At 39.9% G+C, this 144,179-nt stretch overlaps 1 protein-coding gene across 3 annotated transcripts; it reads right to left on the bottom strand.

Moving 5' to 3' along the window:
* Positions 1–8,535: 8,535 nt before the first annotated feature.
* EPC2 (enhancer of polycomb homolog 2) lies at positions 8,536–109,944 on the bottom strand. Of its 3 annotated transcripts, none has more exons than XM_056117612.1 (14): positions 109,472–109,944; positions 72,825–72,984; positions 49,203–49,348; positions 40,893–41,099; positions 35,184–35,332; positions 33,870–34,002; positions 31,013–31,204; positions 26,469–26,558; positions 24,223–24,368; positions 23,766–24,109; positions 15,211–15,341; positions 13,460–13,619; positions 11,173–11,506; positions 8,536–9,803 (listed from the first exon to the last, which is right to left on the bottom strand). In XM_056117612.1, exons 1-14 carry the CDS (start codon positions 109,622–109,624, stop codon positions 9,731–9,733), a joined length of 2,418 nt encoding a protein of 805 aa, XP_055973587.1. In that variant the 5' UTR covers positions 109,625–109,944; the 3' UTR covers positions 8,536–9,730. The 3 variants fall into 3 exon arrangements, with proteins under 3 accessions (XP_055973587.1, XP_055973586.1, XP_055973588.1); XM_056117611.1 differs by having other exon boundaries at positions 15,211–15,347; positions 109,472–109,943; XM_056117613.1 differs by lacking the exon at positions 31,013–31,204 and having other exon boundaries at positions 15,211–15,347; positions 109,472–109,943.
* Between the last annotated feature and the right edge of the window lie 34,235 nt (positions 109,945–144,179).

Genomic DNA, 144,179 nt, shown 5'->3' on the forward strand with positions numbered 1-144,179 from the left:
AACCACATAATCCACGAGAAAACATTGATTAGTCACAAACACCAGATATGAGTGGTACTGCAATCATTGATGAAGAAACATTACCATCTCACAAACACGACAAAGCAGAATGATCCAGTCTGCTCCCAGCTCTTCTCTTGAGCAAAACTGCTACGTCTGTATAAATATAAGCTTTTGGGAATCTTAAAACAAAGCCTATTTTCTGCTGCTATCCACCCACAACCATCTGTTTGACTATGGATTAAAGATGATGGCAGCCTCCTAAGAAAGCTTCCCAAGGAAAATGAGTTTCTGAAGCTATAGGTCAATGATTTCATGCAGGAGGAAACTATTTTGGATTTCAAGGTCTGTTTGTCTAGGAAGTCCAAGAAAAAGGAAACCATGTTTAGCAGTCACATTATTTTGGTTTAAATAACAATACAAAGAATTTTTAAAATAGGAAATCTCCTGGCTCTGCTTGATCGCACTCATTATTCATTCATGTATTTATTCAACAGATATCTCAGCATCTACCATGTGCCAGGTTCTGTGCTCAATACAGTCGATACCCTGGACAACTCTGATCATCATGAGGCCAGGAGATGGATAAAAGAACAGATGAGAGGTAATTGAAGTCCATTCCTTTCTAGCATTCACAACTAAGGGATAGGGACAGAGCATAACAGGAGTGTGACGGGGGGAGGGGGTGGGTCCTTCAACCTGAAAGATAAGGAGCCAATGAGAAAGAGTTTAGGCATGAAGTTGTTAGTAGGGACTACATTGACTGGTGGGGTTGGAGTGAGTGAGGTGGGAAGCATTCTGGCTAGGACTTGCAGAGGAAGATGAAGCAGACAGGCATGATCTTACAGTCATTGGAGGAATTTGGATTGTGTGATGGGAAACAGGAGGAAGATTTTAGAGGACAACTGAGAATCTAACCTAAATACATTGGCCACAAATGAACAAACCTCTAGCACTGGTGCGGAAACAGCCTTTGAAGTGAGTGATCAGACGATCATAGGGGAGCAAGTCTCTCTCTGAGCATGTCACAGTTCTGGCAGTGATTTGGGGACTTGGCGAGAAATGGAAAGGTGTTACATATATTTATGAACTTCTCTAAAGAATTTAGCTAACCACAATTTTCATCTGTAATAAGCTGTAAGAGATTAAAAAAAAAACGCACCATGCAATCCTTGAGCAAGAAAAATCACATTAGAATAAATTCTTTACTATTAACACTCCCCCCCCCCCCCGGTATTTTTATTTTGGGGCCACACTCAGCTGTGCTCAGGGATCACTCCTGGCAATGCTCAGGGGCCCTATGTGGTGCCAGGGATTGAACCAGGATCAACCAACCAGCTGCAAAGCAAGTGTCTTAACACCTGTACTCTCTCTGACCACCAATTACCACTATTTCTAATGGAACTTGTTCCTTGGAGCTAATATTGCAAGGAAATACTTAAAACAAACCAAAACCAAAACCAGGAAAACCAATGAAACAAAACCTTTTGTGTTTTTCTCCTTCCATTCCCTTCCATTTCCTTGTTATTGTTGTGATAAATGAGGGTCATGTTGGTAAGAGGTGACGTTTGTGGGGCTTGCACACATTGGTCGTGGTGCTCCAGAGTCTGCACAATTTGCTGTACTACTGTGATCCCCCCAAAGCTACTGCACTTAGCATGTGAGGATGGTGCTAATTTTTGGCTCATACTTGGCAAGGCAGGGGGGCTCTACCACTGAGCTATTCTTGCGTGTCTCTCCCCTGCCCCATCCCGCTTCTCCAGGAAAATCAATTAAACCTCCGAGAGCTGAGGAAATCAATTTTGAACTTTCTGGTGACGTAATTTGTCCACAATTAGTAAGTCAAAGGATTACACTTGTCATTCCCAACTTCAGCTGTAGCCAACAAACAGCATGTGGGGAGTGCAGAACAAAACCCAACCGACCAATCAAACAAGCCAACAAAAGGACTTAAAAATACCACTGCCCTTACCCACTCCTGAACATCTTGATTCATCCAGGCAGGATTACACCCACACATTTCTACTTCTTCTTCTTCTTTTTTTTTTAAAGAAATAGGGACCATTGTAAAATCTTATCACGCCGAAGGTTGTGTGTTCGCGGGCTCACTGGATGGCACTGTCTCACCACCCACGTTTGGTGCTCTTGAGCCACTGTGTGTGGCCTGGATCAGGACGGCTGTTGGACAAGGGCAGACGGAAGAAGAAACGAGAACCAGGCTGGTCGATATCAATAGTTTATTCCAATCCTCTTCACTCCTGTCTCTCTCTGCCTCCTTCTCTCCTGGGCCCCAATCTGGAACCTTTCTCCTTCTGGCTCTGGATCTGGATCTCTGGAGCCCGAGCCCTCTCGCTTCTGACTCCCTTTTCCGAGCTTACAGTCTTGAGTTTATATAGCAATCACACAAGGCGGTGACATAAAGGTGGGTTGAATACTGACAAATCAACAAGAGAGGTAAAACCACTCCTCCAGGAGATTAACTCAAGGATAAAATCTCATCTAAAGAGATTACTCCAGAATACTAGGAGATCTGCTCAAGGGTGGGATCCTAACAAGGGTGTGTTCTTTCCTCAGTTAGTAATCTACTTAAATAGTTGTAGTAAATCTACTTCTAATATTTCTAGCAATGTCATTCTGTGTGAGCACAATAAGAGATATAAATATCTCATTATACATTCCGCAGCCCTCAGGCCAGGTTAGTCTTCCTAGCCCTAACAGGGTCCTAAATCTCGTCGTTACTTACTTTGGATCATGACAGCATTTGTCCATGATCATGCCCTCAACTTATAGTTGAGTATTGTGGTGCTTTGGCCTGGCCCATTTTGATGCCAGGGTAGCTCACAGCTTGCCCTGGTCCATTCAGTTCATCATCGGGACCCTGCTTGTGGGGTGCTAGGAACTAAGGGAACTGAGTCAAGAAAGCAGATGCCCAGGAGTAAATATTATTCAGAGTCAATCAACTCCCAAGTTACAAAGCATAATATTAACTGACTTCCTGTGTCCACACAGAAAGGACATTGCTTACAAGTTCAGTGTTAGATGGGTGTGACCTGATAAACCTAAGCTACCCGAGGAAGGACAAAACAGTGTTATCCTTCAGGCCATTACCTGTGGTACTCAGGAATTGGACTTCCACAAGCTAGGATATGCTTTACCACCTGTGTTATATCCCTGCTCCTCACCATCTATACCTTTTTTTGGGGGGGAGGGTGGAAATGGGAGGTAGGAAGGTTTGGGCCACACCCAGCAGTGCTTAGGGGCTATCTGCCTCTGCCCAGAATTGACTCCTCACCTTGATGGTGCTTGGTGGACCATACTCAGAACTGGGAATTCGAACCCATATAGGTGAGGTGCAAGGCCTTAAGACCTGAACTCTTTGGTTCCACATCTGTACTTTTAAACAACCCTCTTAGTTGTTATTGTGTAGCAGTTCACTGAGGCTTACTGACCCACAAGTGTCCTTGTTACTGTTCTTACCTCCTCACTACTAAACTCATTTCCTCCATTCTTTTTCACTAACCCAGATGACACCCTCTACCCAACTGCACTTGTCTGCAGTTCTAAAGGAAGTTAGAACCTGTTCTTCCGCTCCTTTCTACCCATTCCTCTGCTCCCCAAGCTACCCTTGGCCAACAGGCATGCTGGGTTCTGCTGTTCTGATCTCACACCTTCCACTTATCTTCAGTGTGGGAAATGAACAGGCCATACTAACCACCAGAACTGTGGAACTGATGAGCAAAATAGTTAAATGTTTACACAAGATGGTATTTTTTTTTTTACTTATAATACCTGTTAAAAGAAAAGGATGTCTGCTGAGGTTACTCTTAAGGTCTTCCCTCTGGAAGACTTTACCGAGCGGCAGTGGGATGGAGTTCATCTAATTGTAGATGTGGCAGACCTGCCTTTGGAACCCTAATCTCCGTCTCCCTAGTATTGGCTTTGCGTATTTCCCTCAAGGCTCGTGGCTTGTATCTAACTGCAAGGACATGGCAGATGTGAGGGGGTTTACAGATGCGATTTGAGTCCTTTATAAGTTACCCGAGTTAACCAAGGCAGTGCAACAGCCTGGGATGAACTAACACCTTCCAGTTGCCTTAGGTCTTCTCCGAAGCTATAAAGAGGCATCCATTCCATTCCACTGCTCCTCTTGAGGAACAAACTACTATGATTTCAAACAAGGAATTTTGCCTGCGGTCCTGGGGGAGTTTTGAAATGACTCCTTTGCTGCTTGAGCCTCCAGATGAGAATACAAAGAAGCTGGGCTAGTATTTCAGCCCCACTCTAGACTCCAAACCATGCACTATTTTCTTGTAGTTATTACTCAGTCATAGATAGATGGTTTAGGCTAAGGGCTGAAATCCTGTATCTTGGCTATCCCTAATTTGAGTTCACTTTGCCATTGACCAAAATCTTATGGTAGAGAAAACACAGAAGAGCACAGACATTAGCAATGGGAACTGTGTGCCCGTGACCTCCAGTGGCCCCGATGCTGAGCAGAATGCAGTGTTCTACACACTAATGGCTCCAATTTTTCAATGCTGACAAATAGAAAACGTCATTAAAGTGTGCTCTTCAAATGAACAGTTTGTATATTGAAGGGGAAAAGATTTTTTTGGAGTTGGTCTCTATTGACTTAGCAGTAAAAGTTAACTGTGGAATCCTAGACTTTCCTGAGGGCAAAAAGGGGGAAGGTCTATACTGAAATACTGTCTTATTAAACTTCAATGTCAGTCTAATCAGCGAATAGGGACTTTTCAAATATGCATTAGAGGAGACTTCATGAAAATGACACATGGTCTTTAAGTTGACACAGGATCCTTGATCAATATGAACATCCCATTTTGAGATATCTAAAACCTAAAATTCTCTAGCAAAAAAAGTGACTGCTACTGAAAGATGCGACTTGGTGTTACCTTCCTTTCTCATGTTAAAATTTCAAGCTTTGAATAGCTCCTAAACTTAGGTCCATTTTGTTAATCTTTGAGCCACATCTGGTGCTATTCCTTAGCTTGGTGCTGCTCAGGAACCAAGCATTGCTAGGGATGGAACTTGAGACTCCTGCTTGCAAAGTATAAACTCCTGTTCACTGAGCTATCTTACTGGTCCCTAGGCCAATGTTTAATATATTTCACTTCACATAATAGGAGAAAATCTAGGAACAGGCTCTGATTTCATTACTGACGCTTTTTTAAATTTTTAAATGTAGGAGTAATGCTATTTAATTACTGATCCTTTTGAATGGTGCTGGTAAATCATTGGATACTAAGAGTAGAGAAAGTGATTTTTCTTGGAAATCAAGGGAGTATATATGTGTGTGTGTATCTGTTATGTTGTGGAGGTAAGTGGGGGAAGGAAGATCTGATTCCAGCGTCAAAGCTGGAAGATACCAAGTTATCCAATTTGCATCCGTGTATTAACCTGTGAAATTCAGAGATAGAGATCAAGTAAACAGCAGCAGAGGGAATTAAAACCCAGCTCAACAAATACTCTGATATTTCACTGCATTTTGTTTTGTTCCCAATGTTGCCTCTTGCAAAGCATATGTAATGTGTTCTTAAGAGACTTGTCATTAAAGTTGGTTAGAATTATTAGTTCCATGCAAGCTCTGCTGCACTGCATGCTGTTTTGTCAATACTGATGGCAGCAATGACTTCATAAAACTCCCAATGAACCACAAGCTCAGATTTCTTCCTAGGTGAGAAACCAGTGACACATGGGTCCCCTGTACACCTCCTCCAAGCTTCTCAGTGTGGCCTCCTTTCAGGAGTTTCAGGACTTCCTAAACTTGCAGATGGGGAAGCCAGGATCCCAAACGGGTTTAACTCAAGTTAAGTTCTGACCCAGACCCAGTCCATTGCCTCGTGCTGAGAACTTTATTTTTCAAATTTTTAATTTTTGGGTCACACCCGGTGATGCACAGGGGTTGCTCCTGGCTCTGCACTCGGGAATTACTCCTGGCAGTGCTCAGGAGACCATATGGGGTGTTGGGAATCGAAGCTGGGTTGGCTGCGTACAAGGCAAACAACTCTGCCCATTGTGCTATCGCTCCAACCCCTGAGAACTTTAGCATATACTGTAGGTTAGGTCTGGTTGACAGGAAAACACCACAATTGGATCTAATACTCTCGGCAGATTAAGCAAAAAAGGCAAACAAAAACAGAAACTGTTGGTGTAAAACTAGGGGAGGCTGGGCCTGGGCTGGGGCTGAATAGGCAAGGACATGTGGGAAGGGCCTAGATTCAGTAACTGCCACCACCAAAAACCAAACTCACAAAGACAGAGGAGGTGATTTTCAGAGCAAAGTCTAAACCTTCGCTCTAGTGCTGCTGTAGTGAATGTGAGTACAGCCCGTTTCTCTTCCACACTGAAGGTGGGAAGCCATGGTTAGAAGAAGTGTGGGACCTACCGAGGTTGATTTCTGGTTCCGTAACTTACCAGCTGTGTGACATACGGCACGTTATCTAATGTCTCTAAAATGGATTTTCCTGATCTGTAAAACGGGATTAAAAAAAAAAAGCTTACATAATTGTTAGGATTATATGAAAAAATGAAGAATTTTACTGCCTTAACTACTGTTCTCTACTGTGATGGGGCTATAAATATAAAAATATCTGATCTTACAGGATTACTTAAGATATCTTTAACCTACTGCAACTTATTATCTTGCTTAGTTAAGGTCCACCCCAGAAAAATTAAGCTAAAATTGTATTACCTGGCTGGGGATATGTGATTCAAGAGGTAGAGCATATTCACCAAGTGAACTCCCCTCTGCGTGGATTTCTGTGCCCTTGATGACCAACGAACACTGCAGGATGTGACCCCAGTAGCACCTCCCCACACACACACACAAAAGGGGGTCTTTAACAAAAAAGAGGCTTTGCTCAATACCACAGTACTTGTTCAAAGGTATACTAAACACAGCAGTACACACACAGGAGTAGTTCCTGAAACGTGAGTCTCCTTTCCTATTTCCCCCACACCCAAATACCACCTTGGTAGAATAAAAACAAAACTAGCCTAGTTGCAATCCTATATTCATTTAAATAACAATAATAAAATGACAAGAAGTGTAGGTCTCCAAGTGTTATATGGTATGTTTTTTATAATGTGATGTCTGAATATTTTTTTTCTCTTGCTCTTTTGCAAAAAAGGGCAATATAATCTCAGATATACTGAGAGCTATATCCTACTAAGTAGACGGTCTGATGATTTTTGATAGTAGAAAAGGAAGGGTGCTCTCTTTAGGAAAGAAGAAATTTATCTGGGCTGAAATTAAAAAAAAAAATTCCCACACACCTTTAATTAAAAATAAAAAACCCAACCTACTATTTGCTCCCTCAAAAAATGTAATCTCCAAGGTTCTTGATGCTTACTGAACTGTGAGTATGAACACTAGTTTCCTCAGAAAACCAAGAGATGGTGGTACTGCCCAGCAGAGGGCTTGTGCAAAAATCAATCTATAATTAGGTGAAAACAAGTATCTGTCACTAAGGCTGGAATATTTTTTTTCTTGAATATTTTTCTGAAATATAAGGTTGGAAAGCACGGGAAAAATGTATGTGCAAGTAACTGAAATGCCATCCAGGAAACAGTTAGAACCACCAAACTAGGGAAGGCTTATTTTTCTATTTTACTTCAAAAGAAACAAATAAATTGGTCATAAATCTTTGATAAGTTCTGGATTTGCCACATCTCCAGAAACTGTACAAATGGATAATTCTTTTTTCTTTAAATTATTTATAACATGTATATCACATAAGGCAAATTCACTCATGCTTTACTTCAGTAAAATGGAAAAAAAAAGCTTTCTCCAAAATTGGCACTAAAGTTGTTTTAAGTTCTTAATAGCAAGGAGATACATCCAACTATAAGAATGAACACAGTCATAATACATATAAAATCAAAATTATTTCCTTTATATCATCAGCAATGAGTAACTCCAGAGGTAGTATGGCAGAAATGAGCATGGATCCTATTAGGTCACAACCAATGAAGAAAGTAAATTCATTTTTTTCTATGGTTTTGACCATAAATCGCTTTACACATTTACGACCTGAATAAAAACCACTCTCAGCAGAAATTTTGGCCCATTAATTCAACTGACATATCAATTTACAACTTTCAGGACTGCAGATATAAAAAATGTATAGTATAAAATTATGTAAGTTTGAAATGGTTTAATCATATTCATTAAAAATATTTACATCTCCCAGTACTTACTTGACAAAACCCCGTTGCAATATAATTCTACTCTAAACTTTTATTTATAAAATGAGGCTCATTTATGAGATTTCAATGAATGTTATACTGCAAATTACTTACATTCTGCAAAATATTTTAACTTTTTCATATCAAAGGTAGTTTATATTGGATTATCTGAAATCCAATCGTGCCCACAGAGGAGCATCTAGAATTCTTTTCATTAATGCTTGGAAAGCACTGTGAAAATGAAAAGTGCTGTTAAGTGCTATCATCTCCCTTAAATCTTTCACTTATGCTGTGTGCACATTGTGAAATAAACACATATGCAGCGTGTCCATGTTTTGATATGTATTTTTATTTCCCTGCAGTTTTCACTTATCAAGAACAAGTAACAGGGAAAGTTGTCTGAACTAGTGCATAAACAAACATTCTGAAACACCACTACACGTATCTAATTTACAAGAACCGTATAAAAAAAGTCACTAAAACACTACACTATGAAGGTGTCCAACGCTTACAGTCAGACTTTTTCCAACCCGTTACTTGCCTTGGAGCCACAGGAAAACTTTCCAAAATTGAAAAGACAATCTTGCCACAACCCTCCCCCCTCCCAATACCTGGGATGGCTCGATATCTAGACTTCCAATAATCATTGCAATGATATAATGCAATACATACCTGGTAAAATATCCTTTATGTGGTGTGTTACAGTTTTAAAGCCAGTTAAAATATGCAGTCTTCAGGTAAAATGTAATCCTTGAAAAATTTTCATATCTGCACAGTTTAAATGTGCGAGATGCATAATTTTTCCTAGTCCATTTTTTTCTGTGTAATTATTTTTTATAAACTGGTATTATAAATAGAAATATACATTCAAAATATATGGAAAAGTGAGTTACTACATTAAATTTGCATGTATCGATCCATCCCTTTCCCCTGCACAGTAATAGAAAATACTATTTTTGCCTTGAACTTCATATTTGACAGTGAAATGCCACTAAAGTATTTACCAAAAAGTCCATCTAGTCAAATTGTGAAACAAAATGAACCAAGTGAAAACTTTACAGTTCCTTTAGAAAAAAATTACAAGAATTTCATTTCCTAGCTATGAATCTTTAACTTTTTAGACACAAAGTTGGATTTATTTTTACAAGATACAAAATGTAAACATGGCAAAATAAATAGTTAAAACAAGTGATGCAGGATCCCATTTCATGCTCATGATCCCATTAAAGAATTATTTTTTAAAATCCATTCAGTTGCAAATTCAAGTGCAAAAGCATGATGATGAATATCTACTATTCAAGTAACAGAAATAATATTGATGATACAAATAAACTATTTTACAAGGTAGTGATTTCCCCAATTTTACAAAATATACATCATATATCGTTTTAACGTCCGATATACTGTAGTCCATTTAGGTCCATTGTTACTCTGTGATCCACAGAGCATTGCCTTTTGCTTTCAGCTGGAATATATGAATGGCTGCACACCATCAGCACAGGTCAAAGCCACACGCTTTAGGTTAGGTCACTTCCATAGCTACTGTTGTCTCTGCTATTCCATTTAAACCCAATCTTTCTGGTTCATGGTTCTCTCTATAATAAGGCAAAGAGTAAAATAAATATTAATACTCCACAGACTATGTTATCACCTAGTAATTACAAGTGTTTTTGTGCAACTACAATACGTATTTCACAAAAAATCATTTCCCACTTCACAATTTCTATGCATGAATGAGATTTTCTTCACTTAGAAATCTTATTAATGCCCGGTCAGTTAATTATAAACATTTACTTAGCAGAGAAGGTAGCATAATATTTCAGTATTGGCCAACATTGCATTATTTTATGAAACATAAGACAATTTTTTGATTAATGAAACATATAATGCTCAAAAAGAACACCCCCTCAGGTGTGTGATATTACATATTTTACGTAATAGTTGAATTTACAAGCTTATGGTTATGTCTTAATTCATGCATAGCAATCTTTTTCTTCTTAACATATATTAGGGCTACAGAAAGGAAATCTAGGAACTGGAGAGAAAGCACACCGTACCCGAGTGTGTGCTTTGCATGCAGGAGGAACAAGTTTGAGCCGTCTCACTACAAGGTGTCCCAAGAACCAATGGGTGTGGCTCAAGATACAAAAAAAAGTTTTAAAAGAGGAGGGGGAGAAGGACATGTAAAAACATTCTGACATACTTAAAGTCATTAATTCAGCTAATTCTAAGTACTCTCAATCTTGATAAACACACAGAGTAATCTACTCTATAATGCTGATGAAAGCACAAATTTGGGTTTCAAACCTAAGATCTAACACGGACTTTAAACACAGCAACTTGAGGGGCTGGGTAGACTGCTCAAAGGTCGTACCTTGAGTTTGATCTCTAGCACTGCACAACATGTGTGGCCCCCCAGCCTTAACCCTCCCAAACCCTTGTCAAAAAAAGCAATGCTTTTTGCACAAGCAGCCCTCAAATACTTCCCATGAACAATTCCTGCCTGACCAACGTTCCATCTAAATTACAGTAATGTGTAAGAGTAACTGACATTTTAAAAACAGCCTCTGATGCTTTTGTTTGATGATTCCCAATCTGAGTAGCTCCACCCCATTCGTACTGGCATTTAACTATCCCAACAGTGACCCGAGATAATCTAGCGGGTAGAGAGAGAACACTGGCCTTGCATGCATCTGACCCAGGATCGATCCCAAGGACATTTGGTCCCGCAAGCCCATCAAGAATGATCCCTGAGGGAAGAGTCACCCTGAGCACAGCCAGACGTGCCCCCCGCCAAAAATCCAACAAAAACCTAGGTCATACAGTTTTATAGTAAGCAGATAAACACTATCTGTTGAAAACCAAGTCAACCAACAGTCAATCTATTGCCTGCGCAGTCAAGTCTCTTTCTCTCACATGAGAGCCAGCAGAAAGGACAGAATGATACTCGGAACACACACACACCTTGCTATGCTGCTGATGGCACTGCTGGGAGTAACCTTTGGCACTCTGTCCATACTGGCAGCAACTGTGGCAAGTTTTAAGGCTGTTGGCGATGGTGCTGAAGTCCGTGTGTTGATATGCACATTGACTGGAGAAACAACACTGACATTATTGAGGTGCACTGCGTTGGTCAGGCAGGAATTGTTCATGGGAAGTGTTTGAGGGCTGCTTGTGCACAATGCTGGGATTAAGTGGTTTGTAGTGGTGTGGCCAACTGTCCTTACAAGCTGTACAGCTGAAATCCCTGGGCTGGATGATAAAGCCATATTGGTAGAATATAACGTTTTAGAGGTTCCTGAAGGAGAGAAAAAAAGATTCAAAATTCTTGTCGAGACATTAAGCCAATACAAAATAGGAAATTAAAAATATATTCTACTTAAATACCAAATTGACTTTCTACACACAGGCCCTCCTAAGAACTTCTGAGTAGTATGCTCAATACACTTACCTGTTGTAATTCCTACTGACTGACATAAAAGGCTCTGCAGAGTATTCTGCAGTCTCCGTACTAGGAAACTGCATTACCAGCAGAGAGGGCCTCTGAAAGCTGAGGGCAGATGCAACTGGACTTCTATAAGAATCTACAGATGCAAGAATGGTAACAAGGAGGAGCAAAGAGTCACGGATGCACATATATTGTGATTCACAACAAATATGACCATGGTCATCTATATGACCATGTCTCGCAGCTCCTCTTGACCATGTCTCCAAGGCTGGTTGTCTCAGCCTTGTGATGAGAGTGAGCTGGGAACCTCTGATTTCTTGTCAGTTCAGATACACAGGCAGCAGTTTGTGCTTGCATGGGGGAAGGTGTTGTAGGAAGCTGAAATGTGTAGCTGCTTGGACAAGGAACTGCCCGAGGCTTGTGCAAAGCATCACAAGTGGATGGTCTTGGGAGGCTGACGTGGCAGATCTGACGCTCTCGAGTGTGTCAGAACTGAGTTGAACTGCTGGTTCCGGGGTGGGGAAATCTTCCATCACTTTGAAAATCAGTCTTAGGACACCAAATACTCAGTAGATGTAAAATCCTAGTATTTGAACAGGAGCTGAAAGTTAACAGTAAAGCAGGTAGGCAGGTGGGGATGGGGAGATGGTGGGGGGGGGGGACGGAGGTGGTGGTGGGGGTTTGGTCCCTTGGCAATGAATTTCAAGAAGCTATAACCAAAATGTGACCTGAAAAAGGAGCTCTTGCACCACTCCTGACTGACAGAGGTAGCTGGAACCCATCAAGGACCCCTCCAGACACAGAGCAGTCCTTCCTTGACAACACAGTTTTAGACGCCAAGGCAGGGCAGCTTAAAACAACCCTATGAAACCAGCTAGGGGCAGGCACTCCACCTTGGAAGTCACCTACCAGCCCCTAGTCTGGGAGCCAATGGCTTGCCTTTCCTTTACAGAGGGCGTTGTATCTTGGAAGTCATCCATTCATAGCCCCTGGGGTGCATCCTCTCCCCCTTTACTTTATGGGGTGTGTCATTCCCTTGCTGGATAAAAGGCGCTCTCTTCTCTCTCCGGAGAAGTCAGTGCTTTCCCCTTTCCCTTCTCGCATATTTCCTAAGTGACACTCCACCAATCTATCTTCTCTGGAACGTCTTTTCTGTGAGAATCAGATGGGGAACCAGGGACACCTGGGTGGGGGTCAGGATCTGAATGTCCCCAGGGGCAGGGAGGCCTGTGAGCTCTGCTGAGTCCTCAACACTCTCCAGGCCCTCCTCTGCCAGACACCAAGGACAGGAGCACTCTCGGTGAGCTCCCTCTGCTCCCGAGCTCCCCAGTTCGAGACAGGCAACACCAGGCACAGCAAGTCTTTGAGGACAAAACGATTTCCTGGCAATGTTGTACTTGAAGGGGGTCAGAGAAGAGCGTATACGGAAGAAAGGTAAGCTTCAAACTTAGTTAACAGATCACCTAGATTCTACTTTGCCTTATCAGCACAAGGGTAGTTCAATGGTGATGGTTACTAAGTAGCCTGGTGGGTTTCTTAAAATGAAGAAACTGACAGTATGTTGATCAACTAGGTAGGATAGAGAATCACACAAGCTGATGTTCATTAGCTGTGGAAAGAAACAGGAACCAGGTACTAGGTAAATTCTAGAAAACACCCGCCTACTCAGGGAAATTTCAATGAGTCCTGATTCGTTCCACCCCCTGAACTGGAAAGACAACAACAACAAAAGCCACTACCATATCTCACAACAGTGTATTACAACCAAAAGCTACTAAATACCACATGGAACCACAGGCTTACCTGAAGGCTGGACAACACCATTTATGTTATTGTGGCCAGTGTTCTGATCCTTGGCTACCTCACTGCGACTTGGAACAGGAGCACTGACCACTGCAGATGCAGCAAAGTGGGCACTGGCTGAGTCAAGGGTTTTAGACATACAGTCAGAGGTGCTTGAGCCCTGTAAAACATGAGTTCAACTCTCAATGCTGCAGACGGGATTATATAAATTACGGAATGGGACAGACACAAGAACCTACTGCCATTTAAGTCTTGAATGGTTTTAAGTCCTTAGATTAAGAGATCGAGGATTCTGCACGTAATTTTGGTATAATGAAACAGGGACATAACTAAAATCAGGAAAACAATCATTGCTATGAAAGAACCAAGAGAAAAAAAAAATCAAACTTTCAGTGCTCTATCAATTTTTCTGCCAGTTTTAATGAGTATCTTTAAAAATACCTGCTAATCTAGAAATTAGGGGCATATGGGGGAAAATGAAACCAGAGATGAATATTAGTCATGCTGTTACAATATAAAAGCTAGATGTCCTAACCTTTAAGCAGATTGAAAATACTTAAATACTGGTTGGCCAAGTGATGCAGAAAAAGCAAATGAGGACAACTTAAATGCTATTTCTCTTGATTTTACTTAACGCTTTTATGGTTTGTTCTGGGGCCCCCCTGGCAGTGCCAGAGAAGCCATGTAGTTCTGGGTGTTATACCCAGAGACTGTACATGACAGGCTGTGCTCCAGCCCTCTAAGCTAACTCCTGGCTCTTCTTTGGTTTAAAATGAGTGAGCTGTTACTAAGAGCCAACAGCACTCGAAGATGGGCAGGTCCCAGACCAACCTGGATTTTAAGTAAGTGTTGACGGGCTCTAGGATCACTGAGATATTCATGCTATGGGATTCAGGTTAGTAAACTGGGTCTGCCCCTTAAAGATGCGCTGAGCAATTATGGGAGATCATGGTCTGAGAGCTCACAGAACATAACCAAGGCAGGTGACTTCACTGTTATGTTCAGAATTACTTTCAAAATTAAAGAGCAACAAAGCTCAAGACCTAAAACACAAGTTTCCTCTTTTTTTAGTGGTTAAAACATCAGGGATTTATTTTTGAATAGTTTTGGAGGCCACAAGAATAAAAAGAATCTTACAGGATCTCTATCAAGGGTATTGGTATGGCTGATGTCTCCTGGAAATTACCACTTTATGAAGTATTTCTACTCTTATCCTCAGTGACCTCATCTACAGTAACCTTGGGCATCTTGACTTCATGATGGTTCCATTTTTCTGGGGATATGAGATTCAAAAAGGCAAGGGCCATTTTGTTTATGCTTATAGTACAATCCAAGAGGATTACCTCTAAGCTCATTTGGTACATCCACACTGAACTTAAAGGTAGTTTGGGAAGAAATTAAAAAGATATTCATGGTAAAAAAATTCTGGAGGAGTAAAAAAAAAAAAAAGTGGGGGGAGATTGTGGCAAGAGATGCTAGTTCTAAAATCTAATACCTTTGACAATTTCTTGATAATCTTTCAAAATTAATGCAGTTATTTTTTTCCCCTAAATTAAAAATACATCAGATAGGGCTCTAGTCTTCTCAGAAAACAAACTTCTGTTGTACAATGATAAAGTATGCAATTTAAGGGTCTGATTGCGAAAACTGAAAGTAGCAATATCAATGTAATCTTCTGTGAAGCCACTAAAATTGAACTACAAAATTTCAAAAGAAGGGAAGAGACATAATCCAATTAAAGGGCCATTTACCTGTGCTTTTGGATGTGTCTGCTGCGAGGAATGCTGAGATTGCTGTTTCTGCTGAAGCTGAGCAAGTTGCTGCCTTTGCATTTGAACTAACTGCTGTTGATGTGTCTGAAACTGTTCTTCTGTGATACCCCCTGTTACTGGTAAAAGGCATTAATTTTAGAAATAAGCATGTTTTAAGTTATTTAAAAGTAATTTTTAAAAATGACTTTTTGGTTTTGGGTCACATCCAGTGGTGCTCAGAGCTTACCATGGCTCTGAGTTCAGGGACTCTTCCTGGCAGGGCTCATGGGACCACATGGGATCAAACCCAGGTCAGCCACATGCAAGGCAAGAGCCCTAACCACTGTACTATCACACTTTGACCCCTGTTTTAAGTTATTTTTAATAACATAAGTAGAACATAAGACTATTACATAATTTTGAAGGAATTACAAAGCACATCAGCAAAAAAAAAAAAGTAGAAAGGACAAATCTTTAGCAAGTAAAAAAGTAGAAAGGACAAATCATGCTATCTCAAACTTTCTAATATCACATGCTAAACATTTTCTATGTATTTTTTTACTGTATAACAGTCCCAATATAATCATTATACTAATAATTCAGATTTAGTGTCTTAAAAATACTCTCCTAACATTATGGTTACTGTCACTGTCACCGTCTTCCCACTGTCCATCAATTTGCTTGAGAGGGCCCAGTAATGTCTCCATTGTGACACTTGTTACTGTGTTTGGCATTTCAAATACATCACGTGTAGCTTGCCATGCTTTGCCGTGTGGGAGAGATACTCTTGGTAGCCTGCCGGGCTCTCCGAGAGGGGCGGAGGAATCGAACCTAGGTTGGCTCAGTGGGCTGTGTGCAAGGCAAACGCCCTACCCACTGTGCTATTGCTCCAGCCCATTATGGTTACTATAGGAGGTAAAGTATTTGACAAAACATAAACAGTAACTGTAAGAAAGCAGGACCGTCAGACTATAAATAACTCATGGTTTTCACATAAGGCACTCAAGTAAAAATACTTTTCTAATTACATCAAGAGAAAAATATGCACATTTAACCTTATCACAAACAACAGTTCAAGCCACTATATATAAAAATATGGATTAAAATTTAGAGGTATCCAGAAAGTGAGACACAACATATCCTCTGCTATCTCTGTCATCAATTATGCTTGTGACCAATAGCGTTGAAAATTAGTGGAACTCAAAATAAGACATCTTTAAAAAGACTGGAAAACTTCTGCTTAAGAGCAGTTAAATGTTAGATTGCTGGGAAGGTGACCCAAACTGTGTATTCCTTGCATGTGTGAGGCCCTGGGTTCTATCACCCAGACTACGTGGCCCCAAGAATCGTTGGTACAGCATATATGCTTTCTCCCACATTTTCTCAAAAAATATACCCAAACTTAAGATTAGATGACAGAATTATTTCCATAGAAGCTAGTATGTTTATAGTTAAGAAATGTTATGTAATTCAGAATACACGTTCTACTAGAGTAATTGTACTTCATGTTTCTTATTCCTTTCAACTGTTTTACCCAATCAACAAGCATTTACTATTATAATGCAAGGTACTGTATTAGTGGTTAGGGGTGAATACAGAGGGAAAATCCTTAAGAACAGAGTCCTTCCTATAAATTCTTACAGCATGATTAGAAAGAATAGACATATGCATGTACGTGCATTTATACACACATGTGTGCGTGTGTGCATGTATAAGTGAGCCAAGGTTCATGCAACTGAGCATCCTCCTAATCAATATGGCCTAAAGGAGTTGAGTCTGGAGACAATCCACCTTCAAAATCACACCCCTAATTCATTACTAGTTAAAAGTCAGTATTATAAACTTAACTCTCTAAGAATGTTTATTTTAAAAAATTATATTCAGTCATTACTTAACTCCAAGTGTTCTATTATTAGTATCACAAATAAAATTTTTTAAAAAATTTGATGATAAACTAGACCTATATAACAAGTTATACAAAATATATTTTCTATTAGAAAAATTTTTAAGCTCCATAGAAGGAAAGCTCTAGATATGCTTTCATTTCTGCTTTTTTATTATAGGGTGATCCTTAAAATATGTACTGGAGTATGAGAGAAAAATTGCTCTTTCAGAGCTGTAACAATTATTTCATCTGTTTTTTAATGGATTTTGTTTTGGGGGCCACACCCATGGTGCTCAAGGGACCTTAGAGAGTACCAGAGAAAGAATCCAGGTTGGCCATAAAGAAAAAGCAAACACCTACCTGCTGTACCATCACTCCAGCCTCAACAACTATTTTATCTTTAAAAGACCAGAAAACTTTGGGGCTTATTTGTGCTCACTCCCAAATTTTATTATTACCTGCATTTTTGGAGTACACATTATTTATCATAGCAAATGAACAACGTATCAAATGTCTGTCTTTGTGAATGATAAATTCACACTGCAAGAGTTCTATTTTTCAACAGACAAAAAAATTTAACTCTAACTTTCTAATCTTCAAAATCAAATGAAAAGGTAAAGTATTTACAAATTTCCAACTATTTAAAAACCTTGGGAAAAGACAAAAAACAATTTATTAGAAGCAAGAGCAGCAGGAAGGCCAGATTTTTGAATTAAACCCAAATATATTTATGTCCTATGTGTATAAAGAGAGTAACAATTCAAAGGAAATGAACTTGGAATTTGCTGGGGTCTAGGAAGTTTTTGGGTGTCATTTAAAAAATTACTCTGAGGCCCAAGAGACAGCTCAACAATCTTTTGCACATACAAGGCAAGTGTTCAGTCCCGAGCCTCATGAACACCTCTGGCCCAGCCAGCCTTTGTGCCTGGTGAATCCCAGAACCACCGCACTGTTGGGTCCAGCACCTCAGGCCCACAGAGTCCGAAAAGTACGGTCAGGAGTGACTCTTGTGTTCCTGGAGCGCTGGGGAGGCCCTCCACAAAGTCTGCAGTCCATGACTAACAAAATTCTGCCAGCTAGAGGTGCTTCTGATGATAGAAATACCATGCTATTGGAGGGTGGGGTGGCGCGGAAGCCTGGTGGTGCTCAGGGCTTACTCCTGGCAGGGTTTGGAAGACTGCATGGGATGTCAAAGATGGAACCTGGGATCGGCTGTGTGCAAGGAAAGCACCCTACCCACCATGCCTCGACCCTAGAAATACTTGCTTTTACCTTTACCTTTATCTTATGAAGCATAAGTTATTTATATGTAAAAATATATTTATTATATATAATAAGACTATATACTAACATACAAATATTTATATATAATTATAAAAGTATAAATATTTATATATACCATATATACACATAAAATATAGGAAAGGAATACTGATAAAATGACCGGTTTGAGGTTAAAGCTATTTGCTGTTTGGTCTTGCTAACACCATTCATTTGCTCATAACCTCCACTTACTTCCCCTAACAAACCTAAATATCCCAAAAGAAACTGGATCCAAATTTATGTTGTGTTTTCCAACTTTCTAGTTGCTAAACTAATTTGAGCTATCTTCAAAACTTTTATGTATACAAACATTTATGGCTATTTAAGAATAAAAAGAGAAACCAGAAAAATTTTGTATTAGGAATATCTTTTGGGAAAACCACCCAAAATATCAGTAGTTCAAAAAATTTGTAAAACAGAAATATTTGGATATTATTTTAAAAAACCATTGTTACTTTTTTAACATCAATAATAAAAAAATTTACAATCATGCATTAGTAAAAACAAAGATTAAATCTAAATTAATCTGGGCCTTAAAATCTGAGAAATAAAATCTACTTTTAGATATAAAAAACATCTTCTTGAGATTTGTATTTAAGACCAAGATCTCAAAAGAATAGTTAAAAATGACAAGTCCCAACTTATTAAAAGCTTATGCCATCTAGTTATATAAAGATGTAGTATTTGTCTAGTACTGCAAACTCCTTGAAGGTCAGGATCATTGCCTTGTATAATACAGCAATTTTTAAACACTTAAGGTGACTCTGTTGAATCCCTGCTTGCTACCCTCCAGGAAGATGTCCAAGCCTTTTTAGGATCTAGAAGCAGATTCCCTTCCTTTCCTGCTGGTTCCCGGATGGCACCTGTACCTAACCCCCTCTGCTACCTTCTCAGCAGGCCCTCCTCCACATCTCCCAAACTGACAGCTCTACTCATTACATACCATGCAGCCCATAATAAAACTTCCTGTCAACAGGTGAAGATGAGCAGAAAAGGTAAAGAACCTAACTCCTTGGAGATTCCCAGGAGGATTAACTACAAAGATTAACCCTCAGCACAGCAAACACACGGGGAAGACAAGTACAGGTGCACCAAGTTCAATGAGTGAAAATAATAACACTAAAGTAACCACCAGTACTAACCAGTTAGGTAAATGCTCAGAAAATGACTTTAGTGACATCATACTGAAGATCAAATAAATAATGGTAAAGGGAGTTAGCAAAGAAAAAAAGTATGAGAACTGAAATGAGAAATCTAGAATCCGAAGCGTCAGAAATGAAGATTATATTGTAGGTGACATAAAAATTGCAACGTAAGGGGCTACAGCAATTCATCTTGCTTTGCACATGGCCAACGGGTTTGATCCCCCAACACCCTATATGGTTCCCCAAGCCCATGAGGTATGATCCCTGAGCACAGAGCCAGGAGTAAGCCCTGAGCAACACTGGGTGTGGTCCCAAAACAAAACAAAATTAAAACAAAAAACAACAGAAGGTTAGAACAGTAGAATAAAAGCAGGTGTGGAGGGGCTGGAGCGATAGCACAATGGGTAGGGTGTTTGCCTTGCATGTGCCGACCCGGGTTCGATTCCCAGCAAACCATATGGTCCCTTGAGCATCGCCGAAGGTAATCCTGAGTGCAGAGCCAGGAGTGACCCCTGTGCATCGCCAGGAATGACCCAAAAAACAAACAAACAAAAGCAGGTGAGGAAAAGAAGGTCAAGGAACTCCAAGAAATCTCAATCAGAAAATAACAGGAAACAAAAATAAAGTTTTAAAGGAAATGCACAGCACAGTGATAGAATGAGGCTAAGAGTCCCTGAAGGAGAGAAAGGTCAGTTCTATGAAAAAGCACTTGCTAAAGAAATCAGTTTTCCAGAGTTGAGAAGTACAGGCACTGACATGCAGGAGGCTCAAAGGATCCCTGTGAAATAGACCCTTATATAGAAAAACTCCAAAAGACATTACACTGACAAAGGTGGAAGACAGACAGAATGCTGAAAGCAGAAAAATCATAAAAGGAACTTAAGGTACAAAAGATCTCCCAGAAGATTCACAGCAGGTCTATCAAATGAGACTCATTCTACAAGCCAGAGGAGAATGGTGGGATACAGTACACAAACAAACAAAAACTTCAATGAAATTACCACCACACCAAAAATGCTCTATCCAGCTAAATTTCATTCAGATTTGAAGGAATGATAGAGCTTCATAGAAAGGCAACAGCTTCGTGGAGGCAGGGGGAGGATGGGAAAGCGGGGGGGTATACGGGGGATATTGGTGGTGGGGAATGTGCACTGGTGGAGGGATGAGTGTTTGATCATTGTGTGATTGTAACCCAAACATAAAAGTTTGTAACTGTCTCATGGTGATTCAATAAAATTTAAAAAAAAAAGGCCACAGCCTAGAAAATTTGTAGTTTTGAAAACAGCTTCACAAAAAGCATTACAGACAAGACAAATGTCTATCCTTTGCCACTTAGTATGGAATTCACTTATGGTTGCCCTCTACAAGAATAAGACAGATCTGTTCAGAACATTAGTGGGTGATAAAGAAACATAATTGGGGAATAACTAATGCCCAAAGACAACAGAAACAAAGGGCAGGATGAATCCTTATTCATTGTGGGAGAGGGAAACACTACGTCAATGATACAGGGTAGAGGTCACTCTGGACACAGACTGGGCACTGAAAGGAGGTAGTGACATACATGGGACCCTCTTGGTAACGCTACTGCAAACTATACTGCCTAAAAGGAAAAAAGAATAAAAGTACCTGCTAAAGAGGCAGACTGTGGGGGTGGGAGGGAAACTGTGGACATTGGTGGAGATAAGTGGACACTGGTGAAAGAATTGGTGGTGGAACATTATACCCCTGAAACTCACTCACGAATAACTTTGAATTCACACTGATTCAATAAATTAAATTGTACTCTAGCCCCTAAAACCATTCTTCTTCTTTTTTAAGATGAATCTCTGGGAGATACAGAGTTACAAAGCTGTTCATGATTAGGTTTCAGTCATTCAGTGCTCCAACACCTATCCCTCTTCCAGTGTACATTTATTTACCAACTCCACAGAATCACTCTTTAAAAATGGAGCTTTCCAAATATGTAGCTGATGTTACTAAAGGATTCTGTGAAGTTTTCCCTCTCTCTATGACTCTCTAGTTTTTGAAGCCATAATTTGCTTATTATTGTAATTTTTGAGGGCCACACTTAAGTGGCCTTGGAGGACCATATATGATGCCAGAGATAAAATCTTGCAGGCAAGGTAAGTACTTTAACTCTTGTTATATTTCTCCGGCTCCTAATCTAAGTTTTGAAATATTTTAAGAGAAGTAAGAAATGTGTTACACTATAAAGCACAAGACAGGAAAAATTATACACACCAAAAAAGTTCTAGCTTTTTTGATGATAGAGGGAAAGGCAAAACTTTTAAATTTTTGTCTATGAAATTACAAACACATTTAAGATTTAAGTTTCCTGGATGGGGCAGAAAAGATAGTACATCATGTAGGGTGCTTGCCTGGTACATAGCCAACCTGGGTTTGATCCGACCAGGATTTGATCCCCAGCATTCCATATGGTCTCCTGAGCACCACAGGACCTTGGAGACCAGAGCCAGGAATAACACGAGTATCATTGGGTTGGCCCAAAAACAAACTACAAAAAAATAAAGTAAATTCCTGGGAAGATCTTGCGTGTCTAATATTGAAATACTGAAATGCTCATTTTATACAAAGTGGAAGCATGGTATTAACATGTAATTGTGATTATGAAAATATTGTTACTTGAAGTTATATTCTGTATCAAGAGTACAAATATGACATAACAACATATACAACATATATTTCTTGGAAAAGAGTCTCAGGTAAAACGATTTGGAATGTAGAGTAGAAAACTGCAAATATCTGGCCATGTTTAAGAAGGAAGATAACTTGCGGGGGAGGCAATGAAAATCACTGGTTAAAAAAAGGAACTCAGTCTACAGTCAAATATAATTACAAGTGCCTGTACATGATAGGTTTTTAAGCCTTCTTTTCAGTCAAGTCTTCAGTTTTTTTGGTACCAGAATTCTAGTATAGTTAAATGATTTGAACAATGTCTGTGAGTTGGCTTAAAGAAAGATTTTACCTAATATTCATCAACTTCCGGCTACCTTTAGGTTTCTAAGAACACTAAAATCATACTAGCTATTTATGCATTTGGCCTCAAAAGCTCATTAAATTTCAAAGAAAGACTCACGAAGATTTTATATAGTGGGAAGTCATTTTCCTTACCTAAGTCTTTTTAGGAGAAAATTACCCAACTAACTTGGAGAAATGATATGCCAACTTCCAATCATTCAAACAAATCCAATTTTCCATTACAACCTTTAAACAGACAAATGTCTAGGTCAAGTTTAAAAATAAGCAGTTTTGTGACCAATTCTGTGACTAAAATCAGGACGAAGAAATTTAACATAATTTCACATACAAAATGTGCATCTAGAACATAATTTACAAATATGTTTCACAAAAAAAATAGGTATCAAGTCACATTTAGTTTTGTCACTGGAATCTATGCACTATTTTCAATGAACACATTATACAAGTAATTATCACTGTCATCCCGTTATTCATTGAGTTGTTCGAGCGGGCGCCAGTAACGTCTCCATCCGCTCCAGCCCTGAGATTTTAGCAGTCTCTCCTTATTCGTCCTTCCCAATGGTGCTGTATTGGAGGCTCTTTCAGGGTCAGGTGAATGAGACCTATTATTGTTACTCTTTTTGGTGTATCGAATATACCACGAAGAGCTTGCCAGGCTCGGCCGTGCGGGACAAGTAATTATAAAGTAAGTTAACATATAAATATGTGATAAAAACTACAAAAGAAAACAAAAATATTATAGATTCTCTCAAAAGTATGTATCATTTACAATGTATACTTTTTGGAAAGAAGGTTTTAAATGGTACTCCCAAGGGGTAAAATATTTCCGCAAAGATGAAAAAAGCTTCTTCAACAAAAGCAGATGGTATTTTTCTATCCTGATCTTCTACAAGCTTATAAGCACTTGCCTATGTGGAATGTGACATGCATTCCATCTATATATTTACACACCAAGCACACACATTCAAAACGTAAGTCAGTGTTTTGATAGATAGCAGTTAGGACAATAGTGTCATTAAATAAGAGCCACCAAAACAAAGTTTTACTGCTTACAGTGCCAAAAAGATTCTTGTTAAATTCCTTTCCATTTACAGATAAGACAAACCTTCAAAATTTACCCTGAGAGTTTACTTACTGAACAAGACATAAGAACGAGAAAAGAATCATCAGGATAAGCTTTTAACGAAGTGACGACTTACCTGATATGCCATTCTTGCTGGTGTTCAATAAAGCTACAGATGCTGCAGAAACTCTTTTATTGTTCACAGTCTGCCCTGATTTTCTTGAGGTACATTCTTCACTATCACTGTCCTGTAAATTTAGTAGCCTTGGCTGGAAACACTGTAGTCGACATGATCTTATATTGCTTAATATTTCTGAAAGGGACAGTCTATTTTCACAATGTTTATTGGAAGAGTTGGTCCGAGAGAAATTAGAAGAAAAGTCTATAGTTTGGGAAGAGCTTGAAAATCCATTCAGCATCTCAGGATCTATCTGTTTTAGGACTGGATCATGTTCTGTGGATATTCGGTCCATTATGACCCTGAAATACAATATAAAGTTCAGTATTACCTGAAAGAACTTAACTACTTTATCCTCTACATTGTTTCTACTAACTTATAAGAAAAAAACACAGGCCAAAAACGGTAAGTTTACCTGCCACCTCTGCCAATTCGCCTTCTTGCAAATCCTATACATCTTCTTGGTACTGTGAGCGCTGTAAGGCAATGCCTGTATCTCAGCTTATCCAAAGCTGCCAATTCTGGAGCTTCAAAAGAATGGTTAGCTTGGTCCAAACGAGGCTGCAAAAAAAGAAAAAAAAATTAAATCTCATGGTGCCAATATGAAATGAGGAAAAGTTAAATCATGATGAAAAATAACTACGGCACTAAACAGAACAATTAAAATTCAGGAATGGGGGACTGGAGTGATAGCTCAGCAGGTAGGGTGTTTGCCTTGCATGTGGCCGACCCAGGTTCGATTCCCAGCATCCCATATGGTCCCCTGAGCACCGCCAGGGGTAATTCCTGAGTGCAGAGTCAGGAGTAATCCCTGTGCTTTGCTGGGTGTGACCCAAAACGCAAAAAAAAAAAAAAAAAAAAAAAACAAACAAACAAACAAAAAAAACCCAGGAATAGGGCTAGAGAAGAGTTCAGTAGGCTGAGAGTTCATGCTTCGCATACAGGAGACTAGGTTGGAGCCCCACCACTACCCCTGAACACAGAGCCTGGAAGTAGCCCAAGAACCACTTCCACCCCCCACACCCCCGTTAATTCCCCCAAATAAAATTCAGGTGTAAAACTATAAAAATGAGGTTTAATAACTTTATACAAATAAATTCTGATAAAATAGAATAAAAAAATCTGTGTATCTAAATAATTCAAATTTAGTTTATACAAATATAGGCCAGAACGATAGTGCAGTGGGTAGGGTACTTGCCCTGCATTTGGCCAACCCGGGTTTGATCCCCTGCATCCCATATGGTCTCCCATGCATCACCAAGAGTAACTCCTGAGTGCAGAGCCAGGAGTAACCCCTGACCTGAGCATCACCGGGTGTGGCCCAAAATGCCAAAAATATAATGAAATATAATAAAAGTAGCACTGCACTGTAGCACTGTCATCCCATTGTTCATCGATTTTCTCAAGCAGGCACCAGTAATGTCTCCATTGTGAGACTTCTTGTTACTGTTTCTATCATATCGAATACGCCACAGGGAGCTTGCCAGGCTCTGCTGTGCGGATGGGATACTTTCAGTAGCTTGCTAGGCTCTCCGAGAGGGACGGAGGAATCGAATCTGGGTCGACTGCACGCAAGGCAAACGCACTACCCACTGTGCTATCGTTCCAAAAATAAAAGTATAAATACAAATATATTAGGATATTTTAAAGTCTTTTGGGTGTTGGGAATCAAATCCAGGGCCTGTCTATCCCTGGTACCATTTAGGGGTATTCCAAAAGAAAGAGTATTTACAAAGAATAATGTGGCTTTTAAAATATGAGAGAAAACTAGAAAAACAGATATATAGAATGAAGTTTTATTAAACTGAAATTCTACTTCAAAAAGGCATGCATGGGTCAAACTGCCAGTCTCTCTTAAGAACACACAATCCATTTGTCTTCCCATTATTACTTCATTTTGTCTTTCCACTTCTAATCAGCATAATTTCACCATCCCTTCCAGCATAACTTGCAAACAACTTCCAACATCTCCTACATTGACTACAAACACATTTCTAAGATTGTAAGTGTACCATGTTTACCATAATGCAGCAAACAAAATGTCTCCACAAGATAAATATGAAAAGCCATCCTCATTACTTGGTAGTTGGACTATCTTAAAATTGGAGTCTTTTGGAGTAAGGATCATTCCTTAATATAATGTTGTATCAAAACATTCCTTGACATAATGCTGTACCAAAAACCAACTCAATGGCACCAGGCTATTTTTGTCAAAAATTAGAACACAATTATTAGACAAAGTATTGCCTTGAATTTAAACATGATTCCTTTTATATTTTATATGTACTAGATATGTATGTTGAAGTTGGCTTACCTAACAGTACATTTAAAAACATCAATCAATAGAAATTCAAGTAAAAATCCTGGGCTTACCTACCCTAGCAATAGTATAAGGATTTTTTAGTTAATTGTTGAGTTATATAGTTAAGAGCCCAAAGTGAAACTACATTTCTAGAATGTGTGAATTATTAGTTCAAAGTAAAGGACTCTCATTTACTCTGAAAGACTTCAGTGCCTTTGGAAATCTTTTGTTATCACACAGGAGATATTAAATAAAAAATGCTGGACTACTTCCATTTTTAGATCAAGACTAAATCACCTTGACATGAGTTACCTGTTAATTCCTGTTCACAAAAACACCACAAAAAATAAAGTTCTTACAGCATAATACTGGCATCCTGCTCGCCTCCTGAAAGCACAGGGACCATCAGGATCATTTTCTTCTTCAGGTTCTGATACTGGGGACGGTACCTAAAATAAAATAAAATAAAATAAAATAGAGGCACAAGGCATCCATTTAGGAGTTATTAAAAGTCAACAGTCTGCAATATTCCAAAATTAGAATTTACTGACAAATCCTAAATCAATCCAATCTTACCTACAATAGGCCCCCAAACATTTAAAAACTAATTACTATTATTACTGGGACAATACTCAGTAGTGCTTATGGCTCTTAGTAGGGTGTGTGGGGAACCATGTGATACTAGGGATCTAAGCTAGGCTTCCAGCATGCAAAGCACATGCTCCAGCCCTCTGAGTTATCACCCTAACCCCTAAGAACATTAAAAAAAAAAAACTGAGCCAGGAGAATGCTTCTGAACATGTATGTGCAACAGACTCACAAAGCACTGTTTTTATACAACCTGACAGAACACTTATACTTCAGAAATAATATACAATGGCCACATATATTTTAAAGAATTATGCTTCATCTTATAGGAGGATATGTATCTTTTTATAGTGACAGGGATCAAACCCAGGGCCTCACACATGCAAGGCAAGTATTCTACTACTGAGTAACATCCCCGTTGAGTATATATTTAATATATTAATTTTATCTCTCAGTAACAAAGTCTCAAATCAGAAAGTTAAAAAGAAATGCTTGCAAGCAGCCCCTCCATCAAAAAAGCCACGAAGGGCATACATTTTACTCAAAAAAGAGTCTCTTGTTTCCTTCTCACTTGATTTTTAAAAGTTTACTTTTAAAATTTACATAGGCAGAAAATTACAAGAGAAAAGATGACATGCTAAAGGAAAATTACATGTTAAAGCAGAAAAATTACAAGAGGAAAGATGACATGCTAAAGCAGACTAGTTGCTGAGAAGTGATAAGCCTATAGCCTGAGCTGAAGAATAAATCAAAAGCTGTCACCACATACTACTCAGCATTCTGCTGGAGACATGTGGCACAGGCCAAACGTATCTCTATAATCTGAGAGGGCCACAGGGAGGCCACCTCAGAAAGCAACTAAACAATATGCAACTATGACACGGTAGCAAAGTAATTACCTGAAACAGCTGAACTTTTTAAGTTTTGAAATTTTTTTGGTTTGTTTTGGGGGTATCACTCTTGGGGACTACTCTCAGAGTAATGCTCATGGATCCAAGTGTTGCCGGTGTCTGAACCCAGTTTTATTACATGTAACGCATGTACTTCAGTCCCTTGAATCCGGTGCTCAGCTCTAAAAAGTCTCAGTTGTCTCAAATTTCAATTTCACATATCTTTTCCTGACAATGCTAGTTCAAGCTTATTTACTTGCAAGTTTTTTTGTTTTGTTTTATTCATGTCTGGTGATGCCCAAGGGTACTCCTGCTGCAGAACTTGAAGCCCTAGTTGTAAATTTTTGACTCCTCAAATCCTTATTAGTGGGAGGAAATTTCCTCCATATTATTACCAAACTAAGTAATCACTACTGAGCAGGGTCATTCAGAAAGACATGTCTGAGGGGCAAGAGAGCACTGTAGCACTGTCCTTCCATTGTTCATTGATTTGCTTGATCGGGCACCAGTAACATCTCCATTGTGAGACTTGTTGTTACTGTTTTTGGCATATCAAATACACCACGGGGAGCTTGCCAGGCTCTGCTATGCGGGCAGCATACTTCCGATAGCTTTCTGGGCTCTTTGAGAAAGATGGAGGATTCGAAACTGGGTTCGAGGGGCAATATAACTAGAGAAATCCTATGGGGAAGACAGACACAGAGTAAGCTGGGGCTGAATATACTTCCTGAGGAAACAAGCCCCAAACCTAAAATTTGGAGAAAAAAAAAAACCCAAAACACCTATTGTAAATTTTATTTATCAGTTCCTTTGAAAATTATCTATTTCTTCTAAAATACACATGAGATGTGCCACAAAGTCTCAGATATTCTTTGCATAGAATGTAGCAAGCCATCTTCCCCACCAATGTTTCCTAAGAGTGGATTCTGGGATTTAGCAGGAGACATAGGAAGAAAGAGCTTATATTAGGAGAATCAGAAACAAGAACAAGACAAATCCTAATTTTGTGTTACGCTGTTCTATAGCTATATGCCCAACAAGTAACTACTTATTACTCTTAATAATTAGATGCCATCAAAATTGATTTAACCTACTACAAGTACGCAGAGGCATCCAAGTTTCAAAATGCAATTTCATATAGGGTGGGACTTGAGGGATATATGGATAAACTTAAAAATTTGGAATAGAAATAAAGATTCCTTATAGCATGATTAACATATAATTAGTATTTGAGTTTTCCTTAAGTATCAGGCTGAACGATCTGATTCTAGCAAAAAAGAAGTTTCTCATTGCCATAGTACCCAAAGGTACCAACCATTCTTAAAAGGGCTAAGAATGTAGAACAAAACTTTATAGGTCCTCATTAGTACCACCAGTATATGGCAACTGTACACTCATTTATCTAATAATATTAATATTCTTTAATAATTTCCCAGTATGTAAAAGTAGAAGGCATTTGCCATGAGGCCACTATTCCAGGCATCACTCTGGACTTCTCTTCCCTTCTGGCATTGCTCCGGCAGTTCTTTCTAACATAGAGTTTTTTCTATGCCTAGAGATCTTCCCTACACTCCTATCTGGAAAATGATTAGGATACGGTTTACTTATTCTCTGAAAAATGTCATCCCATTAATGTTACATGCTATTCAATGCCCTGCCTGAGTCAAACTGGATAATCCTCTGACAAATGTAATAAAGAACATACTGAATGATAAAATCCAAGCATGAAAATTTAAAATGCATATTAACTCCAAAATATTATCTGGACAAATGTAAAAATAATGTAATCCAGTGAAAGGGGAACATCTTAGATAAACCCTAGATTTTAAATAGTTACAATAATAAGTTTTTTATAAGCAATCTTGCTTCCAAACCTACCTGTGATTTTCAAAATCTTATTTTGTTTTTGGTGGACTACAATTGGCAGTACTCAAAGCTTATTACTCGTGGTGCTTGGAGAACCCATATGTGGTGTTGGGGACTGAACAAGGACCCACCATGTGAAACCAGGTGCCTTAACCCGTGTATCACTCAGGACCCGTACTGTTTTTCTTAAAGTTTTTAAGAGCTGTGAATTGTTAAATTCAGGAAAACATGTTTTATAGTTTGATATAGTAGTCTCTTTAGGTTGGTTATACCAGCTGAAGCAGGTGCTAAACAGTCTTGCTTTTTTTAACTGATCATTTAATATAACAAATAATTTTAAAACAGAAACAATGAGTAAAATTACAATGCAAAAATTGCAAACACTTATGTCTGATCAAGAATAAATTTTGTGGCTCAGGAGATGCTCAATGGCTGGAGCCCCAGCTTTGATCCCAGCATAGGACAGCCCCTTCAGCACTGCCAGGACTAACTCCTGAGCACTGATGTGGGAGCAGGCCCCGAGTATGTTAGGTGCAGTCCAAAACCCAAAAATGCAAAAGGAATAATTTTTGTTTACTTATGGGGATGCTCAGGCAATCTTCCTCCTGGTGATCCTTGGTCAATCAGGTCAGCCACTGGTCTAATGTGAGGGCCAGAGAGTGCAGTGCTATTTAGGTCTTGAAGTGCCAGGGCCACCCCAGCAGTAAAAAAATACATTTCATTTAACTATTTGGATTGGGGGCCATATCCAGAGGTTCACGGGAGACCAAGAGGTCCGAGGGATAGAAGGCAGGTTGGCCACACAAAAAGCAAAAAACTTAACCCCTACACTGTCGCTCCAGTTGAGGTATAAATTTTAAACAGCAAAAATGTTATATAAGCTAATGAATTTTCATAGGTTAAAATTTGGAAACAGTTATAACAGTTCTTATAAATCATCTTTGGCATCAAATAGCTATTGCCAAATATCTTAAAAAACTTTATGATAAAAGTTATAAAATACAACTTTTTGTATGGTGGATGGACCATGAATGAAAAAAGGGACCTATTGGTAAATATAAAAAATTATGTATTAGATATTATAAATATGTTGGTAAATATATATTTATAATTTGATGTAATAATCCCATTCTTCGAAATCTAGTTTAAAAACAAAGAGGAAAGATGGATGTTGATTTTGATAAGGAAAACAGAAAGCCACCTAAATATCCCACAAAGGAAAAAATTCTATCCAACTGATAAAAAGTAATAAAATGCAAGTATCATTTCAGTAGCTAGGCATATGATGTGGATACCGCCCCTCTCGGAGAGCCCGGCAAGCTACCGAGAGTATTCGATATGCCAGACACAGTAACAACAAAGTCTCCAATGGAGACGTTACTGGGCCTGCTCGAGCAAATCGACGATCAACGGGAGGGCCTTTACCTTTACCTTTACTGTTTATGCAGTAACACTGGGTAAAGAAAGCAAGAATCAAAATCCTAAAATGTCAATTATGGTTGGAAATATAATACAAAAGACTAAAGGAAATGTCTTTAAAATAGTTTTAAAACAAGCACCTGTGGAAATTCATCTTCATCTGAGCTGTGAAAGTCATATTGCTTAATGTCACTCTTATTGATCACAGGCAATGTCTCAGGAGTGGATTGCTGAGATGTTACCAAAGCCTCTGCTTTAGGCTTCTTTGGGTACTTCTTCTTTTGACGAACCACATCAGAAGCCTCTTCTTTCACAGACAAATGATGAGGGTGCTGTTTACATGACGATTATTCCCCCAAAAGGAAGAAATGAAAATCATTTTAGAAATCATGAAAAACTATAGACTGCTCCTTGAAAAAACATACATTTTGACCGAGGAGGTGATTTTATTTACTGTATTTAATATGTAAAAAAAAAATGAGGTGATTATAAACTGAAAAATATTTTACTTTTTACAAGTTATGTTAAAAATAATTATGATGCTTTTTATATTGCCATTAATATTTAAATGATTTCAGTGATTTGTTTTTAGCAATCTAGCATTTTAAAAGTAATTTAAATTTTATTTAAATTCACTGAACTAATTAGTGAAAAGGTATTTCATAAGTTGAATTAGATTATTCATTATTTCTAATTTTAGAAAATGGTCCAGGGATGACAATTTTTTGGATATAAATAAGCATATTAAGTAGAAGGAGAAAAACTTCACTTATTAGAATAATTACTGCCCCGACTGCAGTAATCCCATGATTTTCAAGTACCGCAGAGTTCTGCAGGGGCACTTGAGAGGCTACCTGGCAGGAACTGACAGGGGAGGTAGGATGCAGACACACCTCCGTGCCGGCCACCCGCCCCACTTTGACAGAGCAGCTCTGCTTCTTTTCAGTATTCTGGCACTCCCATTCACAAACAGGATTTACCACATTACAAAAGTTTGTAAGTGACTACTCTAAGCACCAAAGTACAAGTCATCTAAGAGTAAAAATATTTAGGAAGTCATACATTTCCCCTTGTAGCCTAGATTTTTGTTAAAACTACTGTTGAACTTTAAAAAAAAGTAACGCAAAGATAATGTTAAGTACCATATTTTTTTTTAGCAAATATTCCCTACTTTATACAATGATTACAGCTACAACATCAAAAGGAAGATATCAATTCTTTGGAAACAAAGAGACAACCTTCATTTTAAGGTGGATGTGTGACAAAGTCAATACAGTTATAGCTGTAATGGGATAGAGCAACAGTGAAAGTAATTGTATCTTCAAATTTAGTATTTAAATAGGCTGTGTTCAGCCTTAAAAGATGATCTAGATCAATATAAAAGACTAACTATGGGTAATTTTAAGGTGATATTTTCATATTCTATGCTTGCCAATCAATCACGAAGCTACAAAAAGCACTACTTTATGTAAGTGGATTAAAAAAAAATCCCTACAGGCACAGATGCTGCCCGAGCCCATGTGTTGCTTGCACCTACATGGCTGAGCACATGTGTCGCCCACATCTCCCCTCTTTTTTTGTCTTTTTGGGTCACACCTGGCAATGCACAGGGGTTACTCCTGGCTCTGCACTCAGGAGTTACTCCTGGCGGTGCTCAGGGGACCATATGGGATGCTGGGAATCGAATCTGGGTCGGCCGCGTGCAAGGCAAACGCCCTACCCGCTGTGCTATCTCTCCAGTCCCCCATCTCCCCTCTTGAGATGTGTGCTTTCATACTTTCATATCTGATGCTGAGGTGTGTGGAGGGGCTCTCTCCACCTTTGGAGAAGCCCGGGTTCTCTCTTGAGTGCATTACTCTTTCTTTCCCTACTTCCCCTTCCTAAAAACCTCCAAATAAAATGTTTTACTTCAAAAACAAACAAACAAAAAAACAAACAAAAAACCCCCCAAAGAACCCCCCCCAAAAAACAACCTTACAAAATGATATTGCACTCACTGATAATGTTTTTTGTTATAAAGGTGAGTGTAGTAATTTATGGACAATCAATCAGGTAGGTGGGCTAAATGCCTGTGATTAATAAGAAAGAACTTTGACATGAGAATCGAGCATGAGATCAGAGGAGTCTTCCTGATCCACATTCTTTCTTGACCTTTAAGAACAAGCCTATGAAAAGTGAGTAGTGCATACATTTTTTAAAGATGAATTTTCCACAAACACCCTAAGTCACTTTTAAATTTGTTACATAACAAAGCTCGATTTTCTAAATATTTCAGAAACTATAATTTTATTTAAGTCAAAGCTCTCTAAAAGTTTTAAGAAGATGATTAATTATTTTTATATCTCTTATTCGAATACTTTAATTCAGTGGTTTTCAACTTTTTAGACCTACAAACAGCACTGTGGGATTACAGTGAAAAGGACTGCTTTCACTACTGCACTAAGTGAACAGTGAGTAAATGTTATTCTTCGGTCTAAGAGTTGAAAGTCATGACTGAGTCTGAAGTCAAAAAACAAGCATAATACCTTAAGTGAGAGAACATTTTCTAAGTCACTAGTGGTAAAAACTAAATGATAAATGCAATGCTGCCAATCATAATGCAACAAGAACTTCCAAAAGACTTAATTAAAAAGACGAAATTTGATGCCTACAACTATGATGAAAGATTTGCTGTAGTAAGCAAATTTCAACTATCCTTATTCATTAAGGAAGCGATGGCAGAGTGGAAAGCCACATGGTCTTTGGTGTTAGATCTGGATTCAAGGAATGTGGCACTTATTTGTTGTGATCTCGAAGTCAAATGGGATAAAACTGAATTCAAAAGATTGCTAATAAAGATTTAAAGTCGTATGCAAGTAAACACTCCTAGCAAAGCGCTTGAGAAATAACAAGAGCTAAATAGTATTAATTATTTTCTATCGTCATCAAAATATACAGAGAACTGCAGAAGTCTGTTCAGTATTACCATACATGCTTTTTGCCCCAGAGAATATTCACCTTAGTTTTACATTCTTGGACTTTGTGATGATTTCCATTATGAAGAGTTGCTGGAGTGGAATATAACTCTTTTTCTGATCTATTGATTTTCACTTCATTAAGGATTTCACCACCATAGTCTCCCAAATGGTATCTTGAGAAGGCAACAAAATATAAGAAAATGTTGCAGAGTTTAAATATAAGGGGGAAAAAAACCCAATGATACCTTACTTAATTGAAACAAATCAAACAAAATCAATAAATCAATAAACAGGCTATTTTTGGAGAGTGTGGGGTGGGGCAGGGCAAGCCACACCTACCTAGCAATCTTGGGGCTATTCCCTAGCTCAGTGCTTATGGGGTAAAACTGGGTGGTGCTCTGGAGACTGTGATCAAACCAGCGCCTCCGGCATGCAAAGCATGTAGTCTTCTGAGATAATTCTTCACTCAATAGTTACGTTATTTGCAATAGAGAAAATGTGCAGCAACAAAGATTTATTTGAGATTCAGTAAAAACCATGAAAAACCCACCCTGAATCTCTGGTACACAGAAGACAAAAACAAACTTCCTACATATATATTCTATTTTCAAGTACTGGGAAAGGAGGTGTAGAATGCTTGCCTCAGGTGCACAACAAATTTTGTTAGGTTTATTAGTCCAGTCTACTTGATTATGGAGGAAAAATAATAGCAAATACATTTTCAAGAAAGGATCGAAACAAAATGTTTTCTATCTAATCAGTAGAAAAAAATGAATGTTCACCGTCACTAAATTTTATTAAATTTTAATACAAAGAACTGGATGCTTTCTAGTTAACCAGAAGATAAAATTAATGTTTTCCGTCACTAAATTTTTTTAAGCAACTTTTAATAGAAAGAAGTGGATGAAACAATCTAACTTCTCTTGTTTGTTTTTTCTTTTGTTGGTTGGTTGGTTTTGGGCCACATCTAGCTGTGCTCAAGGTGTACTCCTGGCTCTGTGCTTAGGGACCAGCTCCTGGAGTTGCTTATGGGACATGAGCTGGGGAGTGAACACAAGATGGTCATGTGCAAAATTTAAATGCCTTACCCACTGTTATTTCTCTCACACCTCTAGCCTTTCATAAATAAAATTCAATGATTCTACAAAAAATAAAGCATTTAGAAGAGCTATAAATTAATAACAATCTAATATTTAATAAAACTGGTATCCACAATCTCAAAGTATGATTTTGTTAGGTTTTCAACAGTTTTAGCAAAAAAAAAAAGCACCAATTTTATTTTGTTCCATTATATTACCACTTGGTTTTTCTCCACAACTTACGTTTGTTATCATTATTACAATATACCATTTACCTTTTTTCTACAACTTCTAAGGTTAAGTGCAATAATTCTCGTTTTGTTTTCTCTCTTCTCTTAATCATTTCCAAAATTGTTATGGCTCGACTGAACTCTCGTCTCAATTTCAACATTTTTTCATAAGAGGCTTCATCATTCTTACGATTCTATAGGTACAGAAAAAATTTCAATAGAAAAAATAATTTTAGAAGAATTATTCAATTCACTTCTTTTAAAAAAAATCTTATTAAATCCAAATTCATTTTATTAAAAGTAAAATGTTCAAATCATTTCAAGAATATACAGGGAAACTAATTTTGAAAATGTACATTTCAAAAATTATTTACTGGGAAATGTTTATCATACAAGTAAACATTTCCCAGTAAGTATCCAAAAAGAGACTGTTGCTAGCTGATGAATACATGGAATTAAATAAAAGGGATAATTCCATTGTCAAGAAAAAAATTAAGTTCTACCTGAAACAAAAGCAAGTACAACAGAAAATGGGGTTAATTCACATTGTAGCAAAATATTTTTCAATACAAACAATTGTCTCAAATCAAGATTCCCTAAAAGGAGTCTAATTAAACACATATCCATTCATTCTACCTGAAATTGGAGAATAGAAAGCTTAATCTATCACAACCAGTCACTTTAGAAATTCAGAAATAAGACTGAAAGTGGTTTCAAAGCATGTTGATGACAAGGATTACATGTCATCCAGTGTAATAACATCTCACTGCAGAGTAAAACATGGAATTTGGTAAAATTAGGAATTTCAGAGTACCTGTAAGAAGGTTTTTTTTTTTCTTCAATTTTGGGATAAGGGGAGGTATCTAAACTGGGCGGGAAGGAGGACCGCATGCTCAGGGCACCGAATTCCATCCCTGACACTGTCTTGTTCCTCCTCCCATTTCCCACTCCCCAATACTCCCCCCCCCCCCCCCCCACTGACCCAAGTGAACCATTGATCCCGCACCTTTAGGCTGAATGTCGCAGGGACAGTTTTTTGTTTCAAGGGGAAGAAATGACTTGTACCAACAGAGTAAAGTCGTATTTAGTAACTAGTGGAGACTGGCTTTTAATTAGCAGCCTCTGTTTATTTGCAACACAGAAGTTATTGTAAATATGCACGATCAAATAGTCATAAAAGAAAAAATACATCAAGAAAGATTTATCTAGACTGGTTCTTTTTTCTCTTGTGGTGTTTCTGCCACTGAAAATTAGTATTCACCCATAAAACATAACTAAGTCCCATTAGCACACAGCATATTAAAATGAACATAACAGTGAATATTAAAGTAGCTGCTCTCTGTAGAGTACTGACATGACCCCGATATGCAAAAGAATCAAGTCTAGCAAGTTAAAGACGTATAAATTCAAAAGATGAGTAATACAAGTCTATAAGTCAGTCAAACAATATTAATTAGTGCACCAGAAACTTTCACCAGGTTTGCCTGTCCTACCTTCCTGACCTCCTCCACAAAATGCTCCTTTAGGACTGTGCTTAATCCCTTCTTTCTCTGCGTCCAAACACCTGTACTGTTTCCTAGTTTTCTTCCTTCCCTAGTCCTGTTCTTTCTCTTTTATTTTTATTTTGAAATAACTTCAGATCTATAAAAGAGTTGCAAAATTAGTATAAAGAATTCCCCATGAATCTACATCCATACTTCAAGAAATGATTTACAAGAGCGTGCACAAACGCTCTCTGTATGTACATGTACTTATTGTGACAGACCAAATGTCTGTGTCCCTCCCAAATTAATATGCTAAAATCTATCCTCATCCCCAACATAGTGATATTTGGAAGTGGGTCCCTTGGGAAGTAGTCAGGTCATCAAAGTGGAATCCTCAGGAATTAGTGCCACTTCTACTATGTGACATCAGAGCAAGATGACCATCTATAAAACAGTATGAATAATTATATAATAAATATAAATTTGCTGGTACTTAGATCTTGAAGCTCACAGAATTCTAAGTAACACATATTTATTGCTTAAAGCAGTCACTGTATGGGTTTTTTCTTGGGGGGTGGGGCACACATGATCATGCAGGGAGTGATGGGAGGCCATAGAGGGGCTCTCTACTCTCCTCAGCTCTCACCAACATGGTCCTTGGAGGTCACTCCCTGAAGTTCTCCAGGACCATGCAGTGTAAGGGGATTGAACCAGGGATGGGGGTTGGATCGAAGCAGTGCTGTGGGTGGAAGTGGTGATAACCACTCCTGTAAATCTAAGGTTCAGTGGTGGGTTCAGAAGTTCACCTTGGTAGTGCTGGGGCTCAAAACTCAGGGCTTCGAACATGCTCCACTTTGAGCTATCTCCCCAGTTCCACTAGTCCAAAAATCTTTCATATTTTGAGAAACACTGAAGGTAATGCCCCTTTATTCCCAAACACTTTAAAGTATATTTTCCAAAACCAATGATACTCTCTTACATAACCATAATACAGTGATCAATATCAGGAAATTAAAATTTATGTGACCCTATTACTTTGCAGATTTTATTATTTTACTTGCTACTCCATTTGTCCTTTATAAGGATAAATACTATTATATATTGATATATGCATGACTGTTGCTATGAGGCATATTAGTGGGATATAATTTTATTATCAGAATTTATTAATGTTTTCCTGGTGTAGGAGATGATTCAAGATTAAAACTATATTTTGGCTGGAGCTATAGTACAGCAGGTAGGGCATTTGCCTTGCACACAGCTGACCTGGGTTCAATTCCCAGCATTCTATATGTTCCCCTGAGCACCGTCAGGAGTAATTACTCAGAAGTAATTCTGAGTGCAAAGCCAGGAGTAACCCCTGTACATCGCCATTTCAAGATTAAAACTATATTTTGGTTTTAATAAAAAATAGGTAAAAAAAAGATTAAATCTATATTTAATTTTCATGCCTCTATAATTTGGAATAGTTCAGCTATTTTTCTATGATGATTATCACTTTTACATTTCTGAAGAGTAGAAGACCACTTATTTCTGTAGAATAGTTTTTCTTTTACAGAATATTTTTAATCTGGGCCTCGAGTTATTTTAATGGTTATCTAGTGATATTGATAAATCATCAGTTCATAATGATATCATTTATATGTTTTTATTTTATTTTATTTTGGAGGGGAGGGGTTACACGCAGAGATGCTCAGGGGTTATTCCTAGCTCTGTATTCAGAAATAACTACTGGTGGCATTTGGGGGACAATATGGGATGTTGGGGATTGAACCCGGGTCGGCTGTGTGCAAGGCAAATGCCCTACCTGCTGTACTATCATACTGGCCCCTCATGTTTTTAAAATAGTCCTATTCCCTCTCCCTATAATTAAATCCAATCCCTAATCCAATCCAATTTCTCTGTCTGGGGCCAATTCTTTTCTTCCTAATCCAGTTATATATAATTGTCAAATCTCTAGTAAAAATGCTCTAAAACTGCTGCACTTCAAAATAAAACGGTGGCCTTTGGGGGGCGGGGGGGAAGCCAAGGTGATTGTTAGTGCAGCAGACCTAAACCCTTAAGAATTTTTTCTGTCTGTATTTTTTTTCTTGACCTCACAAAAGTTGGGAAGAACAGGCTAACAGTTGTATTCATGGAATTAACGAATTTATTAAATAAATATGCTGATTAAAGACATCCCTGTCTGTTCATTCTCACATATTAGTAACTTAAGATGATCTCATTTAACAAAGTCCCTAAGAGTTAAGCCCTCCTAAATTAAACATTAGTTTAGTGAATTAAAGTTAAAACTCTAGACTCCCATGAAAATGTTTCAGACTACTTTACTTTAACCTTTGGATCAGCTATGCACATGCTTCTAAGTTTGTAAGGACAGATAAGGAAGCAGAACAGCTTGTTAAGATGTATTCGTATTTGCACACCTCTAATGTTTGCCCACCTCTTAAACATTAAGAAGATATTTCATCGTTTTCTGCTATTCCAACTTTCTTTTAGAAACATGTGAACGTTTTAAAGCAACAATAATGAATATGAATGGAAATAATCTATACCCCACAACTAAAAACACCACGGAATAAAATAACACAGGAAAACAAGATGTGTGTCACTTGTGAGGGAAAGTTGAAAATAACAGAAAGGTGGGGGTCAGTAAAGGAAAAGTATGGACTAGCTAAACTGCCTAAATAGTGAGCATTCTCAACATATATTGGTTGGAAAATAATGATGTAACTACGTCCGAGTAACATTTAAACATTCATAATGTTCCTTATATGTCAATACTATTCATGAAAAGACCCATTAATAGCTCTGTTTTAAATGACACTGCTAGTCTGTTTGGCAATCTATCATAGGATTTCTCAATGGTTCTGATGAACTTCTACTTTGACTGGTATAAGAGTCCATATTTATAATTTTACTAATAAATTTATCTCATTCTGCTCTTTACTAAGCAAGACATTAAATTTTCACAAAATATGTTAGATTTCCTGGTTAGGAACACGGCAAATTGAAAACTCAGGAAATGTCATCTTCACTTGGGAAATCCAAGAAAGAGTCATAGAAACTCTGGTTGTTAGCCAGTAGAAGGGTTTTTCCTAAAATATACTCTCCTGGCAGCTGTTATACTTCACAGCTGTTCTATTAACAGCTGACAAGGACAAGCTTTCAATGTTAGGAGAAACAAAAATCCACAGAAAATACTTTACTTCCAACTTCAATTCTCATGCATTTTTTTCATTATATGTTACTAGTACTTTGCAATCTTAAAGAATGCAGTGCCATGTAAGGTTTACTGTGAATTTTATGAAATGGAAGGCAATAAAAACCCTTCTGAAACAATGCTTTTCTCTGTACCATATTTCACAGTAGGAAATCATATTTCTCCTGCTTAAAATTTTAGTTCATGCTGCTTCTGAAAACCAGATGGGAACAACTTCATCAACCTGACCCAACTTGACAGCACAGAAGAGAAGAAAAAAATTGCACTATGTTACTTCTGACTGTTGGTAAAACTGGCTTGAAAGTGAACCTTTCCCTGCTTTAACCACCTCAATAAAGTAGCCAAGAGGCAACAGGGTCCATATTTATTTGCCAGAATTAGAATATACTTTCAAAGAAAGTATAAGCTCAAGCAGTATCACATCCTTGGGCCCTGGCATTTATTGCTGGCCGGTTTGGCCAAGTACTGCTAGGAGTGACCTCTGGGCCCTCTGAGTTCCTTTTGGAGTTCTCTCCACATCAACCAAAATAAAAATTCCTTACATTTCAACTGCAAACTCAAAAAGTTGTGATCAGTACGTTTATAAAAGACATGGGTGTGAGGAAACATTTAAACTGGCCGAAAGAAGATACTGAAAAGCTGAATTTCTTTTTTAACCCCATTTAAAAAAAATTAATGTACAATTCACATAAAATTGTATACTAACTTCAAGCTGAAGTGTAGTACTCTGTAAGGGGGCTAGACATGATAAAATGGTGCTACCTGGGCTTAGCAGTGATGGAGGCCCAACCCAGAGAGGTCTCTAGGGTCATACCGGGTGCTGCTCAAGCACCATGTGGTGCTGATAGAACTCTGGGTTTGAGTGTGGAAGGCAAAATCCCTCAATCCCTGATTTAGCTTTTTGCCCCAAAGCACATAATTTCTTAGATGAGGTTCAATAATGCTATTAGCCAGCTTTTATGGTCACAGTACTTAAAATTATTAGCAGAAACAACATTGGTTTTTAGATACTATAAAGGTGCATATAATTAAATCTAATTTGCACATTACCTTTCGAGTTTGCATTTTCTCTGTTCTCCTTCGAAAGGCAACATATGGATCGTTGTTGGTAGAGCCATCCCTTTTCTCTTGTTTTATTTGAGGAATGAGGGATGGCCCCCTGCAATTTTTGCGTTTTCTCACCCAGTAGTCATATACAGCTTTAATAAGGTAATCATCTTCATTTAGCAGCAGTTTTGCTTCTTGAAGTGTTACGAGCTAAAAGAAAAACACAAAATATTATCAATTATAATGCCTGAAAATAAAAAAATATATACCTACTGAAGAAAGTGTGATCAGTTTTAACAACCATCATCAGATATGATGGTAGAAATCAGAACTAAGTTCTAACAAAAAATATAAAAGATTAACATGGAGATTTATCAAAAAAATTAGTATTTTGCCCTGGAGTTATAGTGAGCTCCATTACCCAAAATTTCCCCCTTCCTTTCCTTGGTTGCACTTACTGTGATAACCTGAGATCACACTCAGGTTAAGTGAGTGACAAGAAAGACTACCAGAGATAAAGATCCCATGTCCTGAGGTCTAATGCCTGTAAACTAGGTGACTACCACAGAGATTTCACAGGACATCAATTATGTAAAATATGTAAGAGACCTGGATAATTGATAGTCGGGAAGATATGACATGCCTCAGGCATGTTTTGAATTAGAAAACATGCTGGATTCTTCAAAATTCTGATTATCATGGTTCTATACATTTGAAGACCTACTATTTTCAAGCCTAATAGCTTCTTTGTATTTTTAAGAAAAAAAAAAAGTGAGAAATAGGTTTGATGTTATCTCCCTCCAATCTCTAAGTGCATGCCTCTTCTGAAATTGCCCCCCCACCCACAAACAAAAAAAAACTTAGCCTTTTTCTGAAAGTTTCCTAACAATGTCAAAGTTCTTAGACTAATTGAAGGTAGTAAGTAATCCCTCTATGATGTTTCCTGCTGTCAGTGTTCATTAGTAAACTGCACTGTCCCGGGACAGTAACCTTAGGATGGTTCCCCAGGGATCTCTGACAGTGATATCACAGAGATCGACCTCTCCTTCATGAATACAGCAGTATAATACTGACAGGCCATAAAGGCTGGTATAAAATTGTTTGGTCGGTTGTTTCCTTGACTTTTTATGAAGATCATATTCCTATAAAATCAGTTTTAGCAAGATGACTCCACGTTTTAAAACGGAAATGCTTTCTGAAGCAATAGCAAATGTTTTCATCATTTTAGTAAAGGTAAAGGTAAAGGCCCTCCCGTTGATCGTCGATTTGCTCGAGCGGGCCCAGTAACGTCTCCATTGGAGACTTTGTTGTTACTGTGTCTGGCATATCGAATACTCTCAATGATTCATTTTCAAAACCAGTTAAGCTATCTAAGAAATGTTTCCCTGGAACTTGGAAACGAGGGAAAAGTTTTTCTCACCAAAATGTTAAGAGCAATACATACAAATTGCTCTGTTGGCTTAATGACAAAGTAGTTTAAAGAAATCATAACTCATGGATAAACTGAAATGGTCTGATATGCACATGCTGGTCTAACTTTATGGAATAAGAGTAAGAATCCTTTGGATTTCCAGTTCCATGACAGTAATTAGTAGAGCTAACTGGCTATTTATATAAATTTATATATATAAATAAAATTAATAGAGGCTCCTAGAATAGTCTGACCACTGAACAATGTTAAGTATTCTAGTTTGCATGACAATTACATTTAGTGTAGCAGAATTATAAGTGGTCATTCTATTATCAATATATCAGTGGAGTCAGCTTATAACTACATCAAGAGAAGCTGAGTAATTTGGTCATTAGGTGGAGGGCAAGAGCCTGGAATATGAGACGAAAATTAAATAGCCAGCATTTCCAATCATCAACTCTAAACTGTTATCTTCCTACTATTAGATGAATTTCTCTGAAATGAAGAAGCATACATATACCTCCCCAAAGTCTACAAGGATCGTGGTAAAATGAGAATTAGATATCACAATCTAATAAAATTCTCATGATGACATAATCACAGCATTACTGGCAATTTTCATGTCCTGTGAGGTACATGAAGAAAACAAGTACATGATGGACTTTGTGTCCATCTTTTGATAAATATGTAATCTTCACTAATCAAATCAAGGACTTAGCTATGGAATGATTAGACAGGCATGATTCCATCAATAAGAGGAGTGAGCTTCTTTGATAATAATACTACCAAAATAAAACCACTGATGAAATAACACTGACAGAGCAAGTGGAAACAAACATAAACAAATGGGACGATATTACACTAAGCTTCTGGACCTCAAAAGAAAGGCCCTCCCGTTGATCATCGATTTGCTCGAGCGGGCCCAGTAACGTCTCCATTGGAGACTTTGTTGTTACTGTGTCTGGCATATCGAATACGTCGCGGGGAGCTTGCCAGGCTCTGCCGTGTGGGCGAGATACTCTCGGTAGCTTGCCGGGCTTTCCGAGAGGGGCGGAGGAATCGAACTCGGGTCAGCCATGTTGGCTGTGTGCAAGGCAAACGCCCTACAGCTGTGCTATCGCTCCAGCCCTACACTTCAAAAGAAAAAGTGACCAAAATACAGAGAGAGTCCACAGAAACTTCCTCAAAAAAGAAATACAAATGGTCAAAAGGCATATAAAAAATGCTCTATATAACTAATCATCAGAAGTTGCAAATCAAAACAATAAGAAGATATCATCTAACACCACAAGGACTGGCACACATCAAAAAGAAGAACAACCAGTGCTGGCATAGATGTGGGGAGAAAGGGACTCTCTTTCATTGATGGTGGGAATGCCTTTCTGGAAAACAATATGGGCATTCCTTAAAAAATTAGAAATTGAGCTTCCATATGACCCAGCAATACCACTTCTGGGAATATATCCCAGGGATGCAGCAGAGCACAGCAGAAATGACATCTGTACTGTTCACAATAACCAGAATCTGGAAACAACCTGAGTGCCCAAGAACTGACAACTGGTTAAAGAAACTTTGGTACTTCTATATAATGGAATACAATGCAGCTGTTCGGAAAGATGAAGTCATGAAATTTGCTTATAAGCGGATGGACATGGAGAGTATCATGCTAAGTGAAACGAGTCAGAAAGAGTGGGACAGACATAGAATGACTGCACTCATCTGTGGAATATAAAATAATATGAGCCTAATACCCAATGACAGTAGAGACAAGGGCCAGGAAGACTGATCCATGTTTGGAAGCCTGCCTCATGAGCTGGGGGAGAAGGCAGCTGGGATAGAGAAGGAGTCATTAAGTCAGCGATGGCCAGAGGGAGTGCCCGGGATGTGAGATGTGTGCTGCAAGTAGATAAAGGACCAAACACGACAGCCTCTCAGTATCTGTATTACAAACCATAATGCCCCAAAGTAGAGAGAGAGTAAGAGGGAAACTGTCTGCCATGGAGGCAGGGGGAGGGATGGGATGGAATGGTGGCGGTGCGCTACTAGGGACATTGGTAGTGGAAGATGGGTGCTCGATCATTGTATGACTGAAACTCAAATATGAATTAAAATACTGCCTATTTTCTCCTCTTTTTCTTTTTTCTCCTATTTTCTCCTGTTAGAAATGTCATTCTGCTGGGGTTAGTACTCTTTATATTTCAAGTAATAGAAAAATTCAATAAGAGTTTACAGTTCAAGATCCTATAATTTGTTCAATGACAAGTGTCATTTTCTTAGTAATCTGGGTTTTTAAAAAAAAATGCTGTTATGTAACACATAATTTTCTTGCATAATTTTGGTTTTCATCCATCTAACATTTATCTAATCTTAGATATTCCAAGGCATCTATCACTATCTCTATTATCCTGGTGACAATATAAATTTAACTGGGCAAAAACTATTAGCAAAAGAGTCACAAATGATTATGACAAACTTTGGTAAAGGTAAAGGTAAAAGCCCTCCCGTTGATCGTTGATTTGCTCGAGCGGGCCCAGTAACGTCTCCATTAGAGACTTTGTTGTTACTGTGTCTGGCATATCGAATACTCTCGGTAGCTTGCCGGGCTCTCCGAGAGGGGCGGAGGAATCGAACTCGGGTCGGCTATGTTGGCCGCTTGTAAGGCGAACGCCCTACCCGCTGTGCTATCGTCCAGAAAATCTGAACCCTAGTACTTTTATATCCTATAAAAGAAGTTCTACTAGTTAGCATTTTATCAACTGAAAAGTAGTAAAAAAACACAATGGCAAATCGGGACTCCGCACCAGGCTGTTTTCACCCGGGGCGCTACAGAGGGGGAGGGTGAGAGCACTCCCTGCCCCAAGGGACCCAGCTCTGGCAGCCAACTGCCACTACCCAACCGCTGCCATGCTCTAGGCCGCTTTTCACATGCTAGGGCCAAACCTCACGCATGAATGAAGTCCCTCGGAACCCAGGCAATGCGAAACCTTGTGACCTAAGACTCTGAGCTCAAGGGGACCTGAGAGCATAGATCCTCTGCCTGCTTCCCCCAGTCTCTGGTGACCCAGGGGTCATACCCATAAGCCACTCCCTGCAGCGCCAGATAATCTCCTCATCGGCCACCCTCCAGAACTCATGCTACTTCTTCTGGAAGGGAGCATAAAATGAGGCCCCCATAACCATGCCACCGGACTCCTCGCCTGGCTGTTTTCACTCGGGGAGCCCCAGAGGGGATGGGTGAGAGCCCTCCCGCCCCAAGGAACCCAGCCCTGGCAGCTGACCTCTACTGCTCCAGGCTGCTTTCCAGACCATGGTGGCTGTGTGACACATCATGACACTTCCTACCATTTTCCATAATTAACACACCATATTTGATGGGGTTGAGACATTAGGCAACAAATCACAGAGAAATTTATATATATGTGTGTGTGTGTCTATATGTATGTATACACACACACACACACACACACACACACACACACCCTACCTCTTGGAAAGCCCAGCAAACTACTAAGAGTATCCTGCCCGCACAGGCATAGCCTGGCAAGCTCCCTGTGGCGTATTCGATATGCCAAAACCAGTAACTATAACAGGTCTCATTCCCCTGACCCTGAGAGAGCCTCCAATCATTGGGAAAGACGCGTAAGGAGAGGCTGCTAAAATCTCAGGGCTGGGACTAATAGAGATGTTACTGGTGCCCGCTAGGGTAAAGCGATGAGCAATGGGATGACAGTTATTCAGTCATACCCACAAATATTATCACTAAAGTGTTATAGCAGAATTTTAAGACACCCTGATGTTTATCATTGAGTAAAAATGTGTCAGCAAAAGAAAATTAGAAGGGCCACAGAAAAATAATGACATCAAAAGGAAATAAACTGCTTTCAAAAGACCAAAAGTGATGGCAGTCTGAAGAAACAAGGGGAGCTCAGATGTGATAAATCACCATTACTCATTACTCATCACCACTAGTACTGGATGAGGGACTGCAGTGTAGTAAAGGGCGATGCCTAGATCACCCCCTGACCCCAGAGTACAGGGAAAAGAACATAGAAGGAAAAATTCAAGGGGGACAAGTAATAAGAGGTGGATGGGATAACAGGGCAGGGGTCAAGGGTTTTGGGTACATCAGTGGTACAGAGGAGTGGTATAGCCATATATTCAAAACCACAGAATCAATAACAAAGAAAACAGGAGCTCCAAACCACAACAACCAAACTTAAACATGTGCCTGTCAAAGAGGTAGGCTTGGGGGTAGTGGGGTGTGTGGGAGTCTGGGGACCCTGGGGGGTGGTGGGCTATGTAGGAGTCTGGGGACCCAGGTGGGGGGAAGATGACACTGGTGGTAGGACTGCTGCTTAACCCTAGTAAGTCTGAAACACAACCATGAATAACTTTGTAAATCATGGTATTGTAATAAAGTTATTTTTTAAAAAAGATAAAAAAGATAAGGAACTGAAAAGTCATAGCATTTGGCATGTTTCCCATTTTCACTGCAGTTTCCACAGAATGATATTGGGAAGAGGGGGGCAGGAATTTGTCTCTACCAATCACATAATGGTTTCACGGTTTAATCATAAACTTGATTCCTAGTCCTTGGGTTTGGTACTGTGCTAGCTTCAAAAAGGATATCCAAGATATCCAAGGATATCTTCGAAAAGATATCCAAGAATCCACAGATAAGGAATTAGAAGTCTTTAGGTATCCTTTAATACTTGTTTCTAGAATTTGGGTCATAATCTTGTCCAAATAACAAAATGTTTACTTTTTCATTGTACAGGGGGTAGGGTACTAGCTTGTATGCAGGAGCAGACCGGGGTTTGACCCCTAGTATTCTATTTGGTCCCCTGAGCACCACCAGGTATGGCCCCAAAACCAAAATAAACAAACAAAAAACCCCAAATTCCCTCTTTCATCTCCACTGCTGAATGCAGATGCTATCATTCATTGAATCTCATCAATTGTGTTAAAGTTTAGAAGTCTGTCACCATCTAAGATAACAAAAATAGGATAAAGCTGGTTTTATAAGGAGAATTAATTGCAGTGTTTACATGCTTTTTGATTCTGTCCCCCAAAATAACAAGCCCAACAAAGTAGCACTCCTGGCACCTAAAGCTAAATAAATATTAAAGCATGAATGAAAGCAAATCACAGAATAGAGAGCTAAATGCTTCTGGTGATATATGTATGTTCAACCATGACTAATTTCAGACCAATTATAAAGGAGACTGCAGAGATACCAGATATATTACAACAGAAATACCAAAAGACCTAAACAAACTAGAATTGTTTAAAAAAATTTACATACGGAGAAAAAAACCTAAAACTTAATTTGACAACAGTGATCAAAATCTAAGGTAAACTGCGGCAGTAACTATAATACCCATTTGATAATTAAATGTGTAATTTTTAAAACAGTGGAAAATCCAATTAAAAATTAATTTTTTACAAAATTTTTTTTAGGGGGCAGAGAGAGAGTAAAAGGGGTAGGGCCCTGGTGCTTCCTTATTGTGGTCTCCTGAACAGAGAGCTTGGAATAAGACCTGAGCACAACCGGCTTTGGCCCCAAAACATAAAATTTAATTTTAGTGTACCTTATTTTCTTTTCTTCTTTTTTTGGCTTTTTTGGGTCACACCCGGCGATGCACAGGGATTACTCCTGGCTCTGCACTCAGGAATTACCCCTGATGGTAATATGGGATGCTGGGAATCGAACCCGGGATGGCCGCGTGCAAGGCAAACGCCCTACCCGCTGTGCTATTCTCCAGCCCCTGTTATTTTCTATCATAATGTGTGTGTGGTATGGAGGGACTGGTGGAATGCCAAAATAGGAAACAAAGCCACTACATGAAAGTTTAGAGAATATTCTGAAGAAGTTGATAGTACCTCAAGAATTGAAAGAAAAGTTCAAATATGAAGGAAATTTGTATAAATCTTGCTATATCTACAACAATTGATTTGTTAACATAACCACTCTGGTAATCAAAATCTCAATATAGTATCAGCATATAATCACATTATAATATCAGCATATACTCATTATAGCAAACTTGGAGCCAAAAACAATGAAAAAAAAATCTTGCAGTAATTCCACAGCCAAAATTTAATCACTGGTGGCATTCTGTTGTACTTTTTTATTCCTTTTCCCTAGCCCATGTACAAATGCAAATATTTTAAACAAACCTCAGTTTTCCAATTAAAACATTTCTTAAACTCTAATAGCAACATTCTGTGACATTAAAGACTCTTAAAATTACTATTTTAATTATTTCAAAATATTTAATCTGACAACTTGTATTTATTCTGAAAATTCCTATTCAAAAATCACTATTTTTTCTTGAAAATGACTGATTCCTACAAGTAGGAATATTAAATCAAAAGGCAAAAATATTTTAAAGTTTCAGACATATGCTTCATAATTGTTTTCCAGAACCAAATAATACCATTTAAAATTCTCTATTTTCATATAAAGATGTTCCACTTAAGAAAAAAAACTACTTTCTAATCATATACCATAAATGTAAGAAGTAAAACTAAAATACATTTAAAATGATAGTAAGAGTATCTGAACATAACTCTGAGCAACAAAGATATGGTAAGGTATATCCCAGGCACCCAACCAAGCAAATTTAGTTACGAGCACAAAACCCTATAAAAGAACTACTTAAGATATTGTAATATTTTAACCAGCATACATTTTACATAAATCAAAACAGCACTCTTCATACTCCCACTGAAAGGAATTCTGTTAAGTATTTAGTTCAAGGAATATGTAAGTAGAAATTCTAGGCTGTCTGAAAAATACATTCAAGAGATTAAAATGTAATACTCAGGTCTAATAAGGATTCAAAATAAAGCTACTTAATTGAACTTAATGTAAGAGACATTTTTACAAGGTACTGTACCTGATTAGAACTGGCCTTTTCAAGTCTGTCAATCATAATTTCAAATTGCAAAGGCTTAATTTCCATCTTCCTGTTAAGTCTATTTAATAAGGTCTCATCTTCTGAATCCATATCATAATCTGGCTGCTCATTGTCTAGATTAAAGGCTGGAAAAGAAAAGGAAAAATTCCTGAGGAGAAAATTCCTAAGGAGAAAGTATGGAGTTATATTTATGCTTCATCAAACCCTTAATGCATAGGCCAAAGAGGTACTCCATGAACAACATCTAAAAGTTTGTTTTGAGTTAAGAATATACTTTAAAAAATTAATTCAGGGAACCTAGAACTTACTGAAACAACAAAAGCAAATTTTTAATTTATTTTTTAATAGTGAGACATCATGAGGTACAGTTGCAGACTTACACATTTTTGTGCTGGGTTTCAATTAAACAATGATCAAACACCCATCCCTCCACCAGTGCGCATTTCCCACCACCACGGATCCCAGTACCCCTCCCGCCCCCCAGCCCCCATCCCACCCTGACTCTGTGGCAGGGCATTTCCCTCTCTCTCCACAAAAGCAAATTTTTAAAGTTTAACTTATATAATTTAAAAGTCACTACAATAAAAGCAAAACTTATTTTAAAAGCGAAGATCACAAATATATGCTAAAATATAAAGTAGTGATTATAAAAGCATAAGTATAATGTAGTAGTTGAGGCATAATAAGAAGCTATGGAATAAATTATTAACCTAGAAAAAAGATGAAGTTCAAAGTACACGATGAATACCATTTCATATCAACTCTAGCACCACATATGGTACCCCTAAGAACCACTAACAGTGATCCCTGAGGATAGAGTCAGGAGTAAGCCCTGAGGACTGTTGGATGTAATATTTTCTTTTGTCTTCTTTCCTTTCCCTTCTTTCCTTCCTTCCCTCACTTCCTTCCTACAAATAAAGTTAATGTGTCAAATACTTAACAGAAAGTGTTAAATCAAATGTCAAGCTCTAAGCCCAGGTAATTAAAGAGTGATTCCAATCACCAATAGAGAGGTAAGTTATTTAAAGACTACTGACACAGCAAGATGTACCTATGAAGTGTACAACAAGCATTCTCAGATCAGTTTGACGTTCTTAAAGGTCGTTTAAAAAAGTGATAGGTACAAATGTGTATATTTTGTTAATTTTAGTAAAGCTAGCTATCCTCTAATTGGCAGAAAAAGTAAACACACAGGTAATTAAGAACAAAACAAACAAACCAACCCCTAATTATAAAGACACTTCAAAAACCTAGCTCCTTTTAGTTCATTTGGGGCCCTGAGCACTGCTAGGAGTGGTCCCTGAACAAAGAGCCAGAGTAAGTCCTGAGCACCACTGGGTGTGACCCCCCCAAACCAACCCAACAGACCATTATGGGGGTTAGAGAGGTAGCCCAGTGGGTAGCGTGCTTGCTTTTTACAGGGCCAACCTTGCTTCAACCCCCAGCATCCCATACAGCTTCCTGAGCCCTGCCAGGAGTGCTCCCTGAGAGTGGGGCCGGAACACAACTAGGTGTAGTTCAACCCTTCCACCAGCCCCACTCCCAAATACCATGATGCACCAACAAAACTGAAAATAAGTTATCAGCAAACACATAACCTCAATTGCACTTACTAAAGACAGACAATTTAAATGTTTTATTCATAACACTAACTCGTCACAACTCCCATAAGTGATCATTAAGTATTTATTTCCCAATGAGTCATTTGTAAAAATTTACTGTATCTAACTTATATAATACACACTGAAGTCAGAAAAGTGACAGCTATTGATGGAAACTGTCTCAATTTTATAAGCATGACTATATTTGTGAAATATAATTTTTCTTCTTTGATGTATTGCTTTTTATTCTATAATTACCAACAATTCAAGATTATGCTTTTAAAAAGTCAATTCAGGGCCAGTTAGGTCAAAGGGCTAGCAAGAGTTAAGCAAAAATACTGGATTTCTAAATTCAACTCAAGTCTTCAAAAGTTCAAAAGCGAAGTCTGCATGACCACCTTTATACAACGACATAATCATACTCCCCTCTCTTCCATCCACCTATCTGCTCTATTCTATTATTAATAAAAGCTAGAGCTCTGACTTGTGAGACAAAGGAAGATGCAAGAAAAGCTAAGAAACAGTTTTAAAATTAACAGAAAGAACTCATCACACCAAGGCCTGAAAATTGTTAAATTAGAATGAGGGCAAAGATTTACATTAGCATTACAACTTTTCTTATACTATTATTTCTCTTTGCATTAAAATTTATAAAAGAACAGCACAGATTCCAATATTCTGTTCCTTCCAAAAACCTGCAGTGTTTTTACCCGTATTTCTCTTTATCTCTATATTACATAATCTTCTCAACCAGAAAAAGATACACCCTTCAAATGCAGTGATTAAGTTACTCATACTCATAGAGTCACCCAGGGGATGGAGGGGTGAATATGGTACTGAATAAAAAAAGCACAGCACTCAAAAGGAGAGAGATAACAAAAGGGAATGCCCTGCCACAGTGGTAGAGTGGGATGGGGGGAATGGGGGTGGGAGGGATACTGGGACTGGTGGTGGTGGAGAATGGGCACTGGCGGAAGATGGGTATTCGATCATTGTATAACTGAAACCCAAGCACAAAAATCTGTAAGTCTACAACTGTACCTCATGGTGTTTCACTAATAAAAATTTAAGAAAAAATAAAAGCATGTCTTATATATTTTTTTCTTGCTTTTTGGGTCACACACGGCGATGCACAGGGGTTTACTCCTGGCTCTTCACTCAGGAATCACTCCTGGCAGTGTTCAGGGGACCATATGGAATGCTGGGAATCAAACCCGGGTTGGCCATGTGCAAGGCAAACGCCCTACCCGCTGTGCTATCACTCCAGCCCCAATGATGAGAGTTTTTAAGCTACAAAACAGAATCTTTTATTGATACCCTATGTTCTGAAACTCAGAAACCTTTATTTCTGTTAATAAACATCTCACAAATAGTGTTAAGTTTCACAGTCAACTTAAAACAATTCTTTACTCCTCCCTGCAAAGAGGGAAAAGAAGTGGGGAAAAGGTTGTAACTGTATTTGTGTAGCGAGCTCATCAACAGATGAACAAAGCTAGTAAGGGCAAAAGACTTCTGGGACAAATTTAACTGAGTAGTAAACAGTAAAAACAACAATGAAGGAATAAGAGAGCATTCATGACCACTATGAGAAATTAAAAAGACGTGGAAAGGGAAGCTGATCCCTAAATTTCCTCCACTGACCATGCCCTAAGCTTCCTCCAGTGACATGGTGAGTGCAGAGGTGAGCTGCTATTGCCTTTCAGGAAAATTTGTCTGCTTACTGCTTTCTGAGAGGGAAGCAGCAACTTCGTGTGTACAGTGTATCTACCTCTCTAGAAACCCCTCTTTCATTTCACAAGGAACTGTACTACAGATAGATGAATACATCCTTAAACAATCAAACCATGGGTGGTAAGTGACCTACAAATGATTCCGTGTTTAATGTACACCTGGCTTATAATGGTGAGGGAAGGGTCCTATGGCTAGTTATGGGACAATATTAGCACTCTGATGGTAGGTGTGGTATACCCCTAAAACATAAACATTCACATTATTGTAAACCATTACTTCATGAATGAATTAAAAAAAATAAAAGCAACAGAAAATTAAGAAGTATATTTGACTTAATTTCCTTCTACTTTGAATGTGACCATAAAGATGGCTTCTGGTTAAATAAGACAGAATAAATACATAATTGCTCTGAAATTCCTTCTGACCCCCTCCCTCCCACGCCTTCCCACAAGGCACAAATTCTCAAAAGCAACAAAAATGAGCTAGAAGTACCATAAAAATTTCAGATTTATGAAAGATAACCATGATTATCAGTCAAGAGAACAATGAAATATAAACTGGCTTAGGAGGGAACAATAATCAGGAAAACTTCCTCTCATCTGAGAATTTAAGACTTGAAACCAACAATTACTATCCAAAAGTGGAGAGGAAAATAGGACATTAGGAAGAAAAAAAAAGTTGAAAATAAAATAAACCTTTCACTAAGAAATTACCTAAAAAATATTTTTCTTCCCAAATAGAACTTTTTTTCCCAGAAGAACTGAAGTTCTGTTGGCCAGAGCGACAGTACAGCGGATAGGGTGTTTGCCTTGCACTCGGCCAACCTGGGTTCAATAACTGGCAACCCTTATGGTCCACCAAGCACTGCCAGGAGTTAATTCCTGAGTGCAGAGCCAGGAGTAACCCCTGAACATCGCTGGGTGAGAACCAAAGAGCAAAACAAACAAACAAACAAACAAAAACCCAACAACAACAAAAAACCTTTCAAAGGTCGACCTAGAGAACCTATGGACTCGAGCAAAAGATTCACTGAAGGAACATATAAGTTTTCATACCAAAGGAAAAAAATGGAATCCGTACATTGTACCATAAACTATCACTACCATCACACAATGTCATCCCATCCTCAACTATATAATTATGTGTGTGTGTGGGGAATGTGGGAAGGAGTAAGACTAGTTTCCCACTATGAAAAAAATCAATCAATGCCCTCCCCAAATACCAATCATCAAATAAAAATGATCTCATTTGAATCCATAAATAGTCAAATAATCCAGATATTAGAAGAGCAAAATAAGCAGAAAAAGGAACTCAGAGGACAAAAACAACTCAAATAGTACTATATTAAATACTACATAAAATTTGCATAAATTTATATAAAACTGTTTAATAGAAAGAATTCAACATCAGATTTCTAAGTAGCAATACTAGAAATTAGAAGATATTGGCACAATCCTAAAATTCAAAAGAATTTAGCTCTTTACCCAGCCAAACTAACAAACAAGTCTGTGGCTAAATAAAAGGAATTTCACAAATGCAAATCTAAAAAAAAAAAAAAAAAACCCAACTTCAATGGACATTTCTTAGCAAGTCACTGGGTAGCGTTCTATTAGAAATGAAAGAAACTATGGAATCTTTGAACTGGGGTAAAAAACCCAGAAGAGTAGCAATGAAATTCCAAAGGTGATCAATTATAATTTAGCAAGTCTAAAGGGATCAGTCTGAATATAGCAGCAAAATAGCTTGAGGGAAAAAGAATCACAAAAGAAACATTATCTGTTTGACCATACTGAGAGAATTATATATGTATTGGATAATTTGAAAATCAAGGAAACACATATAGAAAAAAGAAGTAGATACAAAGATAAAGAAACTATTCCATTTGAATGTAAGTCTGATCTAAAGAGCCCAGTGACTTAAACTACCTGCCTTGCAAGCACATGGTTCTGAGTTCAAATCCCCTGTGCCCCATATGTGCCAAGTATGGACCAGGAAGCTGTTGTCTAAGATTAGCATCAGCGGAGTCTGGGATCCCAGTGATTTCTGGCTGCACTGCAGTCAGGAATATATAAGAGCCACAAAATAATGTGCAAATCCTGGTGAGCATATTCAAAGAGAAGCTGAGAGTTTTGCCTTGCACACAGTCGACCCGGCAGACCCTGGTTCGATTCCTGCATCTCTCTCCTAAAGCCCGGCAAGCTACCGAGTATCTCACCCGTACGGCAAAGCCTGGCAAGCTATCCATGATGTATTCGATATACCAAACACAGTAACAAGTCTCACAACAGTCAAGGAAGAGTGACGCTAGTGGGCACTTGTGTGAACACAGCAGAGATTCCTGGCAAGCACCAAAACTGATATACAATCCCTGGCAAACACCACCACTAAAAGATGCTCAAATATCAGAGATAGACAAATGAGATTATCTTAAACTAAGAAGCTTCTGCACCTCAAAAGAAACAGTGACCAAAATACAAGACAGTCTACAGAATGGGAAAGGATGTTCGCCGAATACACGTCCAACAAGGGGTTGATATCAAGGATATACAAAGTACTAGTTGAACTCCACAAGAAGAAAACATCCAACCCCATCAAAAAATGGAGCCATGAAATGAACAGAAACTTTCTCAAAAGAAGAAATCCGAATGGCTAAAAGGCACATGAGAAAATGCTCCACATCATTAATCATCAGGAAGATGCAGATCAAAACAACAATGAGATATCATTTCACACCACAGAGACTGGCCCACATCCAAAAGAACAAAAGCAACCAGTGCTGGCGCGGATATGGTGAGAAAGGGACACTCCTTCACTGCTGGTGGGAATGCCGACTGGTTCAGCCATTTTGGAAAACAGTATGGACGATTCTCAAAAAATTAGAAACTGAGCTCCCACTTGACCCAGCAATACCAATCCTGGGAATATATCCCAGAGAGGCAAAAAAGTATAGTCGAAGTGACATTTGCACTTGTTTGTTCATTGCAGCACTCTTTACAATAGCCAGAATCTGGAAAAAACCTGTGTGCCCGAGAGGACTGGTTAAAGAAACTTTGGTACATCTACACAATGGAGTACTTTGTAGCAATTAGAAAAGATGAAGTCAAAAAATTTACATGCAAGTGGTACTACATGGAAAGTATCATGTTAAGTGAAATGAGTCAGAAAGAGAGGGATAGACATAGAAAGATTGCATTCATCTGGGAAACATAAAGTAACAAAATAGGAGACTAACACCCAAGAATGGCCGAGATTAGTACCAGGAATTTTGCTCCATGGCTTGGAGGCCAGCCACACAAACTAGGGGAAAAGGCAGACTCAGATAGAGAAGGGAGCACCAAATAAAGGGTATTGGGAGGATACTCCCAAGATGGGAGAAGCATGCTGATAGTAGACTATAGACCAAACATGATTGCCACTCAATGTCTCTTTTGCAAACCACAACACCCAAAAGGAGAGAGAGAACAAAGGGGAATGCCCTGCCACAGAGGCGGGGGGGGGGGGGGGGGGGGGGCGGGGGTATGGGCGGATGGGGGGGGGATACTGGGATCCGGATCTGTGGTGGTGGGAAATGGGCACTGGTAGAGGGATGGGTATTTGATCACTGTATAATTGAAACCCAAGCACAAAATTTGTAAGTCTACAACTGTACCTCATGGTGTCTAATTAAAAAAAAAAAGTGGAAGAGAAAGGGCAAACTAGAAAAATATCCCAGAGACCAAATGTGGCCAAAACATTTAGTATCAAGCCCTTCACATAAAAACGAAAAAACTAGGTCTAGATTAGTAATGAAATGGAATTATTTCTAAACAATGGGGGTATAAATGAAAGATAAGATTGCTAGGAAATACAATTTTCAAAATTCCTCTCTGTGCCACAGTCTCTTCTCTTAGCTATCTCTGCAAATTCATCACCAATCAACAAAGAAAATAAACAGTATGGTATCATAGTGAGATACTCCTTGAAATGGTCTTAAGGAGGTGAGTCAATAGCAAAAAATTTACTTAAAAATTGAAATTTTTATGAACAAAAAAAAAATCAACAAAAGCTATTCACTTTAAGATTTGAATGGGCCACTATAAATCTATTTATATTACTATTATTATAAAACCATAGACATTTCTGTTATAAGACTGCCTTTTAAAAGTCCTTCATAGTGCTCACTTCGGCAACATAAGGTCTGAGCCAGGGGTGGGGGCGGCAGGGACCTCATGGGAAGCGGGGCGTTCCAGGTCCGTCCTCCACGCCCTACCGAGGTCACCAGTTGCCCCCCACGAGCGGCTCTCAGGCACGGCCACGGCCCCGGAAGCACAAGGACTTAGCACAGAAACCCAGCCGCTTGGAGCAGAAAAGCAAATGGACTATGTGTTTGTTAAACCGCGCCAGCATGCCTGCCCGGAGGGGAAAGGGTGTTGCCCCATTCGCCCTGGCCTCTCTGGAAAGAAAGATGGCGGCCGCACGGGAGCCACGACTCCAGAGCACAGAAACCAATCTCTTAATTATCTAACTTTTAGTAGAAATACTTCCAGGGTTAATAAGTAAAATAGCAGAAATCCAAAACCGCACGGCCGCTATTGCGGCCGTGCGACATCATTTAATTCTTAAAACCCAGCTGTAGAAAGCAAACCATTTCACAATGCTCTTTCAGCATGTCTGATTTGGGGGGGGGGGTCGTAAACTCTAAATAATAATGGTGCATCTTTTATCGAAACAATGAATCTAGTCAAAGTAGATAGAGTGTTAACTAGAACTCATCTGCCTCACAGGAATTGGGAGGGGTGGGAGGTGGGGTCTATTGGGGTTCGCGGTTAAAAATAAGTATTGGTAAAGGGAAATGTATTTGATATTTACATGACTGAGACCTAAACCTGAAAGCTCTGTAACTTTTCCCACAGTGATTCAATAAATAAATAAATTATAAAAAAAATTTTTAAAAAAGTCCTTCATAGTGCTCACTTCGGCAACATAAATACCAAAATGTCCTTCGTATGCAAAACTATGCACAAAAAGTAAAAGTTTTATGGAAAATAATCTATGCAATTTGTTATCAGATCCCAATAACGTTTTATTAGGTGGCCACAAAAGTCACTCTGAAAGGCTGGCTACTTACTACCTCAAGGGACACTAAAAATACATAAAAGAGAAAAGAATTGCTGGCCCAGGCATGTTGAGGCAAGGATTATACCAGCGCTCCAAGAAAAACACCTGCCACTAGCTAAGAGCTACGCTAAAGCTGTGCTATGATGGGCTGTGTAGGTATCTCTGGGAACAGACCTCAGGTGCAGGAACTCATTTAAAATATTCTTATTATAAGCTGACGTGGTCTTGTGTGTGGATCAGTAAAGATAAAGAAAGACTTTGCTTTTCCCTATTGAAGATTTTAATTATTTTCTCTGTATTTCAGACCCCTCAGGCAAGGACAAACAAAAAACAGAACAACAAAGACAAAATAACACTTCCCATTTTCCATGTACTATTGACACCATTTCCACCTCCACCCATAATGGCTGAGATAGCAGATATTATAGAAATAGAAGCCATGTTTGAGACGATACAAACAAACCAGTATTTTGAGGATTAAAGAAATCATTTTATCTAGTCACCCATTAAATGTTAAGAAGAATCTGAATGAGGGGTTTGGGAAACCACTCAAGGAGTTGGGCCTTTCACATGTGGGAATCCCAGGGCAGATTCCTGGGACTGGATGTTCCCTGAGCAAAGCAAGTAGCAAGCCCGGAGCACTGCCGGCAGTGGCTCCCAAACCTTACTGATACAAACTTATTTGTCAAACTGACAGAGAGGAATATGAGATAGTGTTTATACCCTAACAATCTGTAAGTACTAAAATAAGAGAAACAAATATAAAAGCACAACAGACTTTTACATATCGGCATTTACATAATCACATAAACATTATCATTACTGTTCATAACCAATTTGTATCTAAAGGTCTGGGCAAAGTCAAGAGACTCAGTCTCCAATTTTCTTTTAATTTTTGCAGTGCTGGGGATCGAACCCAAGGGTCTCCAGGCAAGTGGTCACAATTGAGGTAGATCCCAGTCTCCATTTCTATATTTCTTTGTATTTTGAGCCACATCCAACAAATGCTCAGAGGTCACTCCTGGCTCTGCACTAGAGAATTACTCTTGTTGGTGCTCAGGAAACTGTATGGGATGCAAGGCATAGAACCTGGGCCACGCACGCAAGGCAAATACCCTACTGCTGTACTACCATTCTGGTGCCTCCATTCCTACACATACACATGAAATTAGTCTCAAGCATTTGCTTTATGCGATGTGCTGTTGAGAACAGCTTAATTTTCCCTCCAAAGGTGGGGATTGGGGGGGGAGGGGAGGTGGCAGAGGAGGAAGGAATTTTAGCAACAATCCCTCAGGTTTATTCTTCCTAGTCCCCAGCAGTAAGTCTCTAGCAAAGAAATACAAAGAATTACCATTATACCGAGAGAGAGAGAGAGAGAGAGAGAGAGAGAGAGAGAGAGAGAGAGAGAATAACCAGAAAATTCTAATTACTCAAGCACATGTGGTGCCTGGGCACATGTGTTGCCTGCATCTCCCCTCTTGAGATGTGTCCTTTTATGCTTTCATATCTAATGCTGGGGTATATGTAGGGGCTTTCTTCACGGTCGGAGAAGCCCATGCTCTCTCTTGAACGCAATGCTGTCTCTCATACTCTCCACTCTCTCCCACTTTCCCTTTCCTCCTTCCCTTCAAAAACCCTCTAAATAAAATCTTTTTACTTCAAAAAACAAATAAACAAAAACATTCATGAACATATCCATGAAAAATACTCCTAAAAACCAAAGATCTAAAAATTTACAAGCGATTTATAAACTGCAGCAAATATTCTACTAGCAGGATCAACAAAGTTGTCTACAATAAAGGCATATGAATGACCCCCATTATGTCTGGATGTTTTGTTCAGAAAAAAAAATTATTAAGGATTGGAGCTGTAGTACAGTGGGTAGGACCTCTGCCTTGAATACACTGACCCAGGTTTGATCCCTATGACCCCCTAGGGTCCCCAGACCCCACCAGGAGTGATCTCTGAGCACAAAGCCAGGAGTAAGCCCTGAACATCACCAGATGAGGCTCCAAAGCACCACAAAGGAACAAAAATCATTAATAGGAAGATTTATCAGAGAAATCTATATAGTAGTCACTAGTACCCTTTCAAAAACCTGCAGAAGGATAAGAGAGTGCTTTAGCACGGAGACCCTGGACCTCTGCGGTTCTTCTTTTCGCCTTGAGTACAACAATAGGCATCCATGAAAAATTGAGTAAAATTAGAGCCACAGGCACAGATGATACCACATCTAGTAATAATCTGGTCTGTACAAAGACCCTCGTAAGGAAAGCAGTAACACATGATACCTATCAATGGCACTAGTCATACTACACGCTGGCCCTGAGTCACAAGAGGAGAAAGTAGTTCCTGAAAAAGAAAATCTAAACAAACCATCTACAATTCAAAAGAAATATTAAAAAAAAATTTCCCTCACCCTAAAGGCAGAATTCCTCTCTCCTGAGCAGGAAACTTAGTTCTGAGAACACAGCTGACCAGTATGGCCACATACAAAAGCAGCATCCGTGGTCAAGGGCAAGCAGTGTGGAGTCCATCTAAATAAGAGCAAGGCCTGGAGAGAAGCAAACTTCCTCCTGTCTTGGCTCATTTAAAGAAAAAAAAAAGACCACACACACACACACACACACACACACACACACACGAAACCAATAGACAGAAGTAACATTTGACATTTATTTTATTTTTCCTTTTTATAAATTTATTTATTGAATCACTGTGAGAGCAGTTACAAAGCTTTCGGGTTTAAGTCTCGGTCATATATAGATGAAACACCCGTCCCTTCACCTGTGCCCATTCTCCACCACCAAAAACCCCAGTATACTCCCCATCCCACACCCTCCCCCTACCTGTGGGGCAGATGATGTCCACATTACTCTCTACTTTGATTACATTCAATATTTCGACACCATACCCACCATTATTATTTGGGATTTTACCCCAACACTCAGATCTGCCAAAAAGGCAACTACAGGCAATTTGTTTTCAACTGCTGATTATGAATAACGTGATGTCACGCGACCACAGCAGTGGCTACATGATTTTGGAATTCCGAAATTTTAACAATTAAATCTGGAAGAATTTCTGTTAAAACCTGCTGGGTTCCAAGATTTGTTCCTGAGTCTCTGGGATCATGGCCATTAAGCAGCTTGATCAGTAACCAGAGAGGTCGTTTGTGGGCAGCAACATGGGGTCTCATTGGGGCAGGGAGGAAAGGGCCGACTCCACCCCCATCCTGTGAGGCCCAGCTTTGACACTTAAAAATTTTTAAGTATCCCTCCCACCCCCCAACCCCCTTTCCCACCCTGCCTCTGTGGCAGGGCATTCCCTTTTGTTCTCTCTCTCCTACTGGGTGTTGTGGTTTGCAAAAGAGGCAATGGGTGACAATCATGTTTGGTCTATAGTCCACTTTCAGCATGCTTCTCCCATCCTGGGAGGATCCTCCCAACACCCTTTATTTGGTGCTCCCTTCTCTGCCTGAGCTCCCTTTCCCCCTAGCATATGTGGCTGGCTTCCAAGCCATGGAGTAAAATTCCTGGTACTAATCTCGGCCATTCTGGGCACTGGTGGAGGGATGGGTATTTGAACATTGTATAATTGAAACCCAAGCACAAAAATTTGTAAGTCTACAACTGTACCTCATGGTGTCTCACTAATAAAAATTAAAAAAAAAATTAAATAAATTTTTAAGAACTACATCCAGAGGTCTAAAGTATGCTAACAATAAGACAGAATAATAATAAAAGAAAAATCTAAAAATAAAAGGAGATAAGCAATGAAAGGAAAGAATGGGAGTAAAAGCTTCCTGAGTGTTAAAATGTTTTAATCTAATCTTTAAAATGTTTAAACCAAAAGAAAAACAGGATAGATAATGTCACAGTGGGAGATCCAGAATCCAATTAGCTTTACCTAATTTGTATAGCAGCTATACTCAAAAATCTTCAAAATTAATAGTTCCTAAGGATAGTAACAGAACAGAGCCCAGATGTCCAATTAAAATCAGATAATATCCTTTATGTTGGTAGAAAAAGACCACTTGTGGAAAAACCACATAACTAGTACAGTTACTCAAACGATATTTAACAAAGTAAAACTAAAATTTGGATACTTCTCATTTCTAGTTTTGCTCCTATAAGCATTTTTAACTCTTAAATTTCTCTTCTGTCAATTTTTTTTAGTATGTTACTACTAAAGATGTATTTTCAAAGAGAATATGTTAATATATAATTTACAGAATTTAGAGCTGGGAATATCTTATCTTACATACCAAAAAACTGATACGTAAGGTCATTAACCTTGGTAAGTTAGAACACAGGTTTCAGAATTTTGAGTCAGAGGTTAGTACTTTCCAAACATGCCACACATAATAAATAAAACTACCATTAATGGCAGGAATGAAAAAAATTCATTGAATAATAAAGGAAGCAAAAGTACATATAAAATCAAATTACTGGTTTTGTTCAAGTATGGAATTAAATGTTCGGGCTTCTAAATTAAATTTAGTACCTCATGATAATTATAAGATTTGCAAATGAAATAATCATCAATTGATAAAAATGAATATAACTAGTACATCAGACACCCAAGACTTTGTTAATAAAAATATTCACCAGGGATCAAACTCATTCTTCATTTGCCTGGCAGATGCTTTTATTTTTGGTGGGGGAGGGGGGCTCCCAAGCAGCATTCACAGGGCCAGGGGCCACTAATGGAAATGAATACTCACCAACCATGCCGGATGGCTGAATGCTAGCACTAGAGAATATGGCACTGCTTGGGCCCTACACTCCCGGTAGGCTTGGGGAGCAGGAGTAGAGGGGTATGTTGGCCAGAATTAGATATAACCATGGGACCCTATGCAGAGCTTATAGCCCTAATGGTTCTATCTCTCTATCCCAAAGGAGGCACTTTTGAGAGCCATTCCCAGGGCTTCTTCATGTATCTTATATGGTCTAAATAGCTTACTTCTGAGCACTTCAGAAAAAAATTGACTACAGGCAACTAAAGAGGCACAAGTTTACCAGTCATGAAAGTCTTAACAACTGCATTAAGCCATTTACTTTAAAACTCTTCTCCACCCCTTCCTTCCTACTTATCATTTGCTTTTTCATAACTTTTTTGACACAACTTTCTGAAATTATAATCACTAATCCAAAGAACTGATAATAATCAACAATGCCTGCAATTCATTACAAACTGCAATAGGCTCCCTTCTAACTCAGTATAGACATCAATAGCATGAAGTCTAAAGAAAGTGAATACAAGGACATTCCAGAGAGAGTAGCAGGAGCAAGGACAGAGACTACGCTAAACACAGAAATCGTCAACAGTAAACTGGCATAGAAAGTAATGCAATCCAAATTCATCTTCAACTCCAACAAAACCTCAGAACTATGTATTCACAAAAGTTGTGAGCATGTGCAGTTCTTAAAACAGAATCAAATGGCTTTGTAAGGATCAGCAATGTTATTACTGTGTATCTTAATTTCTGTTAAAGAGAATCTATATAAACTCAAGCAGATCCAAACAAGGTAGGCATATAAATTAGGAAAGAGTTCTGTCACTGTCACTGTCCCGTTGTTCACTGATTTGCTCGAGCGGGCCCAGTAACATTGTGAGACCTGTTATTGTGTTTGGCATATCGAATACGTCACGGGTAGCTTGCCAGGCTTTGCCGTGTGGGGGAGATACTCTCGGTAGCTTGCTCTCTGAGAGGGGCAGAGGAGTTGAACTCAGGTCGGCCATGTTGGCCGCGTGCAAGGCAAACACCCTACCTGCTGTGATATTGCTCCAGCCTAGGAAAGAGTTTAAACAAAATATCTTCCTGAGATCCTAATAGGTCCAGAAATTTTGACAAAGGCTCAAAACTTTCCTTGATATCAAGGAAGATCATCAAGCCTTTACAGTGGTGTTTCTCAAAGACTGGCATTATCGTTGAAATGGCTTGTTAAAACACATCACTGAGCTTGATCACAGTTCTGACACGGCAGATCTGGAATGAAGTTCAGAGAGGCTGAATGATATTTGAGGACCTCTGAGTTAAACCCCATCATTGCTCTTAAAATATAAATTTTGTGATGCTCAAGTTTCACATAATTTTCAAAAATAGCTAAAGACAATCTCAAAATTCAAAAGCAACACAGCAGCAGCTCCCTCTGTTTGGAACTCTCCAAGGTCCTGACCTACTCTCCAAGCCTGGTAGTTTTCAATCCTTCTACCAAAAGATCATGTTCATTATATTTACATTCTCCCTCAAAAAGTACAACCACAGGAATAATCCCTAAGAGCAGAGAAAGAAATAACCCCTGAGTACCTCAGCGTGGCCTCAAAACAAAAACAAAAACTGCAGAAGAGAACAAAGTCATGTTTCTGTGAGACTATAACGTGACCCAAGTCAGACTGTTTAAAAGGTTTATCCCCTATAGCACGGGTAGCACTGTCATCCCATTGTTCATTAATTTGCTAGAGCGGGTACCAGTAATGTCTCCATTGTGAGACTTGTTGTTACTGTTTTTGGCATATCGAATATGCTACAAGGAGCTTGCTACACTCTGTCATGCGGGCGGGATACTCTCGGTAGCTTGCCGGGCTCTCCGAGAGGGACGGAGGAATCGAACCCGGGTCAGCCGCGTGCAAGGCAACACCCTACCTGCTGTGCTATCTCTCCATCTCACTATTATCAAATCTATTTGGTCGTTTGTTGAGCAGACATTCCTCTCTTATACTGGCCAAAACTCAGGGTGATGATGACAGCTATGAAGAACAAATCAAGAAAATTAGTTAAGTGGACTCTGAATTTTTCAGGTGGAGATAACCATCATCAGGGAAGGAATAGTCTAATAATTTTTTTTTAAGAAAGCAAAATGTGTAACTGTAGCACTGTCCGCCCGTTGTTCATTGATTTGCTCGAGCGAGCACCAGTAACAAGTCCACTATGAGACTTGTTGTTACTGTTTTTGGCATATCGAATACACCACGGGGAGCTTGCCAGGCTCTGCCATGCAGGTGAGATACTCTCGGTAGCTTGCTGGGCTCTCTGAGAGGGATAGAGGAATAGAACCTGGGTTGGCCATGTGCAAGGCAAATGCCTTACCTGCTGTGCATTCCCTCTAATTATGCTTTTTTTAATTATGTTTTTTCTTAATTTGCTCTTTTGCACTGTTTTTTCCTTCATTTGTTTCTTAACACTTCAAATAGAAAACTAAATGAAGAACAGTAACAGTTAAGCATACTGAAATGCTAACAGCTCCTAAAAACAAAAAATACTCATTCATAATAAACCCTAAATTTAAATCAGATTAATAGAAATCAGAGTAAAGACTGGTAGTATTTTTTCTTCTGAGTTGTAAGGGTTTTGGGTTTTCTTTCTTTCTTTCTTTTTTTTTAAGATGCTTTATCATATTTTTCTTCCCCATTTCCTTCAAAGCTCCTGTTTCAATGAACCACAGTCACACTTGCCTGGTTATGGTGCTCTCACACTTGGCTGTGGTCCCCACTGGGAGTTATCACATGATACTGACTTCAGGTGCTCATCACGGGTCCCACTCCTGCTCGAGCACACTTTGCTCTACCTGGAAATCACTGCTGTGGCACTTGTGGAGTCTAAAACAGCATAGCTGGCAGGACTGTGCCTGATGCATATGAGAGGCATTAGGGATAAAACATAAAGCCTTATGTTTGCAAGACAAATTGCTTTAGTCATTAAGCTATCACCAGGGTCCAACTGTAAGGTCTTTATCTTTCAGCCTCCACCCAGTATCAATTTCTTTCACCAACACTCATCTACTCTTTGGATCTGCACCCTCATTGCTAACCTCAGTTCTGAGGTCAAAGCCCAGGGTTTTTCTCACATGCAGGTTTGTCTGCTCTCTTGTTTTGTCTCTTTATATCACACAACGGAGTGAGATAATCAGGTATTATCTTTCTCCTTCTAGTACTAGGAATTTGTGTGTGTGCAATGCCAGGGACTGAACCCAGGCCTTATACTTGCAAACCATACATTCTACCTTTGAATTAAAACCCTGGTCCCTGATATTGGGTTTAACAATCACCCATCAATACTGGCATCTTAGTTTTCACACAGTTATCATAGTAATGCCAAGTATTACTCTACTGAACATATATAAAACTCCAAGGACCACATGCCTTGTACTCAAACTTTTTCCTCTCTACTCCAGAGTGCCCAAATACATTTCCCCAAACACATGGCATTATTTTAACATTTTCTGAGTTCCTCTTTTTCCCAGATTAGTAGCTATATACTCACTGATCTACCATTTCATCCTTAGTGTATACAGGAAGTTGTACCCAAGGACAGGACTGCACAATTTTAGGAGAGGAAGGTCTTAAAACTAGCTATATCAGTAGGGCTGCCTTAGAGTCTAGCCTTTGTCACTGAGTCCCTGTTATCACCGCTCCAATTAATCATCACGCAATAAAGTTGGATTCACTTGGAATGTGAATGTGTTCTCCATAAACGTAGCACCATAAATGTGACACATTTCTGTGCTCCTGGCGTTATTTTTTCTAGCATTTATTTAAAAAGGTGTTTCTTTTTTCCAGAATTTATACTCAATTTAAAAAAAAATTTTTTTTGAGGGGAAGCTAGTCTACCCTGGTTTAGGGGAGTGGTCATGGGGGACCACACACAGTGCCAAGGATTGACTCCAGGTTAGTCAATCTTAACACAGCAAGTTAAGCCCTAACCATTGTACTATCCCCCCAGTATTCCCTTTCAAATTTTTTTTTTCAATTTTAGGTACTGTGATTTATAATATTCAACTCCACCCCGATGCTAAGCTCAGTTCTGTTAGCCAGTTATCAGGTTCTGTGGTCTTTAGTCATTTCTTATTCCTTTACTATGTTCCTTTATATCCTACACGAGACACATTTATTCTGTATCTGTCCCTCTCCCTTAGACTGACTTCAATCAGGAGGATTCTCTCTAGACCTATTTATGGAAAGGCAAATTGCATGATTCCGTCTTTTCTTAGAGCCAAGTAGTATTTCACTGTGTGTGTATATATATATATATATATATATATATATATATATATAACAGTTTCTCTATCATCTGTTCTTGGATATTATTGTTGTTTCCAGATTTTGGCTATCGTGAACAATTGTACTGGAGCAAACATCACTGTATCACTGTCATCCCATTGTTTGATTCACTCAAGCGGGTGTCAGAATGTCTCTATTCAGTATGACCCAGCCCTGAGACTTTAGCAGCCTCTCCTTACTCGTCTTTCCCAATGACTGGAGACTCTTTCAGGGTCAGGGAAATGAGACCTGTTATAGTTACTGGTTTTGGCATATTGAATATGCCACGGGGAGCTTGTCAGGCTCTGTCTGTGAGGTCAGGATACTCTCAGTAGCTTGCCAGGCTCTCCAAGAGTCATGTGTGTATGTGTGTATATATATACACATACACACACACACACACACACACACACACACACACATATGATTTGTTGCCTACTGCCTGAACTCCATCAAACATGGTGTGGCAATTATCAAAAAGTGGGCTGCTGGGGCTGGGTCCCTTGGGATGGAGAGGGCTCTCGCCCGCCCCCCTCTGTGAAAACGGCCTGGCGCAGAGTCCCAAACATAGGCATGCAAATGTCTTTTCTGAAAGTTTTTGGGCCCGTAAATTAGATGCCAAGAAGTGGAATCACTGATTATAGGAAACTCAATTCTTAGGGTTTTTTCCCCTTCTTCTTCTTCTGATTTCTGGGTCACACCCAGCAGTCCTCAGAGCTTACTCCTGACTCTACTTTCAGGAATCATTCCTGGTTAAGGCTATGTAGAACCCTTATGTGGTGTCTGGGATCAAAACTATGTCAAATTCATGAAAGTTGGAGCCTTACTCTACTACTTCAATGGCCCCTCAACACATAGTTTTTTAACAAGTGCCAACCAATATTGTTTTCCTAAAAGGACAAATCAGTAAACATTCCCAGCAATAGTAGACGAAAATTCCTTTTCCCATCACCCACACAAACACCATTTCTGTTCTTTTTGATGTGTGGCAATCTCACAGGTGTGGTATGTGGTGATAACTCATTGATTTTTATTTACATTTTCCTGATAAATAATGCATAACATTTTTCCATATATATACCTATAACCAGTTGTATATATACTTTGAGGAAGTTTCTATTTATCTTTCCCCCCCTTTTTGGTGGTTTGCTTTTTTCCCTAAGTTTTACAAGTGATATCTTGGATATAATAACCTCTTGTCAGATGAGACTGGGGTAAGTATTTTCTCCAAGTCTGTAGGATATCTTTTTACTCTGGTCATCAGTTTTTCTGCAGTGCAGAAGTTTTTTGATTTGATGCAGTCCCATTTGTATATCTTTGTTTCCATTTACTGGCCAATAGCACTGGCAATTCTTAAGACATATACAGTGATATTTTTATAAGAAAATGATGCTCCTAGAATGCTTCCACTTCACTAAAAAGTTCTTGCTACAGAAACAAAACAGTGTTCTTCAGAATCTTTTCCAACTCTTTCAAATCAAAACATGTTTACCTGAATAAACATGGGTCGATTATCATCGTTTTTGTTAGTAGAAAAACATCAAAGGACAATCCGAGGGTAACAGCAATTGAAGTGTTATTAGGCAGCATCCTTTTCTAGTCAAAACCCTAATGTAATGTACTGGTCCAGTTTACACACAGTGAAATTATTTGTCCTTTCTCAGTACAAACCTGACAATAAGTGGCTAGTTTTAAGTGTAATGAGAAAGTACATATCAATGAATGCAAGAAAGATTTAGGGATTCACAAACACAGATAATTGAACTCAATTCCCTTTGATTAACTTACTCCTTCCCTAACAGTTAACTAGAAGGTGCTACTCTACCTATCCTTGGTCTTCAACTCTCTTATAAACAAGTAGGTAAAATGATCTACTGATCTGTGTTCGTAGGTACACTGAGGAAGGAAAAATGAAAATGTTTCAAAACAAGAAAAGGAGTTCTATTTCCAAGAACCATTTAACTGAATTTTAAAATGGACACAAATTAACTTCAGTATTCGTGAAAAATTTGAGTTGTTAATAACGTGATATCGATTGTAAAACAGATTAACGGAGTAAAAAATGTCAAAACTAAAAATTATTTCAAATGAATGTTATTTCCTAAAGGGCTTGAAAAATTGGGGTGCTAAATTTAAGAAAAAAATGAGAGGATTCAAACATCTGGATTGAGGTGCTTAAATGTAGTATAGTAATAAAACCAAGGCAGCATTTTCTGCATATGTCAACACAAATGACCAGTACATAGAACTAGCTTAAAGAATTATCTGACTGAGTATCTCTGGTCATCGAAGAGTATGTATGTGCCTCCAAGATGCTCCCAAACTGCTAAGAATATCCCATTATCCCAACATATTTTGAGTGACTATAGTGCAAAGGCACTGAAAGATTTCTCTCACATCTGTACTATAACCAGAATAATTAAACTCTCAAATCCTCTTTGGCTGACATTGTTTTGTACTAAAAATAATTGTTGGTAAGTATGACAGCTCATTTTCAATTTCTAACTTGGCTTTATGCAGTGGGTTTCCCAAATTTGCCAAGATTATTTTCTCACATTTAATTTTGTGTATATTTTGGGTCTTGTCTCAGGATCTTTCTCAAAAATGCCCTGATGTGGATGTTTTTTTTAAAATCTCTTTCAGCCATTCACTCCTTTATTAAGCAAACATTTCATTGCATAGCTAACCATATGCAAGGGACTACAGTAGGAAGGGAAAATAAATGTTTTTTGTAAGACTCCACTGTTAATAAGAGTGCTAAAGTTGGTCCAATACAGCAGTGAATGTACCACCATGACATAAAAGGCTTGGAGTAAATAGTACCACTTAGGGAGGTCAGGAAAAAGCTCCTGGTGACTTAGATAGCAAGTCGCATTTTACTCATAGAAGAGAGAAGGGCTATGGAGGCATAAGAAATTATGAAGCTATGGAGGCATAAGAAACTAAGTCTTGGCAGGAACTGCAAGGAGTTCATTATTAGTAAAAAGTAGAGAAACTTGTGGGGGGTGGAGGTGCTCTGTGTATTCAGACTGTGAGACTATAGTCTGGGACTATATGCTGAGTAAGACCAACCCCGTGCCTGAATAGTTTGCTGGAGTACCCCTCCAAAAGTTCTTTTCAAGGCTGATGTCACAGTGGAAGACTACAACACGAAATCATAGCCAGACAAGTATAAGGAGACCTTTAGTTACTATACAACTATGCTAAAATTTTATTCTATAAGGCAACAGATTCTGAAAATTTCCAAATGAGAGATATTCATAGTAATGGCAATAATGGCTGTGTAGATGATAGACTAAAAGGCAAGAACACAAGAACAGAGAACACTAAAATTTCTGTCAAAGTCCAGGAAAGGAATGTGATGGGTCTTACATAAGTGACCCTATTCTGATTCCTATACAATGGTGGACCAACGGGAACTATGTCAGATCTGTCATTAACAAAAAAGGAAAAACCCAGGATAATACATTCTGAAATTTCTTGTATTTAAAGACTTTGAAAGAAGTTATATCAAAAAATCTAGGGAAAGGGTGTGAGGAAGAAAGAGGAGGGAGGTCTATTTCAGGGACAAAGGACTGTACATACTGACTTTTAATGATGCACACCTGAAACAACATTTTGATGCAAATTTGCTTCAATAAAAAGTATGGGAAAATTTTAGAGAAAGTAATTTTTAAGCTTTCCTTGGGAAAAATAACTCAGTGAGTTTAAATCTTTGTATAAACATAAAAGCTAATGAGAAGCATTGAGGTAAACAAATTGTGGAAAGTCCGGTGGAAAATTATATACAAATCAAAAATAACAGAGTACAAAAACCTGAGACACAGTACAAGTAGAAAAGGCAGAATAAAAAAGTATACTTAGTATGGCATCATTAATATAGTATTCAGAATGTACATGCTAACAGTTTAAAAAAAGGAAGTAGTTTAAGTAACTTTCTATTATTTTTATTCATTTTTACAATAATAGAATAAAATAAAGGGAAAAAACCCATAAAGTTAATGTTTATTGCATCAAATAGGCCTGAATTATGTAGGTTACCAGTTCTTTGCTCTCTAGAATGTTTACAAAAAGTGATCCTATTGCCCAGCCCTGTTATTAAAATACCACCCCCTCAAAAACAATTATTCCAGATTGTGACAAGTCCTTAAAATTCTTGTAATGAACAGCTATTTCCCTCCAGATACAAATGGACAAATGGAATAGACAAATGGAATAAAAAAAAAACCCCAAAAAACCAAAAAACAAACCAGGAATCAAATAACAATGTGTATAATAACAAACAGGTGTTTTCTGAACAACTTCAAAGCTTTTGGAAAATTATCCTTATGCCTTATGCTTAAAAAAATTTTTTTAAGTAAGCCAACAAACATGCCATTTATTATCTAATAAGGCATGCACTTCATTCTAAAAATACAAAGAGAAAACAAACAGTTACTGCCCTCAAGAAGTTCACAGTCTAAAAGGAGAAAAAAAATGATTATAGATAATCGCAATATAGTATGATGAGTTCCTGCATAGAGGTATGTATAAGATACTGAGATAAGCCAAAATGAAAGGTAAAAAGTCAGCTTCAAAAGGATGTTAGTCTTCTTTAGGAAAGGGAAGAAGAGAAGTGTGAAATGTGAAAACAAGACAGATGTGGATACCTCGCAGTTTAAGAACCAGAAGAAGAACAACAGGAAATAAAGTTAAAAGGAAGAACAAGTCACAAAAGGCCTTGTAATCAAATTAGAGAATCTAGTTACAACTGAATTCTATCAAATCTAAATTGCTTACAATTACAATAAACATCACTACTTTAAGTACTGCCAAAATAAAAAAGGCTTTATTCTAGGATATATTAAACTATAATATTCCAGCATAGATCTAAATTATGAAACAGCAACAGCCTCAGAGTAGGATAATGCAATAAACTAGCTATGCAGAAGAAAGTAACAATACTACTAAAATTTCTCAAGTTGCTCTTAGACAAAGAGGCTGTGGGGGATTTCCCTGGAGAAATGAACTCCAGCCAAATTCATAAACTTAGGTAAAGCTATCAGTTGAGGCTCAGAAACAAAACACAACAAAGTCTTTAAAACAGTTTCATAGAGGTAGTGTTCCCAATTCCCTGAGAGAAAAAAATGAGAACTTTCTTTAGATAAATTAGACTTTGAGTCAGGAAAATGGCAATCCTAATGAAATTACACTTCAACGATGATAAATAAAAGTGTGCATCTTAGAATCAATGAAAAATAGTAGATCTTACATTATAGTCAGTCTTAAAACCTGAAAGTGTGTCAGTATTTACTGCAAACTTTATGCTTGTCCTTGGACAATACCTGGCAGTCCTACAGACTGGTGCCAGGGATCAAACCTGAGCTATGGCACAGAGCCCGCTGAGCTCTCTCTCAGGCTGAAATGGGGAATGTAAAACAAAACCTACAAAAACTCACCTATTACCAAGCCTCTCAGTCAGAAAGGCATAAAGCAGAGCCCTGGAATCTCTATTTTAATATGCTACCCCATATTTTTATACAACAAGATGGAAGAGTAAGACACTAGCACCTGTTTGCAGAATCAGCTATAAACTCCACTCTAGATAATAAAGAACTACAATAAGTTTAAGCCAAAGCATAGACTTTGTACAAAAAATATATTTGAAGACCATAAGGATGAGAAGAAGCTAGGAAATTACTGAAATAGTTCTAAAGCAAGAAATGGTGACCATTTAAACAGTGACAATAGGAAGAAAAAGTAAATCAGGGGGTAAAATTAGAAAGAACTTTACACAAAGGTAGAAGTATAGGATCTAATTAAAAAAAATCTCTAAGCAGGACTATAGGCATTAGACCTTTAAAAATAAATTTTATGTGGGCTGGTAATTTAACACCTTTCAGTTTTAAATAACGGAAAACTTTATACCACATAAAAATCTATACGATATAAAAACTGAATATATCAAATGTCATAAACATTCAAAGTGATCTTGAAATTGATAAGCACTGAAGTATTTTCAAATTTTCACCATATCTATTAAACTGTGTACCAACTAAAAAACTAAAATCTCCTCAGTGAAAAGAGAAAAGATTTTCATTGGCAGCTACATTTAAATTACAAACAGAAAACAATGAATTAACAAACTTACGCTGAATATGAATGAACTGTTTTGGCTGTTTAAACTCTCCTTTGTACAAGCGATTGTAATAGTTGACGTTGCTCTCAGCCTCTGGAACTGGAATGACCATACTCTCTTTTTTTTCTCTAAATACTTGCTGCGCTGAAATAGCCCGCTGTAAATGATGTTCCTGGAAAATGCAAATGTAAAGTAGGCAATATAAGTGGTTTTAATAATGGCTTGATGATTATTCAATATATAATTCTATTTAAATTTTGCTCGGCTTAATATCACAGAGTGCTTTAAAATTCAAAAATAAACAGTTCCTCTGACACCTACCTACCAAAAGCATTATGATTGTTTTCCCTTAATACACTTATACTCATAGTGACATCACCATAGAAGATGAAAATTTGAATAAGTAGAAAACTTAAGATAATTATTAACTTTATCAGACACAAATTTAACAGCACAATTACAAGAAAAGTGATTGTCTGTTGCTCCAATATACATTACAAATGTATGGACAAATGTGAATGACAGGAAAAGTTTGTACCTCTTAAGTATCCTTTGCATTTATATAACTGAAACTTTGTGATTATGAATTATTCAAGGAAAGATAAAATTAAGCAATGCATTTGTACCATTGTGAGAGCTAGGAATATTTTTAAGTAAACGTTTAACAGAAATATCTATAAACACCAAGATTCTAAGCTTTACATCACCTCTACCACTTACTATATACTTTCTCCCTTGACACTCTACAGACCATTCTCAGCAAAGCAGTTTTATCTTTTGGGAGAAAAATTATGTTCACTCCCCAATGAATCCCATTAATATTCAAGTTAAAAGTGACTACGAGGCCTGATAGAAACCTTTCTAGATCTTTCCTCCCATTCTTCACTCCAGTCACAATGCCTCTCCTTACAGTTCCTAAATATCCATCTAAATGACTTGCTTTGAAACTCTTTCAAGTCTCATCTGAGATCTTCTGGGACTTCCCTTATGGAAAAGAACATTGGCTATGCTGCAAGGCATGAATTACGAATTATTACTCAGTTGTCATACTTTCAACACACTTCAGAGCAGTTAGTAGACAACAGACATTACTCCTGTTACTGAAAATTTTAAGTGAATGAGAAACAGACCTGAGTCTTTAAGAAATTCAGTGTGGAAAACATAGCTAAGTATGCAATCAAGTTTGAGCTGGCTAAGTAGCTTCACAATTAGCCTAATCACCTGTTATGGAAAGATAAAGACATTGCCAAGGAAATAAAACATAAACTAAGATTTTCAGAATCAGTAGGAAGTTGAAAGGCAGAGAAACAGAAGTTACCCCAAAAAAGGCCAGCAGAGATGACAGACAAAAGTAGACAAAGCTGAGCCTGAAAGACAATGTTGAAGCATCAGCCTGGCATTACCGGAGTAGTAGTTGACGACTTAGATGAGGGTTTTCCCCACTATCACACCAGGCAGGAACATTTATTTTTTTCTAGTCACTGTCACTGTCCTCCCGTTCTTCACTGATTTGCTCTAGCAGGCCCAGTAACATTGTGAGACTTGTTACTGTGTTTGGCAGATTGGATATGTCACGGGTAGCTTGCCAGGCTCTGCCATACGGGCGGGATACTCTCGGTAGCTTGCCAGGCTATCGGAGAGGGGTGGAGGCATCAAACTCGGGTCAGGTCGGGTCGACCAGATCAGCGGGGTCAGCCTCGTGCAAGGAAAATGCCCAACCCACTGTGCTATCACTCCTGCCCATTTTTTCTATATATATATATATATATATATACACACACACACACACACACACACACACACACACACAATCTGTATGTATCTTTTGAGTTAGCTGCGTTGTTACATCTCTCCTTCTCTCACAGACACATATACACTATCAAGAAACCAGGAATACTCAAGCACACACATCCTAAGGATCGATTTCTAACATTATTTAAGCCTAGTATTTTCATAATACCTAGCTGGAATAACCTCCTGTTCACACAAGAATGATACTAGGAGAGGAAAAGGGCTACAACCAGAGAGTGGAAGGAAGTGCTTAAATGGGGGCAGGGGTGCTGAAAGGTGGTAAAGTGCTGTTCATGAAACCCCATAACAGTAACAGTTCTATAAATCACCTTTTTTAAAACAGATTGTCTCTCACAGAAGCACACTGGTAGGCAGAAGGCAAAGAGTGTGTGTGTGTGTGTGTGTGTGTGTGTGTAAGGGGACGGGCGGAGGGAAGGGGTGCTTCTCGATATGGATGGTGGCAGAAAGTGGACAGTGAAGGAATTATTGTTGAAATATTATATGCCAGAAACCCAGTCATGAATAATTTTGTAATTTTGTGGTAATTAAATAAAAAGACAAAAGTGACACAATATGCAATACCACCTTGCATTCATAGAATGTTCTATGGTTCTTAAAGTCCATATAATCATATATTGAGCAGCATACCTCTCAATCTTGGCACAGTGGTAGCTGTTTCTTTGTAAATGAGACTCAAAGTATTTGCTCTTAATTATGTCATAATATATGAAAGTAAAATTTCAGGACTTTGTTTCTAGTATTCAGTTTTCATGTTCTTACTAAAGAAGGCTGTAAAAACAAAGAAAAACCATGTTCTGGTAATGCCGATAATTTATAGACATTGGTGAAAAGGGAAACGGAGCTATCAGCACATTTTTATTTTTTATTTGATGAGTAAAGTAAAGTAAAGGCCCTCCCATTGATCATCGATTTGCTTGAGTGGGCCCAGTAACGTCTCCATTGGAGACTTTGTTGTTACTGTGTCTGGCATATGGAATACATCACGGGGAGCTTGCCAGGCTCTGCCGTGCAGGCGAGATACTCTCAGTAGCTTGCCGGGCTCTCCGAGAGGGGTGGAGGAATTGAACTTGAATCGGCCATGCTGGCTGCGTGCAAGGCAAACGCCCTACCGCTGTGCTATCGTTCCAGCCCTATTTGATGAGATAATTTTAATTTATTTCAGACTTTTCCTTAAGGAAAAGACATTTTTTAGGTATCCACCAGTGATCACAATAAATCCTTAAAAGGGTTGGAGTGATAGTAAAGTGGGTAGGGCACTTGCCTTACAAGTGACAGATCAAGGTTCAATCCCCAGCACCCCATTATGATCCCCTGAGGCCGCCGGGAGTGATCCCTGAGTACTGAGTACACCCCCCACCCAAAAAACGTAATGAGAACTCGAATGTGTTTGTGTATGTGTGTGCGCGCGCACACGCGCATGTCTGTATGTATGCTTGCTGCATTATGCTTGAAGTATTTTAAAATTAGCTAAAAATAAAACAGAGCCTTATTACTTTACTGTTCCTTAAAAAAAAAAAGGCATCCCCAATATCTATTCTTTAAATAGACCATCCCAACTTTGATCCACCCACTCCACTGAAAATTTATCAGAAGATAACAAATGAACATAATGATCAAGTAACAATCATGAAATACAAAAACAAAAAGTCCGGGCCAATAAATATTTTATAACAACCAGAAATCTTGGGTAGTCGTGAAAAACATGCAAATCCCTTATAACTCTAACAGATGTTAGGATAGTAAATTAAAAGATAGGTTATAAATAACATGTATAAATGTAAATTAGTATGACTGTAGAGAGAAAAAAGCACTAAAATATAAGATGAATACCAAAGTGCTAAATATTCAAGGAGTCCTTAATTTCTTTTGTGAATTTTCATGCTTTCTTGAATTTTGGTAAACTCTGTTACTTCATAAATTTTAAAATGTTTTTGTTAAAGCTTTCCACTTTATTTCAACTCTGTACAAGCAAAATTACTTCTGACAATTATTTTGACATTCTGAAATACCCTTTTGAAATCTACTAAGTTATCCCTAAACACTATGTATTTTCCTTTTAATATATAGTCTCAGTACTATATATTAATAATATATAACATGTTTAATAATATCTGAACTACATAAGCCATTAAAAGCAAACTGAAAGCCAAATAATTCATGAGTTTTAGTTTTTATAACTACAATCCTGAAAAGTGTAGGACAGAGTTTTCTTTGGAGCTAATAAGATCCAATAGTTACGCAGAAAACAGAACTGAATTTTCAATACTTATTTATGTTTGTCATGTTCATGCCCCATCTTGTTGAATTTCAGAATCTATCAAAAAAATTAGCTGTGTACAAAGTCAAGGATTACTCACTGGAATTCTGAAAATTCACATACAAACTTACCAACTGAAGATAGAGACTAAATGTCTATATATGTACCTACCATATCTCCTATAAAAATTTTTTACAAAGGACTAAGAAGTTTACAAAGCAATAATGACTAGAATAAGAATGAGCCAATGGTACCAAGTGTAGCAAAATTTTTAGAACACTTAGAAGAGGAAGTTTGGATCCTTCCAGAGAAGGAAAAGGTGAAAACTGAGCCCACCCATCCTACAGAAAGTAAAATGATGGGGATTTTGAAACACTAGCTAGAAACATCAAGGATGAGACACGCTTTCTTTGCCTTTACTTCAGAAGCAGATCATTTTACACAGACAGAAGAGGGCGCCAATGAATTATAGAAATGTGGATCCCTCCAAGAAAATAAAGAGAAAAAAATGGAAAGAAAACTTACTAAGTTTACTGAATTTTTGTTTGCAAAGATTCAACTATGACTCTGAAAATGAACTCTTTCCACTCTGGGAAGGAGAAAAACAAAACTAAAAAAGAACTCTTCAGAATAAAGCTCTAAACCAAATTAAATTTCAAGGATATGAAAAACAACAACAACAAAAATCACCTTAATCAGAAACTCAAAATTTAAGAACTAAGAAAGAAGCAAAACACTTGGGGAAAAAAATTACCATTGATGAAACTCAGGAGAGAAAAAAAAATAGTCACCTCAGAGATGAAAACTAAAATCAGTAGTTCAGGGAAAAAAAAACAACAACAAAACACTGAAAAGACATGTGTTGCGACCACAACACCCAAAAGGAGAGAGAGAACACAGGGGATTGCCCTGCCACAGAGACAGGGGGGATGGGGGGATGGGGGTGGGAGGGATATTATCCATGGTGGTGGAAAATGGGCACTGGTGGAGGGATGGGTATCTGATCATTGTATAATTGAAACCAAAGCACAAAAAATTGTAAATCTACAACTTTAAAAAAAATAAAATAAAATAAAGGGAAAAAAAAAAAAGACATGTGTTGCACAGAGGGAGACAATAAACAGAATTTAAATGAAGTTAAAATAAAGAGAGACAATGAGTAAAAAGGCATTAGAATGAAAAACAGATAAAGAAGGAATGCCATTCATATAATTGGAGTACCCCCCAAAGAGAGAAGAAAAAATAACAACAAAATGAATATTTAAAACATTCCCCACCCCACTTTCCCAACACCCTGGAAATAAACTATAAACCTACCAAAAAAATACACAATGCAGCAGCACAACACATAAGAACCTGCACCAGAATGGACATAATCTGACACCACCTGGCACAATCAGGAGAAAACACTCGCTTATGCTCTTCTCCCTTGGGAAGGATGGATAAAGAGCAGAACACAAATCCAACATTTCCGTTTGTGTGTATGAGTGGGAGCTGTCCAAGAGACTGTCTCTGTCTTAACTAACTCAAAGGGCAGACTGAGCCAGCATAATTTATAAGTCTTAGAAGTTACAGAGAAGGAGAAAGTCAATTCTGTGGCTTTTAGCAGTGAGAACTTGCAGCACAGTACCACAGAAGAATACAAGAGAGAACAAGAGATTCCAAGCTCCTGAAAAAGAAATCAGCAAACTTCTAAGAGATCATCTGCTACGTCCAAAGAACATGTCACTGTCACTGTCACCCCGTTGTTCATCGATTTGCTCAAGCAGGCGCCAATAACTTCTCCTTTCGTCCCAGCCCTGAGATTTTAGCAGTCTCTCCTTATTCGTCCTTCCCAATGGTGCCGTATTGGAGGCTCTTTCAGACTCAGGGGAATGAGACCCATTATTGTTACTGTTTTTGGCATATCGAATACGCCATGGAGAGCTTGCCAGGCTATGCCGTGCGGGTGGGATGCTCTCAATAGCTTGCCAGGCTCTCAAAGAGGGACGGAGAATGTATGTAAGAGAATACAAGTAAGTATGCTAAAACCAAACATGTGTGCTGCTTTAGGTACATCAGTGGGCTAGACTAGAACATGTATCTTCAGAAACTGATGCTAGATATATAAATCATCTAACGAACTATAACATAACTATCTTAAGTTTGGTATGTGCTAAAAAAGTACACAAAGATACTTAAATTAAACCTAGAAAATGATGTATAAACAAAATGGTAAGATCAATAAAGAGAAAACAAAAATAAACCAAATACATTCTGGAGCTGAATAACTTAAGAGAAACATCCATCAGAAAGGTACAAGTGAATTTCACCATGCAAAAGAATCAGTGAACTGAGAGTCATTTGAAATCGATTTTAAAAAAAGTATTATGAACAAAGTGTAAAGAAACTCTATGAAACTTATCAACTGTCCAAAACAAGAGCTGTGAAAGGAGAAGAAAGAAACATAGCCTACCAAAAGAAATAAATAATAGCCCCAAAGTTTCCAAATCTGAGGAAGGAAACAAATACCCGAACTCATTCATATCGGATAAACATATTTTAGGTTAAATAGTGACACAGAGACCAAGGAAACTACTCAATCATAAAGGGTCAGTTCACCATAAAGTTGTAATAGCTACAGATACCCATGTAATAACAGATTCAGGGACTGTATAGGATGCCAGGAGAATTGAACTTGGGTCAGCAGCATGCAAGGCAATCGGGACACTACCTGCACCGTACTGTACTGACTCCGAACTCAGAATGTGTTATCTGAATAAAATTACTTCAAGAATAATGAAAAGGTCTCAAAGCATCCAAGCAGTAAGAGTAACAATAATATATACTCATTATAAGCTATTTTATAATGAAATACTATCATAATTTTAAAGGAAAAAAAAAAGAGCCAAACTAACATCACACTTCAAAACCAATATAAAGTCAAAGCAAACCTGCAGTATTCCTCAGCCCCTCTCGGAGAGCCCGGCAAGCTACCGAGAGTATCTCGCCCGCACAGCAGAGCCTGGCAAGCTCCCTGTGACGTATTCGATATGCCAGACACAGTAACAACAAAGTCTCCAATGGAGACGTTACTGGGCCCGCTCCAGCAAATCGATGATCAACGGGAGGGCCTTTACCTTTACCTTTACCAAAAAAAAAAAAAAAAAAAGATGGGGGTTATGGTGCCGCCTACAGGTCAATCTGTACCTGTGAGGTGAGTATATCAGCAGCCCTGATATACTTTTCTTGGCAAAGTTTACCAAGAAAGTAAACGGCCAAAAGTTAGATATGTGGGAGCACACCCACAAACCACCTCCCGCTCAGCTATATGATTGGAGGCATGGCCTCTCTGGTTCCTGGTCGAACTGCTTAATGGCCATGATCCCAGAGACTCAGAAACAAATCTCGAAATCCAAAGGCTTTTGGCAGAAATGCGTCCAGTCCCAGCAGTAGGCACTGTTCCCCCTGGTGGCCTGGTGGCCGTCATCCTCTAGAGGCCACTGGACAGTCAGGTTTGGGCCACAGTGATGAGACACGTGGGGCCTCACAGGATGGTGAAGCTGGCCTTTCCTCCCCAATCCCAACAGACCCCAAGTCGTGCCCACGAACAGCCTCTCTGGCTCCTGATCAAGCTACTTAATGGCCATGATCCCAGAGACTCAGAAACAAATCTCGAAACCCAGTGGCTTTTGGCAGAAATGCGTCTGGACCACACAGTAAGTTACTGTCACTGGGCAACCCCAGAGGAAAAGGGTGCCGTCCCTCTGCCTGCTCCCCCTAGGTGGCTCGGTGGTGGTGGCTGCCATCTTCCAGAGGTCATTGGACAGTCAGGTTTGGGCCCGCAGTGACGAGACGTGCAGGGCCTCATGGGATGGGGATGGAGCCGGCCCTTTCCTCCCCACCCCAAGGAGACTGTGAGTCGCCGCCCACAAATGGCCTCTCTGGCTTCTGATCAAGCTGCTTAACGGCCATGATCCCAGAGACTCAGGAACAAATCTCGGAACCCAGCAGGTTTTGGCAAGAAATCCCTCCAGATTTAATTGTTAAAGTTTTGGAATTTCAAAATCGTGCACCCACACGACAAAATACTGCAGCCACACGACACCATATGTTATTCATAACCAGCAAAAGAAAACAAATTGTCTACTGTTGCCTTTTCCGCGGCACTGAGTGTTAGGGTAAAATCCCAAATAATAAAGGTGGGTGTGGTGTCAAAATACTGAATGTAATCAAAGTATAGAGAGAGTAATTTGGAAATCATCTGCCCCACAGGTAGGGGGAGGGTGTGGGGTGGCGGTATACTGGGTATTTTGGTGGTGGAGAATGGGCACTCGTGAAGGTACGGGTGTTTCATTGTATGACCGAGACTTAAACCCGAAAGCTTTGTAACTGCTCTCATGGTGATTCAATAAATAAAATTATATAAAATGGGGGAAAAAAGTAAGGTGCAGTTCATGCACAATTCAATCAGCCTAACCAGTGGCTGAATAAATAGCAGTACTCCTACATAAAAAAAAAAAAAAGATGAACCATGGATTTCATATTTAGGTTAGCTGTCCTTCAGAAAGTATCAGGGTAATCAAAACAGGTGTGGTGGGGGGAGGGGAAGAACATGCTACAGGAACTTTAAAAGGAATTACTAAAGTATCACTGTACAACAGAATATTAAAAAGGTAAAGGTAAAGGCCCTCCGGTTGATCATCGATTTGCTTGAGCGGGCCCGGTAACATCTCCATTGGAGACTTTGTTGTTACTGTGTTTGGCATATCGAATACGTCATGCGTAGCCTGCCAGGCTCTGCTGTGCGGGCGAGATACTCTTGGTAGCTTGCCGGGCTCTCCAAGAGGGGCGGAGGAACCGAACTCGGGTCGGCCATGTTGGCTGCGTGCAAGGCAAACGCCCTACCGCTGTGCTATCGCTCCAGCCCAACAGAATATTATGCCACAATAATTATGCCACAATTGTGAACACATGCTTTCTAGTAGCCAAACCTGAAGTAGATAAAACTTGACGAATATATTTAAGCTAATATGTGTAACATTTAACACACAACCTATATAAAAATGTACTGAGACTTTTATATACCTATCCAGATTTTTCTTTAAATGGCTACTTAATGTCCTCTCAAAGTTAAGTGTTTTTACCAACTATAGCTGTGCATACTAGCTTAGTTATACTTAAAAATGGCATCGAGGGCAAGAAATATTATACAGCTAGCAGGGTGCTAGCCTTGCATGCACCCAATTTGGGTTCAAATCACAGTATCCCATAAGGTCTCCAGAGCACCTTTAGGAGTGGATTCCTAAGCACAGAGCAAGGTGTAAACCCCAAGCACTGCTGAGTGTGGCCCCAAAAGAAAAACAAATGGCACTGTATCTAAATAGGAATAGTTTAATAAAATGCTACAATCTGCACAGCCACACACATGGAGAGATACAACACTTTCATGGACTCAAAATTTTTCATGTTTAAATTTCTCCCCAAATGACTATTCAACACAATCCTGGTAAAAACCCAACGAGTCCTTTTTTTCTTTTTTCTCTTCTGCAGAAATGGAAAAGCTGTTTCTAAAATTCATATGGAAAGTCCAATATAAATTTGAAATAGCCAACATAAACTTGAAAGGAACAACTTTTAAGAATGCACATAATTTGATTGTAAGACTTACTGCAAAACTAATCAACATTACTGGCATAAAAACATATAAAGTAATGAAAAAGCATCTAAAAATAGATCTACGCATATAAATAGACCCATACATACAAAGGTTATGAATTTTAAAAATTGATTTCTTAGAGACTAAACATCACACAATAAAGACAATATCCTTGAGGGAAGGAAACAAAATTAGGTGGGTCCTACAACAGCATCAGTTGATTGCCTTGAAACAATTTCCATTCTGTAGCGCTCTCAAGAGAATGAACTGAGGCAAAGCCTGGAAAACTTCCTGACTTGAAAAAAACTAAAAAATGTGAGTCCAGAAAGACTATGGCAGCTGGAGATTGTGCCAGTGAGGTAAAAAACTGCACAGTGAGATCTGCTATGGAGGGTACCCTGGAGTATTCAGCAAAGTACATGAAAAAGTACCTGAGAAGAACTGACTAACCAACTAAGAATTAGAACAGTGTCTGTACTCAGCCAAGAGAAGCACCAGTTCCCACCAACATCACCAAGGGTGGGACACACACACACACACACACACACACACACACACACACTACATGCAAAGGAACAGAATGATACTGGATTTCTCATCAGAAAGAATCTGAGATGCATGTCTATTGGAGCGGCATTTCTAAAACACTAGAAGGAAAAAAAAACTGCCAGTAAGTATTCTATATCCAGCAAAAGTATTTTCCAAAATCCAAGAAAAAAATGAGGATCTGTAGCACAATAATCTGTATCACGATCGATCACGATCACCCTGTTGTTCATCGACTGCCTCGAGCAGGCACCAGTAATGTCTCCTTCTTCCTAGCCCTGAGATTTTAAAAGAGCCACATCCAATGTTCTTTTAGGGCTGGAAGAATGAAACCTATCATTGTCACTGGTATCTGGCATATTGAGTATGACATGGGAAGTTTGCCAGACTCTGCCGAGCGGGCAGGATACTTTTGGTAGCCTGCTGGGTTCTCCAAAATAAAAATGAGATAATAAGATGTCACGTGGCCACGAATAAAGCCGCGCACTTCCGGGAGCTGGGTTTTATATATGCTAACAATTCAGTAATTAAACACTTAAAATTGCAAAAAATGTTTGCATTTTGTTTTATAACACATCTAAAAAGGAAAAAATCATTTTTAGACATACAAAACCTGAAAGTATCCATCACCTGCAGAACTACACAACAAGAAATGTTAATAACAGAAGTACTTCAAGAAAAAAAGGAAATCTAGTCATATGATGTCAAATGGGAATCTAGTCCTAAGATGAACTGATAGGAGTGAAGTTAATTCACTGTATCACTGTCATCCCATTGTTCATCAATTTGCTCGAGTGGGCGCCAGTAACATCTCCATTTATCCCAGTCCTGAGATTTTAGCAGCCTCTCCTTACTCATCCTTCCCAACAGTGCCGTATTGAAGGGTCAGGGGAATGATTGTTAATTAGTAGAGAAAATATTTGTATATTTTCCTTCTGTATTTAAAAGTGTATGAAAAACTGACAGCTTAATATGGTAAAATGTTGAAAATCTTAGCCTAAGATCTGGGCAGAGAGAAATGGAAGGAGACTTGCATAGTTCTTACACTAACACAAGTGGTATTATCATCTGAAGTCAGACTGTGATAAATTAAAGATGTATATTACAACCCCCTAAAGCAATTTCTCAACACTGATACTGCTGACATTCCAGGCAGGGTAATTCTTTGTAGGGGTTAGTCTTGTGGAATGTTTAGCTGCATCTCTGACCTCAACCCACTAGATCTCAAAGGAGAAAATGAGAGAAATGGAAAGAGAACAGTGTACTTCATAAAGAAGCCTGTAAGTTACAAGTTAGGGGGGAAAAATGTGGAGCCACAGCAACAGTACAATGGGTAAGGAGATTGCCTTGCACACAACCAACCCAGATTTGATCTCCAGCACCCCAAATGGTTCTCTGAGCCACACTAAGAGCCATCCCTGAGGACAGAGCTAAGCACTGCCAGTGTGATACAAAAGAAGAAAAAGGGAAAAAAGTATGTCATGCTAATACTTTTCAAAGAAAATAAGTATGATCAGATTAATAATACTAAAAGTCACCAAGTTTCCTAAAAGGCCAGAAATGTAAATACTTTATAATATGGTAATACCATTCCTAACAATTTAAAGAATACGTGTAAAATATACTAACTTGAAAGGCTTTGTGCAGCCCCCTTGTTCAAAACAGCATTTATACATAGCTAAAATATGGAACTAACCAAAAATTTCAATGACAGATAAAAGGATCAAGAAGATGTAGTTTTGGGGCTGAAGAGATAGTACAGTGGGTAGAGTACTTGCCTTGCATGCAGCTGATCCAGATTAAATTACTGGCACCCCGTATGTTCCCCTGAGCCCCACAAGGAGTGATCCCTAAGCACAGTGCCAGCATTAAGACCTGAGCATCATTGGGTATGATCCCAAAACAGAAACAAAATGTGTGACTTTATTATCAAGGAAATTTTAATAAAAACAACAATATCAACTCACAAATCAATGATAATGACGTCTATCAAAAACATGGCAAAACACTATTGCTGGCAGACTTAAGAAAACCCTAAAGACTACAAAAACGCTCCTAGAAACAGTAATATGAAAAGTGGCAGTCTACAAAATCATAATCAACATGCAGAAACCCAGGGAATTTGTACACGCAGTGTGTGTGGGGGGGAGATCCCATTCACAATTGTGCCTCAGAAAGAAAAATCAAGTACCTGAGAATCATCTTTAAAAAAGTCGTGAATGAGATCTACAAAAAAACTATAAAGCACTACAGAAAAAAAAAGAGAAAGAAAAGAGACAAAGAAATGAAAACATTCTCTACTTATGAATCAGAAGGATTAATATTATAAAAATGACAACCTTACCCAAAAGCACTGTACAGTTTCAATACAGTTTGTATAAAAATACTTATGGCATTTTTTAAAGACACATACCAAGTGCTGTTAAAATTCAAATGGAGTAATAACCAACATCTCCCAAATAGTAAAAGCAATTCTAAGGGAAAAAAAAAAGTATGATGGGAGGTTTCTCCTTCCACCACTGTAAATTATATTATAAAGCTATAGTAATTAAGACTATGGAATTAAAATAAAGACAGATGAAAGCTAATTTTCAACAAATAAGCAGAGTGTAGAGTCGAGCAAGAAAAGCCTCAATCAACAAATGGTGTTGGGGGCTGGAGAGACAGTAGAATGAATGCATGGGCAGGATACATGTCTTGCATGTAGCTGAGCCCACTGGCACCACTTACAGATCCCTAGACCTCATCAGGAGTGATCCCTGAACACAAAGCCAGTGTAAGCCCTGAGCACCTGAGCATCACCAAGTGTGCCCCATATCAACAAAAATGGTAAACTATTCAGTCACATGCTTTAAAAAAAACAACCCTCAGACCTCAATCTGACACCATGCACAAATCAATTCAAAATGGATTCTGACTTTTGTATCAGACCTGAATCCATAAATTATATTGAAGAAAACACAGGCAGAACCCTTCATGATACTGAATCTAGAGACACATTCAATGATTTAATGACACTGAGTAAGCAAACAGAAGCAAATAAGCAAACGGGACTGCATCAAACTAAGAAGCATCAGCACTACTAAACAAACAACAAGAATAAAAAAGACACCCCACAGACTGAGAGAAAATATCTGCTCACTACTCCCCTAAGATATTCCCAAGGTATATAAAGCATTTGTAAAACAACAAAAATGGGCTGAAGGAATGTTAGAGTAAGGGGCTTGTCTTGCAGGCAGCCAACCTGGGTTCGATCCCCAGAACCCTACAGGGTCCCTCATGGTCCCTCAGGGTAAGCACAGAGCCAGAAGTAATTCCTTGGTATTGTCAGCTATGCACCCTTCTCTCCAAAAAATTCAACAAACAGGGAGAACAGATTAACAGACACTGCCTTAAAGAAGATAGATATACAGATGATGAAAAGGTATATGGAAAAAAATATTCTGAATCACTTTATCAGGTAAATGCAAATCATAACAATGAGATAATACCTAAAGTCAGTGAGCCAGGTACTAATGAAAAAGAACAATGTTTTTATTCTGGACCAGAGAGAGTGCAGGAATTACAGACCTAGCCTTGCACACAGTGGACTCGGCTTCAATCTCTAGCACCACAATGTATGGCTCCCCAGTCCATGCACCGCCAAACTGACCCTTGAGTACAGAAACAGGAGCAAGACCTGAGCAGTTGGGTGTGACCCAAATCCTTCTGTCCCCAAAACACAAACACAAAACAGGATGGAGTGCCAGGAGGGGGAGAAGTCCTCATCCACTGCTGATGGGATGTTGAATGGTTCAACCTCTATGGAAAACATCTAGACACTTCTTAAAAAATAAGGAGCTTCCAAATGATCTATGAAATCCACATCTCAGAATCTACTCCAACAGCCCCAAAACACTATGTCGAAGACATCTGTACTCCTATGCTCACTGCAGAACTATTTGCAATTGCCAAGCTCTGGAAACAACCCAAGTATCCAAGAACTGATGACTGGATAAAGAGTTTGTGTTATATACACACAATGGAATACTACTTGACTGTCACGGTCACGGTCCTCCCGTTGTTCATCAATTTGCTTGAGCGGGCCCAGTAACATCTCCATTGTGAGACTTGTTACTGTGTTTGGCATATCGGACACATCAGGGGCAGCTTGCCAGGCTCTGCCGTGCGGGCGAGATACTCTCGGTAGCTTGCCGGGCTCTCCGAGAGGGGCGGAGGAATCGAACTCGGGTCGGCCATGTTGGCGGCTTGTAAGGCAAATGTCCTACCACTGTGCTATCACTCCAGACTCAAGTTCCTACTTGACTGTAAGGGAAAAAAAAAACCAAAACCACGCAATCTGGAGGGTTTCATGCTGTATGAAGTCAGCAAGATAGAGAAGGACAGATAGAGAATTCTCTCTCTCATATGAGGGATAGAAAAAATGTAACATGGGAACAACACATGGTCAAGGACAACAGACTCTGAGAACTGGTTCACAAACTGGGCTACCAAGGGTGGGGGGAGTGGTTCAAAGGGGACCCTGTGGTAATGGTAGAGAAAAAGTGAACATTCTGATGGAAGGTGTGGTCTTGGAACATTCTTTGCATGAAGCAGTATCATTAACATTATTGTAAATCACAGTGCTCCAAATAATAAATAAGGAACTCTCATTCACTGCAAATTGGAGTATCTTTTGATTCAGTCCTTATGTAAAATAGCATGGAGAGTGCTCAAAACACTTACAACAGAACTTCCATATGACCAAGAATTCCAGTTCTTGGTATCTATTCCCCCCCCAAAAAAGAAGCCCAATAATATTATTTTGAAGAAATATATATTATGCACATCTATATTCACTGTAGTACTTAGTGCAATAATCAGGATACAAGAAACAACCCAGTGTCCGATAACAGACCAAGAAGTTGTACAGAGAGAGAGTGTGTGTGTGTGTGTGTGTGTGTGTGTGTGTGTAACTGAATACTTATGCAGTCACAAGAAATGAAATCATGAAGCTTTTTGCAACTCGGGTAGAAATGGAGGGTATCATGTTAAACAAAATAACAATGAAAAAGATGAACACCCAATATTCTCAGTGATCTGCAGCATATAGAGTAACAAGATAAGGGAATGGAAGGATGTAGTGAAAAAAGCCTTGGCCATGGATTACAGCCAGAGAATACCAAGTAGGGATTGAGGTAGTGGGAAAATAAGGAGGACTGGAGGTAATATAAAGACACTGGTCAAAGGTCTTTCACACTCTGGTTGTATAGTGGTGATGTTAACTGTGTACATCAAAACCCTAAGAGAGTCACACATATCCAAACTAAAATAATTTTTTTAGATTTTAAATGAGGGCCAGAGCAACAGTACAGCAAATAAGGTTCTTGCCTTGCAAGTGGACAACCCAGGCTCGACCCCCAGCATGCCATATGCCAGCATGCCCTGAGTACTGCTATGAGTGACTCCTGAGTGCAGTCAGGAGTAATCTCTGAGTATCATCAATAGGCATGGTGGGAGAGAACCTTCAGACATTGGTGGATGGATGCTGACAATGGTGGTGGGTTTGGAGTTGGACTAGAGTCTGCCTAAAGCTCTATTATCAATGGTTTTGATATCATGATTACTAATAAAAATTGGGAAAGTGGTAATCTTGTATTTTTCTATCCTTTAATTTTTCGAGTAATTCAATTTTTCATTATGTAAGTTTTTTTTGTAAACAGAACAAAAAAAACTTCTTTGTAAAACAAAGTAGGCTACTGGTCTTTTACCAAAGAAAATTTTGAAAAACAGTGCCTTAAAGAACATGTTAGGGGTTGGAGCAATAGCACAACAGGTAGGGCATTTGCTTTGCACTCGGCTGACCCAGGTTCAACTCCCAGCATCCCATATGGTTCCCCAAGCACCGCCAGAAGTACTTCCTGAGTGCATGGGCCAGGAGAAACCCCTGAGCATCACCGGGGTGACACTTCCCCCCCAAAAAATGTTAGGAAGCCTACCATTGCTCAAGTGTTCTAAATACTGCCCTTGTATATAGTTAACATGTATTTCATTAACTTTGTCTTAAAAGAAAAAAGATCAGCTTTAGATTAAAATCAATGAAATAAGCAATAAGTTACTGAATTTTCTTTAAATAAAAGAACCTAAAGACATTTATCAGCTAAACAGAAAAGTGCCCACATGCAATAAATTCCTCTTAGAATTTAATAACACAGTAAAGATTTTCTCTCCTGAAAAACAACTATGTTAAATTTTAAACTAATAAGATATCCCTCATGGCTCTTTATCTTAACTTCACGTGGGGATGTGCAAAAAAGATGGTGAAGGGACTTAGAAAGCACACATATGTGATATCAGAAAGAAATGCAAAAGCAATCGAATGGTAAAGAAATACTGTGACAAGCATGTTAATTCTAGAATATCTGAATCACAAAGCAACTTCTGGAAAACATCTCAGTTGCACTGCAGGTATCATTAACTTGTTTCACTTTATTATGTTTTCACTCTTGTTCTCTATTGTTATCAGCTTATTTTAAACTGAGAATTTCCTAGCATTGTAGGAAGCTATGATTTATTATTTATTATTAACAATTATTTAGAATGGTAACAGAAAACACTGTAGCTTAATCTTATATATTCATGCAATGATAAAAAAGATAGTATATAGTACAGAAAACATAAAAGTAGGCAAAAATATAAAATTTGGCTTGAAAAAGTACTGTGAAATAGTTACTTTACTGACAATGTCATTCCTAAAACAATCTTGTATTTTGTTAAACTGAATAGAAAAAATATAAAAAGTTTCGAGATATCTGTATATGAAAATAACTATACAATCATAAAACAATTATCTGGAGAGGGCAGAGCACTTTGCTTTTATCTATATCATGCGTCAAACTTTTAAAATTATCCTGTACCTCCAAACCCCACTTGAGAATCTCACAGTAACTAAAAGTTTTCTGTCACATTACAACAAAAATTAGGAGGAAGGTGGGTAGCTGAGTGAGACCTACAGCTTTAAACCAGAACTTTTCAAATGCCAATGTGCATTTGAATGACCTATACATCTATTTTTTAATGCATGTTTTTATTTCCGAAGTCTAAAATGGAACTTGAAATTTTGTAATCTTAACAAGTTCTTCAGTATTGTCTAATCCTTAGACCAAATGAGTTAGCAGCATTCTGCACTATGTAAACAGATCATAAAAGACACTATTAAGGGAGCCAGGGATGTAGCTCAGGAGAACAGAGTATACTTTGATGTCTTGAGTCCCTGGGTTGCTTACCTGGCACCAACAACGAACCCAAACAAAAAGTATCTTAATGGTACATATAAACCACCCTGGAAAAGTTTGGTAAGGTTTCTTAAATTTTAATTAAACCCTTTTACATTATCACACAGTCAACTCATTTCACCATGGCATATGTTGCTTTGTCTTTTCCAGCAGACGTATGCACACAAATTTTCACTGTAGTACTATTTGTAACTACCAAAAGAAAGACAACCAAATTAGTGAAAGGATAAAATGATATGTGCATAAAATATTACTATTTATCATTTTATGATGATACATTTTTAAAAATACTATTTATCATTTTGGAATACTACTTAGCAACAAAAAGAAATTAACTACTAATACTTGCTATTAATATGAAAAAAGTCAGACCTGGAAAAAACAAAAGAAGAATATAGGGGCTGCAGGTAGAGATCAGAGCTAAAGCACTTAATTTGCATGTGTGAGGTCCTGGGTTCAATTCCTGGCACCACAAAAAGAATAGTTTTCCTCTAAGTTCGAGAAAATGCAAGCCACTTATCTACAAAGTGACAGAAAACATTAGTATTTTCCTGAAGGACACTTGTACAGGGGCTTAAAGGAAACAAGTACTGGTAGTGACGGATGTGTTGATTATCTTGACAAAAATCATGATCTCAGAGTCAAGATAATGATTTCCCATTATATATAATGAATATCTATCTATATCTATCTATCTATCTATCTATCTATCTATCTATCTATCTATCTCTATATCTATAGAGGTATATATTTGCTCGAGCAGGCACCAGTAATGTCTCACAACAAATTGTGAGACTTGTTACTGTTTTTGGCATACCGAATATGTCACGGATAGCTTGCCAGGCTTTGCTGTGCGGGCAAGATACTCTCAGTAGCTTGCAGAGCTCTCCAAGAGAGGGGGAGGATCGAACCCAGGTCAGCTGCGTGCAAGGCAAACTCCCCCACTGTGCTATCGTTCCAGCCCAGGTTTACCAATGTAAAACTGACAATTCCACCTGGCCGCATCTAGCATCCTGGCCTCAGAAACTTTCTTTTGGGAGAACCATAAGGACCGTAAGGAGTCATACTTGGGAGGGCCGAAGCACTAGGACAGCAGGTAGGGTGCCTGCCTTGCAAGCTGCTGACCTGGGTTTGAGCCCCATCTCGTATGGTCCCCAGAGCACTGCCAGGAAGTGGTCCCTGAGTACAGAGACAGGTATAAGCTCTGAGCACAGTCGACCGTGACCCAGAAAACAAAAGGTAATGTAAAGGTGACTTGTAATGTCTCCTCCTGTCTACAAGTTCGAACTCTCAGAAAGATGTGCCTATTAGAAAGATTGCGCTCTAGAAAGGAGCAATAGCACAACACATAGAGTGTTGGCCTGGTCTGCAGCCCACCGGGGTTCTGCCCCTGGCATCCCATATGGTCCCCTGGGCACCTCCAGGAGTAATTCCTGAGCGCAGAGTCAGAAGTAAGCCCTGACAAAAAGCCAATAAATAAATAATAAGAGAATGATCTGAAGACACGCTGGTTTTTGATCTAGGTTTCTTGGTTGATAATGGCACAGGCGAGGAATAAGACCGCTGATCACACGGGTATACTACAAACAGGATGGGGAACCACACCCTGCCAGGTTCCTCATTCTATCCCAGTGAGAAATTGATGCGGCTGTGCAAAGGCACTGGGTCTCACACAAGCAGCAGCAAACATCACCTAGAAACTTCTTACAGCCAAATGTGGGGCTTCTCTCTGGGCCTACAGCCAGCACCTAGAGCTCACCTGACCCTTCTAGGGATCCTGATCCAGCCTCCAGGAACTCTACCTCAGGACTCAACTCAGAAACCCTGAGCCAGCACTTTCTGCTCGGTTAGAACATATAAAATATATAATGAACATTATATGTAAATGGTTTCCCATGTATAAAGATGTTGACACTTTAAAAAAATGTGTGCGACTTATGTATCAATTATACCTTAGTAATTCTACCTTAGAAAGAATTTTCATATATAAAATTTTAGTGCAGTTAAAAATCCTCCTACAGGGGCTAGAGCGATAGCACAGCATGTAGGGCATTTGCCCTGCATGCGGCCGACTCAGGTTCGATTCCCAGCATCCCATATGGTCCCCTGAGCACCGCCAGGCGTAATTCCTGAGTGCAAGCCAGGAGTGACCCCATGCATCACCGGGTGTGACCCAAAAAGAAAAAAAAATCTTCCTACAGAGCTGAAGAAGCCACCTATACAGTTCAAATGCCCTGCGTCACTATGGCTCCTAGCCGTCCCACCAGGGATCACTTCTGAGCACAAAGTCAGGAATAGCCCCTCAGCACCAATGGAAAAAGGCACACAAGCACACCCAGACGTACACAGACACACACATACAGTCACAAACTTCGTATGACTTACAGTCAGCTCTTTATATACACATAGGTTCTAAATCTGTATATCCAATCAATACCCACAGCAGGTCGAATCTGTGAATATGGGGCCCATAGGTGGGGGTGGGGGGGAGAGATAGGGTTACATAAGCTGCACATGATTACCCTGTGCAGTTCAAATCTATGTTGTTCAAAGATCATTTGTATATTATACAAATTCTCATTTTTGAAAATGCCGTGTAACACTGTGATGCTGTGAATTATAATACTTCAATTAGCCTTTCTCCCTTTTCTGACAGAACCCCTAAAAGCCACGAAGTTTCCTAAGTGTGAGAGTGACAAAAATGTCTGACTATAATAAACTCCATTCAACCGCATCAGAGTTTGTTAATACAGTGACTATTAAATGTTCCTAAGCATAAGCAGAACTTACTGTCAGGAGAACTAATTAATCATGTGATCATCAGGTTGGGATAATCAATCCCCTGAATCTACAGTTATGAAAAAACTGCAGGTTGCAGGGCAATCGAAGGAGAGAGGAGAAATGCTTTTAATTTTAAAAAATTAGAAGCATTTGAGACTTTCTCAAAGAACCAAAAACTTTGGTTATATGACAGTCACTACCCATCAATGAGGAACTAGTTAAATTCACAGCAAATGTGTATTACACTATTAAGTGTAGTGGAAAACTTAATAGAAAATATTACAGACCCAAAATTTTACAAGTTATTTTTAATGATTTATATCCATTAAATTCTCTTGTTTTGAGAAATTCTATCCTCTCAAACTCCCTCTATATCAATGATCAAAACTCAAACTGACACCACCATCCATCTACCATACCAAGCAAAGGTTCCTAAGTTCACTTGGCCAATCCACTTTTGGGGGGAAAAATTCCAATCAGCACACCAATAGGAAATCATCCATAAGAGAACAAACAGAAAAAGCCCCACTCCCTCTCACCCCTCCAACCTGGCCCCAGAGCACCCAATGGAGGGCCTATCCCCCACTTCCGAAACACTGCAACAAAGACTAGGGTTGATCCAATAATTAACAGGCTGAGCCACACATAGAATCTTTCCTCTGTGTGGATTTTTCAATCTGAAACATTAAAAAACACATCATATACTCACATCTAAATATATGTATACAGACATAGAAAAACTGCATTCATCTGGAGAACACAAAGTAACAAAATAGCAGACTAACACCCAAGAATAGCCGAGATAAGTACCAGGAGATTTACTCCATGGCTTGGAGGCCAGCCGCATGTGCTGGGGAAAAAGGCAGCTCAGATAGAGAAGGGAGCACCAAATAAAGGGTACTGGGAGGATCCTCTCAGGATGGGAGATACATGCTGAAAGTAGACTAAAGACCGAACATGATTGCCACCCAATGTCTCTTTTGCCAACCACAGCACCCAAAACGAGAGAGAGAACAAAAGGGAATGTCCTGCCACAGAGGAAGGGTGGGATGGGGGGGATGGCGGGTGGGAGGGATACTGGGATCAGTGGTGGTGAAGAATGGGCACTGGTGGAGGGATGGGTACTCGATCACTGTATAACTGAAACCCAAGCACAAAAATCTGTAAGTCTACAACTGTACCTCATGGTGTTTCACTAATAAAAATTAAAAAAATAAATAAATGTGTAAGCTTAGAAAAAGTAACAAGTATGAAAGGAAATAAAATCACCTAAAGGTCAAACATAGATAGCTTAGAATGGTTGGACTGCAAAGGAGTCTGTTATTTTCTTCTTTGTACTTTTCTGGCATATTTTAAATTTTTTGCAAATGATCACAGATCTATAATGAAGGGTTGGGAGCTTTCAAAAACAGAACAAACAGAATGTATGGGGTTTTTTTTGGGGGGGGGAAGGGAGTATTTTTTCCAATTTACAGAGGCATTAACAATCTACAGATAATGAGAATGTTCTGAAATTACAGTTCTGTATTTTCGTAAGGATATGACAACCACACAAAAATATAAAACTAGAGCTGTCTTGTACCAGATGAAACTTTACAGTGGATTAAAGACTAAATTGTAAGATTTAAAATCATGCTGATATTTAAAATACCAGCAATAACATGATTATTGATGTAGCTCCTTGATGGAAGTCTTTCAAATACCTTCGAGGACTCCACTCCAATGGCAAAGGAAATGAGCAAATACACAAACTGAACCACATCAAGCTAAAAAAGGCAGTCTACTGAATGGAAAAAGGTATTTGCAAATCACACACTATGGTCAACATCCAAATACATATCACAAATATGATTAAAAGTTGGGCATAGGATCTGAACAGAGAGTTCTCCAAAGACACACAGATGGCCAACAAGCCCATGAAAAGATGTTTATCATCTCTTTACTTTTACTAAAGAAATACTACAGAAAGAGATTCAACCAGGCGAGAAATAAGTGTTGGCAAAGGACCTAGGGGAAAAAAGAGCTCTTTTTTAGCAGTTGGTGAGACTGTAAATTGGTAAAGCCTTAAGGAAAACAATATGGAGATTTCTATAGAAATCTATTACGCACTTATCCCACTGTCAGGTATTTTCCTGAAGAATACAAAACCATTAATTCAAAGAGAAGAGTACCATGTCATGTTCATAGTATTATTCACAATAGCCAAGAACTGGAAACTAATTGCCCACTAGAAGGTGAGATTTTTTTTAAATGCGGCATATATACACAGTGGAATATAATACACACACACACACACACACACTTGCAACAACATGGATGACCTAGAGAGTATTACCAAGGTCGGAAAAAAAAAGACAATGTCTGATTTCCTTCACGTGGAAGATTAAAGAAACTCTCAAAACTATAGCAAAATAATTGTTAGATGGAGGGGATTCGTAGGTCAGTCAAAAGGGGCCAAAAGTATGGAGGACATAAACTAAACTTTTGGCTGACAAACATGATAAGGGATATACATTATATACAGATGTTGTATATAACACATTGTGTATCTCAAACCAATGTTTTAAAACCAGTTATTACCATTAAACTCAAAGGAAAAATTAGAACATGCTCCAATGCTGTTAATGTCCTAATAGTATTAGAGTATAACTTTGGCAAATATTATAAATTATGCCACTATTTCTAAAAACATCATTCCAATTATTATTGTAGACAATACACACATTTTTTAGGACTTAAAATGAGAAATAATCTGCGTAGAATTCTTTGTAAGAATTTAATACATTTACACTGGGTTATTTTGGGGGAGAGGGATTGAACCACACCTGACGATGCTCAGTGTTTACACCTAGCTCTGCACTCAGGAATTACTACTAATAGTGCCCAGGGGACCATATGGAATGCTGGGAGATTGAACTTGGGTCAACTAATTGCAGGGCAAGTGCCCTACACACTGTACTACTTCTCCAGCGCCTACATTCGCATTCTTCAATGATATGTTTCAAAGTAAAATCTAAGAATCGGTGAATATAGTCTTGCATTTCACAAGGAAAAAGCAGTCTGAAGCTTTTAAAATACCATAGATCTCAGGCAATTCGTAATTTTGTTATTCACATGCAATATAGAATAACTTAAAAAGTTAACCATATTACATAAAGCACCTATAAATCACATTCCATTCACAATTTAATCTGATGATGGAAGGAAGGAGGAGGAACATACATAAAAAAAAACTGGTTAAAAATTTAAGTTAAGGGCCTTTCCCACTCTGTGCTGGTATTTCCCAAAGGAAACACACCCCAAATATCTGACCCACTGGGGTCATAGAAGAAATGAACATTCTGTTAGATACTGTGGTTCATACCACTGAGAATGTGGTTTATACTCAGATTTTTAATGTGATCCCTTTCAATGTGAAACATCACTATGCTGATTATTATCCTACATAATAGCAGTACTTCATATTGTTGATTTCAGTGTAAGTTGTGACTTTTTTATTCACATCCTTGACCCAGTTTCCCTTTGTGACGGTGGAGGAGAGTGGGGAGAAAACAGTTTTGTATTAATTTTTATTAAATGTAGGAAGTTCACAGACCCCATTAAGTCTATCAGGGTACCAAGGGACTTCAGTTAAGAAACTGATATAAAATTAAGACTTGGCTGAAATCCCTTAATGCATAGCACATCCAAATGGTTTCTGTTCTGACACAAATTTGATGGAAACACATAGCTAGAAAAAAAATGTTCAGCACATGGGCCTTGTAATTACCTAACTCTTAATTGCTAAGGCTGTTTCTACCATAACCATCACCATCAGCCGCAATAACCCGACAAAGGACAATAATTTTTAACAAACATACACCAAAATGAGGAGGCAACAGACCCCAGGAAGGAGAGTAGGAGTGTCAGAAACATGGGTATGGGGTAGAGGTGGGCATTTTCTCTTTATTCCCTTAAACAAAGCAGATTTCCAGTGGGCCTCTGCTTTAGATGGACACACACACACACACACACACACACACACACATACACACACACACAGTTTACATGTTGACACTGTGCTGCAATTTGTATTTCTCACCATCTAGCCAATTCATTAGTAGTGCTCCACTCTGTTGGAACACGCTAAATTGAAGTATAATGAGATTCTGGCAGCAAAAACCATTTCAGTTGGTACAGTCTACTCTTGGTAGTACATTCAACTGTGAGCCACCCCAGTGGCACTCATGGGCACCAACGTGTTTCTATCACTTAACATATCACTACTCACATAGTAAATAATATACAACCCCTGTTGCTGAGTTAAAGTAGTGTTTTCAAACTGGGATGAACAACTAGTTAATTGTGGAAATCAATATAGTAACTCATTTAACAAAACAGAAATAAAAAACACATATGTTCACTACAAATTCATTCACTGAAATTTATTTATGACCCCAAAAATCATTACTCAGTACTTTCCAACCATCTGCATTTATGAACCTAGCCTCCTTTCTTCCTGTTCACATCAAACAAGGTGACTGGCTTCTCCTTTCATATTGTAAACAGCTTCTGTTTAATACTCTAATACCATGTTTTTCATTTTTCTCATCCTGAATTTTTTATTACTGTATTAATTACAGCACCCATCATTAATGATACTGATGAAATGCTGTGATGTGCGTAACCAAAAAATTAGATGTGTAATACCTAATATGACACATTTTGTCAGACACTGTTGGCTAAGAGTTCAATGTTAGTGAACATTAAATTACTTATTAAATAGAGCAGTGTTTTCAATTCACGTCCACTGACTGGTCCCACAGATGTTGAAAAAATAGATAACTACCGTAATCAATCATTGGGAGTGGGGGTAGGGTTCACCTACTGGTGTCCAGGGCTTATTCCTGGCTTGGCACTCCTGGATGGGCTCAGGGGAACATATGACTTGTCAGAGGCAAACCCAGGTCAGCCATGTGCAATCCAAGGGCACAACTTTTTATACTATCTCTCCAGCTCCTGCAATACACCATCTTTAAACAGAAACATGCATAAATAAGGTTATACATTAACTGGTTAGAGAAAATGCTGTAACCTCATATGCTCATAGGAACCTAATCCTATACTTCCTCTAGGTATAGCAATGGTTCAGTAGCAATCACTTCATCGTTTATGGTAACTAACATCATTAACATACTAGAAAAATAAGAAAACAAACTATTTGTTAGCATGCCTCAAAGCGGATTTTATTTCAAACACACAACCACAATCAAAATAGTTTGAAATTCAAAGAATTCTAGCACAAGAAACTCAGAAAGAAGAGATAAAATGTAATATGATAATGGGTACACATACTACACCTTTTTACTACCTAAAGTCAGTTACCTACAAGTTGAGGTTTGATTGGCAAATCTAGGATAAAGTCTACACATATACCAAGTATCCCAGATCTCATTTTCAAAAAAAATTTTTGGAGGGGAAGGCACACCCAATGGTGCTCAGGGATCACTCCTGGCAATGCTCAGGGGAACATATGGCGTGCCAGGGATAGAACGAAGGTCAGGCTCTCGCGCAAGGCAAGTGCCCCTACCTGCTGTATTACTGCTCCCAGATATTCTGATGTGATCATAATGAGAATCACTGTGTAGCTCTCTAATCAAAAGAGGGTCAGTGAACAAGCACTATCAGGATTACATGGAAATTTAAAAATACAAACTCCCTAAACTTCAAGGATCAAACACTCAAGGATCAAAGTTTAGTGACTGATGCTTTAACAAGTCCCCCAGGTGTATCTGATGCACACCAAAATTGGAATCACTAACCTAAAACTTGGAAATTTCTTTTGGGGGTACTTTCCAAAGTCCTCATAAATTCTGCTAAGATGACTGAGCTGTGTCAAATAAATCTGCAGGAAAACTGCTACTGACTAAAGCATAATGTACAATCTTCTGAGATGTGTGTGTTTGTGTGAAGTGGCACATCTTTTAAACCAAAGTCAAATAAAATTTGAATTGTATTTTTAGGCCATGTTTGTATGTGTGTGTGTTCGTGTGTGTGAGAGAGAAGTGGCACATCTTTTAAACCACAATTAAATAAAATTTGAATTGTATTTTAGACCATTTTCCATTAACACAAGTTCTTTTCCGTACAACTCTTTAAACAATTTCTGTTCTTAAAAGGAATTAGCCTACCCTAAAAGGTCTATCACAAACTACAAAAATTCTACCAACTCTCTAGGGGATCACACACTCCCAAAATGAAAGTAATGACATGCATCTGAAATTTAAAAATATGCATCTTGACATATAAAAATGGTTTCAAAACTAATCTGAAAATTCAATAGTCTTACATTTAATTCACTATTACATTTATATACACTCATTCAAATTATGCACATAACACAAATGTTTACAATTTTTTCTTCCACATATTAAACCTCATTTAAGTTAACCTATGTACAACTTTTTGCCTAGGATACTATAAGCTGTTGAAGACAGGCACATTTTATGCTTATCTGTATCTAAAATACATGTACTGGTCATTCAACCAATAAAAGCTACCATGTAACTTACCATACCGATGACAGAAAATACCAAAGTAATCAATACAGAGTCCCTGAATTCCTTATTATTTACTGAACGAATAATTTTTACGAACTACATCTGAAAGTCTGAATCTATATAGAAAAATCTGCCTTAGCTGAATAAGACAGTTTTCTTCAAAGGATATCTATCCTATTACTGTTCTAAGTTATTTAAGATATTAAATAAGTGTTAGGGACAGAAAAATAGTAAAGCGGGTAAGATGCTTGTCTTGCATGCAGCAAACCCGGTTCAATCCCCAGCACTCTATATGGTCCCCCAAGCCCACCAGGAGCGATCCCTGAGTGCAGAGTCAGGAATAATCCCTGAGCATCACCAGGTTGGCCCCAAAACAAACAAAAAGATACTAATTTAAATGTACTGGCAAATCATTTAATCAACAGTTCATCTAATATTATATACACATGAATAAAAAACAAAGTGCTGGGAATAATTCAAGGGTTTACTAAAAACTAGATTCCCATATGGGACTAATAGGTCAAGGTTTAAACTTCAAACTCCAAACTATCCGATAGAAAGCTACAATTTGCCATTCTCAAACCTCATATTTTAAAGAGGAAAAAAATTTAATCAAAATTTAAACTTGGCTTTGGGTTGGCCAGACAGCTGAATGCTAGCTGGGCCCCAATTTGTCCCCTGCACAGCTTAGATCCCTGAAACACTGCTGGGAGTGAGCCTCATAGAGCTGGATATAGCCTTCAAGCACCTTAGAAACTTTTCTGGAAACACACACATACAGAGCTGACAACTGCTGCCTCTATAAAAGGTCTGGGAATTGGGAAGGAAAGTCACTTACTTTCTTAAAAGACCACAAAAAGAATGTCGTGAAACAAGGGAATTGACTGTAAGTAGTACAGAAAACATAGTTCTATTAACATTATATACAATATGCCTAGTAAACAGACATGTGCATTGACATATCTAAGTAATTTTCAGTCAGAAATACTAGTCTGATTTTATTACACAAACAAGGGTCAGGAAAGTAAATATTTTGAGGGCACACAAAACCCATCATACATGATTTGAAAATGCTTAAGTGTGAAGGGTTTGGTTTGAGAGTTGTGATGTCTTGTATTCTCCTTAACTCAAATTTCATTTTAGAACTGTGATACATACAATAGGGAGCTAGAGCAATTGCCCTATGTGAGCCAACCCAGGTTGGCCCTCTGGCACCACATGACCTCCCAGCCATCTGGTAAAGCCTAGAGCCACCCTCACCCCCAGCATCACTGGGAAGGCACAAGCACAGACACCAGCCAGTGTAACAATGCACTCGAGTCCTAGCACTGAACCATCAGCACAAGCCAAGGATCACTGGGTGCCCAGGATATGCAATTTGCTTTGGAAACGCAGCCATACCCCAGCTCTCTCCAAACTGTAACCATAAAATACTCTAAGTTCATTCAAATACCTTGAAAATTAAGGGTCTGTAAAAATACACTGAATTTTAAAATTCACCTAAGATAAAAACCATTTTAACTTCCATAAATGCTGATCTTGCTGTTAAATACCCATCAACAGTAGACTTCTCAGGACTGCTCCATGGCTCTATCAGAACTCACGTGGGGGGGGGGGGGGAGTCTTTACAAATACATGTACACTTCCCTAGTTCCCTGAGGGGCCAAAGTAAGAGGCAAATAACTGGTGCAAACCAAACCAATTGTGCACTCTTCTGAACTAAAAATAAAAACTAAAATGATTATAATAGCCAAATGAGCTGCATGTTATGCTTACTGCATGTTATGAGCTGTCCCAGACCAATACAATTCATCCTCCCAACAACTCTGTAAGTTCTTTAAATGAATTAACCCACTTGAAGAAACAAACCATGTCTGGTTCCAAAACAAACGCATTTAACTATTACTCTGTATTAATCTGAAAAAACAGTATTGTTAAGAATGAAAGCTAGTACTGTCACTTGCTGATAAATTCAGAGCTGCCCTGGTTGCTGGCTTGCTTCTAAAGCCTTGACTTGCCAATCCTTCTTGTCTGTGACAACCTCTACAGACCTGCAATGAGCTCTGTTTGGTGTTACTTTTAACTAACCGAGTAATCCTACCTGTTATAAGATTTGGCCCTCATTTTAGAGAACAGATAAAGCCTAAATTTATACCAACTAAGCCCTCTAACCCTCTTTCTTTTCCCAAAAGAAAAGAATTTATAAAAGATACGTACCACCAACATTCTCTCATCATTCTGAGGGAAACAAACTTTTAGTGGCTTCTCCATGCTTATGGAGTAATAAATGACAGAAAAGCAAACATAACAACGTCTTAGATATCTACTTCTCAACACTTCTCAGTCCAGTTATATATAAATGAAGTGGTACAACAGTGAAGATAACAGTTAACCATCCTGGAATCAACCATTCTTTTTTGCTTGTTTGCTTTTTGGGTCACACCCAGTGATGCTCAGGGCTTACTCCAGGCAGCGCTCAGGAGAATATATGGGATGGAGGCCAGGAATTAAAATTGGGTGGACTGCGCGGAAGGCAAACGCTCTCTCTACCTGCTATGTTATGAATCAACCATTCTTGAGAGCAAGAGCAGAGTTCATTTATTTTGCCCCAAGGTAGCAATTGTTCCACCTCTCCCCAAGTAGCCTCCTCAAAACATTGCAACAGTTTCTTCCTTCTTACATGCACTGACATTTAACTTTTTCTATTGCTCTCTTAATGTCTCTCACTTGGTACTTGGTTAATCTGAGAGTTCTAACTTCCAGATGTTTTTGAACTCAATGACTCATTTAAATACCCTGAAGTTAAGGTCTGCACTGTACTCTTTCAATCCTCACAATATTCAGCACAAGAAGCATACATAATTCTGAAACAAAGACTTCTTTAGTTTCCCAATACCTTACTTAGATAACAACTGATACTACGAAGACTCCTGAATGGCATTTGATCTTGTAGAAATAATAAAATGCCTCTGAATGAATCATGAAAAATATTAGTGCCAAAAATAACTCTGAAAAGGTAGAAAGACGTGGCTAAGTATGTGGCTCTGTGGTAGATTACTTGCTTTCCACGTCTGAGGCCCTGGGTTCAATTCCTGGCACTACTCAAAAGTTTATAAAAAATAAAATATATGCCTATTCTTAACTCAAAGTATCACAAAATATTAATGACATTAATCGTCAACTGACATCTGAGAAAAGAAATGGTAGCTCAAATCAAGTATGTTTCTTTTCTTTAAAAATAAGCTTGGAGTGGGTCAGAGATACTACAGTGGATAAAGCACTTGCCTTGCATGCAGCTGACCTGAGTTTGATCCCCAGCACCCAACATGTCCCTAAAACCCCATCAGGAGTAATTACCTAAACACAGATCCAGGAGAAAGTCCTGAGCAGAGCCAGATGTAGCCCCACCCCAACCCACCCCATCTCTCTTCCCCCACTCATAAGCTGGGGCCCAGGGTGGTAGCACAAAGGGATAGAGTGCGTGCCTGGCATATACGAGGCCCAACTTTAATATACAGAACAGTATGCTTCCCATTGCCCCTGTATAGCCAGGTGTACTCCTGGTGGCCTCTGCACCAAGGAAATGAAGCATCATTAGGTCCGAGTACGGAAACTATCAAACTGCACTGCAAAGCTAAGCATGGCCAGGTGCTTCCCCTGGGTCTGCTGGTAATTTCTCCCAAAATAGTAAGTAAGTAAGTAAAGGCCCTCCCATTGATCATCGATTTGCTCGAGCGGGCCCAGTAACGTCTCCATTGGAGACTTTGTTGTTACTGTGTTTGGCATATCGAATATGTCACGGGGAGCTTGCCAGGCTCTGCCATGGGGGCGAGATACTCTCGGTAGCTTGCCGGGCTCTCCGAGAGGGGCGGAGAATCGAACTCGGGTCGGCCATGTTGGCTGCGTGCAAGGCAAACGCCCTACCGCTGTGCTATCGCTCCAGCTGAATTACATGCTTCAGGTAGGTTTTGATTTCTTCCTGTATGCAGAGACAGCTAACACTAGTCAACATACACCAATGAGAGAGTTGCCTCAAAATAAAGATTTTTATAGCAGTCAAACTATGTGTGAAAATTCTGTTCTTGAAAAGAGGCCTTTGACTCAAGAGGGAAAAATAATTTTGTATTTAGGCAAAGTACCAAATTAAGAAATTAAAGAATCACTGGAAGAATAACTACCAAGTTCTGATGATTAATCTCTCGCTTCTTCCCTCTCTGTCTATCACACACAAAGTTAGTGTTTCACGGAAACACAGCTGTTGGCTGGGTAGATAGAAGAACAGGAACAAGTAAAGTACATGCCTTCCAGACAACTAAACTCAGTTCAATCCCTAGCACCCCATACTTTACCCCCAAATACTGCCAGAAATGATCCCTGGGCACAGAATCAGAAATAAGCGTTAACACAGCCATGAGTGGCGCAAAATTGAAAAACAACCCAGGTTCAATCCCCAGCACCCTATATCATCCACTGACCCCTGCCTGGAGTGATAAGCCTTGAGCATCACCAGGTGTGACCAAAAAAATACACAAACAAACACCCATGTACCAGTCGACACTTATGAAGGGTTTTTTTATTTTTTGCTTATTGGGCCACACCTAGCTGTGCTCAAAAATCACTCCTGGTTGAGCTCAGGGGTCCATAAGAGCAGCTGGGGATCAAAACCAGGTCGTCGGAGTATAAAGTCCAAGCGCCCTACTCAGTACTGCCACTCAATGCCTCTTTTGCAAACCACAACACCCAAGAGGAGAGAGAGAACAAAAGGAAATGCCCTGCCACAGAGGCAGGGTGGGATGGAGGGGATAGGGGGTGGGAGGGATACTGGGATCCATGGTGGTGGGAAATGGGCACTGGTGGAGGGATGGGTACTTGATCATTGTATAATTGAAACCCAAGCACAAAAAACTGTAAGTCTACAACTGTACCTCATGGTGTCTCACTAATAAAAATTTAAAAAACAAACAAAAAAATCAAGAATCTACTATTTTGTTTTTGATTCTGGGTCAGACCCGGCGGAGCTCAGTTATTCCAACTCAGTGCTCAGGAAACCATGTGGTGCCAAGGAACTGAACCCGGTCTCTTGCATTCAAAGTATGCAGTCCAGTCTTTGAGTTATCTATCAGGCCCTCAAGTATACATTATTAACAAATAAACCATGCAATGACCCCTGCCTCCAAAATGATTAAATTCTATTAGAAGAAAATCTAATAAAATAGTGAGTTTCTCATAGATTTCTTATATAATTGAAAAAACACTCAGATAAATGTAACAATGCCAACACATGAAGAAGTAGAGTTAACAGACTGAGGGGAAAAAGTAAATAAAAAGAAAATGAGCAAAAGTCAAATACGGTTAGATGATAGAAAACTACATTTCTTAATACTTTGATCAAATCATTATCAACATTTAAAAATTTTTCAAAATTACAAACCATGAAACATTTACAAGAACCATAATGAAGTTCAGAAGATAATTCAAGTTTCTGTAAGTTAATAAGAAACTGGTGGTTATAGAATTCACAATCACAATCACTGTCCTCCCGTTGTTCATCGATTTGCTCGAGCGGGCCCAGTAACATCTCCATTGTGAGACTTCTTGTTACTGTGTTTGGCATATCGGACACATCAGGGGTAGCATATCGAATACTCTCGGTAGCTTGCCAGGCTCTCCAAGAGAGGCGGAGGAATTGAACCTGGCTCGGCCAGGCTGGCTGAGTGCAAGGCAAACACCCTACTGCTGTGCTATAGGCAATGGTTTGGAATCTTAGCCCTGCCATCTACTAATAGTGAGATCCTTCAGCTTCTTCATTAGTAAAATAAGAACTTACAGAGCTCTTACATGAATGAAATATGGGGCCCGAAAGACAGTACAAGGGTTAAGGCGCTTGCCTTGTATGTGGCTGACACTGGCACCACTGACCCCAGATATCTTACCCCAGATAGCTTATCTGATTCTTACTCCTGATCCAGGAGTAAGCTCTGAGCATTGCCATATGTGGCCAAAAAAAAATAGAAACTTCAATGTCCAGCAACAGGTGTATAAAAATATTAGCACATCAACTCATCACAAAAAGTAACAAAAATGGACTGACACAAACATAGATAAATATAAGCCACTGTTAGGTAACATAAAATATTGAGAGGGCAAAGCAATGCTTTACAAATTCTGGTAAGGACTGATCTGTAATAGCACAAGGGAAACTGGAGGTGCCCAAAATGTTCTACACCATGCAGAACATATTTGGTGTATATTTGTCAAGACTCATCAAACACTATTTTTAAATGGATACACTTAATTGTAGCACTGTAGCACTGCCCTCCCACTGTTCCATCAATTTGCTCAAGCAGGCCCAGTAATGTCTCTTTTGTGACATGTCACTGTTTTTGGCATATGAATATCTCATGGGTAGCTTGCCAGGCTTTGCCCTGTGGGAGAGATACTCTCGGTAGCTTGGCAGGCTCTCCGAGAGGGGCAGAAGATCGAACCCGGGTCAGCCGCATGCAAGGCAAATGCCCTACCCACTGTGCTATCGCTCCTCTCACACTTTACTGTATGTGAATTATATCTCAAAAGGTTTTCTTAAATTAAAATAATAGGTGTGAGGTTCTTAACACAGTACCTGGGGCACGGTAAGTAATTTTTAAAATGTCAACTACCACTGTTCAGCACTGGCGAGGAGGTGGAAGTCAGCTCTCAATAGATTCTCTGATTGTTCAGACCCTCTATATATAAACTTAAGTTTCCAGTATACAAATTATAGATTAAGTGCCATGAAAAAAAAGTGTAGAAACCAAACTATAGGAGAATGTGAACTGGAAGGCCTTAAAAAAAAGATAAAGTAAAAAAGAAGTGAAAGATTCCAGCAGGTCCAAAAGAGTGAGTGAAGAGGCACCCCACTCTAGTACACCAGCAATAAAGCTCAGGGAACTTGATTTTTATCCCCTTTATTATATGAAACTGTTTCATTCCTCTTTCTCCTCTCTCACCCCTCTCTGATATTTCCCAAGTAAAACTATTTTTTTATGAGCTAAAGGAATAATTAGTCAGCAATAAGTACTACTAATACTAAAGAACCAGATTACTTCCTCAAAGTGCTGTGAGAATAATTCTCAATACTGAGTCAATGACTATGTAAACAGTTCAGTGATGTGACAGCACAATGTAATCAAAATCTAATGAGAAACATAGACACTGTCCTTAATTTAATGGGGGCAAGTAGAAGCAGTGGGAAAAGATCCATGAAAATATTAAACTGAAGTCAAGAGATTCTGCCAACCAAGCAGCAACAAAGAGGTCATACTGTGGACAGTTAAGAAATAACATTTACAAATCCACAAGTCAACTGTTTGTTTCTCTAGTACACTGTGACTTAAAAAAAAATACTTATTTAAATATCACTGAGACATGTTCATAATGGAAATTGGATCTACAATCAAAGCAAAACACAATTGTGAAAATCATTTTTCCACTTCTCAAGTATAGAAATCCATAAATAAGACCAGAACTGAACTGATGCTCACGAAAACACAAGTATTCTCAATGTAAATTATTTTAAGAGAAAAATAACATCTCATCGGACCTTCATGGAAACAAAAGACTTTGCACTATAATTATTGTCACAGTCTCTCTCTCTCTCTCTCTCTCTCTCTCTCTCTCTCTCTCTCTTTCTCTCTGTATTTCCATTTTAACTTTGAAGAACAGAAAAAAGTTTACAAAATTCTGGCTTTCAACTCAAGTTCCATCATAATCTGGCTTTCTTCTTCCCTAAATCTGGCAACTGAAGTCAGCTACTGATACTACACCAGCCTAGCAATACAAAATTGCAACGGGGCTAAGCATGGCTAAGGACTCCAAGCATTTATTTTTAAAGCACCACGCATTTATTTTTAATACACCATTTCGGTGCTAAAGTGCAACTGTCTTCCTAAAGTTAGATAGAATCAAACTATTTGTGACAATCTACATTACGGACCACAGTTTGCAAAAAATGCATCTCTCTTCCAGGGCTAAGTACTCAAGGCAGAACAGGTTCTTCGAAGTAAATTCTTCCCAAACCAAGTGATAACATACACAGCACTGATACTTTAACATAATGTCATCTTTCTACTTGGGCCAAAAACCCATAAAATGATATTAATAGAATTCTAAGTCCGGAGAATTAAAAGCTGTGCATTTTGAAAGTCAATTTTAAAATGTCTGTATCTACTATAACATTAACAATCCTTCCTACGATAAAATTACCTAAGTCAGGGGAAAAAAAACTTATGTGAAAAACAAAAAGAATTTTTACATGTGTCAGCTCGAAACCTTAAGCACAGACATTGGGTTTCCATCTTTTTAAGAGCTGAATGTCCACCCTGACCCGACTGCCGTGTTCATTTTCTACTGCAAGTGTCGGGCAAAAGAGAAATTGATGAAACCACAGCGGAAAGGTAGTAGGAGAGGCCGGGAACCGAGCAGCCAATCAAAGGCAGAAAAGCATTTCCTGCAATGTTAACAGTCGAACGAGAAAAACCAATCACAGAAACCTCGAGCCTGCTTTTTGACAGTCCCAGAAGCAAACGAACCAATCTACACGCGCCCGGGCTTGACAATAAGGCGGGACCGAAGGTTCATTGAAGAAATTCTAGAGGGTGCAGTTACTATGAACTTCGCACGCCAGTAACACCACCGCTCCACGGTCGTAAACACCGCCAAAGCCAAATGGAAACCCAACCAGATGCAGCTTGTGGCCCACCGGGAAGGAAGAGCGAACCGGAATCGTACAAACCAAAAAGCGCTGTCGGGGCAGAAGTGCGACCGCCAGTGCGCGCGCGTGCGCGCACACACACACACACATAGACACGCACACACACGCAGCACACATGCACATGCACACACGCGCACACACGCACACACACGCAGCACACATGCACATGAACACATGCACACACACGCAGCACACATGCACATGCACACATGCATACACACACACACCGTTTTCAACTTCGAAGACCCCCCCCCCCCCCAGCACTGAATGACACTTCCCGGGGACTGGGACGCGGCCCCCCCACGCCCCCCACCCCGGCTCCTTCCTAAATGCGGCGCACCCGGCGGGCGCCGTCACGGGCAGGCGGGCAGAGTCGCCCCGCTCGGGGTGGAGGGGACCGGCGGCCCGCGGCTCTGCCCATGCTACATCCCGCTGGACAGACGCGGCCCCAGCCCCCTGCCGCCCAGTGCTCGCACCACCTTATTATCCCGCGGAGCGAGGAGGACGCCCCGGCCAGGTGGGAGATTTGTTTTGAAGACGCTTTACTTTCCCCCTCCCCCCCCCCCAAAAAAAAATCCACCCTCTATCCCGATGCAAAAACTGCACCTACACGTGCAAAACCAAAACAACAACAATCTCTTCTGGACCAATAGAGCCCCTGCCCACTGACCGCCGCGCGCGCGCCCCATCGGGGGGGAGGGAGGGAGAAGGGGGGAAGAGAGAGAAAGAGAGAAAGAGAGAGGTAAACAGAGGCCGTACGCCAAGTGCGCGCAAAACATCCGCTGCGCCATTCCCGGCCGCCGCTTACGGCAAGGCCCCCTTACGGCTGCGTAAGCGGCGCTGCGAGCTAATCACAACACTGGGACGCAACAACATGGCGGCCGCGGGCGGGCGCTGCGCCGGCCGAGAGGCTCTACGCTACTCTGCCGGCGTAGGGTCCCGTGCGTGGCAGCGGCAGCGGCGCCCTCCAGCGAGCGTAAAGCGCTCTGTGAATGGCGAGGCCCGACTGACAAAGGGGAGGGGGGAGGAGGGAAGGGGGGGGAATAAACACTCGAGTCCCTACCGATTCCTCCTCCTTCTCCATCCCGGTGGGCATCTGGGGCACGGCCCGGTTGATGGAGACGCAGTCGTTGAGATCAGGCATGTCCTTGCCGCGGTAGATAGGCAGCGGTTTGGCGGCGTCCAGCGCCCGCGCTCGGAAGGAGAGTTTACTCATTGTCTCCCCGCCTTACAGGAACAGCCCGGGCGGCGGCGGCGGGGCGGGCGGGGAGGGGGGGAGGACTCCCGCCGCCTCCTCCACCTCCTTCCTCAGTGCAGCGCGGCCGGCCCGCTCCTCCTCCTCCTCCTCACTGCCCCCGGCCCCAGCATGGGCGCCCACCCCGCCCGAAAACAGCCCCCCGCCGCCCGCGGCCGCTTCCAAAGACTAGATCCGCCGCTCGCCCGCCCGATCCGCTCCCTGCGCCATGGCCAACATGGCGGACATTACCACAGCGGCGGCGAGCGATCCCGGCAGCCCGCGCGAGAGCGCGCCCCCGCCGCGGGGACGCGCCTCGCCCTCTCCCTCCCTCCCTCCTTCCCTCCCTCCCTCCTTCCTCTCCCTTCCCCTCCCTCGCCTGCCCACCCACTCTCTCGGCGGCGCCGCCGGCCCGCGGGAGCGTGCTCCGCTCGGGGCCGCTCCGGGGCCGCCTGACCGGCTCGGCGCTCTCGGTTCGCGACCCGGGGCCGCCGCCGCCGCCGCTGCGCCGCTTCCCCCACCCCGCGCCCCCGGGCGTGCGCTTCGCTCTCGGCCGGCCGGGCGAGAAATCCTAGGAATAAGCAACTGCGCGCGGAGATGCCCAAGTCCGCGAGCCGGGCCGGGGCGATGCCCAGCAGCGCCGCCCCCCGAGCCGGTCCACTTCGCCAGCGCTCGTTTCCCCGGCGCCCGCCCAGAGCGCGGTCCGGAGGCCGCTCCGAGCCGTCCCCCGGGGGCCGTGCGAGCGGTCCAGCGGCGCGCAGACGGCCTCCCCGGGCTCGCTCGCCCGCCGGGACGCGCTCCCGCAGCCCCGCGCCCCGCGTCCTCCTTCCTCCCGGGGGCCCCGTGCGTGCGCCGCCACCGCGCTCGCCCACTCCCGACCCCGGTCCCCCCCCCCACCCCGCCCTGTCCGCCGGGCCGGCCCGAAAGGATGCTGCTGGCAGCGGCGGCGGCAGGTTCGCGGTGGGCGGCTGCCAGATGCAACAAGTGCACTTGAACCTGTCACCTCGCCTGCGCTGTTCGCTTAGCGCTCGCTCTCTCGCTCGCTCGCTCGGCCAACTCTTCCCAGGTCCAAAAGCGGGAGCCGCCTCGGAAGTTGAGCTGACGAAACGCGACCCAGGCGGCACACCTTGCCGATGTTGCGGGGGGATGGGGGGAATAACCTGGAGCCGTGGAGATGCCCCGAAGTTGGCGATCCAATCGCTCCTCCTGTCCTCGTGGTGCTCCCACTAGAGTGTGATGACAGGACGGTTGGAAGAAGGGTAACAGTAAGTGCCGCAACTGGTGGAAGAAAAAACTGGGCGAGATAAAAACGGCAGCTTGCCCCCCGCCACCTCCTGTTTTTTTTAAATTAAAATTTACAACAAAATAGTGGAAGAAAATGTTGAAGAGCTGACACAACCGGACGTGATTAATTAATTACCTGGGTGTACAGGAAGTGATTGCTCTGAGAGTTCGGAGGATGGAGACGTTAGTGCAAGCCGGAGCTGGTTAGAGAGAGTTCTAAAGAGAAGGGGGGATAAGATGGACCCCAGCAATAAGCTGTTGATGACCCCCAACCTCGTTGGACCGAGGTTCTGCATTACCGTCATCCTACCAACCATCCTGCAAACCGTTTCTCGGACTCAACGCATGTTCCTGCCTACCTAAGAGTCGGCTTGGGATGGGCGAAAAGGATCCTACAGTTAGTTCTTTCGGGTCGTCAAAACGATCTCTTCCTCCTTTCTTCAAATCCCCTCTTCCTTTCGCTCCTCTTTTCTTCCTCCTTTCCTTTCCACCTCTTTCTTTGAACAAAGAAGGGTGGATGCCATCGCTTAGCCATCTTAGAGTGTGTCTAAGTAGTCTGAGTTTGGCCCCTCAAGACTCGCATGGAGGGGCTTGAGTGTTTTCCCCTCTACTTTGCAATTGGAAATAATGGCGATGCGGTGACTCCCTGTAAGCAGCACCTTCCTCAAGTCTTTGGGCATGTCCCTCTCTAGGAGGAGAGGTTACTGGGAGGAGGCTGGGGTGCTAGATTCAAGCCTGCAAAGAGGTTTCTTTTGGGGGGTGGGGGTGGGAAGTCATGTGGCTTTCTGAGTGCCTCTCAGCTTCCTCTGTAAGGCTCACCAAGGATGACTTTTCCTAGAGGTATTACTATCAAGAAGGAAAATGTGCCAGAGAGATAGTAGAGCGGATAAGGTGCTCATCGTGCACCCGACCAATCCTGGTTCTATCCCTGGCATCCCCTATGGTCCCCTGAACACTACCAAGCTTGATTTCTGAGTGCAGAGCCTGGAGAAAAATTCTAAGCTTTGCTGGGTGTGGCCCGCCCAAAACCCCAAATAGACATAAAAAGGAAAACACTTCAAATAATGTATCTGTCATTGTAGCAACGCTTCTATCTCAGTTAATTGAATTTCCCTTCATTTTCATGATAAGCCTAGAAAGAAAGAAATAACATCTTACTAATAAAGAGACCTAGGCTCAGGTATCCAATTCCCAAGTTCCAGTGCTTTTAACTCTTAGAACTGGGTTCAAATCTGTGTTGAACCTGACTTCGAATTCCTTCTCTCAGCAGTGCCTCCCTGCTGTTCAGACTCCTCTGTTCAGTGAACACCATAAAGCTGCTAATCCATGTTGCTGAGACCTTCCAACCATCAGCTGATAGAGTGCATAACCCAGAATCAAAAGATGCCATTTCCTGAAGAAAGGGAGGAATATAATCTGCTAGGGTCATCACTATATTCCCAGTGTGCTACCTCACTCATAGCAGGCACCTAATAGACATTAGTTGATTAGATTTCCTGAAGAAATTCAGTGACATCGACCCCATTCCACTCCAACCTGGAGTTCAAACATCTTTTTGGCCTGGCACCTGACCGAACTGAAGCTGCCAATATTAGCTCATTGTTGCCTGACCTGCTCCCTAGCCTTCTACCTTTGGGCACTGGAGTTTGAGACCCAATTAAAGCAATCCAAAGAAAATTTTTTGAAAGCTGAAGTTCTATCACAGCAACTGGTCTTTGCTGTAGTGTTCGTTTCATTGTTCTTTTACTTAGCCTGTATAACTGACTTCTTCCACTAAATCTTCGTTTTCTTCACGCTCCGTAGGCAGTGATTATAGATCTAGTAATAAAACAGTTTGAGGTAAATAATACAATATGGTTTCAAGTGAGACACAGGCTGTATTTTCTTGACTTCCTGTTCAGAACCCAAACCAAAAGACCTCAGCATCACATTTGGAGGGTAGCTTTCATTTTTATACCAACAACATTTTTAATAAGAAGCTTTATTTCTATTGATTGAATGCCGTATACTTTTCCAAAGCCAGAAAATAAACCATGAAGTATATTTTGTCAGGAATTTTCTTTATTAAAACAGGTTTCAAATGATTGTCCTAATCTACATTGAATCTAAACCATACCTCTAAAATCTGTCCACTTCAAAAATCCACAAGATCATTTCCAAATAACATACATCTTAACCAAACAACTGACTCCGAGCCCGTTTTAAAGTCATATAAAAAAAATTAAAACACTGTCTACATGTAGTCTAAGTTGTGATCAAAATCAAATAACTAAGAATAAGTATTGTATTTATTGCCATTCCCCCACATAACAATCAGGGGAGGCAGCTTCTAAATAAGGAAACATTACTTTTTGAAAGAAGCCTTAAAATTAGTAAACACAGTTGCTATTCAATGATTTCAGAGTTCTGTAAATGTCACATTCTTTCTAATTGGCTTCCTAGTTCAGCAGACCCAATTGAAAGTTAATTGGGTTGGTATGTGAACTGCAAACCCATCCCTCCCCCTTTGTGTTCCCAGGAATAGGCCCAGTACCAATAAAGCTTCCTTGTTTCCTTCGTCTGTAATCTGAATGGGGGGTCTGCATTCACTCCCGTTCACTCCAACCAAAGGCAATCAGCTTGCTGCTTCCAGTGCCCTTTACGGAGGCTGCTCCCAACCTTTGAGCCACAGGGACAGAGACTGCGCTCAGGAATGACCTGCCAAGCATCGACTCCCACTTTTCAGCACAGAGGGAGCATCAAATCATTGAAAAAGATGTGGCTTCTCGGCAGCGTCGCTTCTCACAGACCTGGTTGGAATCACAGGGTGCCACCTTGTGTATAAGATGATGATTTACTTCTCAGCTCCACGAAGGCTCCACATTAGACCAAAAAATAATCAGCCGGAGAGCTCTGTATTTTACTAACTGAAGGAAAATGAGACAGATGTAATTGAAGGAAGCAGATTTGAAAACACACCACTCCAGAACGTCCAAGACATCGATTGTGAATCACTGACAGCCTCTCATTTGCTGCCCCTCCCTGACTGGAACATACGCCCAGCGCCCCACACATGGAACAGATTGACACAACTCCACTCAAGCTTTTGGACGGGATACCTGCAAGACGTAAGGCTTTGTGACAGAGCTAATGAGTCAATTTTCTAGGACAATTTTCTGCACTCATGAAGCAAGTAAGCTAACTAGATTTAATTTGGGGACCTCGGGTTCCTGAGAGGCACTGAGGTTTTTAATATGATTGTACTTATTTTAATAAAGTTGCTCCTAGAGATGCTTTAAAATGACCAAGTTTTTGAACGGTTTTGTTTGGGGAGAGACCACATCCAGTGGCGCTCAGGACTTACTCCTAGCTCTATGTTTGGGGATCATTCCTCGCAGTGCTTGGGGGACCATATGTGATACTGGGGATTGGACCCAAGTTAGCTGCAAGCAGGCAAGTGCCCTACCTGCTGTACTATGGTTCTAGCCCAATGACTAACTTTGAAGCAGAAAAATACAATGAAAAGCCACAGGAGGAAAAAAAAGTATTGTCTCATCCAGCTTCCTTGCTGTTAAGAAATGCCACTCTTCTCTAAGTTCAGTCCAATAGCTAAATAAGCTGCTCGTGTTTATGGAATTGACTGAATGTTTTATATTATTTCTAGCAGTGCCTGGGATTTGTTGGGTTAGGGATCCTGTCGTTTCTATTCCCCTCAGCTGCTTTTCCTAGCCACCTCTAGCAGGACTGCCTTTTCTCTTGCAGCATCTATGAGCGGTAACTTAGAAACTTTCTCTTTCGGGGTGGAGGCAATTTCAGACAACGGAGGCAGACTCGGCTTCTGGAGCCCTCAGCCCCTCTGGGGTTCAAGGTGACGAATCTGCTATTAGGAAATGGGGGATGCTATTGAAGACATGACTTTTCCTTAACTATTTTTGTAACATTCCCTGCACCAAAGGACAAATGTTTATAAGCACATATTTGTGAAAGGATTAGCAGTTGGGATCTAATGAAATTGGATGAATTGGTTTAGTATCTGCTACACTTGATTGATCTGATCTTAGTTGTATCCCCCCAAAAAATAGCCTTCTTCCTAAGAAAGGACTCTGATTTCTAGCATGTTAAGTTCCCTTTAAATTTCAGGTAATTTCTTAGGAGGCAGAAAGGAAAGCAACTCTGTCTCTGAATTAGATGACATGTCTGACTATCTTTTATTGGCTATTAAAGGCAACTTTGGCAGGGGAAGAAACACACTACTAAAATAAAATACACTAATTACCTAGGCTTTTACTGGCTAACCTGTCCCCATCAACTTGTTTCAGAAAGGGTTTCAAGTAGTTCTTGAGAGTCACCAAACTATATTAGAATAGCAGCCAGGCTCTAAATCGCCTATGAACTTGAAAATTCTGAGCCATGTGAAAATAGGAAACTTTGTCAACTTCACAATTCACAATGTGCATTAGATAAAGTGGTTTGACAGGGAATTTATCATTGTTTCTGGACCTAATTGGTATACAAATAGTGCAAGTAGGTGGCGTGGCAGATCTCAACAATATCCTTATAAAAGATACACAAAGAGCTTCTTGAGGCTGATTCTGGCAGTGACCTTCTTAGCAGGTGGCATCATATCCAAGCCAGCACACATAATTTTGGCAGGAATAGAGCAAACCTGTGAGTCGCCCATGCAGATCTGGGATTGCACATGCCTCTATGACTGGACTCCTCCTCAAATCTTGTTTTTCTCTGAAGTGTCTCCTTTTAAGCTATGTGGCTGAGAGCTCAAAATTGTGCTGGGTTATGACTGCTTGCTATGTGACTCTCCTAAAAACTCCCTTAAAGGCACACCCACATGCCTTAAATGATTGCATTGTCTAAGACAGAGTTGACATCCTTTTCTGGAAAGAAAGACATTCATCAGGGGCCTGAGATAGCCAGGGTTAAGGACACATTGCCTGTACCTGCCTGGGTTGGGTCCTCAGTGCCACATAGTCCTCCAAGCAACTCTGTTGTAGCCCTGTAGGTCCCAGAATATCAAAGCGATGACCTTATAGTCCCATACATAGCAACACCCCAGCAGCAAGAAAAGAAAATACACACACACTCACACACACACACAACACATACACACACACACACACACACCCCTCAACAAAGAAAAATATAGGTCCTGAGAAATAAGGCAAGAAGAAAAAAAGGAGAAGAAGGAAGGAAGAAAGGAAGGAAGGGAGGGAGGGAGGGAGGGAGGGAGGGAGGGAGGGGAGAAGGGGAGGAAGAAGAGAAGAAAAAGAAGAGAGAGGAATGGATGGAGGGAAGGAAGGGAGGGAAGGAGGAAAGAAGGAAGGGAAAGAGGAAGGAAAAAGAGAAGGAGGAGGAAGAGGAAAAGAAGAGAGGGAGGGAGGAAAGGAAAGAAGAAAGGAAGGAGAGAGGAAGGGAGAGAGAAGAAAGGAGGGACAATCACAGGAAATAAAAAGATGAAGAGAAGAAAGAAATAAAGGAAGGAAGGAAGGAAGGAAGGAAGGAAGGAAGGAAGGAAGGAAGATTTGAGAGAAGGAGAAAAAAGGAAGAACAAAAGAGAGAAAGAAGGAAGGAAGGGAGAAGGAGAGATAAGTGTCAAGGACAGGACCTAAGTCGAATATTCCCTCCTGATTTTTAGAATATTCCCTACTTCTGCTGAGCTGAGGGGAAGCAAGAGGGCAAGTCCTGTATCTTGCATAAACAATGCACTGCATTCTTGGGATAAGTGACATGGAGGGGTGGGGTGGCAGAGAAGTGTGCGTGGCACACAGCGTCCATGATGCCTGTGCTCTAGTTGGTGGCAGTTACTGTTGCTGGCCAATTTCCCTTCTGGCTTTAATTCTGCCTCAGTGCTAGATACTGTATGTTTTACTTATGGAAGAGAGTAGCCCCAGCTACTTACTAACTGCTATTTGCCACAGGTTGAATCTGTAACCCACCAGGCTCTGCTCAGGTGGATTGAGAAGGAAACTGCACCTTCCAGTAACTCCTTTCAATGACATCAGCTCCTTGCCCCAGAACTCTGCAGGGTGTGCTTTCCTTGCAGCCTTTACCCCGTCTCGAGCACCGGTTCTCAGGCTCTTGTCTGCAGATGAGGTAGATCCCCCACTTTAGAGCAATGTCATGACAAAGGAACTCGACTCCAGAAGTGGGCATTGGTGTGATGATCAGTTTTCCCCACCACAATCTCATGCCTCCCTGAGTTTGGGGATAGCTCTTGCTGGACTTGGAGCTTGCTCCTTCAGCGCACCCCTCACGTATTTGGTCCTTAACTATAATTCCATTTTATGGGGATGAAATGACCTAAAGAGTATATTTCAACCTACATATGCATTAGTTCCTGCCATTTTAAATGTACCTGAGCACATGGCCAACTCCAGTTCAATTCCCCGCACCACATACCATCTCCTAAGCACCACTAGGAATGATCCCTGAGTGCAGAGTAATAGTAAACCCAGAGCACTGCCTGGTGTGACCCAATCCACGACCTGTCCCCACCCTGCCACCACCACCAAATAAAATACTGTTTATACATATGCTGCATTAAGCATAATCTAAACTTGTGACAACCTATAGAAAGATTAAAAATTCAAAGATGTTGTTTTATATGAAGGAAAATCAAAATTTTGACAAATAAAATTTTCCTATTCTTTCAGTTTCCACACACACACACACAAATAAAATAAAATAAAATGTACCTGAGTAACTAATCAAAACATTCAAAGCCTATTTTAGGCATAGAGATAAGTCAGGAATGTCCAAATAAATTATTCCATCTAGCAAGGGAAATGAATTTGCAGGGAAAAGTGTGTGTAAAGAAACCTTGACTTCTCACTTCATAAACCCCGCTGTATTAAATAATGGTATGTTAGACATATTTTTGAAACCCATTTTAAGGAATTAAAATGTCAAACAAGGAGCATAGGTGGGCTTTTGAGAGAGACAAAAGTAGACTTATGTGGTCTGTAACCCTTGTTATAGTGCTTGCTTAATAGCTGAGACTTTATTTGTGATACATATAATGTTTCTCTATCATAGACTCCTGAGATAACATGATGCAAATGAGTTAACACAGTACGAGGCAAGTAGTAAAGTAGTAAAAAAAGGACGAGAGAACAGTTTTTTTCACCTTTCCCTTTGCCCTCCTTTTATTTACAGGTCTTGAAGTGACTAAAATGAGATCAAATCAGAATTGTAGGACATAAACATGAAATCCTAGGTTTTCTGCTTTTGCCTATTATTTATTTTATCTATTTAGTTGAACACTAAACTAGTGGAGCATTTTTCTCACATCCCACCCCAACGCCAACATCTCATTCCCTGACCCTGTTTGGGTCCCAGGCAGATAATCAAACTATTATTCAAGTCATCAAAGCCAGAGGACCTGGCCATCGAGCAAACAATAGATTCTTCAAAATGAGAAGTGTTTGTCTTTATACCACCAGGTATAATCCCCAAACTAATGCTTGAATATTTCCAGCTCACAGAGCCACACTGATCTGCACGTGTGTGTAGTTGATCATTGAACACTTCAAGAAGTAGGGCTACCCATTTATACACTGTCAAAAATCCAGGTATACTCCCAAAACTTAAGTACAGATACCTGGAAGATTTCCTACTGATATGATCAGTAGATAACTCAGTTTGTGTGTTATACATACTTTATATTGTATGCTTCCAGTGAAATGATCTAGAAAAAAGAAAATATTATAAATAAAATCAAGATAGACTATACTTACAGCTCTTTATTTATACCTCAAGTTTACATGGAAAATAAGCATGTAAACCTAATGCATGCAGTTCAGACCAGTAGTTCAAGGGTTAACTGTATATTGATATATTAATTAAGTCAGGCCCATCACTTACTGATTCTCTTTCTTCTTTATTTTCAATTGATATAATTAAGAGGGTATAGTAAGAGGATTGATTGATTAAGAGAATATATTAAGAGGAAAACAGTGGAGCCTAAGGTTTGATGCCACCAACACTTCCTGATTTTTGAAATTTGAGAAAATTCTCCAAAGTTTAGTAAAGAGATTGAAAAGAATTTTAAAAAAATTTTAAAAAATAGACTGAAAAGATAGTGCAAGGGGTTAGGCACGTTCCTTGCTGCAAGGACCCAGGTTAGATCCCCAATCACCAGTCATTTGAGCACTGCCAACAGCAACCTCTAAACAGAGCAGGGAGTGATCTCTGAGTACCATGAGGTATGACCAAGTTCCCCCCAACTGTCAAAAATTCAGACAAAAAACCTCAACATTTTTCTATCACAGTAGTTTCTGTGAGATTATTTATTCTTTACTACTTTTATAATTTACTAACAATTCTGAAGGCACTGTGTTTGAACAAAATATCCAAGTTTTATTTGTTGTGTTTAACAGAGTCTTTAGGCTGAAGGTTTTTGTCATTTTTAAATGACCTTATCCTAATTTTTTTTAAAAATTGCCATTATATCAATTAGAAAGACAAAACACCAAATATTTAGAATTGAGACCATCAGCTTCATTTTAATTATTTTCCACCACAAAAGTTGATGCTAACCTTACAGCTAACAGCCCAGAGCAGGTCCAATTATTGACTTCTCTGCCCTGTTGTTGGTCTATAGCAATAGATTCCCAGACTGGCTGCACAATTACACACAATATGATCACTATCACAGCGGGCCAGCTAGGTATGGATAAACAACATGATCACTTTACCCAGTAGGCACTATTCAATTTGGTTAGACAACATGATCACTACACAGTAGGCCGTGTTCAGTTTAGATTCCTAACACGGTCATGACTAATAATACCAGGCAACTTGTGTGCATCTGAACTGCAGTCACCATTTCTGCAGACACAGCTTAATGAGGGAATGTCATATAATTACTGAACCCCACAGGTGCACCAGGTATATATATACCCTGACAGGGTCATTTAGCACAGTAAAGGTCTTCCCTATAGAAATTGGATCACAACCCAGTGGAAAGGGTTAGAGTCAACTATCTGCTCTGCAGACAGTAAGTGATGGACCCTCCCAATGGGACAGCTAACAGGACAGACAATATTTTGACTAGCACAGTGTTAATAAGTAAAAGCTTAATGATGAACAAGAGAAGTATAGTTTGGAAAGCATGAGAATCAATGGACCCAAAGGAAAAGATGAGCACCCTGCCTTGTGAGGAGCATGGATTTTCCTACTTCCACACCACCAGTTCCTGTGGCAGAAAAGGACACTTTGACATGACCCTAAAATCATTAGAACACATCCCTTTTCATGAAAGATGCTAGCCTCTTGGCTGCTTTGATGTGACTGAAAATTACCAGCCTCCTCATAGAAACTAACATCTTCAACAGTTGTGTAGGATGAAAAAGAAAAGCAATTTAAGCAAATATATGGAGTGAATTTATTTTTACAGCCTTAAGGAAGCAAATAGTAAATTTCATCATTTACTTTTAAATATTGCTCCTCCATAGATTCCAATTTAGCTGACCTGGAATGTATTTCAGAAATGTACATTGAACAAACATGTCAGGTGTTCCAGCATCAGAGTTTTAAAACTGCTTCATACCATTGTCTCTCTTTATCCTCACTCTTTCTTTTCTATTTTTCATCTTTCCCTTGCTTTTCTGCATTTTCTCTTCATTCTTTTTTCTCCTCCCTTCTTTCCTTATACACCTTGGACTTTCTACCACCTGAAAGCTGCTCCTTCTGCCCAGGTCCAGGTAAGCATGTGGAGGAGGAGGTTCAGGAAGAAAAGAGAATCTTGCCTGTTTACTACATCCTAAGCCACACTCCAAAATTAGTAACAAGTCTGTTTATATTGCCTGTGGCCCTTAAATGTTAACAACTCATACTACCTAATTTTCTAGTCTGGTTAATAGGCTGAGGTCACCAGGAGCACAAGAAAATGAGTGAAGTTCTCAGATTAAGTCTGCCATCATCCAAATTTCGTTGCACCTACTAAATATATGCCATATTTGGGGTTGGAGCCATAGCAGGTAAGGTGCTTGCCTTGCACATGGATGACCGGGTTTGATCCTCTGCATCCCATATAGTAGTACCCCAGCATTTCCAGGAGTGATTCCTGAGTGCAAAGCCAGGAGTAGTAACCCCTAAGCACTACCAGATGTCACCCCCAAACCAATAAATAAATAGAAGATGCTGCATTTACAATACTTGTAGGTGTCCATATGCTGCTGTGCCCATATGTAGCTGCTGAGAGCATATGTGTTGCTAGCCCATGCTACCCACATCTGCCCTCTTGTACTTTCATACTTTTACGCTTTAATGCTGGCATGTATACTGGGACTCTCTCTGCCCTTGGAAAAGCCCATGTTCTCTCTTGAGCATATTTCTCTCTGTCTTTCTCATTTTCCCTCCCTTTCCTCAGAACTTCCAAATAAGACCTATTTTTATTTTTTAAAAAAATTTGTAGCAAACTTGGCTTTGAAGAAACAATCATTTTAAATTTTTCACAAACAGTCTTTGTAAATAATAAGATGCCTATATTTCTTATATCCCTTTCTTATATGCCTTCCGCCATGATTCTTCATCTATTTACAGGCTGGTTGGCTTTGTTTGTTTTCTTCTGTTACAGATTATTTTATTGAACACAAGTGAAGCTGGGTAGTTTAAGGAGGAGCTCCAATTTAAGAGACTGTACCTGTCTGTAGAGTGGCAGCAGCTAACGTGTGATTTTGAGCAAGGCGTGAGCCTCTCTGGTTTCATTGTCCTCAACCACAACACATTCATTGTGGTTCTAGAATTATACAGAATAAAAAGGAGTCCTATTGCTCTTCTAGAATGCTTCAAGATAACTATGACTCTGTGTGAATTATAACACAATTTTAGCATCCGAAATAAATGCATCCAGAATAAAGGGTTGGTCCTTAAAAAAATAAAACATACAAACAAGCTAGCAGTATCTTACTAGAGTCAGAGTGAAATTTCCTTTTGTTTTTGTTGGACTTAAAGTTGCTAAAATGTAAACTTTAAAAAGTTAATATTTTAGGGGCTGGAGTGATAGCACAGTGGGTAGGGTGTTTTCCTTGCACGCGGCCAAGCAAGGTTCGATTCCCAGCATCCCATATGGTCCCTTGAGCACCCCCAGGGGTAATTCCTGAGTGCAGAGCCAGGAGTAACTCCTGTGCATTGCTGGATGTGACCCAAAAAGCAAAAAAAAAGTTAATATTTTAAATTAAACTCTTGGTTTCCTAAACTTCTTTATTACTAAAGATAAGTGTATTCGATATGCCAAAAACAGTAACAAGTCTCACAATGGAGACGTTACTGGTGCCCGCTCGAGAAAATCGATGAACAACGGGAGGACAGAGCTACAGCTTATTCTGATCATGATTATCTTTTTAAAGACATCATTAGAAAATTTTGTCATTTTTTAAAAAAATGAAACCATTTGAAAGGCTGGAGAGAAAGTACAGGATGCTTCCCTTGCATGCTGCTGGCCCTGTTTTAATCCCCCAGCATGGCTTATAGTCCCCAAGCACTAGCAAGATCCCTGAGCACAGAGCCCCAGAAATAAACCCTGGACAATGATGCATGTAACCCAAATACCCTCCTTACCAAAAAATGTAAAAGTATGTGAGAGTAAATGAGTTCTAATCAATTTTGTTTGTTTGGAGGAGAGCCACATGGAGCGATAGCACAGCAGGTAGGGCATTTGCCTTGCATGCGGCCGACCGGGGTTCAATTCCTCCGCCCCTCTTGGAGAGCCTGGCAAGCTACCAAGAGTATTCCACCCGCATGGCAGAGCCTGGGAAGCTACCCGCGACATATTCAATATTCCAAACACAGTAACATCAAGTCTCACAGTTTGTTGTGAGATGTTACTGGTGCCCGCTCGAGCCAATCGATGAACAATGGGAGGACAGTGCTACAGTGCTATTATTATATAAAATTGAAGCATGTTGAGTTTTTAGCATTGAAGTCCTTTTTTCTTGGGCACACAGTATTAACCTTCATAGTCTCTTTCACAGAAGGATGGCAGGGAGGGGAGGTGCAGGAAGGGAGAGAACCAACACACAGGGAGCTAAAACATTAACCTGATCCCAGACAGGTCACTATTTGTTTACTACAGAACTAGTATACCTTTTCCATTTCACCTAATTGCTGAGCTGGTAAACTATAAGCCAGAGAATCAGGACCGTAGTCTACATTTAATCCTCAAACAATCTTTATTATTCTCTTATGTTTGTCTGTTTGTCTTTAACCATACCCAGCAGTCCTCTGGGCCTACTTCTAGCTCTTTGCTCAGGACTCATTCCTACTAGTGCTCAGGGGAACATAGGATCAAAGGACCATTTGTTCCAAGGATCAAACCCAGATCAGTTGCATGTTAATGCCTTATATGCTGTATTACCTCTTGGGTCCCAATCATATAATATTCTTAAATATTTGTACAATTGACCCCCACTTTTCTTTTCATTGCTAATCTTGCCTTGTATTGCAATTCATGCCATTAAAATGTTTCTTCCCGTGGAAAGATATCCCCTGCTGATGGATTGAGAGAATTAACATTGGTAAGGGAGCAAAAAATGTGAAGTGTGAAGTGGAGCAAGGAAAGCCTCTTCAAGAAATGGTGCTGGCAAAACTTGACAGCTACATGCAAGAAAAAATGGGCTCAGATCTCTACCTAACACCAAGTACAAAAGTCAGACCAAAATGGATTAAAGACCTCAACATCAGACCAGAGTTCATAAGGTTCATTGAAGAAAAAGTTGGCAAAACCCTCCATGACATTGAAGCTAATGGTATCTTCAAAGATGACATGCCACCGGCCAAGCAAGTGGAAACAGAGATAAACAAATGGGACCATCTTAAACTAAGCAGCATCTACACCTCAAAAGAAACAGTGACCAAAATACAAAGACAGTCTATAGAATGGGAAAGGATATTCACCCAATACCCATCTGAAAAGGGGTTGATATCAAGGATATACAAGGCCCTGGTTGAACTCCACAAGAAGAAAACATCCAACCCCATCAGAAAAATGGGATGATGGAATGAACAGAAACTTTCTCAAAGAAGAAATCCAAATGACGAAAAGGCACATGAGAAAATGCTCTACATCACTAATCATCAGAAAGATGTAGATCAAAACAACAATGAGATATCATCTCCCACCACAGAGACTGGCCCACATCCAAAAGAACAAAAGCAACCAGTGTTGGTGCGGATTTGAGAGAAAGGGACTCTCCTTCACTGTTGATGGGAATGCTGACTGGTTCAGACCTTTAGGAAAACAGTACAGATAATTCTCAAAAAATTAGAATTAAAGGCCGCGCGGGGGCCTCCACACCTACCGAGAATGCTCCCGGTCCCAAAGAGAGCCGAGATCACCGGGAAGTCCCAGATGGGGTAGGTGCTGCATCCCGCCTCCTCCACAGGGAACCCCGGTGACCATGAGCCTCTACAAGCATAGCTCGCTCATGCAGGAACCAGGACTCTCACTGCAAACCGCGCGGCTGCTGACATCTTCTTATATATAAAGTGGTCAATGGAAAGTAAATTCTCCAACGTTTTTCCCTGAAAATCAGGCTTAATTCTTTTACAAACCACAACACCGAATAGAAAAGAGAGAACAAAAGGGAATGCCCTGCCACAGAGGCAGGGTGGGATGGGGATGGAATGGGGGGTGGAAGGGTTACTGGGATCCGTGGTGGTGGGAAATGGTTACTGGTGGAGGGATGGGTATTCAAAATAAAGAAATAAATTTAATTAAAAAAATTAGAATTGAGCTCCCATTTAGCCTAGCAATACCACTCCTGGGAATATATCCCAGAGAGGCAAAATAGTATGGTAGAAATGACATCTGCACGTGTATGTTCATTGCTGCACTCTTTACAACCAAAATCTAGAAAAAACCTGAGTGCCCAAGAACAGATGACTGGTTAAAGAAACTTTGATACATCTACACAATGGAATATTATTCAGCTGTTAGAAAAGATGAAGTCATGAAATTTGCATATAAGTGGATCAACATGGAAAGTATCATGTTAAGTGAAATGAGTCAGAAAGAGAGGGGCAGGCATAGAAGATTGCACTCATCTGTGGAATATAAAGTAACAGAATGGGAGACTAACACCCAAGAGTAGTAGAGATAAGTACCAGGAGGTCTGCTCCATGGCTTAGAAGTCGGCAGTACATGCTGGGGGAAAAGGCAGCTCAGATAGAGAAGTAAACACCAGGTATAGGATGTTGGGAGGGCCCATTCAGGTTGAAAGATGCATGCCTATAGCAGACTATAGACTGGACATAATAGCCGCTCAATACCTCTATTGCAAACCACAACACCCAAAAGGAGAGAGAATAAAAGGGAATGCCCTGCCACTATGGCGGGGTGGGGTGGTGGGGGATGGGGTTGTGGTGGTGAGAGGGATGCTGAGAACATTGGTGGGGGAGAATGGGTACTGGTGGAGGGATGGGTAACCAATCATTGTATAATTGTAACGCAAACACAAAAGTTCATAAGTTTGTAATTGTACCCCACAGTGATTCACTAATAAAATAAATTTTAAAAAATGTTTCCTCCCACCCCTCAAAGGACATAAACATTCTTCTCCTTTCCTACCTTTTTTCTATGTTGATGTTTAAGAACCACTGAATAGATTACTATATAATTAATTAATAATTACTATATAATAGATTACTATATAATCAGGATCTATTTGCTTGTTTATCTTATTTTTGTTTTGGGGCCACTCTGGTGGTATGTGGGGCTTACTCCCAGGTTTCATGCCAGATGGAGCTCAGGGACTATATGGGGTGCCAGGGAGCAAACCCAGGCAACTGCATACAAGGCAAGCACTGTACTTATTTTTTTAAAAAAATTTTTATTAGTGAAATACCATGAGGTACAGTTGTAGACTGACAAATTTTTATGCTTGGGTTTCAATTATACAATGATTAAATACCCATCCCTCCACCAGTGCCCATTCTCCACCACCACGGATCCCAGTATCCTTCCCACCCTTATCCCCCCATCCCACCCTGCCTCTGTGGCAGGGCATTCCCTTTTGTCCTCTCCTTTTGGGTGTTGTGATTTGCAAAAGAGGCAATGAGTGGCAATCATGTTCAGTCTATAGTCTACTTTCAGCATGCATCTCCCATCCTGGGAGGATCCTCCCAACACCCTTTATTTGGTGCTCCCTTCGCTATCTGAGCTGCCTTTTCCCCTAGCGTGTGCGGCTGGCCTCCAAGCCATGGAGTAAACCTCCTGGTACTTTTCTCAGCTATTCTTGGGTGTTAGTCTCCTATTTTGTTACTTTATGTTCCCCAGATGAATGCAAACTTTCTATGTTTGTCCTTCTCTTTCTAACTCATTTTGCTTAGCATGATACTTTCCATGTAGTACCACTTGTATGTAAATTTCACGACTTCATCTTTTCAAACAGCTACATAGTACTCCATTGTGTAAATGTACCAAAGTTTCTTTAACCAGTCATCTGTTCTCGGGCACTCAGGTTTTTTCCAGATTCTAGCTATTGTAAACAGAAGCACTGTACTTGTCTTTACTAACACTTTACTAATTTCTAAAGCCCTTCCCTATTCAGAATCTATGAAACAAATATTTTCTCCTTGTAGTCATTAGCTAAATTAATATGAATATAAGCTTCTCACTTTTACCATCCATCTCCCTGCCCCCCAAAATAAAGGGAAACACTTGGAAAAGTTAAAAGTCTGAAAGTTCCTGGGAATCAAGCGTTTCTATATTTTTTGTTTGGTTTCAAGATTTTAAATGTGATGAAATACAGATAAAATGCATTTTATATTTAATCACTTTTACTGGTTCAGTGCTTTATTATTAAACATATCCACTTCATTGTATAAAACTCTCCATACTTTTTTTTTTATCTTATAATGTGGAAACTCAACCAATTAAACAAAGATTCCCAACTCCCGTTTCCTCCTTCAACTTCCAGTCTCTGACCATTCTATTTTCTGTCTTTCCACATGGATGTTCAATGCTCTCCACACCTCACCGAAGTGGAATCATAGACTATTAGTCATCCTGTGCTGGGCTTATTTCATTTAACATACTGACCTGAAGGCTTATACAAACTGTAGCATGTGTCCAAATGTCCTTCTCTTTTAAAGCTGACTAACTTCATTCATTTACTTATCTATTAATAAACACATTGATGACTTCTCTCTTGTGGCTACTGTGAATTAAAACTGTTGTTAGTGGAAAAAGTGGGTTCCACAAAAAAATAGTTTTTCTGGTTGGCTTATAAATTTCATAGAAGTTTTTTCTTTGACGTGCCCTGTGTGTTATGCTGCAGGTCACCAGACTCCTGGCTATCTCACCATGTGATTGGTGACCTGGGCAAAATGGAGAGCGAGGAAATTAGCGTCCTGGAGGGAAGAGTGTTTCTACCTTCTGCTTCACCAAGTTTGCCTCCTGGGAAAACACCAGGAAGCATGAGAACCAGTGAAAGTGGGGTATGAACGTTAGGTGAAGCTTTTTTTAATCTTTGGGTCACACCTGGCTGTGGTACTCAGGAATTATTCCTGGCGGTGCTCAGGGGACCATATGGGATGCTGAGAATTGAACCCGGTCAGCCACATGCAAGTCAATGCCCTACCTGCTGTGCTATCACTCCAGCCCCTAGGTGAAGCTTTTTAACTTATAGGGGGAAATATTACAGGGGAAAAAATACAGAATTATAGGGGGAAAATACAGGATGCGATGATTATGTGGCTATATGTAACTACATAAATTTGGCACTATGGTAAACATGGTGCTATATAAAATTATAAGGATCTCAGAAAATCCCACTCCCTACCCCCCATTACCCCAACACACACACACACACACACACACACACACACACACACACACACACTGTGCTCTGGGAACTGATGGGCCTGGGAATTTGGGGGGAGAGATTAATTTTCTATGATCTTTGAAAAATATAAAAACTGGTAAAAATGGTGAGGGAGTTCCTTTCTTCCTGGCATAAATAAATGTGTGAGCAAAGCCTGTTAAGGAGAGGTATAGGATCAGGAACCTGAAGGTTGATGTGTGGTGAGTGGAAAGATCTAGGAAAGAGTAAACCACAAAAGCTATATAAGTGTGTGGAGTTTTTTTGGTTTTTGTTTGTTTGTTTGCTTGATTTTGGGGGGGTCATACCCAGCAAGGCTCAGGGGTTATTCTTGGCTCTGCACTCAGGAATTACTCCTGGCAGTGCTTGTAGGACCATATGGGATGCTGGGAATCGAACCTTGGTTGGCTGCATGCAAGGCAAATGCCCTACCCACTGTGCTATCGTCACTCCAGCCCCTCGTGTTTGGAGTTTTTACTGGAAGATGGAGGCTCAATCATGGGAGACCTTGAAGGTCAAGCTAAGGAGTTTGCACTGGGTCCCTTGCATCAAACCTCTCATGGCAGTTGGTCTTTTTGTTCCCTAGAGAAAGCTGTCACCTCTTGCACAATGTAATATAATCTGGTGCATGGGCTTTATCCAAACCTGGTCAGTTTCTCACCGTTATTTTTTGTTCTTCACCCACTACAATTTCATCCCTTTAAGCATGCCCTTCCAGATTTCCTTGTTTCCACTTTTCTGAACTGACAGGTTTATCCACTTCCCTAGGCATTGGGACCACCATTTCAAATTTCATGTACACACAACTCCAAGTCTCAGACTATACTAGGTCATTTCTCACAATCCCACTACTTCCTCAACAAATATGTTACTACCTGCTCTGGGTCTGAAACACAGTAGTCATCACACATTGAAACAAGTTCAATTTTTGCTTGCTTGTTGCTCAGAGTCTACTCCTGGCTGTGTTCAGGGGTCACTCCTGGTGGTGCTTGGGGGACAATATGCAGTACTGCAGATTAAGCTGGTGTCTGCCTCATGCAAGGCAAATGCCTTAACCCCTGTACTATTTCTCTGGCCCAAAATGAACTCACTTTTTACATAGGAGAGAGTAATCTAAATTGACTAAGGTCTATATATTTATACACAATAATATCTCAAAGGATATGAGCATAAGTTTAACTGTCATAGGTTCACTTTCTCCTTCCCTCCTTGCTCCCATTTTCCCCTCCCTCCCTCCCTCCCTCCCTCGCTCCCTTCCTCCCTCCCTCCCTTCCTTCCTTCCTTCCTTCCTTCCTTCCTTCCTTCCTTCCTTCCTTCCTTCCTTTCTTCTTACCTCCCTATTACCTCCTTTCCTTATTTTTACCTTTCTTCTTCCCTTCTTTCCACCCTCCCTTCTCTTTCAAGATGAGTTTTCTGAACCTTTGGGCTATTCATACCCTGGGAGCTGAAGTATGCTCTTTTACAGTTTGCTTTTCCACATGTTATTCACTGGACCTTCTCCTCAGTATCCTCATATCCATTTTCAAGTCTCCTGTTTGTCAATCTGTTTTTGTGAAGATACAACTTTGGGGATGTATCTATCCTTCTTCACTATGGACATCAGTTATTCTGGTCTTCTCTCAGCTCTTCATGCAAAATTAACTCTATTGGGCCATTATTCATATTGAATTATAACTGTTTGCTCATCTGTCTCCTCACCAAATCCTTAGTCATTTATTTTTCAATCCCTGGCATTTAGGACAGTAGAGCTCAATATATAACTGTTAAATGAATGAATAATGTGTCTACAGATTTTGACTCCAGAAAAGACTCCATAGATTTGGTTCCTTTTCAACCTCCAATTCCCAATCTATTTAGTTGCTAAATACCATCATTTTCATCTCAGCTAAACCCAAATCACCTGATGGGGACTCAGCCACAAATACCTCTTCTAGGAAGCCATCTTACCTCCACGATGAAGAGGCCCTTTTCAATGTTCAGGCCTTCTGGCATGGGAAAAATCCACAATCTATCAATTATATTTTACTCTCTTACCTGAATTAGGCTTTTGAATACACATGCACTTTGGAGAAAAATGGTTTTGTCATATTTATTCATACAATTTTCTGATAAAACAATTTTATAAAATGAACTTAATAGCAGAAAAGAAAAATAGGGGTGCTCTACCCAATTGACTTCAACTAGAAATCTCAATACTGGATGCCATTTTTGTGGCAAACCAGGTGTGAGGTCAATCTTGTACATATTCTCTCTGACAGGCATTTACATGGTTCATTTTGATCAACATCAGTATACAACTGACATTCTTTATTGTGGAGATTTGGGGCACATTTTAGGATTTTCAGTAGCACCCTTGACCCCTACCCACTCTATAGAAGCCAGTAGCACCCTCACCCCAATTGTGATCACCAAAAATGTCTGCCAAATGTGTCGAATACACCTCTTCTGGAGAACCACAGGCATGACCGATTCCTGTTTATCCTCGAAGGGATGGGGAGACAGCTCAAGCTTTGCATATGGGAACCTTGGATTTGATCACCAGCATTGCGTGAACTTCCAAGCACTGCCAAGTATGGCCCACAGATGAGCAAACCAACCAACCAACCAACCAACAGGCTATCCTTGGGCCAGAGTGATAGTACAGAGGTAAAGGCACTAGCACAGCGGTAGGGCGTTCGCCTTACAAGCGGCCAACATGGCCAACCCGAGTTCGATTCCTCCGCCCCTCTCGGAGAGCCCGGCAAGCTACCGAGAGTATTCGATATGCCAGACACAGTAACAACAAAGTCTCCAATGGAGACGTTACTGGGCCCGCTCGAGCAAATCGACGATCAACGGGAGGGCCTTTACCTTTACCTTTACCTAAACCATTTTTTATTTGGATACTGGGATTCACAACACTGTTATTAATACTATTCAAGCATACATCATCCCAACACCATACCCATCACCAGAGAGCCAGCTTCCCTCTAACAGTGTCTCAAGGATGCCTATTTTTTTAATTTTTTAAAAAAATTTATTGAATCACCATGAGATAGTTATAAGCTTTCATGTTTGGGTTACAATCATACAATGATCACAATGATGACACAATGACCCATCCCTCCAACAGTGCACATTCCCCACCACCAACATCCCTGGTATAACCCCCCTTTCCCACCCTCCCTCTGCCTCCATGGCAGACATGATTCCCCATAATCTCTCTCTACTTTTGGGCATCATGGTTTGCAACACAGACCCTGAGAGTTTATCACGTTTGGTCCTTTACCTACTTTCTACACACATCTCCCATCCCGATCGATTCCTCCAGCCATCTTATTCTTAGTGATCCCTTTTCTATTCCAGCTGCCTTCTCCCCTTTGCTTATGAGGAAGGCTTTCAAGGATACCTCTTAATCCACCCCCAACCCCCACGTAAGCTCAGTTCTGTAGACAAAATCTCCAATTCTGATGACTTTGACATCACTTGTGTTTCCTTACTATGTTTATTTTATTATCATTTTTAAAAATCTCACTTTTCCCCCTTTTTCCTCTTTATTGTGGGTGGAGGTCTTGGCATCTACACAGAGGTGGATAGAACCAAACTTCTGGAATTCCACAGAATTGTAAATCAATGATAAATGGACAAGGTAAAATTTTTCTTGAAAAGCTATCGTTTTTACAGGTATATACATTTAAAAGTAATACTATGAATAACTCTGTGTTAGCACGTTTTAAGATTTGCATGAAATAGGTAAATCCTACAAATGTAAATTTTAGTAAGTGTGAAGAAAAATTTTGAGAAAAATTTAACGAGAGAATCTGAATAGGTAAAGCATTTGTCTTCATGTGGCAGCAACTATAGTAATTGTTCAAATCTCAGCACCACATACACTCCCCTAAGTACCACCAGGCATACTCCCTAAATATAGAGCCAGATGTGACCCCTGAGCATCACTGGATATGCTCCTCCCATCCCTTCAAAACAAAATAGAAAAACAAATTATCCTTCATATTTTAATGTGTCACCACCTTTTGGAAGCCTTTATTGATCCTTAGGAGTGATCAAAAGTTCTTATATATCACATATTCTAATTATAGGGCATAGGTTCTTTTATATGTCATTCCTTCCCAGTATATAAAGACATTTGCAATTAAATATTTATTAGCAATTTTTTGCTTATATTTTTCTCTTAGGCTATTAGATTCATATAACATGGGTTTCAGGTTGTAAATTGTTCACCATCCTATGCTCCACCCTTCACATAGTATCTGGTTCCTCATAATATTAGATTTAAACAATTATGTGTAAGAGAAAGAATGCCAATGCACAGATCAAAAATGTAATCTCTATTCTCAAGACCAAAACTCAAAACAAAAGAAAGACAGAGATAAAGTAAGTATGAACCACTGGCATGGAGGATCTGAGAAGCACCAGAAGAGTCTGAGGGGAATGGCAGTATAAAAATTACATTGCTGGGCCGGAGTGATAGCTCAGTGGGTAGGGCGTTTGCCTTGCACTTGGCTGACCTGGGTTCGATCTCCAGCGTCCCATATGGTCCCCTGAGCACTGCCAGGAGTACAGGAGTAATTCTTGAGTGCAGAGCCAGGAATAACTCCTAAGCATCACTGGGTGTGACCAAAAAAAACAAAAAAGGAAAAAAAAAACATTGCTTCTGTGCAGTTGAAAGACAGTGGAGAACAGCTGTGAAACCAGACCAGTGTGGCAAGAACGTCTCTGCTTAGCGAAGGGAAGGGCACTGCAGATGTGCTCTTTACCTCTGTAAGACCATCATGGAGGCTAAGGCTAAGGAGTAGAGCTCATGTCATGGACTGCAGAAAGGACTTTATGGTATCAGTCATGCTAAGCTAGCAGGACTCCACATGCATGAAAAGCAACAGCAGTAGCAAAAGCTAATGACAGTTAACACCTGACACAGGGAGAACCTAAGGGACCATATGTTAATGCACACCCAGTTTCCAATGTGTTTGTATTCATGGCTAACTTCTAAACAAGATCAAGATTTTCCACCCCACCCCACTCAATGAAAGCAGAATAGATCATTCATGAAGATCAAGACATGTAGAACCAACCTATTTCCTCTTACTTATCTTCTAGCAACACCTTTTTTCAAAGCAGGGCTCTATAAATTGTTCCTATCTTTTCTGACTCTAAACCTTTTGTTTTGATCTGTATGCTGTTTATGGGAAGGTTGTTAGAGTTAGGGTCTTGGGAGGAAGAAGATGGACTTCATAAAAGGATTGGCTACCGTGTGTGTTGGGAAACCAGAGAATGATTCATCCTGGGGTTTAGTGACAATGAAGCACAATTGTCACCTTTAGTCCTGGAGGGGTAAAGGAGAGGTCTACTGGAAGAAAGAAAGAAAGAAAGAAAGAAAGAAAGAAAGAAAGCAAGCAAGCAAGCAAGCAGGCAGAGTACACTGATAGAGAGGGCTGCTCACAATGAACTGTGTGATTAGCTAGAAAGGGAATCCAGAGAATGAACTGGAACCAAACTTGGGTCTTGTCCCCCAATCCCCCCCGCCTCTCTCTCTCTCTCTCTCTCTCTCTCTCTCTCTCTCTCTCTCTCTCTCTCTCTCTCATCTGCCATTTCTATAAAGGCAGCAATCAAGTTTTGAAGCAGCCAAGCTCACCGGCCAATTCCATGCACAAAGATGAGCCTCCTGGGGCTCAAGACAGAGGAGGGAAGGGTGTAAATAGGACATGATTGGGTCGAAGAATATACCCAGTGGAGCAGGTCAGCAGGTGGACACTGACATATTGCAGACCTCACACCAGTGATTTATAAAGTAACACTTGTTTTTGTGACATCCTTTTGTGGTTTGGTTTTTGTTTTTTCTTTCTGGGAGGTAGACTATACTCCCTCCACATGTGTACGTACATACTTTGAAAGTAGATGTCACATAGAGAATTTCCCTAAAACTATCTCAAAGGTTTGATTAATTTCAAGTTATGGCAATGGTATATACTAAAAACAAAGGCAGCACTGACTTCTAAGCCACTATTCACACTCTTGTGCAAGGCTACATGAAAGAGACTGAATAAACCTTCCTTTCTTTTACCTCTTTCCATTAGGAATATGAGGCTGATAGGACCAAATCAAAGAATCTTTTTCTTCTCTCTCTAGAAGGAAGTAGAGAGGAAGAAATGAGAACCATCATGGCTTTGAAGTCTCAAGGGAACAAAAAAGGAGAGAGAGAGAGAGAGAGAGAGAGAGAGAGAGAGAGAGGAGAGTGAGAGAGAGGGAGAGAGAGAGGTGGGAGGAAGGGAGGTAGGATGGAGGGAGAGAGAGAGAGAGCACTGGGTGCTGGGATAAGAGAGCTCTAGAGCAACCAGTGAGTAAAAAGGAATGTTAGGATGCTTGCATGTGTGCCATGCAAAATAACCCATCTTTCCCTTTGGAGTTTTCTGGGAGACCTAATTAAAGACCTAAATTGGTTCCTGGTTTTTAATTTGAATACAGGACTACTCAGATAAGACCTCCTCAAATCACCTCAGCTTTGTGAAGGCTACAAAGCCAAGAACAGATGGCTCTCTGCACAGGGGCCCCAGAGCGAGACGGAAAATATGAAGAAGCTTAGGAGAACTCAGAGATGCCAGCCTCAGCATGGCGCCTAGGTGAACTCTTTCCTGCCCTCTCACAGTTTCCAGAGACTGTTTCCATGGGCAGTATGGGGGGTTTATACAGGTAGGAAGGACATCCTTGCTCACATCCTAGCCCCAACAGACATGAAATAAAGACCGATTTGTTCAAGCCCCTCACTGGATAAGGAAGCCTTCTAGAGATGATTCTGGTTGCTGTCTGTGATGTGCTTTGGCTTGCTCTGCCTGTCCTGTCTCTTGAGTCCTGATTTGGGCTAGCTGCCCAGGCGCCCATCTGTCCCACTCACTGCTTGGCCCCCTTCCTGCTCATAACCTCAGCCTCCACCTGTCTGTAACTTTGATGAGTCCCTTCTGCAAACTCTCTCCTTGTATGCATGTCAACCATGAGTTTTGATAGCTGCTTCTCCTAAGGACGATTCTTCCAATCAGGTTTAGATTCTGGGAATGGTTCTGTGCTCAAGCACTTTTCTTTATCATCATCAGAATCAGTTGAGGTCTGAATCTCCACCAACTTCATTTCTAGGATACTCCATACTAGCCAGGAGCAACTACCTCAAACTTCTACAAATGAATATTATATTCTGAATGTTGTTATTTTTGACTCTAAGTCTACAACTGAGTATAAATTGTCTGATGTAATCCATAGGAAACACACACACACACACACACACATTAATTGTTTTTGCTTTGTTTTTGGGCGACGCTTGGAAGTGCTCAGGGCCTACTTATGGCTCTGTGCTCAGAGATCATTCTTGAAAATGCTCATAGGGTGCTGGGAATTGAACACAGGTCAGCTGCAGGCAAGCAAAGCACCCTACTTACTATACTATCTCTCCAATCTGTTTTGTTTTCTGAATTCCAATTTGCAATAATTTGTCACAGTAGGTGACCTAACCTTCATTTGAAACACCTTGTGGTTATTATGCCAAGCATACCTTTGTGTGTGTGTGTGTGCGTGCGTTATTTGTATGTATGTTGAAGCTGCAGAAAAAGGGGGTCTGAGCACTCTTGGTGCTGGCAATTCTCACCAGTCTAATCTGCAGGGAATGATCCAACTGGTTGCATAAACTCTAGCACATCTGTTCCAGATTAGCTTTATTGCCTTCTAATTAGATTTCCAATGTGCCTAGTTTAGCATCCCCAAACTTTTTGAACGTAAGGTCCTTTTATATTTTTAAAAGTTTGAGGATTCACAAAAAGCTTTTATGATTTGGATTCTATCCATCCTTACCACACTTAATATTAAAACTAAGAAGTATAAAACTTATTCATTAAAAATAACATTTCTTTTGATGTATCATATGGGAGAGGGGTGGTAAAAATGCAGGGTCACCCAGATATGCAGTTGGAAAAGGGAGAAGCATTTGGATGGAGGGATGAGGGTGTGCTCCCTAAAAGAGCTCAGTGACAGCCAATGGGGCCAGACGATTCAATGCTATAAAACAGAGGATGCTGAGCTGCCCAAATCCTGCGGGTGGCAGGAACCACTAGGGTCACCTTGACAGTGATCACAGGCCTCCTGGGCTAAACCAGTGATGTTTGGAAGGGGATAGAGTTAGGTGGACTGAACTGCGGTACGAGATATAGTAAAATCAATTCCCCTATCTTACCCTTATCTTGCAAGTTTATAATTTGTAATATCTTGTACTTGGTCGGTTAGAAAATGTATGAATTTGTAATATCATGTCTTTGGTCAGTTACCATAGTGAAAATAGTGGGTCAGTGGATAGACACATATTCCAAAGGGCCAAGCAGTTTATTATATAATATCAAAAATAAATATTCAGTTGATATAATTATTGATATTTTTTTAAAAGTCTAAGTACCAGGAAACTGTCAAGTCTGTGGTGGCAAATGTCAGTTTTCCAAGAATAAAATGTTTTGTTTGAAAGCTTGAATTTTTATGTTGTGATGGAGGATATTCCCAGTGATACTGGATTATTGGGGAGGGGTACAAGGGTGAGGCATGTGGTCTTGGGCTTGAACCCAGGGCTTGTTTATGTCAGGTCTGTACTCTATTACCTGAGTCATACCCCCACCTTAAAGCTTGAAATTTATCATGGGCAACAAATATTGTCAGTCATTTTCCATGCATGTGGCGATCTACTTTGTTTATTTTCAAGAAAAGATCTACAAAATAAGGTCATGAAAAAAAAGGATAGTTTAACTCACAATTCAAACAATCAGACAAATGCCAAATGCCTTATTTTGAGCTAAATTGTACTCTGGCATACAGAAATGCCTTATGTATTATTCCAGTGGTATTAGACAGACTACTTAAGATACTAAATTTAATTCAAGAATCAATATTGAGCAAAAGTTTTTAAAAGGACTGAATGAGGGGCTTGGAAAGATAGCACAACAGGGAGGGCACTTGACTTGCATGTGGCAGACTCGGGTTTGATCCCTGGCATCTCATTTGGTCTCCTGAACATTGCCAGGAGTAGGCCTTGAGTACAGCCAGGTATGGCCTCCAAATCTAAATTAATTAATTAATTAAGCATATTGAAGTTGGTAATTCTTTTTGTTTTCCTCTCTGTCTCTCTTCCTCTCTTCCTTCCTTCTTTCCTTCTCCCTGCACTTCTTGCCCATGCTTTTACTGTGAGTTGTGGCAGGAAAGAACACAAAGACCACTGCCAGGTGCTGCTATCTCAATTTGTGCAAAGTCATTGGCAGTTTCCACCTAACCATCATGGCTTTCACACCATAAGCCCAAATGTCAACACTGCAGCAAAGGCAAATAACATCTTTGCATTGTAGTGAAAATAGTTTTGACCTTTCTGGGCACCCCCAGGTGTCTTGCTGGCTCTTAGGAATCCATAGACCACTCTGAGATCCACTGTGCTCTCGCTGTCTACTACACAACTTTCCAAGAGACTTTGCAATATTCTGGCAATGGGTCCAGCAGCTTAAGACCTAAAGGAAAATGGTTTCAAAGCCAGAGGAAAAAGTTTGGAAGAGGAGAGAGGTTGGAGCTGAGCTAAGCCCTTTCTAAATTCTGCTTTTTTTTTTTTTTTTTTTTTTGCCTACAATGTGCATCAAGAATGTTCAGGGTCACTGTGTCTCTCTGACTTCCAGGTCCTTGTGTTCAGAGCACAGAGAAATACTTTTGAGGCAGACAAAGTCAATGGAAATTTTGAAAAGAGAAAGAATTTAATAGAATTTGTTTTTGAGCACAAATATGGTTGCTTCCTACTATTCTGATTTGTGTTCCTACCTCTGGCCCATTTCACAGAATCCTTTCTCTCTCCAGGGTGCTTTGGGAAGGTTTTGTGGCCAATGAATAAATGCCTGGTGAAATCTGGTAGAAGATAGCTTTATGAGTAAGGCCCTTACATTTTTGTGAGATTGGGGTTTATTTTAGTTTTGTTTTGTTCTGGGGACTATCTGGCTGTGCTCAGGACCTACTTCTGGCTTGGAGCTTAGGGATCACTCCTGGAAGTGCTCAGAACATATGCCATAGTGGAGATTGAACACCGGTCAGGCAAGTGCGTGACAAGTGCCCTACCCACTGTACTGTCTCTGGCTGGGGAAAATTCCTTAAAGGAAATAAACCTGCTATAAAAGTCTTCCATATGTCCATATGTTTAAGTCACAGGGTTGTTCCTTGGTGCAAAGCTAATGGGAGAAATAAATGACAATACCAGTTTTGTTTTTGTTTTGTTTATTTATTTATTTATTTATTTTGCTTTTTGGGTCGCCCCCCGCAATGCACAGGGGTTACTCCTGGCTTTGCACTCAAGAATTATTCCTGGTGGTGCTCTGGGGACTATATGGGATGATGGGAATCGAACCCGGGTCAGCCACGTGCAAGGCAAACGCCCTATCTGATGAACTATTACTCAAGCCCCAATATCAGTGTTTTTAGAAAAGCTAGGTTTTGGGATTTGCACACCTAGTGATGCTCAAGGGGTAAATCCTGGCTTTGCACTCAGGAATCATTCCTGGCAAAATTCAGTGGACCATATAGATGTCGGAGATTCAACCTGGGCTGGCCGTGCACAAGGTAAGGGTCCTAACTGCTGTACTATTGCTCCAGCCCCAGAAAAACTAATTTTTCATGTCACAAAAGTAAAACCAAAGGATTTACCCTTTCTTTTCTATGTAACACATTCATACAGAGAACAGAAGGTATTTTGTTTGGCTTGTTTTTGATACAGTCACTACTTTTTTTCTCTTTTTTCCCCCTTTTTGTATGAGCAAGAATAAAAGGTTCTGGGGACTTTCACTTACCTGAGTCTTTACTAGTCCAAGGGCATTATGAGTTTGACAGTGCACACAATTCCAGTAATAAGCATTTGTTTGATACCTGGAAAAAGTGTCAGCAATCAGAATGTCTCAGTTCTAAGCTCTCTCAGATCTCCCTGAGAATGGAGAGAAAATTCAACTTCTTAGGGTGTAGTTTTCTGAAGACCTTACCATGCTGTATTAAAGAAGACATTTCATAGATAATGTGTGCAACACCATCTAGTAGGGAATTTAGGGTGGAGATGGGAGACTGTGGTGCCTGAGGTTGATTTATATGTTTTCACAAGAACTGATTAGCACATTTTCATGACCATTTGCTTACACAGAAGGAGTTTAAACCTAACTGAGTTAAGAGTCTTTACATTATGGAAATCAGCCAACTATAAATCAGGGTTCCTTCCTGGTCAGTGGTTTATGTTGTCTACAACATATCTCTATTGCTCAGAGTAAACGTTTTACAAATATGTTTTTCTCTTAGTTTTTAATTTTCTATTTGATAACATCCCTCTCTAAATAGAACAAAGTAAATATTTGTTTGGATAAAACTGGCTGCAAATTTAGTGAAGTATTCTGACTTGCTGGGAAGAGACTCTATTGTGTTCATATGCCAATGAATAAAGGGTAAAATTCCAGGCACCCGCGACCTTGGTGGTTATGATGAACAAATTCTGCCTACCCAATAACCACCCCTCACACCACCACCCTTCCCTCTTTCATTATAGAAGTAGAGTACTTAATGGCAGGGAGAGTAGGCTCTAGCCCAAACATACAATTCCAGATGCAATCACCACCACTGCCGTCAGTCATGGTCATGTAGGTCATGCTGCCAGTGATTGGTGCAAAGGTGGGCAACAGGCAGGTAGACCAGATGTCAGCTCCCCATTGGGGTATTAAAAGAAAGAGTGGAAAGTGTATATTTCTAGGACAATATTGTTGAGTCATTAGTGGAAATCTGGACCTGCTTTTTGCCAATAAAAATGTGGCTTAAACCACAATTCTATTTTTTGATTCCATGCAGCCAGAAACATTTCTATCTAAAACGGGGAAGGCAACATACTACAAATGCAGCTGTTTCTCAAAGTTGCATCAATTATAGTTTGTATATAAACTATATCTACTCTTGAAGCCCATCCTGACTTGAAGCTCAAAGTTGTAGGAGAACATACTCGGGAGAGAAAAGAAGACCAGAGATGTGAATGGACCCCGCACTCCCTGGACCTTTGTGATTTTGCTCAGTTATATAATAAGATCAAACATGATGGACCTTGAACCATAATCCAGAGACTCATAAATAAATCTTGAAAGCGATCAATAAGCTGCAGAGATGCCTCCAGACCCCGTGCCAGGCTGAGTCTCATCCAAGGCACCTTGAAGGGGGCAAAGTGAGCCTATCACTCGCAAAAAAAAAAAAGAGCCCCCAGTAGATGAAAACTTCCATAATCCAATCACCAAAATGCTCATGACCAGACTTCACAGGCTCGGGACAAGCCTCATCCAAAAATGAATCTGTTAAAAAAGACTCAGCTATGCGAGTTTTTTTTTAAATGTAGGAGTATTGCTATTTATTCAGCCATTGATTAGGTTGATTGAATTGGGCATGAACTCCACCTTACTTTTTTTCTTTTTTATAAATTTCTTTATTGAATCACCGTGAGAGCAGTTACAAAGCTTTCGGGTTTAAGTCTTGGTCATACAATGATGAAACATCTGTCCCTTCACCATTTATCACCATTTATCTCCACCAAAACCCCCAGTATACTCCCCATCCCATACCCTCCCCCTACCTGTGGGGCAGATGATTTCCACATTACTCTCTCTCTACTTTGATTACATTCAATATTTCAACATCAGACCCACCATTATTATTTGGGATTTTACCCCAAATAATAACGGTGAGTAAAAGGCAATCGTAGACAACTTGTTTTCTGTTGCTGGTTATGAATAACATATGATGTCGCATGGCTGCAATAGTGGCTGCGTGAGTTTGGAATTCCGAAATTTTAACAATTAAATCTGGAGGGATTTCTGCCATAACCTGCCGGGTTCCAAGATTTGTTCCTGAGTCTCTGGGATCATGACTGTTAAGCAGCTTGATCAGGCGCCGGAGAGGTCTTCGTGGGCGGTGACCTAGGGTCTCATTGGGGCAGGGAGGAAAGGACCAGCTCCACCCCCATTCCTTCAGGCTCCTTGTGTCTCATCACTGTGGGCCCAAACCTGACTGTCCAATGGCCTCTGGAGGATGGCGGCTACTGAGCCGCTGGGGGAACAGGCCAAGGCACGAAACCTATTCCCACTTGGGGTGGCCTGGCGCCGGTAATCTACTACGGGGACCAGACACATTCCTGCCAAAAGTCTCTGGGTTCCAAGATTTGTTTCTGAGTCTTTGGGATCATGGCCATTAAGTGGCTTGATCAGGAGCTAGAGAGGCCGTTCTTGGGTGGTGACTTGGGGTCTCATTGGGAACGGGAGGAAAGGCCCAGCTCCACCACCATTCCATGAGGACCCGTGTGTGTAGTCACTGTGGGTCCAAATATGACCTCCAGTGGCCTCTGGAGGATGGCAGCCACTGAGCTGCCAAGGGGGAGCAGGTGGAGGGACCACACCCTTTCCCAACTGGGGTGGCCTGGTGCCAGTAACCTGTTGCGGGAACAGGACACATTTCTGCCAAAAGCCGCTGGGTTCTGAGATTTATTTGTGAGTCTCTGAGATCATGGCCATTAAGCAGTTTGATCAGGAACTACAGAGGCCTTGCCTCCAATTCTATAGCTGAGCCTGAGATGGTTTGTGGTTGTGTCTCCCACATACCTAACTTTTGGTCATTTACTTTCTTTGTAAACTTGTCCCCAAGTTGTTGGGGTCTGGCCAAAGGCACAGCAGCAATTTTGGGGTATCTAGAAATCTGAAGACACCATCAGGTTGCTGATGCACTCACCTCACAGGTACAGATTGACCTGCTGGCAGCACCATACCCCATCATATGTGAGTTTTGTGACTGAAGTCTCCAGACTTTCATGAAGTTGGGGATGAGCAACTGTCCTCGCACCCACCTGTTCTTCCAGAAACCTGCCAGTCACACCCATGAGCTGTCTCTGGTGCCATACAAGCTCATCAACTGGCCATGATACAGAGATTCATAACTAAATCATTTTTTTCTTTTTTTTGGGTCACACCCAGCGATGCACAGGGGTTACTCGTGGTTCATGACCCCAGGAATTACTCCTGGCCATGCTTGTGGGACCATATAGGATGCTGGGAATCGAACCCGGGTTGGCCAAGTGTAAGGCAAATACCCTACCCGCTGTGCTATCACTCCAGCCCCTAGACTCATAAATAAATCTTTTTAAAATTTTTTATTTATTTATCTTTATTTTTTTATTTTTTTATTAGTGAAACACCATGAGGTACAGTTGTTGACCTTACAAGTTTTTGTGCTTGGGTTTCAGTTATACAATGATCGAGTACCCATCCCTCCACCAGTGCCCATTCTCCACCTCCAGTGCTCCCAGTATCCCTCCCACCCCTCCCAATCCCCTCTTTCCCATCCCAACTCTGTGGCAGGGCATTCCCTTTTGTTCTCTCTCTCCTTTTGGTTGCTGAGATTTGCATATCATAAATAAATCTTGAAAGATATAAACAAGCCGCAGAGATGCTTTGGGATCCGGACCCCAAAGTCACCATCCAGGTAAAAATTTAACTCCAGCTGTATCATCACCCCATTAAAAATTTTAGAATTCCTGAGCAACATATCATACTCGACACCACTGATATACCAAGAATAGCACACCACATTGGGTGGGATGTAAAGTAGAAGGCAACTAATATTGAATGAGAAAATATAAACACACAAGGCTTAACCTGTAACAACATGCTTATAATCTCTTATACAAGACCTTAATTGCTCCAGGGTGAGTTACAACTATCTTCACACACTTTCTTCTAAGTAAATCTTTTTTGATAATTTTTAGTGAATTATTCATAGCAAGCAATACAAAATAAATTATTTAGGGCCTGCTATTAGGGCAGGCTTGGATGGTGATTTGAAAAATAGAAAATAATGGAGGTGGAAAGTAGAAGGTGTAATAGTGGTGGGATTGGTGTTGAAATATTTTTTCTTTCTTTCTTTCATTTTTTAATTGAATCACCATGAGATCCAGTTACAGACTTACAAACTTCCATGATTATGTTTCAGTCATTCAATGATCGAGTACCCATCCCTCCACCAGTGCCCATTCTCTACCACCAATGTTCCCAGTATCCCTCCAGTCACCACCACCCTTTCCCACCTCCTGCCTCTGTGGCAGGTACATTCTCTCTTACTCTCTGTCTCTCTTTTGGGTCTTATGGTTTGCAATACAGGTACTAAGAGACCATCATATTTGGTCCATAGTCTACTTTCAGCACACATCTCCCATCCCAAGCGATCCCTCCAACCGTCATTTACTAAGTGGTCCCTTCTCTATCCTATCCCCTCTATGCCTTTTCCCTCTGCATATGAGGCCAGCTTCCAAGCTGTGGTGAGATCCTCCTGGCCCTTATCTCTTCTGTCCTTAGGTGTTAGTCTCCTATTATGTTACTTTATATTCCACAAATGAGTCATTCTATGTCTGTCTCTGTCTTTCTGACTAATTTCATTTAGCATGATACTCTGCATGTCCATCCATTTATATGCAAATTTCATAATTTCATTTTTTCTAACAGTTGAATAGTATTCCATTGTGTAGATGTACCAAAGTTTCTTTAACCACTCATCTGCTCTCAGTACTGGGGTTGCTTCCAGATTCTGGCTACTGTAAACAACACTGCAGTAAACGTACAAATGCAGAAGTAATTTCTTATATATATAAATATACATATATTTATATTTGTATCTTTGGGATATGTTCCCAGAAGTGGTATTTCTGGGTCATATGGGAACTCAATTTCTAGTTTTTGGAGGAATGTCCATACTGTTTCCCAAAAAGTCTAGACCAACTCTTTACAATAGCCAGAATCTGGAAAAAACCTGAGTGCCCAAGAACAGATGACTGGTTAAAGAAACTTTGGTACATCTACACAATGGAGTACTATGTAGCTGTTAGAAAAAATCAAGTCATGAAATTTACATACAAGTGTACTACATGGAAAGTGTCATGCTAAGCGAAATGAATCAGAAAGAAAGGGATAGATATAGAAAGATTGCATTCATCCGGGGAACATAAAGTAACAAAATAGGAGACGAACACCCAAGAATGGCCGAGATTAGTACCAGGAATTTTACTCCTTGGCTTGGAGGCCAGTCACACATGCTAGGGGAAAAGGGAGGTCAGATAGAGAAGGGAGCACCAAATAAAAGGTGTTGGGAGGATCCTCCCAGGATGGGAGAAGCATGCTGAAAGTAGACTATAGGCCAAACATGATTGCCACCCACAGCCTCTTTTGCAAACCACAACACCCAATAGGAGAAAGAGAACAAAAGGGAATGTCCTGCCACAGAGGAAGTGTGGGATGGGGGAGAGTGGCGGGTGGGAGGGATACTGGGATCCGTGGTGGTGGGAAATGGGCACTGGTGGAGGGATGGGTACTCGATCATTGTATAATTGAAACCCA

Source organism: Sorex fumeus, unplaced genomic scaffold, assembly GCF_029834395.1.
Source record: "Sorex fumeus unplaced genomic scaffold, SorFum_2.1 ptg000035l, whole genome shotgun sequence".
In the NCBI taxonomy this organism is placed as follows: domain Eukaryota; kingdom Metazoa; phylum Chordata; class Mammalia; order Eulipotyphla; family Soricidae; genus Sorex; species Sorex fumeus.

What these genes read in the sequence shown, in the direction of transcription:
- EPC2 (XM_056117611.1), bottom strand. Translation starts at nt 109,624, where the DNA reads ATGAGTAAACTCTCCTTCCGAGCGCGGGCGCTGGACGCCGCCAAACCG. An exon ending in CAGCAAGAATGGCATATCAG is followed by an intron (nt 15,348 to 23,765) that starts GTAAGTCGTCAC and finishes GCCTTTTACCAG; the next exon opens with TAACAGGGGGTATCACAGAA. An exon ending in TGGTGTTGTCCAGCCTTCAG is followed by an intron (nt 11,507 to 13,459) that starts GTAAGCCTGTGG and finishes TCTCTCCTTCAG; the next exon opens with GAACCTCTAAAACGTTATAT.